A 144179-nucleotide genomic window follows, 5' to 3' on the forward strand; every position below is an offset into this window, starting at 1 on the left:
CACTCAACTTTAAGAAGCAGGGCACTTAAACGGTATGTATCATGTATCGTTTAATGGAGATGGAACTGCTCACCTTAAGTATTCCAGCGCCCATCTTTAGTTCCACTCTGCCTCAGGTGGACGTGCACTGGCACTCTTACAGGGAGTGAATGAATATTGCCCTGGCAGAAAGGGAGGTCTGTAAGCATGGGTACACCACTTCTCACGAGTGAACAAATATTGCCCAGGCAGAAAAGGATGTCCGTAAGCATGGGCTCACTACTTCTCATGGACTCCATTAAGTTTTTCTTCCCACGAGGCAGATAACGGGTCAAAAAACACAAAAGGGGCTAATTTTGGAGTCCCTGTCGTAATTCGGCAGTGGAGACCTGTACGTTTACATCTTTGTGTAAACGGGCCCTGCCACTGAATTTTCCTCTTTTGCAAGGTGGAGTGCATAAGGGGGGCACAAAAGGTGGCATACATGCTAGTACAATGCCCCTTTTGCACTCAGCTGGGTAAAATGAGTAAACGCTGCCTGCCATGTATGCATGACAGGCACCATTTACAATGGATTTCTATAGGGTCCACCTGCTTTTTGCTGCTGCAGAAAGCAGGTGGACCCCATAGGAATACACAGCATTTGTTCCAGTATGAAAATTCCTGGCGCAAATGCTAGAGTATTTGTATGGCAGAGAGGGAGAAGTGGAAACGTAAATTACGTTCTGCCCCTCCTCTCCACCATACAAATACAAGGCTTTTATGCATTTTCTTTCTGGTACACCAAGCTCAAAATGAGCTCAAAATGTTTCTCTTCAAATGTAAACATACTCCCTAATCCTCTGAGAAATTATTTCTTTCAGGTGATGAAACGCATTTTTATGACTTCCGAAGTCTGAAGGGCTATGTATTGAAAGGCTGTTGTGGTTGCCAAAATAGCCAGACTTATGCTAGACAGATAATCGTGCCTGCCAACGGTAACTCTGGTATTATGCTGATCTTTAAGAACCATCACTGTGCATAGTTACAAAGATGCCAAGGCTTTAGTGTGCACAATGGGTTCGCAACATTACGTGTGATTCAAAGGTTTAAGAGGGACTACTACTCACGGAACTGTGAAAGGGATTCGCCATGCAGCTCTTCACAGATGTCTCCTCCAACAGAGAAAGAACCCTTTTGGGTTCGGAAAGGCAATTTACACCTGTTTAGGTCAAACACCAAGTACCACTAGATGAGAATAGCATTTCTTGCATCCCATCATTACCACTCATGTGATACAGCTCCAATAAATGTGCTGTATTGCTTCCTTCCAACCTACAACAAAAATACAGAAGCTCTTACAAGGCCATCGAAAGGAGAGCTCGCACATGGCTCCATTTACCGTGCGAGGGAACACACACCCTCTTTTCTGAGCCCTTGATAAGGAGCAAACATGTGAAGGATTCAAACTGACCTTTTACACCAACTCTTGTGAAATAGATTCTGCCATGACCACCACCCTTCTCCATCGGGTACAGAAAAGTAGCAGAAGCACATAAGCACAAACACATTTTGTTCAGACGGTGGCTTATGGCATGAAAGTACAATGGCATTTAAGCAATAAGGGACTGTGGCAATTTACAGCTTGGCAAAGACACTGGTGCCCCAAGCAGGACTATATCTGATCCGAGGATAGGAGCTGGGTTTGGAAATAGAAGCAAGCAGTTGGACTAGAGGTTTCTACAGGTGGGTGCTTTGCATTAAACATATGCCCCTCTCCCTTGAATTATTCATAATTGATCACCACACAGAGAACAATGGCAGGATGGAGACAGGCGTTATAAAGAGCTGCCAGATTATAGGGAGCATCTGGTCTTGGGAGTATACACCCAGATTAGGATTTCCAGAATGGATGTGGCAACTCGGGTGGTTCACATGTTTCTCCTTGCAATCTAAGGGCACAGGAGGTGATTTGGCTTTGGGTAGGAGACACAAAACCCAGCAGAGTCTTGCTTGTTGAAAGAGACAACAAAGAGCAATTCAAGACACAGTCCAATGGGAAATGTAGGCTGTGTACCCTTTCATGTGATGTGCATTTTCACCATGCCTCCAAAGAAAGCACCTTATTTTGTTCAGTAAAAACTAAGTGTGCATCCCAGCCAGATTGCACTTCTAAAGCTTTAGAACAAAGATCTTTGTAAAGAAGACCATAAGATGGATGTCCAAGGGGATCTGGATATATGGAAATACCTTGGTGAGGATGGATGAGCATCAATCCAAAGCAACCAAGGTATGAAGCTCACAGACTTGGTCAGTGGGCATGACGCTGTTAGGAAGCCTACCCTTCAGGGCAAGCAATTTAATTCACTGTAAGCAATGGACCGGACAGCAGCCTTCACCAACATGGTCCAAGCTCATTCCATAATTCCATGGACGTGCCTCTTGCCAGCAGACTCACAGAGAACGATCCAGCACACAAATATCTATACAACCAAGAAACTGGCAATTTTGTCTCATGGATGTCTGCTATAAAACCTATAAGAACTCACCAGTTGAGCGGGCAAATGATTGGATTTTTCTCCCCAAGAGTCCAGTGATAAAACCTGCTAAGCCAACTACCACATTGCTACCGGACTCCTCCATTTAAGACATCAATATGAGAAGGCTCCTTTTGGTCTCTGGTTGCGAGTTATCCAAGTTCATGAATTAAACAGAGGCTGCAAGGAGGGAGAATAGTGTCCCTGCCATGCAAAAGTAAGTCCGAAAATCATATCTAGTGGCCCCAGGCAGTGATAGAATTTTTGACTGACCAAGGTGCAAGAGAAGAAAAAGGTGTATAGGACTGTCCCAGAGAAGCCCAGATGGAGGACCATGCTCTGGGGCACGGCCTACAATTCTTGAGAACCAGATTTACCTTGCCTAATGCCTTTTAAAAACTGATCGCTTTGTGGGGGCATCCACGAGTCCACGATAGAGTCAAACACTCTAGGTCCAGGAACACAATTCTGAGCTGCGACCTGCGAGTTGCCTTTGGTGTGTAACCTCACTCCCGCCTGATGGACAGAACTAGGTGAGATGCATTACATGCAGGGAAATAACCATTGTGTAGTTGCCATGTTGCACATGCTGCCATGCTTTACCCCCCGATGTGCAACTCAACTGTAAGATTTCTAAAAAATAAAACAATACAACTGATCAAATGTGTTTTGAGCGTAGTATAACATTAGGATTCCATTTAGTTGGCTTGGGGGTAAGGTTCCATGGGACTGCATCTTGGAGAGGACCCATGTGGAGAGACAAGGTAATACTAATGATCCCTGTAAGATATAATTGACAGATGAAGCACACAGAGCAGCAGCAATGCAAAGGATAGTGGAAATTATTTACAGACCGGCAGGGACATCATTTTGTTCAGGGGGTTTATGAAAAGGAATAATGTGACGCACCATGCTGCACACGAGGCCCTTTGAATTAAGTGTGTACAAATTCAAGGAACAAATAAACTGCAATAGCTCCATCTTGCCATCTGGGCCCAAACACAATGCGAGGATCAGGGCATTACTGACAGACTGGTCAAAACCAAACCCCAAAAGGCACTCCACGCTCCACAGCCAAAACAAAAATCTTGGATCACTTTTTTAAAATGTTATATTTTTGTTAGGCGAGCTAGTATGCTTTTCAGATTTCTGTTATGAAAGAATATGTGTTTTAAGTAAGCTCCAGCACACCCTCGATTAGTGGTTTTGTTTTATTGTTAGAATTCTGATTCGTGTCGAGTACTTGCTGGCCAGGTGTAATCTCAGTGCATTTTCCCATTTGTCTATCCACCAGCAGCAAGTGCGTGCGTGCGTGCGTGCCTGTGTCAACCAGAACTGGCTTCCATGTACCGCTTGCACAACAAGGGCCTAATCCCGGAGGGAAACCGACGTGGTCTGTGCACGTTACACGTCACAAATCTGGAACAGAATTCTAAAGTGTTCACATCCCGAGAAAACAAGTCATTTTGTTAAAAGTGTGACCGTTTCGGCTCTTCTTTAAGTAAGCTTGGCTTAGGTTTCCCACTGCCAATGTAAAAAGGCTGCTGCTAGAACCTGAGATGTGAAGCAACATGTCTCATTTTATATCCCAACTTTTATTGTGAAATATTTAAGTCAAGCTTACACTTTGGCTGCTCCCCATGGTGTCCTTGACAAACACAAGAAACACGGCAAATGTATGAGGCTCCAAAATGCTGGCAGCCAGCCACTATTTCATCGAACCTGTGCATGGGGTACTTTCAATGCAAAAAATGTTCCCCGCCACGCCCTGGCACCAGAGCAAGTTTCTTTTCCGATCATAGCGTGTACTTATCATGAAACAGAGAACTTATCTTGAAGTTTCCTGTACAAGCACCTGCCTAACCTCTGAAACTAGGTGTGTTTGAAAATTTGTGTGTAGCAATCTTGGTAACAAGTTGTGTGGGCCTTTTAGCAGTGACTACGTCTAACTCTGGTTGGTGGCAGCCATCTCATAAAATGGTGAGACACAAAAGTGCATGACTGAAGGGCTCATCCTCTGAAACTTTAGTTAGTGGTGTCACCTGTCACTGAAACAGGAGCTGCTTGAATTTCTTTTCCTCTCCAGCCAAACATCTAATTTTTAGGGAGGAACGTACGATTGGCTTACCGACAAGAGTACAAAAACGAAAAATCTTGAGTGTGCCTTCTCGAACCAACAGAGCCCTTCTGTCAATAATGAAATCACAACGCGGCTCTTCACATCTAGCTAATAATATTAATGCAATAACGACCACAATTCAGGTCATGTCCTAGATGTAACACCATAGGGAAACAGATGACGACATGAAATACGAAATGGGAATAAAAGACACTAATAATTCCTGAGTAGAAGTAGAACAACTGTCTTCGATTCGATCTCTCGATCTCTGGTCCAAAAGCTCTCGTATTATGAATAAATAACCCTCTAACACGGCAAAGTGCCCAGAATCCTCAACAGATGTGCTAACAGCCTTGCCTCTACTTGCATGTAATCCATGCATCCATCCCAGTTCCAAGGTATTCCATGGGTCCAGGACTGGGCCTTTAGTTGACGCCGAGTTGTGGATGGTAGACAGATCTGGCTAAGAGAAGAAAACCTGGGGACTAAAAGTAGTGCAGTGGGATCTGGTTGCCAAGCTGAGAAAAGAAAGGCTAGTGAAGGCAGAATTGCTACTGGCCTGGGTTCAAGAAAGAACACAGATCAAGTCGAATTTAGCATCACTCCCGATCCCGATCGAGCGCCTGCTGCTTCAATGAAGCCTGTCAAATTGCACACATGAATGCCCTATAGATTCTCACGATAGGGGAATGCCTTGAATAACGCATGAATGTCATCTTAGCTCTGATGGAATGGTGCACAACTGCTTTCTGGGCAAAAAAACATTTTAGATTTCATAGAAGCATTTTAAAACAAACCCTCACAACCTTGCCCGAAGTTCCTTGAATTCCTTTCTGCCTTGGGATTCCACCATATTTCCTCAATTAATGCCTTGGCAGTAATTGTACTATTGATCCTCCCTTCATCTTCAAGTAAGCCAAGCAACGCCCAATGGTCGTCCAGCTGCAGTACATGAATGTCTACATCCAATGGGTACAGCGGATTCCGGATGCACCACTTCCATTGCTACTGCGTCAAACCTGGCCCTTGTTACACAGCCGTAAAATTGGTCTCCCATCTGTATATTTTCAGGGAAATGGACAAAATAAAACCTGTGGCTGAGGGGTCCCACTGGTACCAGGTATAGGGCACATAAACGCCGCAGCAGCAGTTGGACCCTTATTCATGGGCAGTGTGGTTCCTTGTGTAGTTCTGACAAAGATGCCAATAGGATTGGAGAAAACTTGTTTGTCCGGTGAAAGTCAGCAAAACCAATTTCTGAATTGAGGAAATATGGAGCTGGGTTCTCCGACTAAACTTGGTTTGGAATAGCCTTAAAGAATGACTTTGGGCATTCTTCTTGAAACTCCTGGACTAGTTGACATTTTGAGGACTTCTCCACAAACCAGGACAGGAAGCTTTGCAACCGGCTGGGTATGTGCCTGACAGAATGTGAAAGAGCGGTGCTAATTGGGTTTGGTCTCGTCAATGGATGAGAAGCCAATTATTTATTTGAAACCCTTCACTTCCACTACCTGCGTTTGCTTCAAGCTGAAAAAGGAAGCCCTCATATATAGTTTGGTTGTAGCATTAAGTTGAAGAACAGCCAAAACGGCACAGGGGGGAAAGGAACTCAACATCCTGACCCACCATCTCCAACACAATCCTTGAATTACAGCGAGTGGTCATGGCTAGTTATGACCACACTCTCTGACCTGCCTCCCATGGCTTCACTTCAGGACCAAACAATACTTTCAGTGGACAAATCATTCTGTATCAAAGCAGTTAAGATGAAAGAGTTGTTGTGCATATGCCAACTGTTGAACATACTGCCATAGACACCCTTCAACGCGGGGGATGCAGTCTTCCAACCATTGCCGATTGCAGCAAAACACCTGGCAGGTGTCTCACGAGTATCTGCTCTCTGGTACTTTGTGGCTAAGTTAATGGTTTTCTGCTGAAAGTGACACAAAAGGTCATTTGCATCAGTTCCAGCACAGAATAGATAACAGTCTGTTTTTCTGTATCTGCCTCGCATGGAGAGTCACAGTCGGTCGACTACAATACTAGTCATAGCACGAAGATGCAATGATAAAAGAAACCGAGCTTAGAAGGACCAGTACAGTTATTTTCTTATAATAAAGCACTAGGCACATGACTCCAACCTTGTAACTGGAAGACTGTAAGCCTGTTGCAGTTCACACTAGCTGGTGGAAAACAGGGAACTGAGCAGAGTATACACTTTCTGGTTTCCATGAGCTGTGCCTTTAACTTTGCACTGGTAAGGAAGAGGAATAATTCTTGTTTTTAGTAATGCACTATTCTAGCGTGCCGCTTAAAACACATTTTTCAAGAGTAAATTACTGCTTGGCAGTTTCTGGATTCCTCTAATGAGAATATGGTTGGGATTCGACATTGAAAGTATATTATCCAAGACGCCACCTCTTGCAAAGTATCTCACAGGATAACAACTCATACATTAGGACCCCCCCCCCCAGTATATATATCTCCCTCCCCCCCCCCCCTAAAACGGATTAGGGAAACGCTGTTGTGCTTACCACAATAACTACAGAACTCCCAGGAAGTAGGCTCCTTCCCATTATATGCCCCTGGGAGTTGTGTACTAAGACTGTGCTTCCACTACTTAGGCGTAAGAGTCGGAAGGGAGTGAACAATGCATCTTGCTCCTCTTTCTCACAAGCTTAGGCTAATAACAAGAGTCAACTGTTGGAGAATGCACATGGTGCAGCCCAGGAGGATAACCTGCAGATCTTCCTGGTAAGGATATGTTCAGAAGGTTTACGTAGCCTTAACTCTGCTGGAATGAGCAAGGACCTCCTACGAGAAAGGCTGGGTACACAACATGCTCCAGCAACTGATACCTCAAGCAGTCCAGCCAGAGGAGACAAAAAGTCTAGGAGATGAACTAAGCTCCGTGATCAGGCCAACACATATGCCCTCAGAACGCCAACCTACTACTGCTCATACAGAAGTACTAGGAATTGTGGTTTTGCCTGGACCACACCTAAAACTGTGGGGTCTGGGAGGCCTAACCTTAATCCGCCGTCCTCCGCAACTGACCTCCACACCCTTTTCCTATGTTAAAGCACATGCACAAGTCTGCTGAAGTGGTTAGAAAACGAAGAGTGGCAATGGCAGGTTCCTTAAAAGTGTGGAAATGCTGAGAAATGGCCTATTCAGCATGTAAGAGTGTGGAACAACACCCACCAGATATATCCAGAGCCTGAGGAATTGGCAAGGAGTCACGGACAGGGCTTCCCTGGAGTACCAATACTCAACAGATTGACGGACAAATGACGATCAGATGAGCTGTTGAACTGTGCGATTTGGCGTGGAAAAATATGTGCTTGTCGTGTAATAATCTACAAAATGGAAGAGCACACATCTAAATGACGAGCAACTAGAAGCAAGATTTCAGGATCTGTGAATGACTCGTCTCAAAATCTACATTGCAGGAACGCTCAGGATGTCGATGTTGACTGCAGAAGTGGTTTTCATCTGTTCCCTTCATTAATGTGACACTCTCAATAATGAAGTGCCACAGAGGCATGGATGACACATCCCCAAACAAAAGGGGGCAGGTTTATAAGTGACACTGATGTGCACGCAAGTCTGAAATTAGAAGTAGGATAATGCAGTCAGGCTGGTCATGCCAAACCTGGCATTAGATCTTTTATAAGTGTGCGCACAAGGCCTTGAAAAGGTATAAATGAACACCCCAGATGGCTACCTTACAGTTCTTGATCAGAGTTAAGTTTATAAACACTGGTCAAGAGGCCTTTCCCCTCATGCAACGAGATCTGTCACTCTGGTTAAAAGTTGTTTTTTCCAAGCACTTGTCTTCCAGATCGAACTCAAAAATGGGAAGTAAAAGTAACGTCCGTGTGTACCTTTTCAGCCGACCTTTTTATGTGCCCATGGGGGAGGTTGAAGCTCCATGAACATGCCTACAAGGAACAGGAGATTAAGATATAAAGATCTCTTAAGTTTGGGATTGTAAGAGTGGTGTTGGCTGGCTCGGCAGGAACGGAGGAGGAATAGCCTGCATGCTTGTGTGTAAAGACACTCTACACTGAGCACTGTGTTACGGGTGCATGTCCTATGTGGTAAGACACAGACTGATCATTCTACAAAGGAACCTGGGTGGCATGTGACAAGACATCCTGCTCTTGCCTGCCAATGCCCGTTCAGCTAATTCATCTGACCATAATGTCCATGAGCTGCGGAAATAGGTAGCTCCATGGTCAGAGGTCTAGTGGAATCAGACTTTTGGTTAGAAAGGCTGAAAAGAGAGGCACGGCCTTCAGCTCGTAAAATTATGTGCATTCTCGTGTCTTACCATCAATAAATCAGTGCTTAATCGCTCTCCTTAAAATGCAGACTTGGGACTCTGCATTACGTTTCTGGGTGACTTCCTGCTGCTAACATTGCTGATTGCGGTCGCAGTCGGGACTCTGCAGCTGTGCATGAATGAAAAGATGCTTTGGACTAGATTCTAAAATCACAAAGAAACTAAGGAGTGGGTTGGTGCCCAGGGTGTCTACAAGCGTGTTGTGACTTCCCACTGAACAGACCGTCATTTGGAGGAAGACAGATCAATTTCTGGAACTGTAAAACGTCCAGAGTTTGTTTTTACTGTGCCTGAGCTTCTGCTGGAATGAGTTGGCGCTAGGAACAGTACACTGACCGTAAAGTAAAAATGCCCATTAGAGAGACACTAGGGTTTTGTGATGCACTTCCAGGTTACACATTACAAAAAGGGAAGTTTCAGATCTGTACCTGGTCTTGCAACCTGGATTTCTTTGCATGGTGAGCCCAAGTCCCTTATCCTGGCAGTTCGAGGAGGAAGAATCCATATGAAAATTTAGTAGGGCCAAATATTTCGAACCAACCAAGGAAGCGGGGGTGCCCCTGTTACCCTTGTTCTCTATAATGGCTTCTGGGGCTGTGGGGGTGTCCCCAGTCCAAGGAGGATAACTTTTTTAAACAAATAAATGATTAAAGAAGGACTCTGCCGCACCAGTTCCCATGCACGCAAGTGAAGGTAACCAGTGTCACAGAGGGATGGAGTCGTCGGCGGCACACCACGAGGTGTGTCGCCAACAGGCATGTAAGGGGGTGGAGGTGAGTGGGTTGCCAGAAATGTGTGGGGCCTAAATGTCTCCTTGGATTTTGGTTCAAGACAATTTCCTGAAAACACGGCATATATGCACTCATGGAGACTCTACGTTTGATTAATTAATTGTTATTGTACTCTGCAAAGAGAGTAAGTAATTCCTATATTCTTTTAGGCCGCAATAGCCTTGGAGACGATATAGCCATTCCTGAAACATAACAACGGGGAAGATTATGGACTGGCTCTTAAAGCAACGTCACTATCCTTGAGCTTTGCAACACTTGCCATGGAAATGAAAAGGACTTGTTCTAACCAACGCCTTCCACCAGACAGGGGCATGCTCCAGTGGGAGAAGCAAGAAAATTACTAAAAAATCATTCAATTTCGTGTAGCTGGAGTTGAATGGGTATATTCTATAAATAATAGAAAGTGGCCATACAGCAGGAAATGGCCTATGAACATATGCACTCTTCAAAGACTGGCACAAGCCTGGAGCATTGCCAACCTCTGCATGGAGACCTAGAAATATGACTAAAGAACTAGAGTAGAAAAGTGCTCTTGTGGCGATGTAGCTCAACGCGGAACTGTAAGACAGGCTGACGTTTTTATCAATCAGCCACAAGTGACTGGAACCCACGGGGGAAAAATGCAGCGGACATACAAAAGTGCATCCCCGGTCTGCCCCTGTGAGGGTTGTGTAACATTTACAGTCTAAGTGCCCACCTGGCTTAAGATACCCCAAGCTGGAAATTGAAATTAGTCAGTGGGCAAACACTTGCAGCCCTGAATTAAATGAACGAATCCAGTGGAGGCTAGTGAAGTTCTGCAATTGAGATGGCCGTTATCACGATATGTTCTTTCCAAGCAGTTGAAGGGAAACTCTCATGGTTTTATGACCATCTATAAACGATGACAAATTATATTTCAATTACTGCATCTAAACTGTAGTGGGCGAGTACTGATTGACAGTAAGCTGCCCTCTCGCCATGAAACGGATAGAAGAAAGCCTAGTGCCCAATTTAAAGGATTTAAAACTAGCTCAATCTAAAATAATTAGCAACGGTTGATGATCAAATGAGAGATAAATATAAGGTAGACATTCTGAGTGGCGTCATCTGAAAACCATTGGGGAACAGTTTGAAGAAAATGAAAGCTTAGAAGCAACATTGGAACCAGCTCATTGTTTGGTCCCTCATTTACGATTCAGCAATCCATAGAAATTCGTAGAATTATTTTCCTCAAACCAGAGAGGTTTTATATAAAACAAAAAAAGAGAACCAGGCAAAACCTCTCACATCTAGGCATAGTTTACATTCCCTGAAGTGAGATCTCAGTGTGGAAGTCCCCCATCATCTGGAACACAACCAAACTTCTGCAATTTTCCATTTATTGAAAATGTAAGGACGGGTGGGTGACAAAAAGCCTACTATGAAAAGTGACGGAATTAATAGGGGTAAAGATGGTGCAATTGCTAAATAGAAAACAAACCGGTTATGGTTTTCAGATATATGTCTGACGGTCTCCCACTGATGCGCTCCTTAATGTCTCTAGCTCTCACACCCTTCTTAAGATGTCTGGCTAGTGTCTAAGCAGTCAAGAGCAGGGCTTTGTGAAACATTCCCTGTGGTGTTTTCAACATTTACAGAGCAAATCAGCTCAGCGTACCTTAAGCTCAGGCACGTGATTGTTGAGGACATCAGACAAGGAATTGAGAAATGATTAACTTGAACAGCAAGTGAACCTATACCTCTTTTTTGAATCCCCCCTGGTTTTGCAGTCACAGTGTGCGTTTGAGCTCCTCTGAAGTATAAAGTGTAGGCGCTTTTGAATTCCTTTGCGATGAAGCTTCCTGCAGCAGCTTCATTTTTCCCAGAGATTTGCGTATTTACTTTAAATAAATATATTTATTAAAAGAGTGGGTGTGAACCAAGCAGCTTTCTTCACTAGGCACGAGGTATGTGGCATAGCATGCAGCAAGACCAGAAACTTTACTGGATGCGGTGGGAGAAGTGCTTACGAGCCCTCGCTGTGCCCAAATGCAGAGGCAGTGCAGATGCAAAAAGGAAAGTTCAAAACTGCAACAGAAGTCCTCGAACAAGGGTGTCGGTCCTTCCTTACGAGGTAACCTCCACTTTTCTTGCGTGCCAAAATTCTTTCACATCACACTATATTGAGGCGTCCCATTTGCTTGCGTCTCGCGACACATGGGCATAGAAGTTCATTCACACACATTTTGCACCAAGGCCCTGAACCAACGGTTTCCAAAAAGTGTGCTCTTCTGATAGACATTTGCTTAGTCCCATTCAGTGAACAGCGCAAATCTTCTCGCAGCCCTTTGCATTTAGCAAATTCGAACAGGCATCTTACATCGATTCCCAATTGCCATGTCCGCCATACAAGCAAGCACCCGCAACAGTTGCACATATTTTATAAAAGCCATGCTAAACAGTTAAAATGTTAGAATGAACACAAATCCCTGTATTTTATGCATGCCATATTTACAGGCCGTGGGGAATGGTAAGAGTCACGCCATGAATAACATACCAAACGTATAAAGTAAATAACGGAATGCAACACTGACGCTGTGCGGGAAATGGGATTGTGTGGTGTGTTAAGTTGCACACATGAGATGCTCACAAAAGCAGCACTGTTGCCTCTTCAGGAGGAATGCGACTGAACAAACGCCAACTCTACAGCAGATTCTCAATGTGAGAAACAGTAGTGAACCACCGCTATCCTGTGCCAACCTTATGGGCACCACCTGGCGTGTCATGAACCCTTGGATGAAGTCGCACAAATCATAAGATTAAGAAAGACGTCTTCTGGGAAGATCATTCCCAAACTGGGAGAGAAGGCTCTTCACCAAGGAGAAAGTCTTCCGTTTCCGGGTAGAAGATTCCTCTCCTAATGGATTCCTCAATCTCCAGGAATAAATTAGAGAACAGGATCTGGGATCATTCTCACTGCGTTAAATAGACATCGGTAAGTTGGAAGGAGTTCTGTAGAAGCCATGAGGAGTCTCCCAGGATGAAGGATTTGTCTTCAAAAATGCCCTTTAACCCACCAAACTGCCTTTGCGAGCTACCACTGTGGCCTTGCGAGTGGTCGATGAACCTGAAGACTGAGGAAGGCCACCCAGTCCCACCTGCGATGCAGTGACACCAGTTTCAAGGAAGGGAAGCTGCAACCCCCTTCCTCCACCACCCCGAGAGACTCAACAGTCACTTTAAGCAAAGTTTCATGAAAACAGCAAACCACAAAAATAAAGCACTAGTAAATCTCCATCTTCTAAAAATGTCCAGGAGAAGATTCTATTGTAAAGCTGGCAGGGGAACTCGCACCCCTCTTGTCTCTATTATGTCTCCAACCTCTTCAGGCGGGGTAGCTTTATTGGAGAGGTGGGGCTAGGAGGACATTCCTTGAAGAGCCCCCCCAACAGCTCCTTAGATTTTTTTTACTGAAACTTAGCTGGGCTTGGTGCAGGGCTAGTGATAGGACTCCCAGCCAGACTGCCGGGGCCAGAGGTGAGAGAGCTGCAGGGCGAGGCACTCCGGCAGCCTTGCCGTTTCAGCATGGCCGGATGGAAGGTCGGATGGCGACGGGCATGCTTCATGAGATGGTCACTGCGCATGAAGCGTTTCTCGCAGAGCGGGCAGCCAAACTTCTTCTCTCCTGTGTGGGTGCGGTGGTGGCGGGCAAGCTCATCAGAGCGGGCAAACTTCTTGGTGCATTCAGGCCATGTGCAGGGAAATGGTCTCTCGCCTACAAAGGGAAGAATAAAAACAATGCATAAGAAAATGCAGCACTGAGAAATGTATTCTGCCAGTTTCAACAGGTATAATTCAGTAAAAACTGTTGCATTTGCATAGTAGCCAAAAGAAAATAAATTCATACAGGACTCCAGATAAGATCAGAATTTTTAAAACCTACTTTTGCAAGTTGCGAGTAAAATAATTTGTTCAGGGAGTACGAAAATAGTTCTCCCTGTGCAGGGCATTTTAAGTCAAGCATCAGAAATACATTTTACGCTAGTATGTTATCTTATTATGTTCGGTTATTAGGCTTTGTACCGCCACCGCTGCCATATGCATGGTCACCAGGAACTCTGGAAGACAGTGGGTGGGTTTGGTTAGTTGGGAGGAGAGAAAGGCAAGATTTTAGTGCTTTTGTGGTGAGATTGCAGATCCAAGTACCCTGATCTCTCTAGGTGTGAAGTGTGGGAAGCATCAAAGGCTTTGTGCACAAAGGGGCAGCCTAATGCCTGTAGTGCAGGCGTGTGCTGGCCAGCAGCTGAGTAGGTCAGTTGTAGTTGGAGGTGGACCTGCAATAGCCAGGGAATTCAGGGCAGGGCCGAAGCATGGCCAAGCCTGTTGGTCTGGCCTGGCTCTTAGGGCTAAACACGAGCCGAAATCAGGGGAAAGGCCATGCAAAACAGGGGAGGGGCCTGTGTCAGGGACAGGGGTGCAAGAAAAGGGGATGACGGGGCTAGGAAAGGCACTAAAAGAGTTTGCAAGTAAAGGGGCGAGAAAGGGGGCTAAAAAGAACTGGGGCAGAAAAGGGCCAAATGGGGTTGGGGACAAGAGCAGGGGATAAAAGGAGTTGGAATAGGAGCAAGAAATTAGGTTAAAAGAGGTTGGGACAAGAAAGGGGCTAAAAAGGGACTGAGTGGCAGCAAAAGGGGCTACAGGGGACTTGGGGCAAGAAAGGGGGCTAAAGAGTGCTGGGGCAAAGGAAGGGGCTGAGGTGTAGGCACAACACTGCTGGCTTGGTCAAGGTGCAGGAGCTGGGGCAGGAAAAGTGGAGAGTGGCCTTTTGGGATGATGGGGGAGCGAGCTCCAGAGGAGCGCAAAGAGTTGAGAGGCCCTGCCTACCAGTTCTTTGCGCTCGCGAGCCCCTTACCTTTGAAATCGCCACCAGTCGCTGCACAGTCATGCTGGGACATACTCCTGTCCTGTCCCAGCCAATCAATAAGTAGCTGGGGTGGGAAAGGAAGTCAGGTGGCAGGGACCGGATGTCATGCTGAGGGCAATTGTTTTGTGCTGGCGGGGCTCGTTGCTGGATCCCGCTTTGGGCAGGCAGTGACCCGAGAGGAGGGTCAGGCCAGAGTCCAAGTTGGCCCCAGCCCCATCAGGCTTGCCCAGCTCTAGTTAGAGGTGTATGTTTGTGATATTTGAAGTATGGGAAGAGCGTGTTTTTGGTTTTGGCTAACATATAGGGAGAAATGGCACGTGGGGAGGGATACACAGCTTGTAGGTGTTTGGTTATTTGCCCACACATTCACTGTCCGTGGCCATGCTAATCCCTATGGTCAATCGACCCGATTTCTGCCCCTCCCCACACAATACACCTCCTCATGGGATCTTTAAGCTTGCTTTAATAAAGCCCCATCATCAAACGTAGTGCATGCCAATGTTTTTTCAAAGTAATCTTCTCAAAGTGAATGGCTTAAATGGAGATGTAAACCTGCTACTGGTGTAATAAAAATGTCTTAACCCGGTCTGCCTTCAGCCACTCGATTTATAAGCACTCTGCCTGTTTTTCACTGAAATCCTATTAAAAACAAACATTGGCAAAGCCAACAGTGTTGGCTTGTGTGTATTAGGCATTTGCCAGGCACCGCTATTAGATGCACAGTTACTCCCACCATTTTGCACCCAATACCATCAATGGTCAGTTAATACTACTACTGCTGTGCCTGGCAAGTGCCTTTTCCATGCCTACTCAACAGCCCAACCTGCTGTCATTGCCAATGCTTGTTTTTAAAGCTGTGTGCAAGTGGACAAATTTCATATGTATGTGGTGTGTACGGTGGAGAGAAATTGAGGGTTAGTTAAAATGTGAGGGGGTGTTCTTTAGGTTTACGTAGGGCTTTCAAACTATTGGTCTTGCTGTCGGTTGCATTATGGTGAGAGGTGTTTGGCTTTAATGGTTGATGCGCGGAATGGTTTACAGTGCCTTGATGCTGTGATGTCTTCCAGTTGTTTGATACCGGTGGTTTGAATACATGAACACAAGAGTGTAAGCAGAAAAAAGGGACAGACACCCGACTATCTGTTACTGCCTACTCCCTTTTTTGGAGGGCGATGTAATGTGTAAATTTTACAAAGACGAACAGATAGGCTTTTCACCCAATTGTCTCCAAGAAATGCATTCCAGGAGGGATCAGGTGATATCCAGAGGCTCGATCCACACTATTCCAAAGACCGGAGGAGTCCCCACTGTGGTTTGTATGTAAAGGCATGGTCCTGAGGTCAGGGTCCATACAGTGTTGTTGTCTTGCTAGGCCTATAATTTTTGTTAGCTATGTTTTTTTCCTAGTCCATGTGCATGGTTTCTGTATCCCATTGCTTGCCCTCCTCAACAACTCCTCATTCCCAGATTTCCTAATCGGTACAACGTCCTTTCATTGACAGTCGTTATTTCAAGGTTTTTTTTTAAAACAAGTATTTTTTAATGAAAAAACTCATTGAAATATATGGGGGAGTTGGGAAAGTGTATATAAAGGGGCAGTGGGGAGTCGGGTATAGTTAAACATTATGGGATGGGGGGTTGGGGGAACCCCCCCAAAAAAGAATAAAGAAATCAATTTCTATGATTATTGTCGTTAAATAATACTCGTTAAAAAAAAAAAAATCGAAATTACGACCGTCGCTGAAATGACATAGAACCACCCTAATCTAGTGTAAATTATTCCTCTCCTGAGACAGGTTTCATCTCCTGTATTGTTTCTTATGTTCGCCATTTCCGGTTGAAATGACATTCAAAACCTTCTTTAATACAATGATAAGTATCAGAGCCGTGGATGGACAAAAGGGGGGACTGGTAGGAAACAGTGATATAAAGAAATAAGTGCCGTGGTCAAACCAGGTCAGTGTTGCGTTAGGTCTTTTCGATCCATGTGATTTTGAGATGGCTAGGAGCAGGGATTTGTTGCAATTGTCTACAGTCCAGCAGGAGCCTCTGCATTGGAGCTGGAGGAATCCTAGTGGCACAGATGGATATAGATCTGGGCTTTGTAGGAGCCACCCACAGCAGAGGGTCCATCACCAGGATAGCACAATCGCCAGGATAGCACAAGGCACCGCTGAGCCACTTTCACCAGATTGGTTTGCACTATGACAAAGAGGGAAGGAAAGCAGGGAGAAAAGGATATATCTTTTATCAGGTCTCTTCCCACGTCACCCGAGGTAGCATGAAGGAAAGAAATTAGACCGCATGCTGGAAAGAGCTTGAAAGGACTACTCGATGGAAAGCCCTGACGAGGCTGTTTCACCTAGATTATGAGGTAGAGAACATTTGGAGAAAATGGATCAAAGAGTGGCCACAGTGAAAAATCCCAGCCTTAACGAAGGGTAGGCACAGAATAAAGATGCAAGGAGTTTCAGTGGCGAGTACACTTGAGGGGTAAGTTAAAATTGGGTGACTGGATAACAATCGTAGGCCTCTAGTATAATGGCTGATGTTGAAAACCAAGGCTTGGGAGGGTTCATGGAGCACATTGAGGGTCGTATTGAAAGAGTGAGGACAGGCCGAACCTAGTTTTCATGGGCCATCCATATGTAGGTGATCACATACTAACTAGACACATAACTAGCACTTTTTCATTACCCAAGCCCAAAATGAAGGGTAGCAGCCGAGTCGCTACACTTTCAAAGCCCTATCCACGACCACACACTCATTGGTGGGGAGGGGGGGGAAAAGATCCTCAAGCAGTGCTAAACAACTTGAAAGGGCTCATCTGCTTCTGTTAACATGGCGGTTTCCAGGCAAGTTGCTTTTACGCATTTGGACTGACATTGTGATGTAGATAAGGGGATTTACAAAAAAAAAAAAAAAGATGTGGAGCAAAAACAAATTCTACCAGTCACGTGAGTGGTCCACTCATTCGTAGTGCCATTTGCACAAATCTGAAGTGAGCAGCAAGAGGAACAGAAAGTTCATGTGGATTGAAATGATGAAAGCAGCCGCCACGACCTTGACAATGCACACGTACACCCTTCCCCCCACGCCCTTGCATGTCTCTATGGCTACTGATGTCTCATCACCAGCATTGCAACCAGCTCAATATAGATCTAATCTTAACTCAGAAAGGGTACCAAGCATCATTTTTCAGGACCTATTAGGCATGGGCACCAAAGTTATCTGGCGCATACATTTTACTTACCAAATCTGACTCACTGGAGTGTAGGATTGAGTGGGTTTACCATTTTTTCCTTTGTAATTCGGGACGAAATTATACAGCTCTAAAATTAAGGGGTTAACCTTCTGATAGCCTGTACGTCTATTAACGTGCAAAAAGTACAGTGCAGTCAGGGGTGTAATGCAAACCTCACAAGCTCGTTAAACTCGTCAGGTGGGTGGGGCTTATTCTGACAACGCTTTAAAGCATTCAAATATCAAATGGGAGGCTTTTTGGTAAATACATTCGACACATGGATTACCTAATAAACTCAGCATTGGCTCTACAAGCAGCACCCGCAGGACAATACTTCCACGGGGCACGCTGCGCACACTGGCTACGATCCAGTATCAGGAAGGATGAAGAAAAGGCCCCTGCTCAGGCAAAGGGGAACAGGTGAACACAGTGGCAGGTCTGGGGGTCCCTGCTATCGATAAAGCAATAGCTGCTACCACCAGCTAAGAAGAAAAACAGCTCCCCTTAGGAACATGCACCTCTACAGATTCGATACACAAACGGAGAGGGGGCGGTCCAGCTGTTGAATATCAGCAGTGTCGAATTTCCACCGGTGGTCTGTTCCGATACCTCGTTGTGTAATCTGCAGAATATCCACCTGTATATTTTGTCTCCCGTGAGATGACCAGTGGCAAGAGAGGTGATGTTTTGTGCTCATTCCTAGCAAGGAAAGACGACAGAAGTGGGCTCAGGCTTGAGTGCAATTTGGCTCTGGAGAATTATGCCAAAAATATGGTCTTCATTTCCATAATTCTTTTGAGGCAGTTGGCATAGGCAATTCTATGCGCTGGAAAACACTGTAAACATGTGTACATATTTTTCTGAATTCTAAGGGGAAAAAAGGTCAAACATGCAGGAGAATCCTTGAAATAAGCACGAACAACAGTTATAATTTGACAAGTGTTTTGTGCCAAACAAAGCACTTTCTCAAGGAAATTACCTACATATAATCTGTGCAAGCATACATTCAGCAATTTCCATACAGTTTGCATTGAAAGTGGTTTCTTAGAACGTGTGTAGGCTACAGCAAAATAAGCCACGCTGATAACTTAGGGTAAGCAGTTAAATTGCAAAACCTGTTTCCACTGCAAAACGGCATACACTTGCCTTGAAAAAGCGCTAGGTTAACAAGAAACACGTGTCAGCAAAACATCGCAAAACTTGCTAATTTTCTACAAAAACAAGCAAAACTACTTCTCAGTAAACTGAACGAGAAAGGATTTGGATAATCATATTACCAATGCTACAAAATTGTTGATCAGATGTTGGCGGGGGAAAAAACACACATGCCTTTGAGCATTCTTGGGCTTGTAGAAGCTCCATAAACAATTAGCTATCTAGACTTCGTCAGGCTGCTCCGTACACCAACTGGTCGCAAGGCTGACAGAACCCAGACTAACAACCACTAGGCAACAATAAATTGCATAATCCAGTGCCGAATGGCGGATCTGCCGAACTGCCGTTCGCTCTACATCAAAGTATACCCACCTATAATTATTTTAAAGATTTCTGGATGTAAGGAAAGCAGTGCATGTTGTGTCGCCTACATTTTCTGCCCCATCTTCCTCGCTGTGGTCACCCCCGTTCCTTTACGCTTAGATGTGCCCACATTTTCTCTGCGCCCAAAAGTGCAGCAGGCAGGGTGGGAATTTGCCATAATCAAGAATGGAAAATCTTCGGGAAATTTCCCAAATTTCAAAGTTATGCGGGTGATTCTCGAGGAGTTTGCAATGAAGGAATACAAACTGGAGTTTTTTCCCCTTGAACATGGAAAGAGATTTAATTATTAAAAACGAGATTGTTCACACACAAAAAAGAAAAATCAGGGGGTTCCTGTGGCTAGTGTAGATGGGTTGTGGTGGCATGGAGGGTGAACGCCCCCCACATTAAACCAAGGGGAAGGAGTACTTTGAAAACAACACCTGGAGAATTCCATACAAAAGGTTTTGCCTAAATACACACCGATCCGATTTCTAAAATCTGGAATGAATTTTAAAAATGAACGCATAATAAGTACATAAACAGGTGCCAGAGATTTGGACTGTCTGGCAATTGCCAGGGCAACCTTCCCCCGGCTCTTTGCTACACTCAAAGTACAGCATTACTGAGACGCATGCGCTGGGTAAAGAAACCCCTTGAAATGATGACTGCAGGGGTAGCCATGACGGCTGTTCACAAAGCTACACGAATTTTCAGCTCTGTGAACCGAGAGCAACTTCTTTTTGGCACCACTGGGTGGATTTGCATTTCTCTCGTTCCGAGTTTGAGGGGTAAGCAGGACACGCTTTCGGAAAGGTTGGCAGATATGAATAGACGTAGTTTACGTATCCGCAACGATGCCTTTGCAGCTGAAGATCTGTGATATAGTCGCAGCATCTGTAATGAGACTTGCTATGACATCACCGAGAAGCCCCGCCGCAATGAACACTTTTTAAACAAGAGCCGATTTATGACACAACCGCTAGATGTCAGGAAATGGCTGCGACACGTTGATATGAAAGGGCTTTTAAAGGGCATATGTAGTTTTTACAAAAATAAAATATGTTCTCTGTTCTGTATTTTCCAGAGGAAAACGTTCCCATCATTTTGCATGCATTTTTCTTGCTAGGGGTTTCCGCCATTTTATGAGCTACTTTCAGGCCCCCAAGTAGGAAGTGACATCAGAGAAGGAGAGGAAGTGTGGTCTGCAGATCCATTATTACAGCACTAAGGGGAAATGTAAAGGTAACATTTTCTTTTAATTTGTATCAACACACATACTAACCTATTAATTCTGCCCCTCAATAGTAGTAGCATAAGAAGCAGTAAGAGTACGGTGATTAGCAGTACTAATAATACCAACACAAGTAGCAATTTGTCTCCAGCAGTTACATTATTGATACTGGTATTTTTCAAAACAATAGCATTATTACAGCTGTGGTTGCAACACCATCAGTAGTTACAGCTACTACTGGTACTGCTGACAGTGGTAATTGCAGTGATAACACCACCAATAGTACTAGCAGAGTAAGTAGTGCCACTTCTGATGCTGTTAGCAGCATTAATACTGCTAGCATCAGTTAGCACCACTACTAGTGGCAATAGTAGTTCTGCTACTATGGATACTGGTTACTAAAAGTGCAAGTATTTGAAACAGCAGTATTATTACTATTACTGTTCGTAGTGTTGGTATCAGTCCCATCCAGCAGCCCCCTCCTACCCCATTCTGGTACAACTACTATTCAAGGTGTATGCATTTTGTTGAAAGGAACAAAAGGAGTAAAGATGGAACACCCAAGCAGTGAAGCCGACTAAAGTGGAGACGAGAGATTGTGGATCACTGTTGAAGGGAATGACATGGTAGCACGCTCTGGGAGAGCAAGTGATTTGCATAGGGTCGTTCCCCTTTTGTAATGACTTGGCAGGCGAAGAACGGTGGTCTGGAAGGTTTATTCTAAACCTTTCAACTGTCACCTCTTTTGTTTTGCTAGAGAGAAGCTACTCTGGAAAATAGATAAACACCAGGCCTCTCTTCTCATTATACTGGAGCTTTCAGACTGGACACCCTCTGCAATAGAAACATCTTTTAACGGCTGCATTCTGAGGTGAGGTGCCCATCAAGCCCTTAAATGATCTGAACCTTTCATAGGAGAACACATTCATTGTGTCAGCTTGGGTAAGGCCACTCCTATGTTGTGCATGATTTTCCATAGGTCATCCTTGCCCCCCTACATCTAACCTGATCTCTTGCATTCTCATCAACACCAGGTTGGTCTCTAAAAACATAAAAACAAATTCAACATCTTTGACTTTATCTCTAACGAAAACTCAGACATCGTCTTCATCACAGAGACCTGGTTTTCTAATGACTAGGAATGAATTGCACATAAGGCCTTCCCCCAGGATACAACCGGATTGTTCAGAACAGACCGAGAAGAGGTGGGGGGGGGACTAGCCATCCTACACAAAGACCACATTCCAGCACCACAGATTATGAATCCCTACTTGTAAATCTCCAACTCTCACCCACAGCTTTCTACTCATTTATAGACCCCCTGGCTACAACAAAAACTTCAGACACTCTCAGTCAACCACCTTCAACCTACATCCAGCGCTCACCATACAAGGAGATTTCAACATCCGATTTGACTCCCTTTCAAACCCCATGACCCACTCTCTCACAGATAACCCAGAAGCTTTCAACCAGACAACTCATTTCTCCACCCACCCGCAGGACACACCCTCAATGAGGTTTTCAGTGCCACAAACATCATATCCACTCTGCCTCCATGCCCCCTAATAGGGACAAATCACTCAGCACTCTTCTTCTCCTTACCAACTTCATCCATGGGTGCCTTCCAGGACCACGCCAGGCCTCCACCAACCTCTGCCCCCCTCATCCCATTCTGGAACAAAGTCAATTCCCCCCTCAACTCACTGCCAGTACTCTCCCTCCTGGAAGCCCCCCACCCCCATCAAACGCTTTAACCACTGGCTCTCTAGCGTCCTCGCACCCCTAATTCCACAAAAACTGGCCTCTCAGAGATCAGGCCCCACCCAGAGATGGAACACCACCCATCTCAAATCTCTCTAAACTCTCAAGCAGCATACTCCTAGACAGGCTACACTCTTTAGGAATCAAGGACACTGCTCTTATATGGATCTCCTCCTTCATCTCCAAACGTTCGCAAACCATGCTCCTCCACCCTTTCACGTCCACACACAACCCAGTCCCAAAAGGGGTTCCACAGGGAGCATCCCTATACCCCCTCCTCCTCAATATCTATGTCTACCCACTCCACGCACTCACCAGCTCCCACAATCTCCCCTACTTAAACTACACAGATGATCCCCAGATCATCCTCAAAATCACCAGGCACCACCCGTCCAGATTTTTCATCATGCCTCTCGGATACTGACAACTAGATGACGACCAACCAATTCATCCTCAATGCTGCAAAAACAGAAACCCTAGATTGCAACAACAAAAAAATAAAAAAAAACCTCTCTTTCCCCAACCTATCACCTGGCCTCAATCTTTTGGCCTCCCTCCAGAAACCTCTACGCCAGTGAAAAACCTCAGATGCATGCTGGACTCCAATCTATCCCTCTCCCAACACATCAACTCTGTATCCAGAACCTGCTTCTTCCACCTAAGCATCCTGGGGTGAATCTTCCCATACCTCACCTATCCACACTGAATCTCTACCATCCTCATCCTCTCCCGCTTAAACTATACAAACTGCCTTTAAATAGGCACACCAGCGTTCCAACGTAGGGAACTCCAAAGAATCCAAAACGCAGCAGCTCGCCTGCTCATTGGCCTCCCACCCGGAGAATACATCATCCCGCACTAAGAGTCCTACACTGGCTCCCTCTCGGTTGATGCACTACCTTTAAAGCCATGTGCATTTCTCACTGGGCCATCCATAACACCGGCCCCGAATTCCTCCACAATAGAAATCACATGCTACCAACGCTCCAAGACCCTCAGATCTGGCACAGCACTTCCCCTAGTTATCCTCTAATATAACTGCACCAGACTGGGTTGATCCTATGTCTCCATCCAAGCTCCCACCATCTGGAACTCGCACACTCTCCACATCCGTAGCACTGACAATCACCTCACATTCAGAAAATCCCTCAAAACCTGGCCCACATTGAAACATGCCTCAACACCTCTGCCATTAGTATACAAGGACAACCTATGCCAAATTCAGTCTAGCTGGACACACATTGAGTCTCCTGCACTAGCACCACCAACAGCACCCACCCACGTACCTGACCTATGGGTGGCTTACTGGTGCCTAGCCAGGCCTCCTAATTCCTAACCCCGGCAGAATGCACACACACATCTTAATAAACTCTTAAAATGTTCCCATACATGCACTTCAGTCCCTAAGGGCACTCCAACCACAAAGCGCATTGAGGCCATACAAATGGGAAAATGGCGCTATATAAAGGACAACTACAATACAATAGCATACAGTACTAGATTTAGATGAAATCAGCAGGTGGAACAAGCATCCCCGTTTTGGTGTTGTCTGGCGTGGGCTCCTGAATCCCCCATGCTCTGAAACGGATGTATGCCTTTTTTTTTTTTAAATCACCTAAAAACCTTGTTTGACCAACATTGGAATACCTGAGCTTCTGGCAGGTTGTTCCCGACAGTGAGCGTCTCCTCGTTCCTATGGTGCTTTAATATCCTTTGCTCATTTGTGCTATATAACATTCTGAAACTTAAGCATAAACCTCTGTCTTAGAAGAGTTGAGCATAAGACAGAGTGCCATCCAGTGCTAAATGGTTGAGAGGCAGTTTGCAATCTTAGGAGGGGTCAGGGGTTAAGGAAGAAAAGGAGAAGACTATTTGTGTACCATCAGCAAAATGTGAAAGGAGAACTCAAACAGGGTGTTGAGTTTACCAAGGAATTTGGTTTAGAGGCTGAAAAGAAGTGGGCCCCGGACAGTGACTTGGTGGTTTCCCCACCAGGGGAGTGATGGGATCAGAGGTACCAGTGTTCCAGGATATGGAAAAGGAGGGACCAGTGAAGTAGGATGTAGTCCAGATGAGAGCTGTGTCTTGGTGTGCAAGGTTAGAGTGGATTTGCAGGAGAGAGGGGTGGTCAAAGGTGTCTAAGAGAGTGGAGAGCTCTAGAAGGAGGAGGACGGAGGAGAGCTTGAAGTGCTGAGAGGAGGTCAGAACCTCAGAGACATAGATCAGTGATGTTTCCATGGAGTGACGGGAGTGGAGCCCTGATTGCAAACAGTTGCTGAGATCATTACAATACAGTTAATGAGTGAACCTGCCAACAACCACAAGCTCTAGGATTGTAGAGTAGGGACAAAGAAGAGAGATGGTGAGGTAGTTGGCCGGACATTTATGTTCTGCAGAGGGCTTCTAAAGAATTGCTAGGACCACGACTAACTTAAAGCACGTGGGAACTATTCCAAGGGAGATGGAGAAGTTAAAGAGGGATGACAGTTAGGAGCAGTTTATTGGTGTGAGCGCTTTAATCGTTTATGAACAATGGGGTCCACAGGGTGCAGAAGGGGTTGGCTGTTTGAGGGATGTGAGCCAGCGTGGCAGGTGATTAGGAGGAGCTATGGCAGGAATGGCAGTGGTGAGTGCAGATGTGTAGAAGGAGGTCGAAGAGGGAGGGAAAAGGGGTGTCGCACCTTTTAGCGATCTTAGATGAAAAACATCTAACATGAATCCAAAAGATGGTCAATGATTTAGAAGCAAACTTTGCAGACTTCCCAACCACAGAGAATACCTCAGGCCTTCTAGAATTATTTAACAACTCTGCTATGAAACTGGTGGATGCTCATGCCCCCTAAATACCAGCCGCACTAAGACCAAACCATCTGCCCTTACGCACACCCCTGAGCTCATCTCCAACAAATTCTCAATCAGAGCCCTAGAGAAACTTTTGCACAAAAACCATAACCCTGAAGACCTTTACCAACCTCAAATCTCTCTGTGCCAACTGTAAGATTCGGATTACTGAAGTCAAAGCTGCTTACTACCCCCACCATCAGTGCAGCAGCCTCTAACGGGATCAAAGCCCTCTCTGAAGTAGTAAAGCATTGTACAAAACCCTCACCCAAGGTACCAGCAGCTCAGAAAAAATGCGACGGAATCAACCCAATTTTTATCGATCAAATAGACAAAATCTGAGAGACCATAAAATGAACATCCTAAACCAGTAGCACCCTCTGCACACTGCCCCTCTGCACCCAATTCTCTCCTCTCCCCCAGATCTCCTAAAAACGACTTCCTCCCTCAAACCTCCTTCTTACTCTGACAATATCATCCCGGCCTCGATCATTAAACAATTAACAGGGCTGGCACACAACACGTTCCTCAGCATCATGATATGATAGTCTGTTTATATAGCGCCTATACACAATGTGTTTCAAAGCGCTTCAAGGGAAAATACAATGACATTCTTACAGGTCATGAACAGTAAGAATGTGAAATTAACTATCGTACTCGGCCTGATGACATTTCAGATAGTGCAAGAGCATAGATAAGGGAGGGAGAGGGAGAGTGGGAAGGAAATGGAAACAGACAGGTGACTACCGTACTAAGCCTGACAACATTTCTGGTACAGCCGGAGAAAAACAAAAAGGTATGGGAGAGGGGTGCAAAAAGGGAGGTGAGTAACAAAACAAGCGACTATCGTACTAGGCCCGACCACATTTCAGATAGTGCTGGATGGGGGTTGGGAGGGGGTAAACAAGTAAGGGGAGGGGGGGGACAGATGAGGTTGCTAATATACTAGGTCCAGGGACAATTGAGTGCATAGAAGAAAGTAAGGGGAGGAGATAGGAAAAGGGAGAGGAGAGAACAAAGAGTAAGCAGTCAAAAAGAGAGGAGAAGCAAGAGGGGAGAGCAAATCCAATTGCAGAAGTCAGTAGTAACGCATAATGTTACAAGCCACGATAAAAGGTAACGATGGGAACAGCATGATTCAGGCCCACCATGAGTACAAGATGCAAAGGAAATCCAGCATGAGAGTTGAGAAAGCGTGACGCACCGTGAATCAATGAAGTCCATAAAAGTCAAATCCAGCATTGATCACAAGACGGTGATGGTGAAACCAGAATGCATCAGGACAGACTCCTGCAGAAGTAGGCTGGAGGGTGGGAAGAGGGTAAGGGGGGAGGTGGAGCACGGTAGAATAATCAAGTAAAACAGGCAACACCTGTGTGCGAGAAGGGAGGGGGGGCACAAGGGAACATCACATTTACTCCCATTATTATCATCATTAATACATCTCTCACAGAAGGGTAATTCCCAGACACCTCAAGACTGGTCTTATACAACCTCTTTTGAAAAAAAAAACACTAGATCCAAATGACCTGGCCAACTACTGGCACATTACGAACCACCCGTTTATTGGCAAAATCTTGGAAAAAGTAGTCGCTAAGCAACTACTTGCCAGAATTTGACAACTTCAACACCTAAAGGATTATCAGTTATGGTTCCACCACAAGTATAGTATCGAGACAGCCACCATCCAAGTGGTGGATAATGCCCTCGTAACCATGGCTAAGGGCCACCTATGCCTCCTTGACCTCTGGTCGACACCAGACAACCACATCCTCCTCTCCCTTCTTGTGGGGAGGATTGGATTCTCTGGCACTGTCCTGGATTGGTTTACCTCCTACCTTTCGGGCAGACAGCAGGCCGTCCAGATGAGCTTGTTGCATTCTGAACGACACCAGGTCTCCTGCGGAGTCCCCTAAGGCTCCATCCGCTCACAATTCTTTTTAACCTTTACATGGAGTTTCCGGGCACTCTCCGCAAATATCTTATTTTAGCCATACACGAATGCGCTGACAATACTCAGTTGTACATGAGAGTAAATAGCGCGCAGGATATCACTCATCTCCCCGATTAACTAGCCATCATCCAGTCGTGGATTTCTACTACCTACCTCAAACTACACCCATCCAAGACTGGATTCGTCCTCATCAGTTTGCCCCGTAAACAGCAACTTGCCCAACAGTGGCTCAATGATAAACGCCTATAAGGATTTGATCCACAACTCTCAGACTCAACATAATCCTTGGGCTTCACCATTGATAGCAGCCTGTCCTTCCAGAAAGACATAGCCAAGAAGACCCAAACAGCCTGGCTCTAAATCTCCATGCTTCGCAAAATCAAACTCTTCATCCCACCACAGAACGGCGGGACCGTAATGCAGGACCTCCTGGTCTCGCACATCGATGGGGGAAATGCCCTCCTGACGGGTCTCCCAGCTGCTCACTTGGCACCCCTAAAAGCATTCCACCAACCTGCAGCATGTCCTATTATGGGTGCGCAGGAATGTGACTGAATCACTCCTGTTCTATGCAAACTACATTGGCTTCCTCTCCAGGCTAGTACACTGTTTAAGACTGCATGTATCATCTACAAAGCCGTCATGACTAGCACACCAGCGTACCTGGCGTATAAGCTCCACATTTCTGGTGGACATGCTACTACTCATGCAGCAAAATCGACCAACTAGCTTGAATAGGTGCACTAAACTTATGATGTGCCACTCAACTTACTGAGATATTCATGTAATTCAACACTAACGGCCAACAGCTGTCAAATAGGACAGGTAAAATAACCTGAAAGACAAGGCTGAAAGTGTGTCAGTGATTCAAAATAAAAGGCACTGATGTGAAAGGTTGACTTGGCTGTTTTTTATTTTTACCACAGGCACTGCTGAGCACCTGCACCTTTTGTACTGAACTTCCCGCACCCTTGGGGTGTCCTCCTCGCGCCTTCTCTTTCTCCACTGGCAGCCACGCCCCAATCAATGACACCCAAGGCAGATGCTTGGTTCTGCCTAGCGACATGGCCAGCTCTTCAGGCTACACCTTACCCCCTGCCGCTCAGCCGCAAGATATTGTATCTTATCTTCCCTGCACTTGCATACTGCACTCTGTTAGCATCAGAAACATATGGTAGGCATGGGGCAGACCAGACCCGCAGGGATCTGGCACCAAAGGTTTCAGTCTTGCACTGGGTGAGAACCTCATCTGTGGCAGTCCTAAATGGAGTAACAGTATGCAATCGTCTTCGACATGGTGATTGGGTGCAGTAAATTATGATGAATGGCAGCGGGTGATATCCTCCTTGCTGCTATGTCGGCACACATAGCCAGGCTCGGACTGGCCTATAGGTCAATGCCCGAACCAAAAACGCAAAATGCTAGTGTAGGAACGTTATTTTGTCAAAGTGGGCCACTTTTTTGGTTAATGTGGGCCAGTCTGATGAGTTACTTCACTATGAGGATAGTAGTTTTGACCATTGTTGCTGAATGAATATTCTTTAAATTGCACAATATTTCAACTTTTTTTGAAAAAACTATTCACTCAAAAGGAATTAATGCCACTTGCAACTGTGGGAAACTTTTTCATTGGTTTTAGAGACCATGCTATGCCCTCAGTCCGAACCTGGTCATTTTTATTTATTGGATATTTGTATAGCGCCTATACACAGGTGTTTCCAGGTGCTAAACATATCTTCAGCTGCTTGGAGGCTTCTTGTCAACCAGCCTCAGCCAAAGAATTGCTTCCACGGGCCCCAGTTGCCACACCAAGCACTGGCAGAGATGTCCTGATGCAGGTTCCTTAAGCAGCAGGCGAGGCTGTGAGGGTCAGCAGCGGGAACTTGTTCCCACAAACTGGGACCGTCTCGAGTCAAACAAATGTGGTATGAGCAAACACGGATACAAAAAAAGAAATGCAGGTAATGAAAAAACTGATCATGGGGAAAATAAATAAAATGCTAAAGAGGGATCCAGTGGCAACAAATCTGGAGTTGAGGCCCAACAAATCCTAGCCGTCCTTGGGAAAAGTCTCTGCCCAGGGTGCAAGGGAAGAGCCGGCCCTAGGGGGCGGCGATCCAGGCGACCGCCTGGGGCGCCATGCCCCTAGGGCGCCTTTTGCCCCCCGCCACTCCAGCTCGGGGGAGTCTTTTAAGGGCTCCCCCGAGCTGGCGTTGTGGGAAAAGCCGCAGCAGGCGGCCTTTTACTGTAAAATGTGCCCACGGCGGCGGGTGCATTTAAATGCGCCCCTCCGCCGTGGGCACTTTTCACAAGAAAAGGCGCCATTAGCCTCCCACCACGCTAGCTCCGGGGAGTCTTTCAAGGACTCCCCCGAGCTGGTGTGGTGGCAGAAGGCGTGGCAGGCGCCTCAATGTCAGTGAATGAAGCTGCGGTGCTAATCCGCCCTATTTAACCTCGAGGAGGTAAAAAAGTGGCCCCTCCGGACCCCGCCCCCTTCCGCCCCGCCCCCTGTTAACCAGGGATGGGCGCGGTGGGCGAGGGGGGGCGCCAATTCGCCCAGGGCGCTGCTGCCCTTAAGGCCGGCCCTGTGCAAGGGAATAATGCATGCCTTGTTATTTCTACAGCGCTTTCTTACACTGAACGTGGGTGGCTTCCTGGTGCTGTAAACAACATTACACCAATCGGTGGTGCGTGTGGTTAAGTGAATCCGGTTATGTGGCGTCCATGCAATGAATGCATACACTACTGAGCTGTTACCAACTCCCCCTGGCTGCAGCATATACACCGCCTTCGAATGCCCTTTTGAGGCGATTCACCAGTTTGAGCTGGGTGTAGAAGTCTAGAGGAATGGAGAGGGAGACCCTGGGCATACACGTTTTTACTTTGTGGATGCTGATGTGAAAGCGAGCCTTGGGTGCACGCTGCAGTATGTCAAGGCTTCGGCCCCACAAGACACTCTTTACCCTACAAAGGAAACCTGGAGATTTACATCACAGCTGGCACCTTCCGTCTACAGACTGCCTGCATGAGGACCTATAAATACCAGTTGTTCGCACGCAACGCGGCAAAAACAGCTACTCCCTTCTTGTCGGCAGAGGCCAGGACCCCAGCATGCAACAGCGTGGAGGATTACAGGGGTGTGCCGGTAGAAAAGGGAGGATTACAGTAGGAGCAGAATGCAGTGCGAGGCCCGTCTTTAACCCTGCCTTGACGGCACTTGTGTTTGCTGGTAGGCGTCTTCTGTGTAGTACAGAAACCAGCGTGGTTGGCTAGCCCAGGTGTCCCAACCCGGTCACCCCACCACTGCCCTTTGGGAGATGGTTTATATGTGGTGTTTTTATTTCTGTAATGTCGCAGACAGAATAAAAAGCAATGGAGTGGGAATTCCCGGTGGGCACAATTGATTCAAAGAATTCCATCCATCAAGTACTGCTTGTTTCAGAACTTCTCCAGTTTAGATACTCTGAACAAAATAAATATTAAAATTGTACAGCCACCGGCGACAATATCAGTGATAAATATTGCTGCTTTACATTCTAAAAGTTACGGATAGCAAGCTATCGCTCCAAAAGCTTTATCCAAGCCGAGTTTTCCCCTCAATAACGACGAGAAATGAAATGCGATTAAAAACCACATTGAGGTAAAAAAATAAAAATGCACAGAAACCAGTGACAACAGAAATGAAGCCGGAGGGCGAAGATGCTACGCTGCAATTTCTCTCCGGGTTTAGTGTATTTAGTGTAACCTCCTAAGAAGCCTTATCATTCATCCCTAACGGATTTCTTGCAGGGGACAACTCAAGACCCACCTGTTCTGATAAAATATCTGGGTGGATCCACTCCTGGAATCCGCCAAAAGCGCCAAGAAGCAACAATTATGCAGCAACACCCTATAAAAAAAACACAAAGGGCAGTGATGAGGGAAGCAATTGCATGAATTGCTTGAGAGAGAGTGCAACCCCATTCAGGGGCATCTCATTAGAAAATCTAAGGGCTGCTAACCTTAACAATATGATGATTTCGCACAGTGCTTCATGCCAGATTCAATGCACTTCTAAGTGCTACAAACATAGTTATTACTGCCAAATCTGCATAATGTATGAACCGCGGGCCACTCCCATGATATTGCTTCCTGTGATGTCACCAAAGAGAGCTCAAGTAAGGTCAAAACTGCTAATCTCTGGATTTTGTTGCAATTGCTCAGATGGAATTCCATTCGTCATTTGTATAGCGCCCATCACTATGGGTATGGTCCCAATGCCTAAGGAAGATCTTATTGAAAAAAGTGGGAAACAACAATGGGGAGGAAAAAGAGTGAGGCTAGAGAGTGCCAGGGCTTGGGGCTTGGGGCTTTGGGAAGTCACTGATGGGGCAAAGAAAGAGCTGGCAATAATGTAAGAGGAGGAGAAAAAGGGCGGGCCCAGGAAAGACAGGCGGTGGGTAAAGGCATGGAGGGAATGAAGGCAGATAAAGAAAAGCAGGTTCTTGGTTGGAGACACTGGAAGAAAAGAAAAGATAGGTCGAGCGCAAGATTCAAATAAGCCAATACGCAAACAAGTGCAATCAAAAGGTGGGTAGCAGATGCTACAATAAAAGCCAGGTCCCAATGACAGTGGTTTGTGTCTCTATGATCAAAATCCAATGAGACAACTGAAAGAAATATTAAAATTGCAGTTCAAAGGTTAAGCAACAACCCTCTTCCATTCAGTAAACAAACAGGCACCTGCCTGGGTAATCAGGGAGATGGGAGAGCGCAGCGATCAAATTAAACAGCAGATTAAGATATTTAGAGGCTGGACTCTCTGGAGACCAATTAGACTTAAGCAGTAGGATAGACATAAGCGGTAGGGAGCGGATTATGCCCGGACAGTGTTATTCTCCCTACACGCGGCTTCATTAAGGCCTCTGCCATGTTCCATTCTACAGCTCAAGTGGTAGCCCCTACCCTACAGTGGACAATTAGAGAATTATTTCAACATGGTGCCCTCTGAGCAGATGGGCTCCGCTTCCTTGTTTGCGGGAGGATAAGATCTGAAGTGTGTGGTGTCCTCTAAAACGTAAACCCACTCAAGTGCCCACAAACTGGTGTGCATTGCTCCTACAAACCGTGTGAATAATTGATTATGTTTACTTTGATAATGGACCTTTTTTAAGAAATACTTTCCGCATTGGGAGACTTCTTGGTGCTGGGTGATTTTGTAACTCTCCACTGGTTGACTTAACTTCACATTCCATTGCATTTGGGTGGCAAAATATCATTTTTTGGGCCTTTCCGTAAGCCAGGTGCTTCTCAATAGCTCACAAGTGAAGGAGCTTCTTCCACAGAAAAACTCTACTGATGAAGAAGGCGTGACTGCACATGTGGGGGCTTTGATGAACTTAGTTTTTCTGCAAAGTACTGGACCACGTGAAGTTGCGAAGGTCACTTTGGAAATTGTGTCACTATAGAGAGCAGGGTTTCAAAACCCTCTAATAACTACATTTAAAAGAGGGATTTACTCCCAAACCATGCTTCTCCAATACTACACTGAAAGGATGCAGGGGAACATAACTGAAGGCACAGAAGGGTGCACAGGGATTCACGCAGAGCAGGGCTGTCAGAAGATGTGGTGAGGCCCGGGCAAAACATTTGGTGAGGCCCCCTTACAATTTTTTGCACTCTGCCAGCGGCGGCACATCTGCTAACGGGAGACTCGAGAAATCTACCCATGAGTTTGTGTGCAGGATCCCAAATATGGTTTATTACTACAACTCCAAATCAACTACAGCAAAGTTAGATTTCTATACTGAAGAAAGGTTCATGCCAGACTAACTTTTTTATCATATGAATAAATATATATAAGATGGCATGAGCTCTCCACTGTGCCACCTCCAATTCTCTGAGGGTCAGTCACTTTTCCAAGCAAAGAGTTGAGGGCAGATCTCTTTCTTCCGCTGGGGCCTCCCTCTGGAAACAGCCTTCCTGCCTCGCTGAAACTTGAGGAGAACCATCTCCGGTTCCGGAAGCACCTCAAGACCCGTCTCTTTGCTTCTGCCTTCTCTCTTCCTCTCCCTTGCTGATCACCTGCCTGATCCATGCACTGGTCACCTGGTCAAGCTCTGAATTCAGGCCCAGGTCCCTGCCTGTCCTGTTGCAATCCTGCACTGCCTCTTGGCTCCCCTGCACTTGTGGTCTGTATCTGTAACCCTACAGTCCCCGCTCTTGCTCTTATTCTCCACCCGTTGGCTGCACTTATGAGCACCCACACTTGCCACCCGTTGGCTGCACTCTTGTTTCTCCTTTGTTACTGCACTTCTGCATCCTACCCCGCCCTCGGCACTTCTTCCCCCCCCTTCCCTGCTCTTGCGCGATCTGAATGACACAAGGCCTAGTAAGATCTGTGTTTTGTCCTACTCTTTGTTTCTCCCTCCTTGCCTTGTCGCGCCTAGAAACACTTGTGTACAGGCACGTTATAAATGCCATATCATTAAGGAGCACACTGCCCCCATGTGCGCATTAAAACACACATCATATATAGTGACAAATGATGTACAGTGGAGGCTGGTACATTTCTAAATTTAAGAGGCTTAAATGTTTGTGCCAATTAGGCAGGATCAACAGCGCACATTGAGGGAGCCCAAACGAAACAAGGGTTGCTTGAGGGGGGTTCTCACTCCCAAGCAAATATTTGAAACATTGGGTTAAAAGTATGCATTTTACAGCACTTTCTATGCAAAATTGGGTAGAAATCCATACAGTTTGCATTTGGTTTTGTATGGAAGTACATGGAAATTCCCAATAGTTGCAAATCACAAATTGTGCATAGGAACATATTCCAATACATTTCATGCCGCCTTTCCACGCGAGATATGCTAGTATAAAAATATATTCATGCTGGTTGTTCTAATTAGGTCGATGCAGGCTGCATCAATATATGCCATTATTACCATGTACGGACTCCCAGCCAGTAAAAATGACATGCCACAGAAAGCATATCGAGGCTGACTGTGTACCATAAGTGTTATTACTGGCTAGATTGGCCTACATTCAATGTGGGCCAATTTAGCCAAGTAGTATTTTTGCTTTAACCGTGATGCATAGTCCCTGTGCATCAAGGGTAAAACAAAAAGAGCACTGGCAATGCTAAGAGTTTGGGCATTCATGTAGGCATGGGAAAGGCAATTCTGTATTGGTATTAGCTGGCCATTGATAGTGCCAGTGCAAAATGGTTTGAGTACCTGAGCAGCTAATAGCAGTCCCTGGTAAATGCCTAACACTTATACACAAGCCAAAACTGTTGGCTTTGCCAATGCTTATTTTTAAAAGAACGTCAGTGAAAGACACGCAGGGTGTTTTTAAATTGAGTGGTCAAAGGCAGACCTGATTAAGACATTTTTATTACACCAATTACGTGTTTACAACTCCAATGAAGTCATGAATTCTCAGAAGACTCCTTTGAGGAAACACTTGCAGGCACATTGAGGGCAACATTTGATGGCAAGGCATGTTTAAAGCTAGCTCAGAGTTCCAGTGGGGAGGTGTTTTGGTTGGGGAGGGCAGAAACTGGGTGAAAATTGCCATAGGGATTAGCATGCCATGAGAAGTAATTTAACTATTAGCACCTGCATTCATATCCATACATTTTTAGGTAATTGAAATCGTGATGTGGGGTTAGCACTTGCATGCTAGGGGAGTGATTAGAAGGGAAGTGGTGACATGAGATATCTCATTCTCACAGCAGTCCTTAAGTGTGACGTTTCAGAAATGAAGGCAAGAGGTAGCTGCTTGTAACATTGAAGCTTCACCAGAATAGTCTCATTCGAAATGTGGAAAGATGTTAGGTGCCCCCACACAAGGAAGTTTGCCCCTTCCTCACAGCCTGACGTTAGCGCTTCTCCCAACATTTGAAGTGTTAGTCTCCTTTCTCACCTTTTAGCCTAGGTGCACCTCTGATGCCATAAACCTACCCCTTAATGAAGTGGCCCCCAAGACGGCTACATTTAGAGGTGGTGCTGAACACACACACAAAAAACACTTTCACCCATGCATTCATCCACCAGTTACACAACTCCATACATGCATGTATACATAAAACCAAACACAGCATTGACACAAACACCAACATGCACACATGCATTCATACATACACATATACATACTAATTTAATTTAAATACACATACACTTTTAATTTGAAATAAAAAACACTTACCTCCATGTACCCTTAAAAAGCATCCACACAGCCGATATGTAGACATGCTGCCTGACAAGAGAGAACTCCTCTCCCATCAGTCAGCATGATCACACTGACAACATGAACACACTGACTGACAGGCGAGGAGTCCTCTCCCATCAGTCAGCGTGGTCACGCTGAGCAACGTGAACTCACTGACTGACAAGAGAGAACTCCTCTCCCATCAGTCAGCGTGATCACGCTGAGCAACATGAACACACTGACTGACAGGAGAGGAGTCCTCTCTTGTCATTCAGCATGTCCACGTTGTCAGCTGAATGACGGGAGGCAGCAGAGCCCACTTCTGAGCCTTGCTGTCTATCATTATTTTGCTGTTTTTTGCGGAGCCAAACGGCTTCACAAGAAACAGCAAAATCACTGCAGGGGCAGCACAGTCCTCCGTGTGAATAAAGGACACGGGAGACTGTGTTGCCTTCCACTTAGGAGAGGGGGCCGCGAGGCCCCGAGTAAGCGCGAGGCCCGGGGCAGTTTGCCCACCCCCTGCACCCACCTTGTGACGGCCCTGAGGCAGAGACAAAAAAGCGATGCAAAGGCCAGGCTAGAGAAACAGTCAGGGATGCAGGCAGGACAAAACAATACAAGAGACAAGCAGAATCCAACGAGCAGAAAGAGGTGCCCTGGCAAACTCAAAGAGACAGATCTGGGAAAATGCGAGAACCCGAAAAGACTTAAAGGGCCATATGTGACTCAAAGGATCAATAAGGGGCATAAAGGGGAACCCAAATAAACAGGAAATAATGCTGAGTTGGAGCAAAGGAGACAGAAAGGGACAAGAAGCAGAAGCAAGAGGAGAACCAAGATGATCGAAGACCGGGGGGATGGGAATCCAGACCCAGAAAGGCCTGCAAAGGTATTCCAACAGACAGGAAAAGACACAGAGCTGAACCCAATCACATGTGATTGACACTTATAGCGATTGGAAGGGATGCAGAGCTGAGTTAGGAGAGAGTGTAAAACCAGAGAAATTCATGGATGCATAGATAAAAGAAAACATTCCGAAGTGGCACCAATGTTGAGCCAAGGAGACATGGGGTATCGCTGGTAGAAGAAGTACCCTACTATTAAATAGGGAAGGAGGTGAATCTAAAGGGGACAAGAAGGCTAAGCAGACGTGAACACAACAAGCTAGGAATGGGTGAAACCACAGCCAGGAAGCAACAAGCAGGTGACTTCAAAGAGAGGGGAATGAATGGGTGTATCCCTCATTCTAATGAGACAAGAAGACCTCAGTGATTCTAAACAACAAAATGTGGACCAGTGCTGCTACAATGGGAAGGGATGGCCATTTCGGCTACACCTCTACAATCAACTTACATATCACAGTCCCAGCCAAGGCATCCTAGCATCACAGGAACACCAGGATCCTTTCTGGGCAAAAACGCCACTATGCTCTCGACACAGAACCCCTAGAGACAGACATGCAGGCAGAGCGCGGGGCACCTCTGGTCACAACACATCAGCAATGCTTTTTTGCATTTTCCCTATCTCCCCACTAACCTAACGCAGATCCGCCACAGTGCCAAGATGAACATCTGGTCTCGGTGATCTCCCAGGAGACCAGTCCAAGCCGAGCGAGGCAAGGTGGCTTGCAGCGGCATGCATTCATCATGCAAGGTGCCCTAAGTGATTTGGGTGCACAAAACTTGGAACAGATGGAAGCTCAAAGGCTTAAGGGTAATGCTGGAGAGGAGTGGAAGGCCTGCTAGCCCACCATCTAAATCCTGCAGTGGAAGCCCCAGAACAGTCCAGAAAAGTGCCAAGGAAACAAGTATATAGGAGTGTCAGGTAGATGAGGAGAGAAGCGGAATGTCTGGCAGAGGGGGCCGTTAAGCCGCAAGTCAGCTACCATATCATATCAACCTGGAATTAAAATAAAGACAATAACAATAGTCAAACCTCACAAAGATATTTGAAACAGATGAATAAACAATGAATTGTGTAAATTAGAAGTGAATTTAGACAGGACCAGCCTTATTGGAGATGGGACACACTGAGATAATTCCAAGTTAATAAAGGTAAAGAGCATTTAACATGTAAACCTATCTACAAGAGTCAGCACATGAGAGCGTGAAACATAGTAGAATATTGGTTGCTGGCTGCAGCAGAAGCAATGATTAAGACAATGGGCATATACAGATCTGAAATCTCTCTTTCTCTCTCTGGGGAGGACTGAATAGCCTGAGCCTTTTTGATGTTTCATTAATAAAATGATGTGGGTAATTCTGTTTCTGAGAGGGAGATCGTCTAATCAGAGCTCTCTTTCATCATCGTCCATGCCAAAATAATAGTGTACTCGAGTCCATCGGCCGAGATAGTTTTCTGCCACCACTAGCACCAGGCCCTACAGTGGCAGCAAGGCAGGTTGAAACATCACATTTGCATTCTTAACAGATGCTCACAAAGTTCCAACAGACTGAGGTGGCTTTCTAATCGTTGTTGTCTCTGATCAAACTAGAAATTTGCATCCTACTCAGGCTGGTGGCACAACATTCCATATACATAAGCCATACATGGTTAGGGGTCAAACAAATACGCAGCACAGCATTTGGATATCATATTCGTGTCAGCTTGGAGAGCAATGCTCCAGCTACGGCTGGGCTGATGCGTCAGCCGTCTGCACTGGATGTCTCCACAGCAGCAACGTGGGATAATGCTCAGAATGACGATTCTTTCCTCCCATGGCACAGGAACACGCCTTGGGAGGTATCTGCAAAACGGACTTTAAAAGGGAGTCCCGACATAACAAAGCTATATTCAAACCAGGGTGCGGATCACTGGAGTCTTTTTAAGTCAGCAGACAGACATGGGAAGATGGAGTTAGAGAAGACAGAGAAGGGGTGTAGGCTGAGAGAGGGGCGCCACAATTTTGCTTTCTCCATGGCCCTCTACAACTTCTTGCCTTCCCCACTTCCTGCAGACAAAGGAATCTCTGTGATGTCAGAAGGCAAAGAATACTGGTTATAGTAGCCTGGATTGGACCACTGACAAACGGGGGGTGACACTGCTCTGGACCAAGGCCTCGCTGCACCTGGTGCACTAAAATTCGGTTATTTCACCTCCAGAGGGAAAGATCCTAAGTAGGTGCCAGACAAACTTCCTGGAGTGGAAGTGCAGAACCCTGGATTGGGCCTACCAGTAGCACAAAAGTCAGGAAGAAGCTAGAACACCGTTTACCACCTTGGACTCCGAACTGATTCACTATGAGCTGCTACAGGACCCCGAGTGCTGCTTTTGGCACTCTAAAGCATTCAAACTGCTTACCTGCTTCTTCAAGGTTTCTCAACATCAACTCAATCTGTTGGGACCCAAAGACCTGAACCATCTCGAGTGCCGACTCTCTCCACAGAGAGGCCCCTCTACAAGCCAACACAATATCGACTCGCCACTGGATCAATGTGACCCAAATTACTCGACATCAGCTTGACTTAAGGCAAGCACCCAAGACAAAGAGACATATATATTTGAAGAGGCCCTGTCCCTATGTTCCACCTAAGGACAATAGAGACTTAAGCCACCCTTCTTGTCTTTTAAAGACAAATCTTTGAACAATAACATGGATGTCCTCAAAGTCTGCATTCTCTGTGCTTTTCTTACAGGGCTGGTGGGGACCCTGGATCGGTTCATTAAGGAAGGCTTAGCCTGCACCAATCACTTAGTGTCTTAGTGTTTTTGATTAGTTGTGCACATTGATTGCTTTTATTGAAGCCTGTAATTATTTAGAATCTTGGTTGGACATTCTTTTATTTTGGTACCACTGTACTATTGTTGTGTTGCAACTCCATCAGCTCACTAACACTTGAAAATATAGCCTCCACTACCAAAAGAGTGCCTGTTACACCTTCATTATTGGGATCACTTCTGGCTTATGCACTCATCCCTGTACTCCTGCAGAGCAGTAGCCATTTTGTTACAGACACAATCCTCTATTCGCTTCAATAACTGCCTTACTCCCAGCCCACAATGTAAGAACCAACACCACTGTGAGAAATTCGACCATCCACACGGGGAGGGTGCACACACCTGGACTTTGATATTTTTATAAGAAATTGAATGATGGGAGACAAACCTCGGAAAAATATGTGGGGCAAAACCACACATTTTCCTAGTGAAGTTTACTCTGGGTGGCCACAGCCAGCAGGCGCAGTCTCCCTGTCATGTTCAGCTGGAATGCGACAGCCACGGGTACATCCAAGCATCTCAAGAAGGGGGAAGGCAACACCTTCCTCCTGCCATGGCCAGCCTAATTAAATATCAAAGGCTCCATGGAGCCTCCCTGTTCAATTGTCAGTTCTGTGTGGTGGCAGTGCATACCGATAATAGTTAATTGAAGCAGGCCTGCGAAGAGGCCTGGTCGCAGAACAAACAAAGGGGACCAACACCACTTTGATATGCAATGTGTCAACTGGAAGCTAGCTCCCAACCCTCTGTATGAAGGGCAGTGACTGTCATGTCTGCAACAACTGTTTACAGCAGGCAACCCCTGCAGGGGGACCCCCTTTCGAGGGAAGAAGTATGTGATTTGATGGAGACAGAAAGTCTGTTCTCACCACAAACTTCAAGGGAGACCTGCGCTTTGATCAGGAACCACAGAGAGCTCAATTAACCATAGAGATACTTTGATCCACAACAGACAGGAAGATGGGTGTGACTTAGTAGTACATGTTGACACACCTTACCTTTAGTGTTGTAAAGCACTCTGGTTAAGACCTCAAGCATATCAGAAGATTGTTGGTGGGGACCCAGGATGGTTCATTAAGGTACGCTTGGCCTGCACCAATCACTGGGGCCCATTTGGCTTTAAAAGAGGGTTGAGCCCCTCTTTTGGCAGATCATCCGACAATTTCGAAAGGAGCAAGAAGAAGGACTTACTTGTACGTTGTCTGAAGGTACAGTCTGCCTTGCAGCTTCCACCAGTGAAGGAAGGCCAGGATTTCCGAGAGGGAAGCAAGATCCCCTCCCCTCAACATCTGCCATGCAACAGAGGGAGATACTGCACTCAGAGGCCCCGTCCAGCAGCTCCAGAAGCAGTACCCAGCCAGCACACAGCATGCCCTGCTAGGTTCTGCCAGCAAGCTTCCTATGTGGGAAGTGTCAGAGTCTCTGAACAAAGGACAAGGCTGTTGCCTGCAAACACTCTCCTCAGCTTTGTACTGTCTGCCTTAAACAATGTCACAAGCCCGGAGAAGAAGCTACGAGGAGTGCCACGACAAGCATCAACCAGCGTCCACCTTTTAAGGACATTTTCGAGGCAGTCGAGCCCTTGAACAGTGACCGGCTGCACCACCGACTACGGGACGCCTCAACCAGCTTTCCGAAAACAAGCAGATGATTCTTGACCAAGGGCCACCATGTAGGCCAGCCTGCAGCCGTCCGTCCAGCCTTGCTTGCCGAACTGCCTGCCTCCTGATACCTGCAGCTGTTTCCTGTCTTGAATTCTGTTGCAGGAGATACAAAGCACCCTGGAATCGACTTGACGCTTTCGAGCATCAAGATCATCTCAAACACAAGATACATTGTGCTCTGTCCCCCCTGGTCCACCTCTGAAGTCCCTTGGTGAAATGTACAGCCCCTTGCTCCCTTGGTGATGAAATCAAATAACCTTGAACAGTTAAGATCGACTGCTTTACGGACTACACTCCCGTCAGTATCCAGAGTGCATCCCTTTCCTTCGTGAAACTGTCTGTCCTCTGTGTTCCTTTGCACAGTGTCTGTTGTAATAATAATAAAGTAGATATTTGTATACAACCTTGATTGGACAGTCCCTTGGTATTTTTGCTGTGTTGCAACTAACCAACTATCCACGACCTTGCAGAGATAAGCCTGCCATTCCAGCCACGTTACCAAAATTGGACAAGGAGGTTTATAATTGACTTGTGTTTCCAATCTTTTCAGATCCCTTCTGGTGTACTAGAGGTGTGGGGCTGATTGATGGTTTAGAAACCGATATTCATCCCTGGACCACTGTTGCCCCGGGAGTTGATTCGTCACAACCACCCTATACATTATATTGAGCATAAAGTCATAGTTCAAATGACAAAACAGACATTTATGAAAGAACAATATGCATCAGAAAATCCACAGTTCAAATCCACCCCCAACTCGACTTGGGTCTAAATTCTAGTCATGCCAGACTTGCTCTCCTTTTTCTGCATGCAGAAATAGTGTAGGAATAAGCCCCAGCTAAATTAGCAAAAAGGCAGCTTGTTAAGAGTTCCGTTGGTAGCCCCAGCACAGAAAACATTCAAACTGTGACAAAACCCTACGTTTTGGTTTTTGCCTACGAATGTGCACATGTTCATCATCTGCATTATTTGGCCAGGTATTGTGATTCTGGGGTGCTAAGGGAAAACCCCACTTCCTAGCTGCAGGGCTCCTCCACCCTTCATGATGTCAGGCCACTTACTGCTCTCCTTCCTCTGGGAGAATGCATTCCACCTCATGCATGCTGCATGCTTGCTTTTGCAATGCACGACTCCGTGTGCTGGTGGGACACAGACAGCATGGATTGTTTGGGATGCAGGCCTTCGTGAAGTAAATCTTTCTCATCCTTTTCAAATTTCGGATTACAAAATAATCGGGTAATACTATCATCAGAGACTACATAATGCATCCCAAATCAAGATCACGCTTTCCAAAACTTTGGTCATGAAGTGATCTATTGTGTAGAAGTGATGTTCGCCCATAAAATTCTTGTCTCAAACTTCCTTCCAAGCTTCTAGGTCTGATGCAATGTGCTGGGGTATCTGTATGTTGCACACAGTTTGTGTGCTCTGTTCTTGGTCCCAGCGACCTTCCTAGGGACCGTGAGTCAGAAGATACCAGGCACCAAACCTCCCCAGTGTTTACAAACAGATGAAAGGGGCCTACACGCCCCACCCAGCAATCACTTCCACAGACCGTCTGCCCACTGACTCAGTGGTAACAATCACAAAAACCCTGGCAAAATACTTCAAAGCACAGGAAGACATCCAGAGCTAGAAGCAACAATTCCTTCTCGCAAGCCTCAGTCTGGGCACAGAGCCACGATCTATGTGTGCATACAGGGTTTGGAAAATGCGAAGGAGGCAGTGGAATTGCATTATCGCTGGGGCGTAGTCAGGCAGAAGCTTAAAAGTATCGCACATGCAATACCCTTCATTCCTCACCAGTAAGAAGGCAAAGTCGTTCACTCACAGGTACCAGCAGCCAAAACATGATGGGGGCATTTAATACGTTCGAAGAACCATCGTGAAAATCATTGATATGATATGATGTGGCATTTATAACGCACCTGGACACAAGTGTTTCTAGGCGCGACAAGACAAGGAGGGGGGAAAACAAGGGAGAACAAAATAACGATCTTACTAAGCCTTGTGTCATTCAGATTGCGCAAGTGCGGGGAAGGGGGGGGGGGGGTGCCAGGGGGGAAGGGAAGCGCAGTTAACTCACAAGTGCAGCCAGGCGGTGGCTCATAAGTGCTGAGTTAAGGGACTGTAGGGTTGCAGATACAGACCCTTAAGTGCTTGGCAGTCTCGGGGCAGTGCAAGGGCAACTGGACATGCAGGAGCGTGGGCCAGAGTTCAGAGGGTAACCAGTGCGCAGAGCAGTCAGGTGCATCAGCAGGGGAAAGGAGGAGAGAAAGCGGAAGCAAAAAGGGAAGATTTGAGTTGCTTCCGGTGGTTCTGCGCAAGTTTGAGAGAGGCAGGGAGGCTGTTCCAGAGGGAGGCCCCAGCCGAGGAGATAGATCTGACCCAACCCAGTCGGTTTTCAAAGAAACAAGCTGGGGGTCGATCTCTGTCTTTGGCTGGGGCCATCCTCTGAACAGCATCCCTGCTTCTCTGAAACTTGAGGAGAACCATCTCCTGTTCTGGAAGCACTTCCTCTTTGCGTCTGCCTTCGCCTCTCTTCTCCCCTGTTGATCTTCTCTCTCTGCACAGTGCACCCGGCCTACCCTCTGACTTCCGGGCCCAGGTACCTGCTCACCTTGCCACCCACACGCACTGCCTCTAGCAACCCGTTGCACTGGGGTCTGTATCTGTATCTGTAACCATACAGTCCCCTACGCCTCCTTTTTTCCTGCAATTATCAGACATACACTGTCTGCTGCCTTAAACCCAGCACCTGCTGGCTGCACCACCACTGTTTGTTGCCTTTTATTATTTATTTTATTATTTATCTGTTTTTCCCTTTGCTCCGCACTTTCTACTTCTCCCCCCTCCCATGCACTTTTACTCTTTCCCTCTCCCATGCACTTGCACGTTCTCTTTGTCACTGGGCCTAGTAAGATCGTTGTTTTTGTTCTCCCTTGTAACCCTCCCTTGCCTTGTCGTGCTCTGAAATACTTGTGTACGAGCGCGATACAAATAAAATATCAATATCAACTCTCTGCTTGGAGAAGCGTCTGACCTGCAGGAAGTTGGAGGTGGATGAACGTAGAGCCTGAGAAGGAAGATATTTTGGAAGAGGAAGTTGGAGGCAGAACGGCCCCAGGTCCCATAAAGCATTGGGACTGTTAACGAACTAAGGTAAATGTTGTGATCAATAATGTAGTTCATGGTTTGTATACTGCAGTATTTGTACAAAAATAGTATATATTAACGTTATAGTTTTCTACAGTATGTTCATTAAAACTGCAGTCATTTCTGTATTAGTGTACTGTAGAAAATTACAGAACTATACAGCTGACTGTGAACAATAGTGTAGGGAATTGTTTAAGTCAGGAGAAAAAGTTTCAAGCTGTAAGCTACTAGCCAGCCATAAAAAAAAGTTATTTACCACCTCATTTCTACACATACACAACACACCACTTCTTACTCAAATGTAAATGATCACTACCCAGTGGAAATCGGTGGGGTGATCGCCTTGGGACGGTGCGCTTGATTCTTACAGTCAGGTGCTATTGGTGGCAACACGGGTAAAGGAATGGAGTATTAAGTGTGCCACACCCCTCCTGGCCTTCTTACAACGGTCCTGCTCTGCATCGGTTCTCGCTAGGTTCCCACCCTTCCTCTCCTCTCAACACCCGCTGCCTGCTCAGCCTGTTTTGCCCCTCAGCTCTAGGGCTCCGGCAGCACCGATGTGCATTGCTCGTTGGAGGTGTGAGGGAGGGCTTCTGCTTGAGGCTTGGTATCCCCATCGAGAAGTGAGTACATTTAAGTGGCAATATCTTCCAAATAAACAGAGGTATTTTAAATTTCAATGGCAATCTCTAGAGGGAGAGAGGTGTCCTTTCCAGATTCAGTTACTCCCTTGGGGAAAGGAGAGTTATGTTCTGGTGGGGTCCAGTTCCTCAGAGGTGGCTGGGATTCCCCTTACACAGTTGGCTTCTAGCAGTAAGGGAGTGACAATCCCAGCCTCAGTAAATAAGGCGAGTTAGAAGCCCACGGGGAAGAAGGAACGTAATAAGTTGCATTCAGAATGTCCCATGCAAATCTTGCCAGACATTGGTCAGCCAGACTCCTGAGATAGATCAACCCATGGTAGCCTTCTTGACCAAGAAAGGGAGGGGCCTACAAATGGGATTGTACAAGGCATCTAGGTCATGCCATGGTAGGTTGTTGGATGTTCTGGGTCCCCTTAATCAGATGTTTTATATGTTGGACAACATGGCAGTGAAGAGCACTGCTTCAAACGTGGCAGTCCCAAGATGATGGGTCCAGAGATCAGTATGCCTTCTCTGCAATGCAAAGGCCTTGTCAGCAAAACAGAGGTAGACCCTTATTGTGTGCAGAATCGGCTGCTTCCGAGGCAGGATCAAAAGAGCAAGGGTGACTTTTTAGAGACAGATTTGTGAAGGATTGTTCAACCCAAGTCCATACAGTTATGGCTTTGGACAATGGCCAAGAGCGTTTGCTCCCAGCGTTTTTTTCCAAGGATGGAAGAGGCAGGGCCCGTTCCTCTGGCCCCCTTTCCCAGGGGCCACCGCGCCACTCCCACTTTAAAAGAGCTCTGACTAGGTGCTTCTAAACCAGAGGTGGAGAAGAGAAGTTCTCCCCTACAGAGTGGGCCAATGGAGAGGCAGGTCCGAAAGAGGATCGGGGCATTCACGTCCCTCTTCAGGTAAGGATTTCACATTTATGCGTGTGTCCCCGAGGTGGTTTGGGGGTGCAGTCTTGCCAGTTTATGTAGGAATTGGTCCAACCACACTTCAAACCCATGGGTGCTTCAAACGATAATGAGGTAACACAGAGTTGTACTTAACCACTTGTAAATTGGTTCCTCGTGTTCCCTTGGCGTTTGACACAGAGAAATGGCTGTATGAGCAGAGGTTTCAGGAACCCATACGGAAAGGAGCAGTGGTTACAGAAACTCAGTTTGTGTTTCACTTCAGTTCAATATTTATAGATCCAATGAGGTAGAAGGGTACCGTTCGGTTATCAATATGAAAGCTGCAAATGCCTTTGTGATGCATCATCATTTCAAAATGGGGGGGATCAATTTGTTAAGAGATACTTCGGGGAGACTGGATGGTAAAGGTAGAATTGTAAAATGCCTACCTGGGGATTCCAATTCATCCTCCCCAACGGCAGGATCTTCAGTTTCTTTGGTAGGGCAACCAATAGCAGTTATCCACCCGCTCGTTCGACCATCTCTGCCATCCAAATCAAGAAGGAACGGAATTTGTCACAATAATGTGTTTCTTATATAGCACTACCCACCCATAGGTCTCAGAGCACTGAAATAACAGAAGACATTATTATCCCACAGAGTGCTACTCAATGTATCGTCCTCAGAAGGATGAAAGGCTGAGTTGAACTCTGCTGGGATTCAAACTTGCCACACCAGGCTGTGCACAGATATCAGGGGGTGAGAGCTTAGTTCACTGTGCTATCTGACCGCACAAGATCATCTCTATATTGATGTGATACGATATGATATGGCATTTATAACGTGCCTGTACACAAGTATTTCTAGGTGTGACAAGACAAGGAGGGGGAAACAAAGCGAGGACAAAACAACAATCTTACTAGGCCTTGTGTCATTCAGATCACCAAGTGCGGAGAAGAGGGAAGGGGATAAGTGCCTGGGGGTAGGGGAAGGGAGAAGTGCAGGTAAATCAATACGTGCAGCCAGCAGGTGGCTCAGGTTGCAGGAACAGACCCTTAAGTGCTTGGGAGCCCGGGGCAGTGCAAGGACAACTGGACATGCAGGAGCCTGAGCCAGAGTTCAGAGGGTATCCAAGCGACCAGTGCGCGGAGCAGTCAGGTACAACTGCAGGGGAGAGGAAGAGAGAAAGCGGAAGCAAAAAGGAAGGTCTTCAGTTGCTTCCGGAACCGGCGGTGGTTCTGCTCAAGTTTGAGAGAGGCAGGGAGGCTGTTCCAGAGGGAGGCCCTGGCCGAGAAGAGACATCTGCCCTCAACTCTCTGCTTGGAGAAGCATCTGACCCTCAGAGTTGGAGGTGGATGAGCGCAGAGCTCGAGAAAGAAGATGTTTTGGAAGAGTAAATTAAAGGTAGAGCTGTCCCGGGCCCCAGAAAACTTTGTGAACGATGCAGAGGTTCTTGAACTTGATCCGTACAGTCAAGGGGAGCCAGTGAAGAGATTTCAGTGCCGGAGAGATATGATCCCTGGGCTTGAGGCTAAGGGCAAGTCTTGCAGTCCTGTTCTGGATAAGTTGTAAAGGTCGAAGACTAGAGGCAGGCAGATTTAGAAAGAGGCTGTTGCAGCAGTCCAACCTAGAGAGGACCAGAGCTCTGGAGACAGTAAGCTTCTTGCGGAAAGTGAGAAAAGGAAGAATACCTCCGAGGAGGTGCAGCTGGTAGTTAGGATTTCTTAGAGACATCAGAAATGTGAGGAGAGAAGGGGAGGGTGGAGTCAAAGATGACACCAAGGTTCTTAGCCTCACAGGAAGGAGCAGGAAGAGAGCCCAGAGTCGGCAGCCAGAGAAAGAGGAAAGGAGGGAGCTGTTGTCCCAATGAGGAGGATCTCAGCATTAAGGGAGAGATCGTTGGCGGCACACTATTCCTGAATTGCGGCCAGGCAGTCTGGTATGAGAGAAGGAGCAGAGGTGGCTGCGGGAAGCCCAAAAGAGAGCTTGGTGTCATCTGCATAACACTGAAAGTTAGAGCAGAAAGTAGCGATGCGGTGGGCGAGAGGTGCCAGGGATTTGTTGTATAGCCTGGGAGAGAGGTTAGACCCTTGGGAACACCACAAGTAGAGAGAGGGATAGAAGAGTGGAAAGACCCCAGTTGGACCTGAGAAGGTTGGTCCATGAGAAAGGAGATCAACCAGGCCAGGGCCCGATCAGTGATACCCAGGTTATCACAGAGGCGTTTCAGCAAGATGGCATGGCTGACCGCGTCAAAAGCAGAGGATAGATCGAGGAGAATGAGGACAGGAGGGAGATAAGAGACAAGATTGGGGAGCGGGTCTTCACGAGTGTCCAGGAGAGCAATTTCCGTGCTTCTGGCAGCTCTGAAGCCAGACTGGTGATTGAGGAGACAACCAACAGATTCAGTATGCAGATTAAGATGGGAGATGGCCAAGAAGGACTCCTTCTCTAGTAAGACTCATGGCTCAGGCGGTAGGTATACTTTCTGCCTCAATTCAGGTGATGTTTACCAGCTCCTCTTCTTTACAGGGCTTTTCAGAGACTCAAGGCTAAAGAAATCAGCTAAATGGCCTCCTATTCCCAGTCAATTTGGTTATCACCAGATGGCAGAGGGGGAATTTTAGTGGTGGCTTTGATACAAGATGACATGGAATAGGAGGGCCACTTTCAGTACTTCACTGGACATAGTGCTAGAAGATGAAAGTATGCTAAACTGTGGCACAAGAAGAGGGAAAGTCTATGGGAAGAAAGAAAGTGGTCCTCAGCAGAGGGCTTTACACATAAAACGTTGATGTTTGCAGTTCTATTGCCCTAAACAGTCTGGGGAAGGACAATGTGAATTGCTGCATACTTCTGCAGATAGACAATGTGTCTGCAGTACGATACATCAAGCTTGATGAACAAGGACCAAAGGCTTGTCAGATCGAGAAATGAATTTGTGGCATTTTTTGTCTGGACAGAGGAATAATGCTTCAGGCCGAGTAGCTGCAAGGGTTGGTGAATATGGTGGCAGACTGGAATTCCAGATACCTTCCAGACAGAAACAACCAAAAGCTAGACAGCAGAATGTTCACCCTACTCCAGTCACTCTGGGGTCCAATGGACAGAGACCCCTTTGCTTCATGCCTCAAGTGCCGCGTGATTCGATTCTTCAGCTGGCACCCAGATCCAGAGGCTCTAGCAGTAGATGCATTTCCCAAAGGCTGGACATAGATGTGGGTTATGCCTTTCACCCCTTCTCTCTGATACAGAGAGTTCTTGTTCAGGTGCAATGGCAACCAGTGTCCCTGCTTCTTCTCACCCCATTTTAGCCATCTCAGGTGTGGTTGATGGCTCTGCAAGGGCCCTGCAAAACCCGGCAGCAGATTCCCCCAGGCTTCTCCCATTGTTTCACATCGGTTAACAGACCTGGGAGGAGACTTCCACATGCTTGTACCAAGATGCCACCTCCTTCCATGGAAGATTTCTGCAAGTCAATCGTTCCCAGGCATTTTGGGGATACTTCTAGGGTCATCAGGGATTCATGGGCCAAATACACCCAATCTTCCAATCCTCCTATTCATTGGCATTGAAAAGGTAGGTAGGCTGAGTCGTGGATGAAAGTATAGATCCCATTGCAGCCCCTTCCAGTGGATGTAGTGAATGTCTTACTGTCATTTATTTAGGGAAGAATAGGCTTATACGACCATTAATAATTTTAGGTTGACTGTCTTTGCAGGTCATAGTCTGGAGAAAGGGGAATTAGTAGGAAGAAGTTTTTTTTGTTTTTAATATAGAAAGCATTCTGGTCCATGGTCCATTCCGATCAAGATCATGTCTAAGGCGAAGTGTTCTGCTTTTTGGGATGTCCATTTTGTATTCCATTCACTCCAATCATTTGCCAGACAACAATTGTCTGCTAAGATAACAATGTTGTTTTGACATCACTTTCAAGAGAATTTCTGATGTTGGAGCTTTGGATGTAGACAAAGTACACTCCCCTGAGGGGCTGACATCACTTGTAGAACTAACTGTATGACTAAAATGTCTTATCCTTTTCCTGAGAGGGGGGGCAGGAGCGGGGGGAAGGGTCAGAAACAGCATGTGGTTTGTTGTTCAGAATGTTATGCTGCTAAGACTAGTTTTGACCTCCATCCACCTCTGAACCTCGTATTTCCTTTCGCCCTTGCACGCTGGATGCGATGGGTCACAAAGAAGGCTGGGGCTGACATTTCTCTTTTTGGGGTTTATTCGGTCAAGGGTGCTATGGCCTCAAAATGTATGTTATTGGGTGGATGGGGAGGGGTAGATTGGGGAGGTTTTACCTGCAACGGACTGGTCGAAGAAATCAAATTTCAAGTATGTTTCTCACTCTAAACCTGTGGCTAGTGTCGTATTGCAAGGGCTTTAAACTTGCATAATGAGAAGTCTCTGGCCTCCCTATAAAATGTCTAATCCCCATCTTTACCTTGAGTGGGGTTTAGATTTCTATTAAGAGACTTGGAGGCAAGTATTATCCCTCCCACCCGACTCGGTTTCTTTTCCTCGCCTTTTACAGTGTTCGTCTAAAGAGGGGGAGTGTTGTTGAGATCCAGAGTGCTAGTGGATGATCTCTGGAGGATATCCTTGCATTTATTGAAGGGATAGCTTGCTCTTCTGGTTTGGGGGCTCTTTTTGGTTATCTGGTTTGATCTTGCAGCTACAAAAGTGGGCGAGGGGCTAATTCAAAGAGGATTTATGTTCTGGGACTGTGACTGATTGGTTGTAAGGGGGCCCTACCTGAGCTTCGGTCTTGGATTGGGTTCTTTGAATGTTTTTCTGTGTTTGTATAAAAAAGAAAGTCTGCTGGTCGAAATAAAGAAGAACTTAATGCATAATACTCCCCTCTGTGTCGCACGAGAATCCACCCCCCCCCCACTCACGTTAATGGTGGGAGTGCGTTAACCATTATTTAATGCCATATATTGCTTGCCCAGTTAGGAAAGGACTTAGAATTCAGTGAAGAGGGGTGGGTTGAGGCTAGAAGAGTTCCCCCTTCATAGAGCAAATACTGCCTTCACAGAATGCTAGAGACCAAAGACGCCCCCCCAGCACAACATTACTGGGAATCAGCATTACATGCACCACTCCTTGCTGAAATACTTTAAAAGATCTCAGCCTGACAAATGCGCAGCAGCCTGACAAATGCGCAGAAACCATTGTAGATCCCTTCCAGGCTGTCAGCATCCAGCCCTTTGCGCTTGCCTCTGCCTGGCAAGGAAAGCAGCTGCAGGGCCAGAAGAAGCAGTGAGGGGTACACGGGCGAAAACACGTTTCCACATACACTTCAGGTGAGCACAAAACACTGCAATTATTTGGCTACTGGCATACACTAAAGACATCTCTGTTGTTAATGCATGCCTAACAAATCTTGCTGACACAATCTTGTTAGGTAGCGATGCAAAAACAACGGTTGTTACTACTTCAATGGACCTTCATTTTATGGGCCGTAAAAGGATGAACGGGCGATTCAACCAATAGCGACTCAAACCTATGACCTGCAAGCTGCACACAGATTGCAGCAGCAGGCGCTTTAACCCAAAGCACCGTACTCCTGTAATGCATGTCGCAACGAACGCGGAGCCGAAATAGATGCACCGTTTTATTTTAATCGAGGTGAGACGAACTCATGTCTTTGTTTCTAAGCAGACAGCGCCGTCGTGGTAATTTGTGTGGCACCTGCCAGCCAGAAATGCAACAAGCTTGAGCAGAACTAAAAGGAATTAGCGGTTCCATCCAGCAGCAAGAATGTGAGCGATAGGAACTCGGCCAAGTGTGAAATATCATCCACAAAGGCCATGCTCTCAATGCTGCAGTAAGGGACTGGCCACAATGAAATCATGAAACGCTGCTTTCTTTAGCTCCTCCACAGGTGTGTGCATGGGCACCAATGCGAAAACGACAGCAGTAACTAGACTGCGGCTTGCATGCATATACAGGTGCTTGATGTTTTTGATCAAGTATGTTGCTATACACATAAAACGTCTGAAGGTGTTGGCAGGCTCGTTTACCCTAGTACTTCTGCAGATAGACAATGTGTCTGCAGTATGATGCAGCATGAACAGCTTGACGAACAAGGACCAAAGGCTTGTCAGCCCTCAACCATGCGCGATCCCAACATTTGCAGCTGGAAGGACTGTCAGAAGACGATGCCCTAGAGCAGTGGTCTTCAAACTTTTTTGGCCGGTGCCCCCTGAGCAAAATTTGGGCAGGTCGGGACCCCCCAGAAATGCCAAATGGACAGTATATATTGCGCGCCGTCACCTGCTCCCATCACAGTCGCTGGGCTCCCTCATCCCACTCCTACCCAGTCCCTGGTCTCTCCCCACCTCATCACACACCCTGGGCTCTCCCCAATCTGCTCCCACCACTATCCCATGGTTCCTGCCCATTGTGCTCCCACCATAGACCCTGGGTTCCCCCATCCCGTTCCCAACACAGTCCGAGGGCCAGTGGCGGCTGGTGATTTTTTTAAGTGGAGGGGCATAACTATTTCCCCCAAAAATGCCATAGCGACCGAGCATAGTGAGGGAGCCGAACCAATAAAGGAGGGTTCAGGGGTGTTTCCCCCTGTGAATTTTTTTAAATAATGGGTTAAAATGTTGCATTGTAGAGCATACTTTTGACAAAAAAATGGGTAAATAGCCAAACAGTTTGCAATTGGTGCTGGGGGGCTCAGGGGGCAGCCTTTACATGTTTTACTGGACATCTATGGTAGATGTCCAGTAAAAAGATACCATCCCTGTCCCCTGGGCCCCACTGGGCCTAACACAATCAACATGATCATGTGTGTATGCAAGGCGCTGCACATTCATACAGCAATCACTATCATTCACACGAGCATCCATCACCATACACTCACTCATAACATAAGCATACACGCATCCATACACAAGTTTAAATAAAAACAAACAATGAACATAAACGTACCTTCTGCATTGGCCTGCGTGTGGGTGCTGAAACACCCAGGCTCCAGGCGCAGGAGCTCCCCCTCGGACATACAGACATGCAGTGCCCCAGCATTTCCAATGAGCTATGCAATGCTGGCGAAGCAAAACACCCCAGCACTTGCATGGCTCAGTGAGCATGTGCGGCTGGGGAACTAAACTGAACTGTCAAAGGGAAACAGCGTTTCCCTTTGACAGTTCAGCCAGCCCAGGAGCACACCATCAGCTGGAAAAAGCAGCCGAGGGAGTGCTCACTGTTTCATTGGGCTAGCGCATTAGCTCCTCCATAATGGGTGAGGGGCCACTGGGTGGGCACCCCTCACCATTATGGATGAGCCGCCATTTGCCACAATTTACTTACATTTTAATACAAAGCACCCCCTTGGGTACTATTGAAACAGTGGGCCTCATTACAACCCTGGCGGTAGCTGTGCCGGTAAAACCGGCACGGCTGCCGCCGGAGTAGCATCCGGGTCCGGCACCCGCGAATGGGCAATTACCGGGTCATGCCGAGTTAGGCGACCGGATAATTCCTCTTTTGCGGGTGCCGGCACCGGTAGATCCCCATTCCCATTGAGCCCCATATAGGCTCAATGGGAATGGGGAGCTCCGATGCACCGGCACCGTTAATAATGGTGCTGGCACATCCGACGAGCTGTGCTCGTGGGTGCCGCACGGCCTGCCTGGTCAGACCTGGCAGGCTGTCAGGCACCCGCAAGCACAACTCTTACTATGGCTGTACGGTAGCAACGGTGCCGGTAGCTTACCGGCACCGTTGTTACCGTACGCCATAGTTGTAATGAGGCCCAGTCTGTGACTAAAAGGAATGAATATCCATTTACAACTGCGGCCACTTTTTCATTGTTGCTTGAGACAGTTTCATGCTTCAGCCCGCCCGACCATATGAGCCCCCCCTGCCCATTTCTTCCAATCTAAAAAAAATGTTTTATTTTTTATATTTCTTGCTGAGCTCTCAGGGCCCCCCAGGGAGGCACCCGCGGACCCCTGGGGGGTCGCGACCCACAGTTTGAATACCGCTGCGCCTAGAGTGAAGGTCAGCCCAGAAGAGGCCTCTGCGCTTTGGGGGGCTTTGGAGAGTTGAATTCTCACATCCAACTGGCCCTGGGTCAGACACCTTATCCCAGCATTAGGGCAACCTCATTGAAATCATTTGGGGGTTCTGTGGTAAAATTATGCTTTCACTGAAGGGCTATACAAATATCACAGAGGCCAATGGAAAACAAGAGACTGGTGCTGTCTGCAGCTGCTGAAAATAACGAGGGCTTCAATCATGAAATACGAGTGAATGACAGCAGCAAAACATACACATTTGCAATAATCTGATCTGAAATATCCAAAACGTCACCACGTTCTTATGTATAAAGCATGAAAAAGCACCAATACTGTGACTACGAATAGGCAATATGCAGATGCACCAGTGATGCAGGGGGCAAGCCCATTTTAAAGGGATGGTCTAGTAAAAATGTTTATTTAAAAAATAGATAGGCAACATAAAAAAAAAATTCTAGCATTCTCCGTTTTAAAACTTCCTATGTAAAATTTTGAGCTATTCAAGCTCAAAATTCGCAAAAGCAAGCACATGGGCGCATCCATTTTGTGAAATGGAGGCCCTCCTGTGCTGGCTTTTGCTTTTGCGGCACTAATGAAGTAAAAGCCAGCCAGCTGTAGTAAACAAAGGCTACCGCTGGGTGGCTTTCCCTTCATTAGTGCTGTAGGCGGAGGACGGGGACGGGAGACCAGAGCAGGAAAGCTGCAGCTGAATCTCGGTAAGTGCTATTTATTTTTTTTAAAAAAATAAGCACTAGCTGCGTTTTTTTTTCTAGGTTTTCCGGGCTGGAGGAGCCCGGAAAACTTAGAAATAAAACCGCAGCTTTGAAAACGTATTTATGTTTGCGGTCGCTTTTGAAGCGACCGCAAACATAAATACAACGTTATTGTGTTGGAAAACGCTGCGGTTTTTCTTTCCAAGTTTCTCAGGCTCCTCCGGCTCGGAGGAGCCTGAGAAACTTGGAAAGAAAAACCGCAGCGTTTTCCAACACAATAACGTTGTATTTCTCCGAGGAGGAGCCTGAGAAACTTGGAAAGAAAAACCGCAGCGTTTTCCAACACAATAACGTTGTATTTCTCCGAGGAGGAGCCTGAGAAACTTGGAAAGAAAAACCGCAGCGTTTTCCAACACAATAACATTGTATTTATGTTTGCGGTCACTTCAAAAGCGACCGCAAACATAAATACAACGTTTTTAAAGCTGCAGTTTTATTTCTAAGTTTTCCGGGCTCCTCCAGCCCGGAAAACCTAGAAAAAAAAACGCAGCTAGTGCTTATTTTTTTAAAAAAAATAAATAGCACTTACCGAGATTCAGCTGCAGCTTTCCTGCTCTGGTCTCCGGTCCCCGTCCTCCGCCTACAGCACTAATGAAGGGAAAGCCACCCAGCGGTAGCCTTTGTTTACTACAGCTGGCTGGCTTTTCCTTCATTAGTGCCGCAAAAGCAAAAGCCAGCACAGGAGGGCCTCCATTTCACAAAATGGATGCGCCCATGTGCTTGCTTTTGCGAATTTTGAGCTTGAATAGCTCAAAATTTTACATAGGAAGTTTTAAAACGGAGAATGCTAGTATTTTTTTATGTTGCCTATCTATTTTTTAAATAAAAAATTTTACTAGACCATCCCTTTAAATTTCCTAGTTGAGGCATGGGGCTACAATTCAGTAAGTATTTGCTTGAAGTGAACTTGACGGTATTCAGACGGCGTTCAAAGGTTGTTGGCGAGAACCTTACTCAGAAATTAGCTCTACGTGACAAGATTGGGGCCAAGGAAAATCTAGATTCTGTTGGTAAAATAGTACACATTAAAGTGCTGGGCCGCAAAATAAAACCTGTACTCAGAAAGGTCATTTGGAGTTGAAAAACAGGCTGGGTAAATCTAGAGACTGAGGAAGTAAGAGGTAGGGTGGTCTTCTGCGATCACACTATTTGTATGGCAACGGCTTATTGGTAATATTTTAAACAAGAATAATAGCTTAGCATCCCAACTTTGCGCTGGGGGCGGGGTTGCAGGATTCGAGCGATGGGACTGGCAGCCTGTCCTTATTCAAATGAGATGCCTGGCAATTTCTCATACTTTCCAGGGTAATTATGTCAGACACACAGGAATGGGAGGAACGAGGCTCTGCCAGGGGCTCCTGCAGGCGGCACAAGCTCAGCAAAGGGGGAGGGCAGAGTAGGACCCTGCCAACCTGCTGCAAAGCGGGACGAGTAGGTGAAAAGGGAACGTGGTTTGCAAGGCGAGGAATACAACATTCAAGTCGTTTTAGAAAAGGACGGCAGTGAAGAATGCTGGAATGTAGTTTGCGCTGAAATGGAAGAAGGGGGGGAAGACATGTGCAATCGCGTTAGTGACGTTGTGCGAAGGAAGGAAAGCGCGAGAGTAAAGGTGGGGTAATGTTGGGTTGATTGACAGGTCGAAAATAATTAAGAATGCAGGCACGGTGGAGACGACGGACTTCCAAGAAAAGGTTATAATAGAGGGTGTTAAAATAGAAGACGACACTCAGGGTGAGGAAAATTGTCAAAGGAAATGAAAACGGTGTGAGGAGAGGGGAGTGGCTATATATCTAAAGAGGAGAGGAGTTAAAGATGTCAAAAAGAAGGCAAATGTCACGAGAGTAAAGGGAAGATATATCGCTATCAGACAGCATGTAACCAGGTATGTTGAAAATAAAAGGAAAGAGAAGGTTATGGGGGATGGTTGCAGTGTGTTCAGAAGGAAAGCGAGGGTTCGATATAGAGAGGGTTGGACAATATTCTAAAGGAAATGTGGGATTTGGGACAAGTGGAAGAGAAAGGTAAAATGGAAAAGATTATAGGGACGATTGAAGGGTGGTCAAAATCAGAAGGGTTTTTGGAAAGAGACAAGGAGAGAGGTAAAAGCAAAAAGAAGGTTGCAGAAAGAGATGGCTAGTGGTCAAAGGGAACAAGAAGATTACAGAGAGAGCCATAGAGAGGATAAAAGATTTCAATCAAAGACAAGGTTATGGGGAGTAGAGGACGAGGTGTAAAGGGAAAAGAAGGTTATGTGGAGGAAAGTATGTCTAAAGGAGTAAGACATTTATGGAGCGAGTGAGGTAGCGGCATAGGGCCTTATTTACAGCCTTTTTCAATGGCAATTGCCTGCTGAAAACGCCTTGTAAATCAGGCCCATTGCATTCAACGGGAAAGAGAATGGCATAAGGATAGCCATTGGGAGGGGTAAGAGGGATAATACGCTCTGAAGGATACAAGATGGAGAACAAATCCAACTGTATCTATTCAGAAGAGTTCTCTGGCTTATCCAAACGGACTACTGGGTGGAATTGCCAAGAGTTCTAGTGATTCCCAGTTAAAACCATGGCAAGGTAACTACCCTGGACTGCTAGAGAAACTTACTGACAAGTTTCCAAGTTTGCAAAAACAAGCAGCAGGAACGTGTCTGAGACAAGAGCAGGTTAAACCTGCACTGCCCCCCCTGGCAGTGAATAATTCCAATCAAAAAGTGTAAACCATACAGAAAGCCACCTGCAACAAAGGCCCAACAAACCTAGGGAAACCGGCTCCAGACTACATACCAGCCAATAACTTCTGCTCAGCCAACACTCACACGAACAACCTAGGAGGGACGGTTCTACGTGATTTCGCCAAAGTATTTTTCAACGTGGGACTTTTCATCGCCACGTTTTCATCGACCAAAACTTTTTTTTTTATTTCTGAGGGGGGTTCCCCCCCACAGCGCCACCTTAATTAAATAATCATACCAGAACCCCAACAAAACACCCACCAAAAAATATTTTTTTTAAAAACGAGTTTTGGTCGATGAAAATGTTGGCGATGAAATGTCCCACGTTGAAAAATACTTCGACGAAATGCGTGTATACCGGAGGGACTGGGTGCCTGTGGTTTAAAGAGCCAAACCCTGAAAAACTCTGGACTCAACTCTGATGGCTGAACCCAGGCACATAAGCATTTGGAAAGGCCAAAATATTGAACTGTTACGACGGGCTTTCAACTAGATAGTGAGATATACATGGTGGTGACTGAGGGATGTCAGAGTAGGGCTCATGCCTCCCATCCGGTTGAATTTTAACTACACCTCAGGTCTGTATGCAGCGCCCTGAAGAGGCAGTAAGGGGACATAGAGAGGATGCTCTACAAAAAATCCAAGCAAACAAATAAATAACAAAGACCATTGCAAAAAAATAAAGATGACAATGAAAAAGATGCAGAACAGTGATGCAGAAATGGATGGAGAGTAAGCGGGACAAGACGGGAGAGACAGAGACAGGATATTAGAGGCATAGAACAAATGCAGAGACTAAATAATACAAACCACAACATTTTTAAAAACAAGGTTATTCTCTGTGGGATGTTTGGTAAGTTTGTAAAAAGTCACCCGACAGTCAGATCACACAGACTAAGAGAATCGCCACTGCTGAATTCCTATCTTATGTTAAATACTGACCTGATGCTATGTTACTTTAAGGTACCCCTTGATGTGCAGGGACACCTAAAAGCCAAGGAAATGTCCTACCAGTTGGAGATTGGCAGATTTGACATGCCACAGGACCCCGAATACCCAAGACTAACATTCTGCCCCTCTATAGATGGGAGATTGAACATGAAGAAAATAAATAGGACCCGTTTGGCTGGTTGTAAAGTTCCATTGGTCTATGTCTCCAGATTTCCTTTTTAATAGATGGGGCCCGGTTTGTATGGAATTATGACAAAGACTGAGCACTTTAAATTTCACTGTAATATGGACAGGGACCAGTAAAGTCTTTGGAGATCTGTGGAAAGGCGTAGTCAAGGATAATGGCCTGACATTTTTTTCTGGAAGCTTTATTGTGGATGACTTCTAATTATTGAAGAGGTTTGATGAAAGCTGCCTATAGGTGGCACTGCCATAATTGAAGTGCGACAAGATTACGGCTCAGACCTGCAATGCTCTATGGTCAAAACAGGAGGCTATGTTTTGAAGTAGGCCCAGATGATGTGACTACATGTCACATACAGGATTTCATGGACAGCTTGTCATTGATCAGGATCTCAAGGTCTCCTCCGTTCAAGACACTAATAAAGCATCGCCACCGCCAACAACCTGAAACTCCCGGTGATTGTTAGCCCTCAGTCACTGAGTATGCCCCTAAACCACGACTCGCCCGTGAGGGTGCCCATATTCCCTCAGTGATTTTGCTCCAAAGACCGACCCTCACCTCATCTAGACCAAGCCACTAAGTGTGATCCACGGAATTCCCGTCTCAGATTGAGAGGAATTCCCATCTTAAAACAAAAACTGAACCCGGGATAAAAATAGATCTGGGCAAGCCCAAATACTACAAGCTATGCACATATCATTACAGTATCACCACAGAAGAGGCCTGAAGCATACCACGCCTATTGCAAAGCATATTAGGATACACATATTGGAAGCCGGCAAACATGATAGATATACAAGGAGCAGTGCTGATGATTCACAGGGGACAGCTGGGGTGCTTAATCATGCTGACCTGTCACGACAGGGGGTGCACTTGGTTGGCCATGCCTCCTAGCCACACGCTCAGGATGTGGTGGCATGGATTTCAAAATGTTGCAGTAAGAAAAGGAAGCGATGAGAACAAAGTGTGCATTTTAGTAATATTCATGTTTATTAAGAGATAGGTCCCCAATGGAGAAGTGGGGGGTTAAAAGCACTTGCTGAGGTTGAGGGCAATTACCGATGTAGTTCATTTAGTTGTATTTGTCTCAGCCTGGCTTTGAACACACAAAGTCGGTTGCTAACACATTATTACAAGACTGGCCTCGTATGTAAAACATCTCTCTCAATACATTGAAAAATACACGCTTGGAAGGAGACCATCGGGAAGCCATGTAGCATCAGGACACGTGCCACTCATGGCAATAAAGATCCCACACTGTGGTCCAAACACTAGATTTGCTTTTAAGGAGGCATTGTAACTGGCAAGACAGACATAATTCTGGACCCTTTGCTCAATGTACCAAAGGAAAGGCTGTGGGGGGGAGGGAAGTGGGGTGGGAATAGGGCCCTCACCAGGCAGCTAATGTCCTTGTACCAAGGAGAAAACTTGCGTCTCAATAAAAGATGTACGCCTTCAACAAACAGAAAAAAAAGTGGAGGATAGAGATCCCCTACCCACACAATAGGATGATTGTGACAGCAGGGCTGAATGGCCGGTTTAGTGATCCACAAGAAAGACCCCTTGAGGTTACACAATTATTATGGGAGTTTGCCTGACCAAGACCAAAGGATTCCAGCATCTTCCATAAGACCACTGACTAAGAATCTCACAGTATGTCGTAAAGCGGGAGCAAGAACAGGAAGGAGAGCGTGAGGCATTTGCACTGATTTTGAGTGAAAAATCACAATTTGATTAAAAGTAACATGCAATATGGGGAACTTGTAGGAAGGGTTGGGGAGAAGGAAAAGAAACACTTAAATTCCACTTTTTAAATCGGGTAAGGGGACATCAGCAGGTCGAGTGCCAGGTGACCCTGCTCTCCATGCGTAGCATATTTCGCAGAGGACCCAGGAAGACAACACAAGCGCACATTGCAGACCAGCTGAAGAACAATAACACAGGTAGATGAGGTAATTATGGAAGGGGAGAGAAGCGAGGCAGACAAATGTACATGGATTTGTTTCTTAGGTTTGCAAGGGAACAATAGGGTGAATAATGAGGTTTTGCACAGGCACTCAAAATGTTAGCGAAGCACATCAAATCACAGAATGGGATCTTATCAGACGCTCAGGCAGATACAAATTGTACTTCTACAAGTGGCCGATATAAAGACAGAAGGACATGAGAAAGGACTATGTTATTTTACTCAGCATACCCCAAATAGGAGTTGTGATACAGATAGGGCCTCGCAAAACCGATTTACTATGCCAAGAGACGATGGGGCTCTGCATCATCAACCCATGACGCTGAAAGGACGACGTCACATCACTCTTAACAACAGTTGCAAAGAAATTGGGTGGATTCAGCACACTGTAGTTATTGGAAGAGGGTACTTCAACTGCACAATTGACCCCATTCACAATTGATTTTAGCAGCCAAACAACCTGCTCTTTTTTGCATCTAGAATACTGGAGTCGGTCATGCATGGGTTTTTGGTTGATAGATATGGTGGCCTTAACCTTTAATCAGAAGGGTGTATTCATTCTTTTGGCCACAAGAATTAACACAATTTTTACCGTAAGGGAAATCATTAAATGCACCATATCTGGATAAGAAGCTGTTGGATCATGTCAGGAAGGAACCGCTCTACGGCAGCCAGAATCCGAAATTGCAGGCTAAGGACTGAGTCCTTCTCGGACATTGTTCTCCACGAGGTAATACCGCTTTAAACTAAATGAAGACTCAAGGACATTAGCACGATATGACTGGCCTTTACACCGTTGAATATCAACAGAGCAGAGTTAAGCAGGCTCTAGCCTCACACCTAACGGGCACACAAAATATGCCAGGTCAGAGGCAAGCAGGTCCAAGGAGGCACAGGATCCAAAGAGAAGCTCGTTCAGTTAAAGACTTGCATCAACATCACAGGGCCATAGACAGCATGATGAGGTTTAACCACAAGGAATAGGTTGCTGAAACAACATTGATGAATTAGGTCGAATAGCTAGTTTGGAAAGAAGCGAGGGATCAGGCAGATAGATCCACAACTAGGAAAACGAGCAGAGAGCTATGCACCATGCAATCTGATATTAGCAAAGTTGTACATTATGTTAAAGTTTATTATACCGCACATTGTTGTTTATCTGTATGGTCTCTTGGTGCTCTGGCGGATCAGCAATGCAAGGGGGGGTGGCAGGGTTTGTTAACTGGATGGAGCGGGAAAAGAGCAAGAGAGGTGTGGAAATGGCAGTATCCATAGGTCACTTGTTGTTTACCAATGTATTGCGTGACTTATGTTTCCCAAATGTATTTTCCACCTTGCACTGCATATGAATGTATATTCACTGCACTGTTTATGCTAACTGCTTATTTCGTTCAAGTGCTTGCATGTTCCCCAACATTGCCTGATCACTATATTTTGTACCTTCATAATCCCTGCAGTTGCTCGTTTCTGGCCCACTGGGCATTGTTCACTTGGGGACTCCACTCCCAGGCAACCAGCCTACAGCCAGTAACAAAGGGATCAGGTTCCTCCCAAAGGCCTGGCCAACTTCCCTGCCGGAAATCCTGTTCAGCAACTTCCTTGAGTCAGTGTAATCTGCCGCCTACGGCTGAATCTTTACTCCGCTACCATGAGACCCTCCTCCACTACCCAGTGACAGTTGGCCTGCCTGCTCCAAGTAACCAAGCTAGCTCCTGCTGGGTACCTACATTCCCCACCCAACAATTAGTGTGCCCTTTGGCCACAACTGCCCTGCACTGTATAATTTAATCTCCCCATACCCTACAATTAACATCTGCTCTTGACTCAAACTGCCAACTCCCCTGACATGGGAATCACACAGAATACCTAAAAGTGTGTGTCCCACTCTGCATCCCAGCTCCCCCGGAAATGACCCTGGCAATAATTGCCCAAACGAAACACTTGCCTGGGTGAGTAAGACTGGCCTAGAGGGGACAGATCAACAAAACATATCCTGGCAAAGTCCAAACAAGCACTTTCCCGAGTAAAAGGCTGGCCCTGCAGTGGGTGGAGAAACAGCCTTGTATAAGCCTGTGGATAAAGAAGTGGAGACTCACACTTCCCTCTTTGGTTGCTGGCAGTGGTGTGCTGACAGGGGTGGGGGCGGAGCAGAGTCCAGGAGGCCCCTTCCACAGGTATCCTTGTTTTCCCTCTGCATCCTTCCCTCGTCTGTCTCTCTCGGTCTCTGTGTGAGTGTGTCTGTATGTGTGTCTGTGTGCGTTTCTGCGTGACTCCTTATGTGTCCCTCTTTCTTTCTCGTGCCCCTGTGTGCACTCTCTCACTGGGTGCTAACTTTCATTGGGCGCCCCACTCGCTCCCTCACTTCCTTTCTCTTTTGTCCTCCCTCTGCCTCTACCAACCCCTTCTCCCACTTCCTCTCCAACCCTTCCCTTCAGGTCCCTGCTCTCCTGTGCATCCAAGGGAATTCCCGGGCCCACTAGTTCCGCGCCAGTGAGTGTGCCTATCATCAATGCCCCGCTTTGTGTCTGCATCCCAGTGTAGGCCTTCACCTGTGTCTAGTGTGTCTGATTTGTCATGCTGGCAATGTGTTTACTCCTCTTCCTGTAATACATCTGTTCTTGGTTTCTACAAAGACTTTGGTGGCTTCATTGTGTTCCCACTCTTAAGTGCAGCCAGAGGAGGGACCCAGTCCATCTGCGTACACAACACCTCCCCACCGGGTCGGTTGACTCCATGGTCCAAAACTGTGGCCCTGTCTGGGGTCTCCCTTACGGCCTCCCCAATTTTGGCCTCCTCCCACTGCCACAGAGCTTTGATGTGCTGTTGGCAATTCAGTTTGGAGAAACCGGTCACTGAGCATTGGTGCGTTTTCAGACGGTAGCCGTCATGTGGTGTTGCAGTGAGTGAATGTATGGTTTGGTTTCATGTTGGGTGTTGTGAAGTGGGTGCAGTTGAGGGTGAGTATACAGAATGGTGAGTTTTTAGTGTGGTTATTTAGTAGCAATACCATATACTGGAATGAATAGTCCCTGCGCAAGCTACCAGGCGAGGAAAATATGCTTGCATTATTTGAAGAGGTTCGCCCGGCCCTACTTGAGGAGCAAAGAGATCAGAGGAAGATGACACAGAGAGAGTCAAATCTATACAGTGAACATACAAAAAAATGAACCTAGAAAATACCCAATGAATGCAATGGTCTTCATGCAGAGTTCTATCAAGCACATAGAGGTCTGGTGGCCCCAACCCCTGCAGTTATATAAACACTCCAAGAATAAACAGATGATAAAAAAAATAACAAAATATTCAAATCCAGAAAAAAGTAAGGGTTGCAAAAGGAATACAGCAAGATCAGGCTGTGCTTCTGCATGGGAGACCCCTTTCAATGTGGTGAATAATATAGAGGGACTTGTAGGAGTCAACGAGATGGCAAATTATGTACAGGGCCCCATGAGCCCTAAACCTTGGATGCAAAATCAGGACAGGAAAGATGATATCCAATGGGCAAAGGGGCAGGAGATGGCCATTCTGCAGGGATTCCAATAAACATTTGATGACGGGACGTGAAGGCAGATCATCGGTACCGGGCGTCGCCCAGCGAGCGGGATGTGCTTTTGGTAACAAGATACTACACAATGTTATGCAAATATAGAGGCCACTTGAGATGCAAATTAGAACTTTCTGTCCACTACAAGCAACCCATTATGCTTTCAAAGGAACTCTAGAGGTTTCCAAATGATCTTTTATACACACTGTATTTGTATTTTGTATTTGTTTATTTGTATTGCGCACCTTGCCCAGACATACAAAGTTAATGTCACAAAGGTACCCTTTTATGCTACACGTTGGCCTGGAGAGCTAAAAGTTGCTGCAGGAAGTGGTTGGTACCAAGGTAATCAGGCTCTCCTAGGGTAGGAGCTACACAGCTCCCAGCAATTTTGATCATATATCCTTTTATATGTTACTCTTATAGTCAGATAATCCCTGCTCTTCAAATTGTTTCACCTTAGCATCGCAACCACTGCAATGCATTCAGAGATTACATTTAGCACATTAAAGATAGTAGCAGCTGTATGGGAAGGATGGTATATGCTCCTTACAGACTACCGATCGCTTTGTGTGCATCAGAAAACTAGTGGAAGAAATTCCTTAAATGCATACAAAAAACAGGGGGGTCAGGGGGGTTTGAATGAACAGATGTGCAATGGTGAAACTGCAGTCTTCCGCAGATGCGTGGTGAAATAACACAGAAACACCCATTCATTCAAGCTTATATTCCCTCTTTCACCGATTAGCAAACCAGCATAGCGCAAAGTGATAATGATCCTTAGACTGTCATATTTAATGCATAGTATATCAGAATATAGACGAGATTGACAACGCCAGGGTGACTAGGCCCGACCTGGATATTATTCTTTGCAGCAACCTCAGCATTATTTATTTATTTTTTTAACTTTTATTTATTTAGCTTGGCAGCACAGGAACAGGTGAGCAACATACAAGGCAGGAACAATACAGTAACAGTATAGATAACACAGGTACACAGAGTCAGCTTACAACTTGAATATGCACGTGGGGGGTGTATACAGAGTGGGTGCGGGATTGGAGAGACAGCAGTTCAGGAGGGGGAACCGGGAGGAGGAGGGGCGGGAGCTGGAGATGTAGTATCTGATGCAGTATCCATAGAGGACATGTAGGATCAAAACTTGATCCAAATGTCTCTGGGTCTCGAGTGAGTTGGCTGTAGTAGGGTCCATGATTCTTCGGTTTCTGGAGCCCAAGTGACCGCCCTGAGCCACTGTGCATGAGTGGGTGGTGTAGGCCGGAGCCAGCAGAGTAGAATGGACCATACTGCAAGTTGCATGCAGAGGCCGGACAGTTTTTTGGAATCTCGGTGGAGTTCGGGGAAGTCATGGAAGAGACATCTCATTGGGAATGGAATGACAGTATGATCAAGAATGGTTGACATGGTAGAACATACCGAACTCCAGAACTGGGCGAGGCGGGGACAGGACCAGATCATGAGAATATAGTCAGCGGTATCGTAGCCACATCTGGGACACCTTGGGGAGTGGTCCTTAAGCATGTGGCGAAGTCTGTTCGGAGTATAGTGATATCTGTGGAGTACCTTTGAAACAGCAGTTGAAGGATACCCCGTGTATGTGTGCGCACATATGGGCCCAGCGTTCGTCGATCATGTCCAACCCAAGATCGTTTTCCCATGCGTGTTTCAATTTGGTAAACACAGGGGTGGATCTAGTTTGAACCATGGTATAGAGTCTGGATACTTTACCCATCGTGGGCGTGGGGGAGGTTAACTCCGTAATAGCAGGATCATCTGGTGGTATCGCTGGGAAAGTAGGGTATTTGCGTTTAAGGGTTTTCCGGAGAGACGAGTACTGGAGCCATATAGACGGTCTCCGTCTCAGGGACAGTGGGAGGTCTGGCCATTCAATGAAGTTGCCCTGTTCAAAGATGTCTCGGATCAGCTCATATCCTGCCTCGGCCCATCGGCGCACTATGGACAGTGATACATGTGGGACCCCCGGTTCAATCATAATTCCTATCTTTAAGAAGGGCGATAGGTCGTTACCAGCAAACTACAGGCCAATCACCCTTCTTGACGTCATTGGAAAACTACTCACAGCCCTTATTCTGAAAAACCTTACTGTCTGGAGCTAAGAAACTAATCATTACGACCACTGGCAGGCTGGCTTCGCAAAAGGGATCGGCACCACACTGAATTTATTTCTGATCAATCTCTTTAAAACGCGAACCACTTTGAGAAATAGTAAAAAACGTTTATTTGGCATCAGTTGACCTGTCACAAGCTTTTGATTTGGTTAATCAATCGACCTTTTAGTCCAAACAAAACAAATGGGGATGCCCGAATGATCCATGTGAAGCCATAGAGGCCCTGTACACGGAAATGTCAATTAGAATAAGGCTAAACAAACTGGGTGACTTGACAGAACCTATTGCCACGACAATCGGCCTCAAACAAGGTTGTTTGTTGGCACCTGGCGATCTTCAGCTTGTACATTTCAGATATGGAAGATGCATTTAAAAACATCAGGTGCTTTCCACACGTGTCTATCTGGAATAACGGTAAGTAGGCTCCTGTATGCGGAGGACGTGGTGATCATGGATCAAAAGCAGATTGGTCTGCAAAGATAACTAGACGCACTTGCCACCTCCCTACCTGCAAATGGTTGGCATATAGAAGGCTCAAAGATCCCAGAGATAACCTTGATGGCGTATTTAGGAATGGTAATTAATGACAGTTCAATTGACGCTCACAGAGAACCCAGAGAAGCAAAATGAAAAATCTCGCAGCACAGGCTAAAATCATCAGGTTCCGCTACTGTAAATTCACACTCGTTCCAGTCATCACTTTTTACCGTCAAAAGGTCAGATCTATTTTGACATCGGGAAAGAAGCTTCATTCTCACTGTCTTGGAAATAAGGGTTAATTATTGAGGGCTCGTTCTGGAAATATGTTCTTTTCTTCGCCTAACTCTACACCAACAGTGCTGATTAGGAAAGAGCTGGGTTTTAACTTCTATATTCTCAGTAACTGTTTGGAAGACTCTCTCCTTCTATCGTAAACGTCTGCTACCACCATCTGAAGGAGGATTAACCTTACTTAGTTTGGCATTACTCACGAGAAGAGAACAAACACTCATAGAATGGAGTGATAAATGCAAAAGAATACTGGAAAGTTTAGACTTGACAGAAAATTAACTAAAGGAAAACCCTGAGAACGTATAGAGAAAACTTTATGACCAGGACTGGATCGAAACATTGGAGGCAGTCTCTGGCCACAAACTTTACGGGAAGAACTGTATGGATCTTAGAAGGCAGGGAACCACTCTACTTTACTCGACAAGATTCCCTTCGGATCATTTACGCACCCAATTCTTAAGTATGTGCTTGAATTTACTGCCACCTAAGGAGATGCTCAAGGCCAGACAAGATGAGAAGCACAGAGATTACTGCTGCAGACTCTGTAATCATACGCCAGAATCTTTGCACCACTTAATCATGAGCTGTCCTGGTCTTGGGGATGTCAGAAACAACCCGATGGGGACATTTTTCACAGAAAAATCAACGAAGTAGGACATTTGGTCCCAGATGATGCCGGGAACTAGGATCTCTCTCACATAGGTCTCGTTGGAATTTGTGACAATTATCTTCAGGGAAATTGAAGCAAGGAGGCGGACCGCTACTTTACCAACTTTGAATCTGCAGTGATGAACTGGTTAATTGATTTTTAAAATTGTTTTATACTTTTGATGTTGATTGATTTGCAATAGCTGAAAGGTTTCACTTGGAAACCATATTCTAATAAAAAATAAAATAAAATATTAATCTCCCTACTTAGGAGATATGGGCAGACTATTCGTTTGGAGCTGGAACAGTGGAAAGGGACAGGTTGTGTAATCCACCCAGACAATATTTGTAGCACATTTTAGCAGAAGAGCGCAAAGATTAACTTGGTAGAAATTCACTAACATGGCAATCTCTATGAATTATTGTCTATTATGGAGCATTGGTTGGATTGATTTTCACAGTCCACTGGGTGCTGAGACCAGGAGGAACACTGGTTGTGAAATGAAAGAATACATGCGGGGAGAATATCAGCAAGACATCAGAGCCAAGATCTGCATCCATATTAAGGATGTATTAAGAGACACTCTGTCTCAATTGATAAAAACAAACTAACTACATGGTACAGGTCTTCTACCAGTCAGAACATTGCATTATATAGATGCTGCTATCTAGGAAGTAGAAGTATGCAGCAGCTGTCTGAATACTCAGTCGACCTTCCAGCACATGGTCTGGGACTGTGGTGTATAATGGAGCCTTTGAAAATAGGTCACTGCTTGCACTTGAGTAGATTCTCCAGCCAAAGGAATAGAGAGGAGTTCGGGTTTATTTCTCATAGTAGCAAATACGAGAGTAGAAAAAACCTGGAAAAGTAAGAGAGCACACGCTTCTAAAACTGCAATACACACTTATTCGCATAAATGTTGGCGGCGGTAGAGGGACAAAAAAAAAAAAAAAATCACAAAAAGAGGATTACGTGGGGACGTGATGATCTCGTACTGGGGATCTCTTTTGGAAACTCTATTTCACCCCAACGGGCAGACCCACCATTCTATGAAATGTGCACCTCTGAGCATGGGCGTCATGTTAGGGAAGAACAAGGATGTTTGTCCCCACCCCCCCCCAACTTTTGTGGCACACCATTTTGTCCCACTCATTTGGCAGGTGCCCCTTTCATTTAGATGAAACCTTTTAAGCAAAGTTACTCGACTGCCTCGTAGGTTCGATTAGAGCACAGGACAGAAGTGAAGATCAGATATATAACACACACAAATACACACGGTAAACTTGGGTTTTCTTTTAGCAAACATAACGGTGTGTTTACTGAGAAAAAGGTGTAGTAAGTTGGAAATCAACCCAACTGCAGACGTGGACTTTGAATGCATTTAAACAGTAGGTAAATGATGTTGCATCTGAGAGATGTGAGAAGGTTAAGAACACAAGAACAATCCCGGCTAAACAGGCAAGGATAAGATACTGACGCACATCAGTGGCCCCATCTCTCCAGTAATTCAGGAAGGAATTACAAGGAGCATCTCATCACCCCTTGATCCCCTATAGGACCCCTTGATCACCTCCTCTTCGCTCCTTGTGTCGCTCTGTATTTTCCCTCCTTTTGCTTACTAAATAGGTTTGGGCTCTATGCATTCCATACCTACAAATGCTGCGAATAAAATCCATAAAACATTTATAACAAAGAATTAGAAGCTTTGAGGTTTTGGAAAGTACATTACTTTGCCTAAAAGGCGTCCTCTTTCCAGCATCCATATGTACTGTAATACTTTGACAAAATATTAGCACCTGGATACTTGGGTTATTGTCCTTTCTTTGGTACTCGACCACAACAGTTGTGTTGCTCGGAGAACTACCAAACGCTGTGCACATAAAGCACTTCTTTAGTGTGTTAAAGTGTGAATTGTTAGGTGCAACTCTAAATTGTGCCATGTTGGCTGATGGTGACCTTCACAATAACTGAGCTAGCCGGTGTACGGTTGCCATGTGAAAGCTGAAGCAAATAAGCAAGCCAGCCCATTGGACCTGGTGTGCAGGTTTGAAGTTTAGATTATTTGCTTATATAGCGCACTGAACTCGGAGGTATCTAGGCGCTTGGCTTATTGGAACAGTCATGTTACAGACATAGGGCCTCATTACAAATGTGGCAGAAAGGCAACAATGGTGCCGGTAGTGCTACCAGCGAGATCTGGTAGCACTACCGGTGGGTGCCGGTCTGACCACACATGCAGACCGGCACCCGCGAGCAGAACACGTGATTGCACCGATTAACGGTGCTGGTGCAACCATGCTCCCGACCCCCATTCTGCCCTATGGGCAGAATGGGGATCAGAAGGCCGGCCATACCGGCACCCGCGAATGGGCAATTACCGGCCCATTCATCGCGTAATGGGCCGGTAATGGCCTATTTGCAGGTGCCGGTAGCAAGTTTGGCGGTAGCCGTGCCCTTAATAAGGGCACGGCTACCGCCAAACTTGTAATGAGGTTCATAGTATTTGATTACAGACAATGTGCATACAATATGAATGCCCACAAAGTTAAAAAAAAATATACAGCATATTCATGAGAGGAAGTAGATCTACAAAATATACATAGGTAAAAGCAGTTGTGTACAGGTAGCACGAATAGACAAGTATTTACAATAAGGTTTAAGTGCGCAATATCAAAGTGGGATTAGTGAGAGGAGCCAGGATTTGACTTTGAAGCGGAAGGCCGGAAAGGATGGTTCGTCCCTTAGCCCCAGGGACAGCGCATTTCAAGTTTCAGCTGCCAGGACAGGGACGCTGGAGCCACCTGAGTTTTGCAATCTGGACTTGGGGATACTGAGGCAGTGAGTATAATTGGATATGGTTGTCTAGAGGAAATCTTTCTGCGGAATTTATCCGCAAGGTATTTGGGGGCCGTGTTGGAAAGGCATTTATGAGTGATCACAAGTGTTCTGAAGGTAATTCCATCTTGTATGGGAAGCCATTTGACTTTGCGTCTGGCTTGGGAGATATGGTCTGATCGTGGTATATTTGGTGCTACCCGGAGGGCATTGTTTTGCAATATTTGGAGTTTGTGGAGGTTTTGTTGGCTTGTGCCCAGGTAGAGGGTGTTGCAGTAATCCAATTTGAAGAGTATCAGAACTCTGACCAGTGTGATGCAGCTCAGGATAGATAAAAATGGTCTGCAGGCATTTATTCATTTGGCTGTGTTGGCCGTAGAAGACGCTTTGGCATTAACCTGTCTCGATAGGGGGAGGGTTGAGTCAAGGTAGACTCCCAGCGTTTGGCCATCTTTGGACACATCAATGAGATTCCCATCGATGTTGAAGGACTTGTATTGCGGGTTAAGTTTGTTAAGGAGTTGCCTAGAGCCAATGAGTGGGAGCTCGGTTTTGTCATCATTTAGAAAAAGGCTGTGCTTGGCCATCCAATCTTGAATTTTGCTGTATATTTCGTTTAGTCGGGTGGGATCTTTCTGAGCCTGAGAGAGTGATGAGAATTTGCCTATCGTCCGCAGTTTGTGTAGGGGACTTCCATGTCAGCTAGGAGGCCAAATAACATCTTTGTAAAGATGTTATACAGCGTTGGGGAGACACATGAGCCTTGTGGGACTCTGCATGTAATGGGCGAGGGTGTTGCCGAAGCTGTGGCAGAGAAGACACTCATGGATCTGTCAGAGAGGAACGATTGGATCCATTTGGCTGCTTTGGGTGAGAATGAGGCTGGTGTGGTTAGGTGTGTGGTGAGAATGCTGTAGTACACCGAATCGAACCCGGCTACTTTTCCATTATCAGCATCCTCTGGGAGGGTTCAACCTTGCTTTGACGCTCGCCCATGTATCACAGGGGGCGCAAGGGGAAGGCAGCGCAGGAAAAGAGTATTTTTTTAATTATTTAACGAAGGACCAATGTCCATAAACAGGATTCATAAAGTAGAATCTGAGACAAGTTGCCTTATTTGCAAAAGGAGTATGGCTGAGTAACAAGTAGTTTATAGGGGGAAAGTGGGAGATAACCAGTGACAGGGATGACTTGGGGGGGGGGGGGGAATAAACAGTGTGATGTGCCAGTGGCATGATAGACATGGGGGAGTGAGGTTAGGGTGAGGGGGAACCATGAGCCTGGAGAGGAAGGATGCATTTTCTAGGAAAGGAGATGTTAAGTGCTGATTTTACAGTGCGGGTGCTGATGGCACCATCAGTGAGTTCCAGTGACAAGGGGTTAGTAGGGAGAAGGAATGGCAGTGAGTAGAAGCACAGGGCGGCCAAGAAATAGAAGGGTTAAAAGTGTTGCTAGATTTAGTGGAGTAGCAAGAGATATGGGGTGATGGGTAAGGAGGTACTCGTCCGAGGATTGGTTAAAAGACTAGTTGTAGGAATTTAAGGACAGAATGGTTGGACATGGACAGCCAACGAGCATGTAGGCAGTGAAAAGTGGGAGAAGCTTAGAAGATTATACAGAAGGCGTATAGCAAAGTTTTGTATCTCGAAAGGGCGAGCAAAAGAATATATAGGAAGGCCCAGTAATAGGCTGGAGGAATAATTGTAATTGGTTGTTTATAACGCGCTTAATACCCAGAGGTTTCTAAGCGCGGACCTGGGGATCGAACCTGTGTTGCTTGACGTCATCTTACTTTCATGGCGAGCGCGTTGCCCCTGAGCTATGCTCCCGAGACTGAGCTATCCTCCAGACTACCTGAGTAGTTTAGGCGACTGAGAACAAGAGTGGAGAAACTTTTTTCTGCAATAACAAATCTATTTGCAGTGGTAGTCAATTCTATACATTGCTTGGGTTTGCTGTCAAGAGGATCCCACATTTGCGAGGGGGTTGGAGAGTGAGAAAGAGGGAAGAAGGATCTGGGAGAGGGTGACTGGGAGTAGCAATGAGTGCAGGGAAATTGATTACAGCAGTTTTAGATGAATTAAGCATGAGGCAGGCAGAGGCCAAACATTGGTGAATGGCTAAGAGGCAGCCAGAGATATTTTGTGAGAGTTCAGTGGTGAAGATGGGGTTGTATACAAATTGTTCGAATGTCAATTGTTCGAATAACAATTGACCTTCTGCACAATTGACCGAATTTAAACGGTCAATTAGGACATATATGCGGGGGGGAAACCCCCCGCAACCCTACACCCAATCCAACCCCCACCCCAAACCCCTCCCAATCCCTTATATTATTATTACACCAACCCAACCCATAATATATATTTAAATGACCATAAGTTCAATTGTGCAGAAGGTCAATTGGGACCCCTATTATTCGAACAATTGTGTCATTCGAACAATGGTAAATGAACAATTCGGGTAATACCGAAGATGGGGAAGGAGAAGAGACTATCTTGGCATCATCAACTAATATATGATAGGTGAACCCCAAGTAATAAATACACTTGCCAAAGGAGATGTATTGGGAAGGGCCTTCTAGGACTCTGGCAGGCAGGAGTGTGGCATTAGAAGAGTGTGTGGTCTGAGAGATGGATAGAACAGTCAGAGAGATGGGAAGCAATGCAGGTGTGGGCTGAATTCCAAGGTAAGAAAGAGTAGAGGGGAGTCGGCAAGAGTCAAAAACTGCAGAAAGGTCAAGGAGTAGAATACTTGAGGTGGGTTTGTGTGATTATCAGTGGTAATGAATGTAGAGATGTGGCTACAAGCCATTTCAGTTGTGTGTGCAAAGCCGCCAAAGAGATTATTAGTTTTGATGATAGTGATTATCTATTAAATACCATGCATTCAAGAACTGTAGAGTAGTGGGTGAAAAAGATACTGGTTAATAGTTAGCAATGGCAATATGGTTAGCCGACAACTTCTCAAGTACGGATTGAAATGTACTGATTTTAAAGCAAGTGTTGATGATCTGTGAGGGATGTCAGTGGCTGAAGAGAGAAGAGAGGTAGGAGCAGGTTACAGGTGCAGGCTATTTAATGGCTTGTGGTGTGAAGAGACCAATAGAAGCAGAAGATGGTTGAAGATAGGAGTAGGCTTAGTGGCTGAGGAAGGGAGAATGACAGAGGCAGGCTAGAGGAGGGATGGCAGGCAGAGATGAGTAGCAGGGAGACGAGGGAAAGGAAATTAGTGAGGGTATCAACATTTTCAAAGAAACAAAAATGGCAAAACCTCTGGCTGGACTACAAAGATGAGTTGGAGGGGCAGGAGGACATGTGCAATAGAATCATTTTGAAGGAAGAACACAGAGAAGGGATGGGGTTGATAACGTATTGGAACTTGGCAGTATCAAGCAAAAGCAGTGAGGTTGCAGAGAACAGTCTTGTAGTTAGTAAGGAAAGTGAAAGAGAGGGGGGATTTGCACGAGTCCTGTAGGTAAAGTACTCTGTCCGATATATGTAGCAATCTTGGACTGGGGTGAGGAGAAGAGGGGGTAAAGTTGAGGAGAAGAGGGGGTAAAGTTGTGGCGAAGATTGTGATGTTCGAGAGGGTAATGAGAGCAAGGTTCAAGTTGTTGAATGCTTGGTCGATAGAGTATGCAGAGGAAGGAAAGTGGACTGGAGTTATGACAAATAGTGGGCTCTGGAATCTGGTTTGAATTTGTATTTAGTGGTGGAAAGGCTAGTGAGAGAGGAGAGGGAATGGCGACATCCAAGTGAATGAGGGGTGGTAAGAAGGGGGGAGTGGTCAATAGTAAGGTTGCACATGGTAGGACAGGAAGAGAGAAAGACTAAATAGAAGGAGTTGCTTAAAGTGTGGATCAAGTTCATGATGGTGGGCATTGCAAATTTGAGAGAGTGGTTAAAGTTGCCCACGTCAATAACCACATTGTCGACTGGCAGCAAATAGAGTAGAATATCAGAAGAGCGAGAGGACCATTTGGGCAATTCACTAGAATAATAGTGTGGGAAAGGGAAAGGTAGTAGAGTGCTAGTTTGCTATGGCAGGGGGAGAAAGTCTGATGGGGTAAGTTGGGCAGAAGGGATGGTTCCATTGATCACTAGGCCATGTCCAGCACCTCTTGTGTTAGGCCCGGAGGTAAGGGAGGGCCGTCCAGGCTGCAAACATGGCTCCTGGATGTCTTCTGCCCAAGTGATCTGTCAGGGTGGGGATGACGGGGACAACATGGGCAGTTCACAGGCTGCTACAACAACCCTCTCCATTAAGTGCCTATACTAGACACAGTATAACTAACACAGAATGATGAGCAGAGAGCAGATGCATTAGGAAAAACAAGGAACAGCTGCTTTTGACCTGATCAGATGTTGGTTAAAAACATGGCACCTTTTTCGAACTTGCACTCAAGTGCATGAACAATATTTACACTTCCTTCCAAATCGAAATGAGTGATAATTTAAACGAGAACCACGAGGGAGGGTTCAGAGATTTGTCCCTTTGAAATCCCAATGGTATTTCCAATTCCAAATTGCCACTCTCCTGAGTGTTGGGTTCCAGCTAAGGAACACTGAACGGGGTAAGATTCCCTTAGAAATACGAATTCTCAGTTTCCCACCCAGCAGCCTCTCTCACCATGATAGTTAAGCCTCCTAAACTGGATGGCTCCGCCCCCCAGGCGCACACGCAGGTGTTTCCTACCTACCCATCTCCCCACCTCAGGGGTCTCAGTTCTAAGCTGCTTCAGATGCAAATCTTATCTAATGGCCTCACCCCCTGCCTTGCGCCCCCACCCCACACTGCTCCCCTCCAGCTGGCTGCCTTTCTTTGTTAGTCCTTCATTAAATCAGAGTACAAACGGGAGATGCTGTCCTTGATCCCTGATGAAAGTGCAGCTATAACCGAGCTGGAGAGTCTCTACACCGTACTGGGGAGAGTAAATCGCAATAAATGAAACATTTGTGACAAAAGTGTGGCAATAAATCTGTCCAATATCCTTTTACATTTATTTTCAAATTGCTGACTGCGTCCCCTGTAGGGACTAAACACTTCTCCCCCTCTCTAACCCACAAGTATATTATAACCTAGTCTTGTTTTCAGGATATCCACAAAGAATACTTGAAAGAAAGATATGGCATCATAGCTTTTGCCTCCTGCCCATCTGGGCTGAGGGACCACGCCCAACCAATCAGAGAACACTTCACTGGCCACTTCCTGTCAGCCCCAGATCCCAGCAGGATCAAACCCTCCTTCTGGGAGAGCAAGCACGTGGAAAGAAAACTCCACTGAAGAATAGAGTCTGACCTCTTGACATTCCACATAGTGGAAGAGGAGGGTGAGACTGGCTTCCAAAAACCTGCGCGAACGATTGGAAGGGTATGTTTAGAACCAAAAGGCTGTCTAGGAAACCTGAAGTGACGGCACTAATTTTGCAGTTGGTGAAGACGTTTGTTAGCATAACAAGTTACACTGTAGCCTTAATGACTATTGCAGCAGCGTTTATCAGGCGTTTCGGGCCTGCAGACCAAGTCGCTCAAGGCCATTTACCGAAATCTCGGCTAATTTGAAGGCCCAGTATAGCCTGCAACAACAGGCAATAGGGCTATTAGCACCAAGGACATCCACCCAGGTATTTTTTGTAGGCATTTTTCTTTCAATGTGAGAAAACTGAGCTCCGACAGCTACAAACTCGAAGCGTAAACAAGTTTACCACAATGAAAAAGGATGACCGGCATGGCAAACAGCAAAAAAGTGGGGCCACCAGGTGAAGGGTATGCGGCACAGAGCACTGTCAACTGAGCACAGGTATGCTTTTTAAAGAACTATGAAATTGGAGGTTCCACAAGCCATTAGGGGGCTCTGAACACTGAAGCAAAATAACAGTTTATAGCCCGGACTCCAAGCCTACAGATTGGTGGAGCCACGTTTCAGTTGCTAATGAATATCTCCTGGACATGGCCAGAGGCACCTCTTAAATCTCAATGGTGCACAAAGAGGTTGATGAGTAGAGAGAAGAAAGAGATTGGGAACGGTGAGCATGGGTGGGGACATAACATAGAAGGAAACCAGAGGAGAGATAAGGAGGGGCCAGGCCGTGTCTGCACTCAAAAACAATGGACAGAAAATGGAAAATACAGGATTCAAAGGATAGCCAACAAATAGATGGGAGGGCACTGGAGATAGTTAGTGTGAAAGAAAGAGCATACGAATAGAGGAATTGAAAATGGAGCTCAAGAAGCTAAGTAGGCAGTTTGACGAGAAGAGCAGAGCAAAAATCCAATCGTGAAAGAGCCTGTATAGAAAAGAGGAGTTTAGTAGCTTGCAATTAGAGAAAAGAGCAAACCTTTTGAATATTAAAAATCTGAAGACATACACGTGCAGTGTTTGTAATCTGAGAAAAGAATCAAAAATAACACCATGTTTGCAAGCAGATTGGGACACTGAGACAGAAGAGGGTGGAAAAGAATGATAGGGGAAAGGAGAATAAATCGAGGAGGAAGGGAAAAAAAAGGATTTCCGTTTTTGAAGGATTGAGGTGAAGAAAGCGAGAGTGCATCCATGGCTGCACGGAAAGTCAACAAGCAAAAATATGCACATGAACTGCGTCGGTAAGAGAAGAGAAAGAAACATCTGAGCATCGTTGGATACAATCGTCAACTGCTCCCGCTACTGCCAGAGATTCAACAGTACTGAAGCAAAAGATATGTTTCACCACGTGATCGCCTTCAGACATTGGTGGGTGCCTCAATAGTTTTAACCATGGATGGTGAGGAGTGGAGGCCGAATTTGACACATGAATGTCTGGGTTAATCTCCAACCTTTATACCGATGGGATACCTCATCCCGTCTTCTACAATTTTCAACATCGAGAAACCCAGTGTATTTGCACAAGATAATGTCATGCTCCTGGATGAGGACCTTTGTACATTTGCTAGAAAAAGCCCAATTGCTTGTGTGAAGGCCATCACATTGTGATGACAGTCAATACAATGGCTGATAGTCACCACTGAGGCCTTACTTCCTGCCCTATAGACCCCGAGGGTGATCAGAACACTGTCTGTTTTCCTGAATCACTATCATCCAGGGCTGCTGTTTTGTTGTTGGAATTGAACCACAACCGTGGGTAGAAGAACAAGTTACTTTCTTACCTGGTAACGTTCTTTCGATGGGATGTTCCTCTGACATATTCCTTATATTTAATGTTACCCATTCCAGCTTGCTGGACTGAGAAATTTTTTCAGTAGAGGGCGTTGCGCGTCGGCGTCCCTCGAGTCAGTGTCCCTCGACAGCCCCTGTATCGGCACCGACGTCATTGTGCGTATAAATAGACTCGCGCAGCGTCCGTTGCTCAGTTCCGTTTTGAAGCTTAAATTTGCTTTGCATGAATTGGTTATTAACCTTGAAGGAGCGTAAGCTGCAACTACAAGGGAAGTTTTACTGTTGGGATAGATGGGAGGGGCGATAAGGAATACTTCAGAGGAACAGCCCATCGAAAGAAGGTTACCAGGTAAGAAAGTAACTTGTTCTTCGAAGGGATTGTGTCCTCCGAAGTATTCCTTATCTTTGATAGACTCCCATAGCAGTAGTGTAAAGAGGAGGTGGGAGTAAAAATGAAATATTTCTCTTTAAGAATGTACAGAATGCAACACAGCTTTCCCAAATCTTGTCTCCTGGCTAGAGGAGGAATCCAGGCTGTACAATTTGGTAAAGGTATGTGCGGACGACAATGTGGCAGCAGCACATATGTCTCTAATTGGAACCCCTCTTTGTAGAGCCGAAGAGGCTGCGATACCCCTGGTTGAATGAGCCCTAAGATGTTGAGGGGGTTCTTTTCCTGCCAATTTGTAGCATTCTAGAATGGTTAAAATGATCCACCTTGGCAATCCTAATTTGTGTCCTGCATATCCTACAAACAGTTGGTCTGCTTGCCTTATCCTAGCAAGTCTGCTAATATAGAAACTCAAGGCACGCCTTGGATCCAGCCTGTGTAATCTTTCTTCCTCTTTCCCTGCATGGAGAGGAGGATAGAACGAAGGTAAGTTATTTTCTGAGCAATGTGGAATTCAGAGACCACCTTTGGGAGAAAATTCGGCTTAACTTGTAAAGCAACCTTGTCTTTATGAAAGATTGTATGAGGAGGTTTGCAAGATAGAGCTTTGCAAGCATCCTGAAGGTCTAGAGATACCAACCAGTCCTGAAGCTGGAGGGCCGAAGGATCTGAGAAAGGATTACCATCTTGAACTTGTCTTTCCTGAGGAATTTGTTCAATTCTCGCAAGTCCAAGATGGGTCTCAGTCCTCCGTCCTTCTTTGGTACTAATTTCACCTGTTCTTAAAGAACTGCACTTATGTTCCACCTGAGAATAGATAAGGGATCGGAAGACATTTGATGAACAGAGCTAAAAGTAGCTCTTGGGTATAAGGCATTACCCATGAGCTATACCTGGAAAGCGAGTAGCTAGTATATAATGTGAAGAAAATCTTTCTTGTACACGAGATGTAAAATAGAACTTTCCGTCCATTACATGTGACCCACTAGCCTTTAAATGTCTTCAAGACGTGTCCTAATCTTGCTTCATAAAACATTCCCAGACACCGTGAATGTCACATGGGTAGGTCTATATGTCACAGGTAGCAAGCTAACAATGCTCTTCTAGGCTGCAAGTAGGAGCTAAACAGTTTTCAGATCCAAGAATTTCCAAACCCTGCGATTCCGAATTAGGTTCAAGATCACAAATGCAGCCATACATTCACTCATTCCAAGTTGTGTTTGGTCTCGACCATTAGAAGTCAGAGTGGTCAGCGTAGTATTAGGAGCCAAGATCAATTGTGTCTTGGGTTCACAGTTTTTATGCTCCTCCCCCTTCAAAAGATCTTTCCCGCTTCCTGATGGAACGTTCTCCAGGTTTCATAGCCACAGACCAGGCCACCGACATCCATTCTTTGAATAGAAAGTTGAAAGCCTGGCTATGGACCTAGCATGTATGTCTAAATCAGTGGTCTTCAAACTGTGGGGCTGGCCCTCCCCTAGAGAGGCCTGAGTGATTAAAGGGGGGCCGCCAGTCTCTTTATATATGGGATAAAGTACCTCCAAGCATAAATTGTACGGATATTTTAAGTCACTGAGCAGTGACCAAAAACTTTGAGACACGAGCCTGAAGGCCAGGTTTCTTAATGAGGTCACAGAACTCCAAGCTGACTTGCAAATTGCTTTTTAGGTACGGTAGGGGGTAGTTTATTCCCTATAATAAATGTCCACACACGGTCATCCTCTTTAATACCTGACCTCTTGCTTAATCACATGTACGTGATCTTCCATTTGCTGATCCAAATAATCAACGTGGATCCAAGAAAAGTTAATATAAAGCTCTTAATGCATTACAGAAAAATAGTAAGTGTCACAGAAAACTACTTTACAAGTAGGGAATTTGAAAGGTTTGTCACTGCTTTAAGTGCTGCAGTGACACCTAGAAGTCTGCTCTCTGCTGGCTCAAGCAGCAGGCATTGTTTTCTCACAACTTAAGTGTGAAAACGGATGCAGAGCAGTTAGTTGTGATGTAATTTCCTTATTGCAGTTCCCTCAGGAAATTGTTGCCGATCCATTGCCCCTCCGTGGCCAGTTCCCTCTCCGCAGCCATCTTTCGCTTCCCGCTTCCTGGTCCTTGCACCCCGCCCCTATCCCGCCCACTGTGCCCCGATTGGCCTCCTGGCCTTGTGTGCTGGGTCTACCGACCCGTGAATCCTCTGCGGCCCCACTTGGCACTGGGAACCATCTGGAACGCTCACCTGGTATCCACGGGGACGCCACCAGCCTGTTTGGACCTCCTATGACCTCAAACCCTTCCCTGGAATCTGTTTGACTGGAGACTGGGCCTGAGCCTGAAACACAGGATTGCCAGAGTTTAACTCTATTGTCTCTGCTTACTTGTCCCCCTCTTCCCTGATGCAAGCTCTATGCTGCCTAGTTGCTTCACGGGCACAATGGACTGGGCTTGCTGTAACTTCATCCCGACCGTTAAGTTGAATGATTCTTATGAAAAGTCCTTTTGACTCTTGTCCCTTTATAACATGTCTCTCCTCCCTTAGGTGTTGGAGGGGGTCGGAGATGGCGTTGTGCTGCTGAGGGGAGCCGAGCACCAATAGTGAGTGAGAGCGTGATGCTGCCCGCTCTCCCTTGTATTGACCAATGTTTGTCTCGGTGTCCCTTTCAGGTGCTGCAATATTCCAGCGGGGCTGCCGGCTGAGAGGGTAAGGTATGGTGAGTAAGCGCGATGTGCGGTGCCTCCTTACGCTTTCCGTGCTAACCTGGAATGTCTTTTCCCCTTGCAGGTAGATGGGATGCTCCGGAGCTGAAGCTACCCCGAGCGGCTTAAGTTCAGGTAATCGTTTGACTCTTCTTACAGTTTTAGAGTAAGCTAAAATATGAATGCTTACTGATATTTTCTTGCATTCGTTTATCCTCCCCTAGGATGCGGTGTGCCGAGATGGAGATGACACCACCGTAGCTGCCCACAGGACCGGAGGAGAGATGGATAGAAGCTGGATGCTCTTCAAGGTAAGTATAACACTTACTAATGCTGTCCTTGTAGGAGTGCGGGATGCGGAGGAAAGGCGAAGGCCTTCAGGAGACCGATCTGAGCATGGTGAGTCACGCTGCAGGTGCAGAGAAACGCAAATCGTGTTTCTCGGCCCAGGTGTGGTTTAAATAGCTTTCAGGTATCCCAGGTATCCCTGGGTTGAACCACACTCAAAAGGCTAGACCACTTACTCAGTTCAAGGAACTGGGTTATGTGGGGGCATCCATCTTGCCCACAATACATTACAAGTCCAATGCCAAGTGATTCTTAGAGCTACGTGTGAGCCTGGCACCACATGTGTCAGATCTGGCTCCAAGTGGGTCTCTGGTAGGATGGAGAGGCCCTTAGGGGTCATATAGGGGATCGCGGCCTGGCTCCAGCCTGATGTCTCAGGGGGCTGGGGGCAGGAATCATGACACCATCGTGTGAGTAGCGTCCCATCTTAAAGTTTGTTTAGGGTGGTGTCCCCTAAGGAGGTGGTTGCAGATCCTTTGCCCCTCCGTGGCCCGTCCCACCTCCCGCAGCCCTCCTTCCCTCCCCGCTTCCAGGTCCTTGCAGCCTGCCTCATCCCACCCACTGTGCCCTGATTGGCCTCCTGGCCTTGTGTGCTGGGTCTACCGATCCCTGAATCCTCCGCGGCCTTCCCTCTCTCCTATTCACAACCACTCAACTAGAACACAGCGATACTATGACACATTCGGTATAGCTGTTCTCATACTAACACCCGCCACATACACCTCACCATCCCAATTAAACACAGCTGGCTCAGCACACCCGCTAGCCTATGCGTCTCCTCAGGCTTAACGCAGCCAGAAATCAGTCTGGGCATCAACCCACCAGAATGAACACATATTCCTGACCTCCCAACCACCACACCTACCGCTAAGAAGCAGCTATAATGCAAGTGCCACACCTGCTGCACACATATCTGGTGCATCCACGCACCTTATGACTCTCTCTCTCTCCCCCTCTACTGACTTGAACTACAGTTCCAGAGGGCGTTCAACCTACCAGCGCCTTGAAACATAAGGAGCTATATAAATGCAAAGTAACATAACATAACAAGTCAATTGTGATGTCAAAGCTAGCCTATAAAAAGAACAAGATTTCCAGGCTTTTACACAATATTGCAGGCTTCCATTCATTATCACCGTAACCTGGTTCTTATTGCCCTCACCAGACCAACCAGAGGTGGCGCAGTGGCAATCCTCCACAAACCTCATTTCTCCGTCTCACTCGTTGAAACCCAGACATGTAAAGCCTCCTGAGAATCCCTTCTATTAAAACTCTCACCCACAGCTTCCTACTCATCTACAGAACCCCTGGATATGACATTTTGCCAACAATCTATGTGGCTACCATTCAGGTAAATCACCCAACCCTTACACTATTGGTAGACTTAAATATCTGGTTCCATATGCCGAACAACCCCATGACCCAACCTCTGGTCGACAGTCTTGATGCACTCAGCCTCTCTCAACATACCACTGGTCCAACTCATTCATTGATGCGATCTTCAGCTCCTATGACCTTCTCTCTATATACAGCCCCAAACCACTTATCTGGACAGACCACTCTGCCATACCCTGCTCTATCCACACACCTGCCGTTCCTCCTACAGCTTCCCCCGACCCCAAATGCTGGAACAAAGTCAGGGTAGTCCCCGACATAGCCGAAGCCCTACTACTCTGTCCCCCAGCAACGCTGTCCTCTGGTAGACCGTAACCGTTGAATCCTAGGAGTATTGGCTTAAAAAAAAGTTTTTTTTTAAATTTAAAATGTTTTTTTTTTTTTTTAAAACGCTAATTCTTCTCATCCCCTTATGTCCCGCAACCTCACTGTCCCCAAAATGGTTCACGCCCCACTTGAAGAAACTAAAAAATCAAAACAACACCATGCAGAGCAAATTGCGAGCATCTAAAACCGTCCTTAGCAGATCCATGTTCGCCCTCCACCACCGTAATTACAAGTCCGAGATCCGAAAGGCCAAAAAGGCCCATTACAATACAACGAAAATTGAACTGTGGCGGCAGCAGCAGCAAAGAACTCCACAAGATCCAACTCCGAATGTGAAACCTATTTGCACCTCTGTCCAAACCACTTTCACACAAACACTCTGCGACTCCCTCTCGCTACATTTTGACAACACTGCACTTGACAGGATTGCAACCCTTAACGCCAAATTCTCCACCCACTCCCACTACCCTACATCTACCCCTCCTGATCCCGCTGCCCCGACGCCCTCTATGCCAACCATCAACTCTTTCCAACCCATTTCGAGAGACGAGTTCCTAGACCTATCTGGCAGCAGATACTCTGGATTGACCCTCAACCCCTGCCTCCCTTCTGAAAGAAATATTCTCCTCTACTTACGCAGGAGAACATGCAAGATCCATACTCGAAGACTCCCTCACCTCTAGCACCTTTCCAGAAGCCTTTAAAATAGCGCATGTAGGACCACTTCTAAAAAAAGGCATCCCTCGACCCCCTTGACCCTAAGAATTACAGACTGATCAACACCATCTTGCGAAACTCATTGACCGGACCGCATACTCCCAGTTCAACTACTTCGTACAATCCAACAAACTCCTCCACCCTGCACAATCAGGCTTCAGACCGTGCCATGGAATAAAAACAACTCTGATCTCGATCTGGGGTGATCTCAAGGTTGCGGCAGACTCTGCGGGTTGCGCAGCGCTGATTCTCCTAGATCTGTCAGCAGCCTTTGACACGGTTAACCATGCCTCCTTGCCCGCCTGCACTCCCTAGGAATCCATGGCTCGGCACTCAAATGGCTTGCTTCCTTCCTCAGCAACAGGAAACAAAGTCACCCCCCTCCTCGCCTCTTTTGTCCCTACTGCTTGCGCTGTAAAAACTGGAGTACCGCAAGGCGCCTGCCTCTCTGCTCTCCTTTTTAACTTCTATCTTAACACTCTACCAGGAACCATCCACGCGCGTAACCTTGCCTGCTACAACTACACCAATGATACTCAAATTATCCTAAGAATTCACAAACCAAAAACCAACCCACTTCCCGACCTTGAAGCTTGTCTCAGTGATATTGGCCGATGGACGACAAGTAACCACCTCCTCTTGAACCCTGTTAAAACTGAAATCATGGTGTGCGGCAATACTGCCCTTCTCCCGCAACTGCTTCCTTACCTCACATATCCCAACAGACTGTCCGCTGTTATGTCTATAGTTATCTCGAGACTGGACTATACCAACTCCTGATACCTGGGAGCACCAGCATACCAACTTAAACTACAAAGAGCCCAAACCGTTGCCGCCAAACTCCTTCTCAACCTTGGACACAGAGACCACATCTCTCCCCGCTCTCTGCACCCTCCACTGGCTCCCTGACATAGGACCACCTTCAAAACACCTATGCATTATCCACCAAGCAGTGCACAAGACTGGCCCAACGTACCTACAAAAGATAAAACCCTACCTCTCACCACGCACCCTAAAATCAAGCCCTGCCCACTTCCTAGTAATTCCATCCTCTAATTCTACTAGGGTTGGAGGATCCGCCTTCTCAAACTTGGCCCCAACTCTGTGGAACTCACTCCCCCCTTACATCCGAAACATCCAAGACTACATGGCCTTACACAAAGCTCTACAAACCTGGCTCTTTCCGTAATACCGATTAAGACCCTTGAAAGCTGCGAAGAGCCTACAACCTGCAGAGAAAAGCTCAATGAAATTCTGAGCAGCGACACCATTGAATTAGACTAATATGTCAATAATAAATCCCCTCCGAACGCAGCAATTGCAAAACGCGTAATGAAACACTAAGCATTGGTCTCATAAGAATAAAAACATCCACTCTAGGTACTCGCCTCTCCTATCCACTATGCTCACTCTCTACTCTACACCAACACACAATAGAGCGCAGCTACACCCCTTGATCAATTTCGGCCTAGCTGCTCACATAAGAACACCACCACGCAAACACCTCAACATCCTACTGAAACGCAGCTATGCCCCACAAAAAAAATTATTATTATCGGCCTAGCTGCACACATAATCGTGTCTCGGAGACCAACCTCCTGATTGCACACATTCAACTGATCTCAATTCCACCACATCTATTGCTAACATGCAGCTACCAACAGCCAATCGCATCAGCTGCACACATGAGTGCACCCAAACACCCTATGATGCCCTACTCCCTCCACGGACATGGACTACAGACCCAGAGGGCGTTCAACCCACATGCGCTTTGAAGTCAAACCAATGATGTATAGAGTGCTACATAAATGCCAAATAACATAACAAAGGTATAATGGCAGCTGCTTTTATAGCGTTTACGCGGTTATAGCGTGCAGGTCCATAAAGTGGTTAACTCGGAAAAGAAAACCACATAGTCGGTCTCAAATGCAAAGTACTGTTGGATGAAAAGCAAGACCTGGGAAAAGGTGTGCATTACAGAAGGACAATTGGCAAAAGTGAGGCCTCGCCGCTTTACCACCGCACCGCCATTGTGTACACTGTGGTATTTTGAGGTCGTTGAGTAGTTAAAGGAAGAATCACGATAACAGCACTGGAACATGATTCAAAGTTCAAAAGATGATCAAACTATTTTTTTTAATTTTAAACGAACCTCGTGTACTCCGTAACGTGGTGCTGACAGCTGAGTAATAACGCGGTGGTACCAGCAATCACACTCACTGTGCGGGTTTTTTTTAAAAAAAAAAAAATGTCAACGTCTACCGAAGGGTGCACCAGTTCTCCCTTGCAGCCCCACTGTGCCATCGTCTGATGCCCAGAGGTGGGCAGTGAACGCACAGTAACGGGTCAATCCCCCCACCACTCCCTCCACAGCCAGGTTCACAATCCTCTTCTGTTCAGGGCAAGCACTCTGGCACAGCTGCAAGACTCCCCCTCATTATGCGGTAATCATAAACCAAACTGTGCATAGGAAGGCTGCAGCCTTGTGCAAGATGGGGCTTCAATTCGACACACAAGCCGCCTCCCCGGAACACAGCAAGAGAGGCGCACCCACCAACCCCCTCGGCACGGCAGCAGGTCCGACAGTACACCACGCCCCCAGCACACTATAGAAAGGGGAAGAAACTCACAGACACTGGCCCTTTCTGCGGGAATGTGACCTACACCGAGATGTGAACTCCCCCTCCCCCTCTGCATCCCACGGCCCCGCCCCAACGGCTGCTGTGCATCCAGCAGCCCTCCCCCGTCTGCAGCATCCAGCCGTGTGTGCTTTCCAGGAAAAAGGGACAGCCACGGGATTCTCAGAAAATGGAAATCCCTCCTCAAATCTTTCCTGTTCAACTACCCCGCGTGCAGCTAGCTTGGCCTCACTGCAGCAGGCACCTCGCGCCACCCGCCCGGGTCTCAAGCAGGGGCCGCACGACTTCATCCCACTTGGAATTAATCATGTTAGATACTTCCTTTCAACGTATATTGCGCCTATTCCAACAATAAACTGCCAACGTGCACAAAAAGGCTACGCACATGCAAGCATTGTTGCAAACATGATCTCGATTGCAATCTAGTTGCTTATCCAGTCCCGTTTTTTTTTCTTCTTTGCGATCTGGGACTTGTAGTTCTGCTTTTCCATCATGAAACTGACTACATGTCCAAGAATACAAAGACAAAAAATACAGGACTAGAGTAGCACTTGCTTATTGGAATGGGACATACTCGCAACTATATACAAATCAAAGTATAATTCGAATACACCACCGTAACATGCACCATAGTAACTGGAAGCATTAAACTTGCACAACTAGTAAATTGTATGCCCCTGGCTGCACAACCAATGCAAAGACAATATAGCATCATAATCAGGCCCCAAATGTGCACTTGCCACTGAAACTTTATGAGCCTGACTGGAAGCTTGCAAAACTGAATGTCGATGTCTGCAAGGTTCTAAATAGAGGCTGCTGGCATATGATAATGCAAGTTTCAATTAAATATGGGAAGCCCTGATATATGTAAATGACAAGAATTTGATCTTTCACATGATTAACATTTTATGAGCTCATTCTATCTATTTTAGAGGAATTGTCGCTTTTTTTGGTAATAATTGACTCCTATGAAGGTTCTTAAATTTGTTATGTCTGTTTTTAATTGAATGTTTTTACTGTTGTCTCTTTATATGTAAAGCCTTTGTTGGCTATGCACATATTAATCAATAAATAAATCGAGGCCCAAATAGCATGGCTCAGAATCTCTACCCTTTGAAAAATCAAACCCTTCATCTTGCTGCAGGACTTTTGGACCGTAGTGCAGGCCCTTGTGGTCTCGCTCTCCTGACAGGGCTACCAGTTGCTCACTTGGTTTCCTAAAAGCAGTGCAGCACATATTGTTATGAGAGCATGGAAATTGCACCGAATTACCCCCATCCTACACAAACTACATTGGTTTCCACTTCAAGCCAGGATACTGTTCAAGACTGCATGTATCATCTACAAAGCAGTCACGAGTAGCACACCAGTGTACCTGGCAGTAAGATCCACATATCTGGTGGAACACGCACGCTTCACACGCAACAATTCGGCCAACTGGCTTGAATCCGAACTCGTTCACCAAGAGAACACCCTTAAACAATCTGGAACTCGATCCCGGTGTCAGCTTGGAATGCACCGATAATCTCAGATTTCACAAATCTCTCAAAACATGGTTCTTTTAACAACACCTGAACAATGACCAATTCCAATGGACACACATACCGACGCACAGACTGCACAGTACTGGGTGCTGTTAAAAGATGCCAGCCCGAATACTGGCTACCCACACTGTGTACATCGTTCAAGCTAGGACCGCGGTTTTAGCAATAATTTAAAAAATACAAATCTTAACTGTTGACACTTGCCCTGGGCAACCCTCCAGACCACCGTTTTCAGCCTGTCACGCAGAAGGGGAACAACACCCGCCTCCGTGGAAGCAGTGCACAGCAAACTACTAGGCCACATCCCTTCTACATGAGACCAAAAGCAACTCCATATGTGTAGCTTGGGCCTCTAGGCACAGCAGGCTGGACACCCACGTCTGGGCATATCCATCCCGTTTTGGGTGCCAAAAGCATAACTGAAAATTAATTTCTAGAAGCGCATTAGTGCATTTTAACCATTTTCAATTGTTCTGGGCAATACCAACCCCCCCCCCACCCCAGAACACTTTTTCAAGCCTGCGCTGCCACCGCAGAAAGGAAGAGTCCAGGGGTATAAATATCAAGTTGCAAGCTGTTAGCCAGCCATGAAAAGCCACTTTCCAGCTTAATGCTACACATACATACTGCACACCATTTCTTACTCGCCAAGAGTCAATTATTACTAGCCAATGGCTAGTGGCAAGCACACATTTTGAGCCCTGGAAACGTGATATGCAAATCAAGCTTGATCCCACCCTAATAGATATTTCAACTTTACATTTTTACCCATCATAATGTCACCCAATCCTACTCTCAAGGAGTCAAGGAGGGAGGCCTGGGGAGCCACAAACCCCTGCACCTCTAGCTCGGTAAACAGGTAAGACAACACAAATCCTTGAGTGTAGAGCAGATCTAGGGAGATTCCCTGTGCTGCTAAATGTCCAGAGCGCATCTTAGAATTCTGGTGCCATATTAAAAATGGTGATCCAAACACCCCACACCACCAGGCACTGAAGGAGTAAATAACTAATTCTAATTGATTTGCTTGAGTCGATCATCAGTGCGATGGCTACCCCAAACACCTCCAGCCAGAATATGGTCAACCACATACAGGAAGAGGTATCTCCAGTAACCTACAACAAAACAGAGAGCCACTACAAAACCTTCTGGGCGATAAAGCTTGGACATTACAGCAAACTACAGTTCTACAGAATACTTACACAAGACCACAAACAAGTTAAATACTGGGCAGTAGTCACATACAAAATCCATAGAGAAAAAATCACCAAATGCAGACTGAGTGACCAGAGATTGAAAAGAGAGACTGTCCAACATAAATCAAACCAGAAACCCAGAGAGGCCAGTACCTGAGCAGAAACCAGCCTACTTCTAAGTGTTACAAAATATTCTCTTTATAGCAACTTTCCCTCCATTTCTATGGACCTCCAAACTTTTCGCTTTCCATTAACTTTACGCAGTAGAGTGAGCCTTCTGCTTCCTTGCACTGGCTTTTGCTCATTGTTATGGGGAAACTAACACGTCATTCAGGCTGTCAACATGAGAAACACTGTTTCTCCAATCTTACTCCATTGTTGCTACTTTTTGGTAACAGTCTATCATTGTGCAAAGTACCTTACAGTACAGTGCAATGGGGCCATTAGGTTTTATGGCCCTAGACACCTTTTAAGAAACTTTTTGGTGGTTGTACAATGTGCCTTGGAATGGACTGGTGGCAGCAGTATCCTTTTCTTGTATTTTGATACCTTTTTACTGAGCTCTATTGCATTTGACTCATGACTGTGGCTAGTGACCAATATGACTGTGCCGCAAGGTCTTTTGTCTGTTCCTTTGGCCATTTTGTCTCTTGACCTCCCCCCTGGCCTTGCAGGTCCAAGACTTGCTAATTTGGTCATGCAGTTGCCAGCGAAAGCTGCTTTTTTTTGCGGGTCCCTGCAGGTCACGTGTGTAGGCACCCAGGAAGTGGGCTGGGACTGTCGGGCCCCAATCCACATTACTGGTGCCAGGGTGTCTGGTGTGCATGAAATCATGAAGACCCTAGTGGTCCCTGATTGGACCATTATATGATAGCAACCTCGTCTGTTTCCTCCACCCTCCCATTACTGTTTTTTCCTCCCCACCACCCCTCCAGCACTATCTGAAATGTAGTCAGGCCTAGTATGATAGTCGCTTGTTTTGTTCCTCCCCTCCCTTTCTGCACCCCTCTCCCTCACCTTTTGTTTTTTTTCCGGCTCTACAAGAAACGTTGTCAGGCCTAGTACGGTAGTCGCCTGTCTGTTTCCATTTCCTTCCCACTCTCCCCCTCCCTTCCTTATCTATGTCTTAGCTCTTTCACTATCAGAAATGTCGTCAGGCCGAGTACGATAGTTAACTTTATATCCTTACTGTTCATGGCCTGTAAGATTGTGGTTGTATTTTCCCTTGTTTCCTCCCTTGCCTTGAAGCGCTTTGAAACACATTGTGTATAGGCGCTATATAAATAAAAGATCATATCATATCATATCATTACGGGCGTGCATGCATGGGGCAGGTCTTTTCATTGGTGAGCTAAATGCAAACCCTAACCTGAACATTGTTACGAGGATGGGTCCTGCATTTGTTCCAGCAGAGATCAGAGAGAGCAGCAACAGATCCGAACGGATCTGCAGAAGGAAGCATGTATACCGAAGAGCCATCACAACGAAGGACGATCCAGAGATGAACTGGAGGGGGTTGGCCCCCAAATCCCATTATTGTCCTAGTCGAGCCCTGCTTTGCACTTGATCTCAAAAGACCTGTGAAGGTGCTTCCAAGCCTTGGAGTGGTGGGACCAATCACTCAACATCTCTTGGTAACCCTGCAAGTAAGACTTTTCGGAAGTTTCTCAGGAGAGTCCCATTTCAAGTTTCGACCCAAGACTTTAGTATACTGTCTAATTGTAATTCTTGTTGTTTCACTGTGTGTGCTCATTAGAGACCTCTTATCACGCTCACCCCTCCTGAGACTTAGCCTTGACCGCCCTTCCAGCTACTGTGAATTGGTGTGGCTATCTTCCCAGAAGTGTTCTCCTGTTCCACTAGCAAGGGTGGCCTCCTAAACATCTGACCAACAAGCCAGAGTTCAGAAATCCGTTCCAACACCATGCCCACAGCTCCACAGAGAGGTTTAGATTGGTGGTAAATAGAGTGGCTGGTCATTTTAAAGTGGACTTCACACAAGGCCGTCAGATTTTGTGTTTAGTAATGACACTTACACACGTGAGCTCCCACCTCAGCAGTGCTGACATGAATCTTAGAAATCCTTTGGTGAGGCAGTTTCATACGCCATCTTAATTGGCTAAGCCATCGCATCGCACTGAGCCTCGGAATTAACTCAATGTAGACGTACACAACCACAGGGCTTAGAATATATGTACGCAGCATGTCTGTGAGTAACGGGTCAAGCAAGTGTGATGCATTTCGGTCGTAGATTAGTGGTTCACCGCTTGCACAAAGACACAGTGCTTGATTCGTGAGAGACCGAGTTATTCATGAGAGACTTCGAGTATAATGTTATTTAATGCCCAGGAAACTGTTGGTGGTGGCCTTCTCTATCCTTGAAGTGATTCAGGAGGGACTGAGTAGCTTTGCGTGTGAATGGCTGACATGATTGTTTGGTGATAAGTGTTATGGAGATTCTTTTATAGATGGGTGCAGCTGAGGACATCTGATTTGAGCCCATTTGTTCAGTATCACTGAAAGGAGTCCAAGCAGGAGGGGTGAAGACCATTGGGGTGGGGGCACAGGGCTATGAACTAACAGGGTTCCTTTGGAGTACCACCAACATTGCTGGGATGGGGGAAAGGGTGAACAGCCTTCACCTGCTGCTGACCGGTTGGGTCTTCCTAGTCATGAGTATAGGCACAAAAACGTCCACACTCAAGCCAAGTCCCAGTTGGGGGTGTTTCTCAAAGAGGGATTTTGAACATTAGGGTCCTAGTTAGGTGCATAGCGCATTTCAAAGTCCCATAACTTGGGAGCGGGTCGGGGGGGGGGGGAATTCGAGCATCAATGGTTGCCTTTTGGACATGGCTGATTGGCAGAGATTGGTTCCATCTGCTGCACCACTTGAAATCCATCCAAACTGAGCAGTAAATGGTATCTGCAAGAAGGGCCAGTGCAAGGATGTATGCTTCCCCAGACCAGGCAGCATTATCATCACTTTATCCTTTCCAATGCTGCCGCATTTTTGTTTTTTAGGGTCCATAGTAAGTGCCTTAATGTAGCTAATCGTCTAGATATTGCTCCATTTCTATTTAGCTAAATATCCACTTGAGTGTCCTTTCTACCACCGATGTCTCTCATCTTCTCCTCATGGCGCTCTGATTCTAGTTTGGGCCAGGCCCACGCTATATAAAAGTTTAAAAATTGAAGGAAAAAAGCATGAGACCGGTGACTTCAACAATAAGCTCTATGAACGGACACCCGTGGCCCCAACTGCATTGGTGTGAAAACCCAAAGAGCAAAAAATAAAATGTTTTTTTGTAATTTCTTCTTTTTTTTTTTTTTTTTTTACAAGCGTCAGAATATGTGTGGACATGTGCTTGCCCAACAAGGCCTTAAACATCACCACCCTCCCACATGGAGTTTCAATTTCCGTTTTTGCCTGCTGGTACAGGACAAGCTGAGTTTGCACTGTATTGTTGACACGGGTAGAATGGGAACCAAAAGAGACTGTGGAAATAATTTTCAAAGTAGCCCAATAGTACATATGTCAAGTTGTCTAACACTTTTCCTATGAGAAAATGTGGAATTAAAATATGTTACCCCACAAAAGAGGCCCAGGGTGCAGAGGCCTACCGGGAAATCGACAGAGTACCCTATAAGCCATTTTACCCATAATTGTTGATGAGGATGCTATGTTGAAGACCCACCCTTGCATGAGTTGTGCAGAAAGGGACACAACAAGACAATTATGAGTGTGCAAGAGCCCAATACTGGATCTCACTGTCCTGTGTTGTACGTCCTCGACATAACGCTTCCTTAGCACCATCACAATGAATATTTAAATTGGAAACAATTACAAGTTGTAAACCTTTATAAAGTACGAAAGTAAATCCATGTAAAGGGAGGGGGCTCCTTCTGGGACGGGCCACGTCACATCATTTTGTATTTCTCTTCGCAGAAATAACTGAAGCAAAAACAGATGTTGGATGCGTATACAGCGGACCCTCTTTATTGTTCGTTTGTTGTTCGCAAAGACCTAACAAAACGAACAATAAAGAGGGTCCGCTGTATACGCATCCAACATCTGTTTTTGCTTCAGTTATTTCTGCGAAGAGAAATACAAAATGATGTGGTGTGGCCCGTCCCAGAAGGAGCCCCCTTCCATCTCTTGGCATTCCGAGAGCCTCGGAAAAGACACACCCACCGAATACTGCCTGCCACGAGGCCCCTGTAGCAACAGTGCACAGCAGGTCACCAAACCTCGGCAGTTTACGGGCTCATTTGCATAACGGCCTTCGGCTCCTTCCACTGTCTCCAAACTGTTGAGTCTCAGCAGAAGAAAAAAAAAACGTAAACCAAAATAAGGTCGTACTGGCAGGAATTCATATTGTACACTGTCGTGAATATATAGCGTATATAGCGTGCGGCGCGCATGTCGCAGTCTGCACACCGGCTGAACTTTTGAAAGAAAAGCGCAGGGACGCGTCTCTTTGTACCTACGGATGGGTTTGTCTTTTTTCTATTTCAATGTACAGTGAAAAACCCGCCCTGGCAGGCAAAACAAAGCCACTCACAGCCCACTTCTGAGAAACGCACACACTTTTCCCTAAAGGCTTTGGGGAGGAGGGGCTCATGACACGAGGGGAAGGGGGTGGCGGGAACTGCGGAGCCAGCGACCCGAAGAAGGGAACGTGGTGAAATACTCATCTTGGGGCCTGCTTCCTTGCATGCACATCATGGCATGCTTACGTAATCACCAGGCAAAACGTGTGCGAATTGGAGAATAAAGAAAAATAATGAGCAGAGAGAAAATAAGCAGCCGGGCTCTACCTGACCTGAAGAAAAAGGGGACGCAAGCAACACTGTGGTGGAGGCCAGCGATCCCACGGCAAGCAGCGCTTCCCACGAGGCAGGGAGAGGGTGGTTAGAAGAGAGAGGGCGGGGTTAGTGGTTTCAGAAGAGTCACGCTACAGCTCTTGGTGAGGCAGTCCCTCGCATAGGCTCCCCTACACCTCTCCCCACCCCATGAGCAGTAGCACACGTAAACTATCTAATCTACAGTACACTGGCTGCTTCTGGTGTGGCAGTCAAGCGCCCCTTTTGCGTCCAGAGAAAGTAAAGAAAACTTCAAAAACATATTCGCCCCATTTCCCACTTTCATGTAAGCGCTAAGATGGAGTATGCTATGCCACTGCATCTGCTGAACCCAAGGTAAGCCCAGCAGGGCTGATCCATTGAAACGATTTTACCATTACTTTTAAAGAAAATGCCCACCAACATTCCAAAGAGCCTTGAGCATCAGAGAGGCTGCTTTCCTATGGCTGCCCCTTTCATCCACAACACCGGGCAGGAATTCCTTCAAGACAAAGTCACTCGCTACCACCCCTCACAGACACTCAGATCTGGCAAAGGATCTCCCCTAGTTGTCCCACATTACAACTTCTCCAGACTGGGTGGTTCCTCTTACTCCATCCAAGCGCTGATCATCCCTTGCGCATTCGCAATATTGACAACCACCTGGCATTCTGAAAGGCCCCCAAAACCTGGCTTTTCTCTCCCTCCTCTAACACTCTAGATAGGCGTACAGAAACGCTGACCCAAACACAACACTCCTACCCACCAATAACCCACGGATACCGGTAGCGTTCGCTGAGGCATACCACAACAAACTAACATCCTTCCCTCAGCCCCCGCCCACGTCTCTGGGGCCCTCTTCTCCCATTGCTCAGATTTTCTTATTTATTTATTTGCATTTGGTTAAAATAAACAGTTTCAAAGATAAAACAATAAAAACATTGTTAAAACTTAATTACAATTCAATTCATATTAAATCATTAGACATCGCTGTCATTACATATCAAAGATATTTTAAAAAAAAAACGGATATATCCAATGATAACTCACAGCTGTTTTAAATCTTAGCACAAACCACTCAGTGTTGATCAAATCTACATTTGGGACAAAGCGCCAAAAAAGCTCAGGGCGGATTTCGACCAAAGCCAGGCATTCTAGAAGAAGATGGTGAGTTGTTTCAATGTGTACAGAGCAATACCTACACACCCGCAAATGGCATTCAATACCCGGTCTTGGACCCATAACTTCCCTGGTAGGAATTACATTCAATTTGAAACAGATCATTGCACAACGATGTTTCCATGATGGATGTTGTTTCAAGTAGAAAGGCATATCATGGAGTGCTCTTATTTCATATTTAAAGTTGTAAAATAAATGATACCCCAATGCTGACTCTGTATTCCTAATCCAATCAAGTTCAAAAACAATTTTCTTTTTAATCGATGAGCACAGCTACCAATTTCTCAAGATTCAAATCATATTCGGCCAAAAGTTTTGTGCATCATTGAAACCATCATGTCAAAACTCTAGAGGAGTTGCAAAACAACACTGTGCACAACTCTACTAATACACAATTCAGTGGTGGAAGCAGAAAAGATCTCAGAAGCTGCAGCCGCTTCCAGTCTGTCTGTGCTTGCAACAAAACCAAGCCCACCTCGTGTCTAACAAAAGACATTGTGACCCTTTCGGAAGGGAGAGTAGCCTTTTCCACACCAGTGACTCCACTCTGCCCCAAATGTTGGACAATAAGCCTGATTCCACTCCATACAACAGGCGCAGGGCCATTTTTTGATAACATTTAACCTTGGGAATAGCGGAGAACCTGCCAAACTTCCCACCAAACACTAACATTTCAGAGTTGTTCAATCTAGTTTTTTTTAATTATTCAATCAAAGTCGTTTTACATAGATTTTTCTCAGCCAACAGGCTGTCATACTTGTGCCTGTAGCCTTGGTTCTTATTTGCATTCTTACTACGCCAGCAATTCGGCAGGGTATATATAGACTGCCCAAGGCCCTTTGAATTGCCTTATCATAGGTGACTGGGTTAGAGAGAGCACCATCTTCATTGGAGTCCATTTAAAAAAATGTAATCACTGAAACAATGTGATAAAGCTAGCTTCCACCACTGAGCAATTTGTGCTTTGATTATCATGACCACTTTGCTTCATGGTCAAAACAAGAATGTGATGGTCACTAGATGTTAAGGGTTTCACTTTTAAATTGTCACATTTCCAAAATAAAGATTTGGATAAAATTACATACTGTAAAGTGGATCTGGAGAAGCTGTTTACCCAAGTAAATTGGGGGGGGTTATCTTCCCTTAGATTTCCATTGGCTAGAATTAAGTCCCAGCTTTTTAAATCTGCACTTATCTGCCTCCCTCTTTTCCTCGCCACTAAAGATGCCTCTAGGCTGTTCTCGTCATAGTACCATTTGGGACCCAAGCATTCACTATTGAAATCGCCCAATATATTAGTCTCAGCATCCTCTTTTTCTAAGACATTTGACAAGAACAGAGCAGGCTTTCAACAATATTAAAAGTTCCACAGATCTCGGGTTAAAGTATACATTACAGACATAGCAGTAAAAACAAGACAAGATTCCACAATCACCCTCCACTCCATTGTTTCTCTTGCTCCTGCCATGGCCAACCCCTGCAACCTCTCTTTCGCCACTGGAGTTTTCCCCTCTGCTGACCCTTGTATCCTGACAAACTATCGCCCGATCTCTCCTTTCCTAAGCAAACTCCTGGAGAAATTAGCCATCTCCCAGCTTACTCCCCACACTGAATCTATTGGTTGTCTCCATGACCATCAGTCTGGCCTTAGAACACCCAGAGGCACGGAAACTTTATCTGAACACCAGTGAAGACCCGCTTTCAAATCTTGACTCTAACTCTCCTTTTGTCCTCATTCTTCTCGATCTCTCTTCTGCCTTCGACACAGAGAACCACAACATCTTGATCTCCAATCTCTGTGATACCCTGGGCATCACAGATCTGGCCCTAGCGTGGCTTGCCTCCTCTCTCTTTGACCGTCCTTCCCAGGTGGAACTTGGGTCCTTTCTCTCGGATCTAACCTACACCCTTGGTTCTTCAATGTCTACATGGCTCCTCTGGCCCACAGGATCTCTACCTTCACCTCTTAACTTTCTATGTAATGCAGATGACACGTAGCTCTCTTTCAGGTTACCCTCAGCCTCTTCCTCGCTCATCCCTGACGGTCTGTCCACAATTCAGTCTTGGTGTTCTGCTAACAATCTCTGCCTCAAGACAGAGATCGTCCTCATTGGGACCTCTCCCCCCACTTGCACAATTTCTCACTGGTCTGCCTCCTTTGGTCCTGCTCCCCCACCCGCTAGGGAGGCAAAAAATCTGCGGGGTTTCAACCCTACTCTCTCCTGCTCTTCTGACATCTCGGACGTCTCCAAAAAGTCCCACTACCAACTGTACCTCCTCAGAGGTATTGTACCTTTTCCCACCTTCCCCTCAGGCTCACCGTCTCCAGAGCCCTGGTGCTCTCTAGGCTGGACCACTTCAACAGCCTCTTTCTCAATCTTCCTACTTCTACTCTCCGTCCGCTACAACTCATCCAGAACAGAACCTCAAGACTTATCCTTGGCCTCAAGCTCAGGGACCCCATCTCTCTGGTGCTGAAATCCCCCCACTGGCTCCCTGTGGCTGCTAGTATCAAGTTCAAGACCTTCTGCATAGTCCACAAGGCTTTTTGGGGCCAAGGCCCGCACCAGCTACAACACTCTCTTCCTAAATACTCTCCTTCTAGAGCCCTCTGCTTCTCGTCCTCCAATTCTTTGAGGGTGAGTCATTTTTCCCAAGCAGAGATTTGGGGGAAGATCTTTAACCTCTGCAGGTGCCTCCCTCTGGAACAGCCTTCCTGTCTCTCTCTGCCTTGAGCCGGAACTCCTTAAGACCTTCCTCTTCTCTTCCGCTTTCTCTTTCCCTCTCCCCTGCTAACCTCCTCCCGCTTTCTATCCCGCCTCACCCCTCTATCTCTCCCCTAACTCTGTTCAGCTTTTGTTGACTGGTCGCCGGGCTCACCTCCAGAGCCTCACAGGTACCAGGTTCCCCCGCCAGTCTTTGCACTTGCCTCCGGGCCTCTGCATTACTTGCACTTTCAGCATACGTTCCATGAGAGGGGTAACCTCTCTGCACTTAACCCAGGGCCCAGCTGGACTGGGCGCACTTGTTCCCCCCACCCCCTTCCTTGCACTTCCGTCTGTACACTTGCATGACCTGAATTTACTAGGGTTAGTAAATTCTGTCTTGTCTCCCCTTTGTCTCCCTTTCCTAACCTGGTTGTGCCTGAAACACTTACAAATAAACAATTGCTACTTGAATATCCCTCCTATTTGCTTCAATGCTGGACATCTTTAGGCCAGTACTGTTTTTCAAAGCACATAGCAGACCCTCCACTGGGAGACCGTGTCCTCCCCAAGTAGCATCCCCACTTAGAACCACATAGCCATCTATTATTGGGCATGCCGTTAGCCATGACTCCTGCAAGCATAACAAAGAGCATTGAGGCAAAGAAAAAAGTCTGTTTCCAAAAATGTACGTCCTCTGCAGTTCCACGATTCTCAGATTTTAATTCCAGGGAGACCACGAAATATGAGCCGAGCTGATTGCACTGGCCCAAGAAAAGGAATACTGCAGTCGAACTCCATCCAAGCATATGGTACTTATACCTTACACCACATCTGTGGACACAGGCACGGCTACCCATCCATGCACCCTAGAATGCAGGTCAGGCTCTTCTATTCCCGTCTAGCAGCATACATAGCCGTCCACACTGAAAATCCTGACATCCCTCAACACCCCTTCCATTAGTATAAAGCAACAAGCTGGACACACATCAGAATTTCAGAACTAGCACCCTATCCCAAACCACAAACAGCACCTACCTACGTGCAGGACCTCCGGGCTGCTTACTGGAGCCTAACCAGCCCACCTAAGTCCTAACCCAGCAAAAATGCACACATACATCTTTTCATTTAAACTCTTAGAACCTCCTACACATGGACTGCGATCACCGACGGCGTTCCAACCAGAAAGCATATTGAGGCCATACAAATGGGAAAAGGGCACTATATAAATGACGAATGCGGATTGGCTGCTAACTTTATCACCTGGACCAATCCTGCAAGCCGGCCCGCTCCTAAGGCCCACACATAAGGTGGGCACTACCCTGGCTGCTAAAATCCCCAACCAGAGTGGTGGTCTCTGGTGCCCTGATCACTAGCCAGGACGCTGATACATGACTATCTAGAGTACTCATGTTCTGAGAACTAGCTAATCCCGTGTTGGTGGCGCTGCTCTTCATGGAATACCCTTGTGTCAGGCCACGTAGAACCCACTGATCATAGTATACCATTATACCACGCCTGCAGCTATGGTAAGAGCACAAGGTCTTGCTAAGCTCCTGTCTGGCTGGCCAAACCCCTTTCATTTATTGATCCTATCCCAGTCGCTACCCTATGTTTGTTTACCATCCACCCTCACATTGTAAGGATCCCTTTGGATGCACTACGTACCAACAAGTAAGAGTTATGCAGATAAGCGTGGTTGCCAACAATTGTGTCCTTAGTTTGCCAGCATTCCTGTGCAGTATCCCTCTAAGATCTACTGTGGCAAGAGGTTGGGACCTCCACCATCCTTCTTTGCTCCAACATATACTTCACCTCCTTACGCTCATGACACCACCTGAACTACCCTGCCTGCTTACTGGCCTAGCGGATAACCTTTCTTCAGCTTACTATCATCTTTGACTTGACCCCTATGATCCTCTAGCACCAAAATGTACTCTTCCAATGCAGCCCCCCGCACCAAGAGGTGAGGCCTTGCCAGGCTGTTCACTTTTTGACTTAACCCATCAAGCCGGTTTGTACACCTGAAATAGCCCCTGCAACCCGAGGTGAGACTCTCCCTGACTGTGTATACTTGTTGTTCATTAAACTTGTTAACGGATCCCGCCTATTATACTGGTTTGCACGCCTGACGTAGTGCCTGTACCATGAGGTGAGGCTTTCCCAAGCTGTAAACCTGTCATCACTGGACTGACATTCTCAGCCCTGTGCTGTAGTCCTACCTTTAACCACTGGATTAACCCCCATGACCAGGAGAAGCTTTCCCAAACTGTGCACCCATCCTAATGTTGCATTTTACTCATTTATACCTGCATAGCAGCCCCTGTACTGTGAGGTGAGGCTTTCCCAAATTGTGCACTCATCCTAATGTTACATTGTACCCATCTGTACCTGCATATTTGATGTAGCCTCCCCGTGCCATGGGGTGCGGCTCTGCCAAAGCAGGCTTCTTTAACTTATCAATTGCACTTATTGTAAACAGCGCCATGATAACTCAGGGTCTTGGGCACTGCTATAAATGCTACAATAAATAAATAATATAAGTAGCATTAGTACGCCCGCTCTGACAGGCACCTCTCCAACTTCCCCACACCCTTGTACTTCCCGTTACTGCACTTGCACGGTCCAAATGTTCACAAGACCCAGTAGGACCGTTTTGTTATTCTTCACCCCTGTCCCCCTCCTTCCTTTGTCTTGCGCCTATACAGCAAATGGTGTTTCAAGGCACAGCATTATGAATACCTAATAAATAAATCAACAAAATAAAATTCCCCATGAAACTACCACTGGTAAAAAAAAAAAAGCAGCCAGATTCCATATACACAAAAGAAATCCACAGTAATGGACTTCCACATCGTTAAATGTGGCGGGCATTTACACTTTTCCATGAAAAGTGAAGAGTAAAAGGTGATTTTCCAGTACATGCAGGACTCACCTCACAGTACAGAGGGGACCTTTTACACTTATGTGCAAATGGAGACAGTCCCCCATGCAATCTACTATTGTAATGAAAATGATCCAACAGCGTTTAAAATAGGACTTCCATTTACAGTGCAATCTTAAACATGAGGATGGTATTTGTAGGCTTGTTAAACGTCTCCCAGAATCCCCATCTGCCCCCCACAATGTGCTTTCCTAAATGGGAATTTTATAAATCCAATTGCGTATTTGGCTTCTGTTTTACTCACAAAACTGAAAAAACAAAGATATCATAGTACACCTCGGCTTCCTGTGGCCACTTGCCGTAATTAGGAACCCTGGTTCAGCTCTCAGTGTAATGACCAGTACCATCAACACTTGCCCCAACAATGACCACATTACTGGACTAGTATCCTCTATAGTTGATCATCATTGCCAGATTATCATCCCCCTAATTAGAGACCTAGTCTGCAGTTCCCTGAAACCCTTTGAGGTTGGGAGGGTGTTTGACTAGCAACTGATCTCCACCAAGAGCCTAATTGCGATCCATCTAATTGGGATACATAGATGCTTTATCAAAAACATTGTTAGTTGTTTGGTTATTTGTGACTGGTCACCAGTACCATGATTACTTTTCTGGTCTCCAATTCCCCTATTGTGTAGTTTTTAGTACCATGGGTGTATTCAGCATCCCCTGCGTTAGTTGTGTGGTCACCAATTTCGTGGTTCTTTGTGATGTATAAACTGAAAAATCATTAGCTCCTCCCTAGCTGTTGGGGCAATAGTCCTGATTGTTAACTTGCACTCAATGGCCGATGGCTGGCCACAAGTCCCCTAGTTAAGAGTGTCATTATCAGTATACTGGCTAGCTGCTGATCACCAGCCCTGTGGTCAATCACCTAACCATTAGTGCCCAGGTGCTTTGTTACCAGTATCCTGATCATTTACCTCACTCATATCTGCTCCTTGCCTCTTCTTCAGTGCCCTGATCTGGCGCCTCATTATCAGTTCCCTTCCTATTAGTTTTCTCCTGGTTCACTAATGAATTGTCTAATCATTAATGTAGGGTTTAATGATCAAATGAACTGAAAGGCCATTTTAGGCCCAAAAGGTGCAGAAATACCTTCTTGTAATGAGAAGGCACACTGGCAGACTGAAAAGCCAGCATTAAAAATTGCAACACTGCTAATGGGCCTAGTAAATTCAATGTAGGTACTTCTGCAATTGAAGCAAGGAACATGTCAAAAATGAACCAGGCTGCAGAACGGAACGGGAAAGGCTGATAGACAAAAAAGGCAGCATTTTACTCGCAACTGCCACACATTAAAACGCGGTGTACATTGAAAAGTAAAAGCATGTGAAATTCAAAGACTTGAAGGCACCACTCATTCCAAGTGACCGAGGCCTACTTTCAACACCGGCAGCCTTGCTGACAAAAGATAGATAGATGCCTTGAAAATGTGGGCATTCGATCGTTTGGAAGGAAAGGAACTGTTTGACAGTGAAACTATCTGGCCTAAACCATTCAAATGTAGATCATAAAGTAAAGTGGACATTGATGTCATGCTGAAAGTAAATACAACAGATTGAAAAGGCAGTATTTAATTTCAGCTGCCACATTAAAAAGGCCTCATGTTTCAAAGGAAATGTAACCTTCACAAATATAAGAGTCTGTTGCTAGAGGAATTACTAAGTTTCTATTTCCTGAGATGGATTCAGTTTCTATTCAGAACACTCAAGCAACCTGGAAGGGATTTTATTGAGGCTTGTTCCCTGAGATAAGTCACAGATCACCCATTAGCCCTGAGTGAACAAAGGCTGATGACTTTACACCAGGCTAAAATCAACAATAAGCAGCAGAGGCATGGAGCATATGTTTCAAGAAATGAAACCTCAAACAAGAAATGAAACATAGGGGGCAGTTTGATGGTCAGAATCATGTGTATGTAATTATGTTCCCGTAGGTTTATATTAGGAATCACGTTGTGCCCATTAACTTTCAAACCGTGATACTTAGATAAATGGCACATGTATCATTTTAAAGTGTATTCCAAGGCTGTTCCATCAAAATTCGACATTGGGGACAGAGTTACAACTTAAAATGCATTTCTAGCGCTCCATAAAATGTCACAAGGCCGTAACTCGGGGAGGTAGTAATTAGTAAATGATGCAACTGTGTATAAAATGTGGTGATAATAACTGTTATTTGTGTGCAAGTGGCATAAAAGCACACTTTGCCCATGCAACCTCCGGCCGAGATGAGAGTCATCCTAATTAATCTGCCATGATACGCTGAATTAAAATATATACATATATATCCGTTCGATATATATCCTACTGGGCTTTTTCCAAGGCAAATTTGAATAGATTACATTGTTTACTAATTGTTAAGATGAATAGAAATGTTTTACTGGCTCCATATTGGTTGCTAAGAATTAGCACTCTTTTAAAATGATTGAAACTCTGATCAAGTTAGCTAAATTAGATAGAAAGGAGATTGAAAGCTTGGAAGAAGATTTGTTTAACTCATTGGATGGTGACGAGTGTAAGAAGAGAATGCCCTGTATGGAAGAACATTTTGAAAGATAAAAGGTAATATATTAAAAATTTCCCTGGAAAAAGCCCAGCGGGCAAAACTTATGGCCATAGAGTTGGCATATTGGACACAATTGTCAGGACATGAGGCACGTAGACAGAATTGTGAGGATATCAAGTCCCCTTTTACTAACACACCAGAGTTTCTATGTCACTAAGAAACATATTTAATGTGTTAATACAAAAAGGCTGGCTAATAAATACTGTGAACTTGTCTTTTCTTTATGTTTGCGAGATGCCTTCATAACAAAGGATTCTGTTTTCCTACTTTATAGTAAGGCCATCGGTTGTGGGCGTTCCCTTAACTGAACTGCTCTATAAGTAAACCAAAAAAGAAAAATATTCTTTTAAGATTTATATAGAATCAGTGGCACTGTCTGACACAATCTGTCAACCACTCTGCACTCGTGTGCTTCCCCATGGGAGGATCCTGAAGCTCTTATTTCTTTCCTGAGAGCCAACCCCACAAATCCAGTGCAAGTAGTTTGGCAAACAGAACCAAGTGTTGGGATGCGTTTAATACCTTCCTTTTTTTAATGGGTGGGTGGCATGGAAGTAGATTCTTAGAATATTTTGTTAAATAATAATTCAATTAATTCACCTATAGCTAAATAACACGGGATGATTTTGTTAACATTAAAAAAAAATTAAAACTGCACCCTCGCTGTGAATAATAACAACACTCTGTTAATTTAATTGGGTACACCTATTTTCCAGGTCTCGGGAGGATAGCTCGGGGGCAAAGCATTTGCCTAGAAAGCAAAATGACGTGGAGCAACAAAGGTTCGATTCCAGGGTCTGTGCTTAGAAACCTCTGGGTATTAAGCGTGTTATAAATTACCAATTATAATATTAGTATTATAACCCAAGAATTCCATAAAGGGAGGGGGAGGTACTGGTCTAAAAACGAAATTACTAACTGTCGCCATTCCTCAGATCTGGCCTTTAAGCAGAGGGGTGCTGAATGTCTGGGTTCTTGGTGTTGGGTAGAGAAGTGCTTTGCTAATTGAAACAAAGTGTAATTCCTAGTTGAAAAATGCACTCTTCTGAGAGAAAGTGACCCTGATAGAAGAGAGATTTTAGAATGCCTGAGGGTGAAGAATGAAGAAGGATTCTATCAATCCAAAATATTATCAAAAGTCTGTGGTGTTTTCAAAACTGGTAGCATTTTCAATCACTCAGGCGAATTAAACAAAGTGTTGCATGTGTGAAATTGCTTTTGAAAATAGAAAGGTGCTGCAATTGGTTTAAATGTAAACGTTATCAAGGAATGATAATGCTCATGATCTTGTAATGTTCCATGGTATAGTTTAATTTTGACACTCAGGGGTTTTGTTTGATTGATTAGCAAATGAGGGGTAACAAAGGGAGGACAAGACAAACTATCTTACTAGGCCTAGTGTCATTTAGATCGTGCAAGTGCGCAACAGGAAGTGCGGGGGAGAGGGCAAAGGGCGAAGTGCACCCAGAGCAGCAGGGCCCTGAGTTAAGTGTAAGGAAGGCTGGAACTACAGGGGGCAATCCAAGTCCAGTAGTCCAAGGTGGCCCAGGTGGCAAGTGCAGGGGACTGGTTGGGGGCTGGTGTCCTGTTAGTCTCAGAGGACACCGAGCAGCCAGTCAGCAGACAGAGCAGGAGCAAGGGAAGGTTAGCAGGGGAGAGGGAGCGAGAAGGAAGAGGAGAAATGAAAGGTCTTGAGGAGCTTCAGGAACTTTAGGAGATCCGGCTCATGGCAGAGAGAGAGGCAGCAAGGCCATTCCAGAGGGAGGCACCTGCACAGGAGAGAAATCTACTCACCATTCTCTGGTTGGAGAAGTGACTCACCAGCAGAGAATTAGAAGTAGATGAGTGGAGGGCTCTAGGAGGAAGGTACTTAGGAAGAGAGAGTTGAAGTAAGTGAGGGCCCGGCCCCAGAAAACATTGTGGACGATGCAGAGGGTCTTAAACTTGATCCTTGCCACCACCGGGAGCCGGTGGAGCGACTTCAGGGCCGGAGAGACAACGTTTCTGGGCTTGAGGCCAGGGATAGGTCTTGCGTCCTATTCTGGATGAGTTGAAGAGGGTGAAGAGTAGAGTTAGGTAGATTGAGAAAGAGGCTGTTGCAGTAGTCCAGCCTAGAGAGAACGAGGGCTCTGGAGACAGTGCTGGGGGAAGGCGAAAAAAGGAGGTACAGCTGGAAATGGGCCTTCTTAGAACGGTCCTTGGTGCGTGGAGAGAAGGGAGTCGAAGATGACCCCAAGGTTTTTTGCCTCACAAGAGGGTGAGGGCAGAGGGCACAAGGAAGGCGGCAAGAGCGAGAGAGGAAAAGCAGGAGCAGGAGTCCCAATGAGAAGGATCTGAGTCTTACTGGCATCAAAGCAGAGCTATTTAGAGGTGCACCATGCCTGAATAGCGGATAGACAGTCACGGATGAGCGAGGAGGCCGAGGGTAGCTTAAAAGAGAGCTGTGTGTCATCCACCTAACACTAAAAGTTAGAGTAAAAGGTAGAGATCAGGGAGGCCAAAAGGGCCCAGAAAGACATTGAAGAGCTAGGAGGAAAGGATAGAGCCCTGGGGAACACCACGTGTGGAGAGAGAGGTGGTGGAGAGAAAAGCCCCAAGCTGAACCTGGGAAGGTCGGTCCCGGAGGAAGGTCAGCCATGCCAGGGCCAGATCCATGATGCACAGGGTAGCACGGAGATGAGTAATCAGGATTTTGTGGTTGACCGTTTCAAATGCAGAGGAAAGATAGAGGAGAATGAGGACAGAGGGAGAGCTAGAGTCAAGATTAGAGAACAGATCTTCACGGGTGTTCAGGAGTGCAGTTTCTGTGCCTCTGGCTGCTCTAAGGCCAAACTGATGGTCATGGAGACAACCAACAGATTCAGTGTGGAGAGTTAGCCAACTTCTCCAGGAGTCTGCCCAGTAAAGGAGTGACAGAGATGGGTTCATAGTTTACCGGAATGGTGGGTCGGCATAAGGCTTTCTTAGTAGGGTGAGCGCAAGAGAGTGCTCGAGAAGAGAGGGGAAATATCCAGACGCAAAAGGAGTGATTACAGAAATCAGCCAAGGCTCAAGAAAGAGAACCAATGTGGTCCTTAGCCAGAGCTGTGCAGAGGGCCTAGGGAGGAATAGAAGAGGTAGATACTGCAGTAGGGTTGGGCAGCTCCTTGCAGATTCTGAAAAGTTTGGCAGTGTTTGAGACAACAGAGGGAAAGGCTTGAAAATGGACCCTCTTATTAGAGAAGATGGAGAGTATGTATTGCCTTTGGAGCAGGCGGCAGGCCAGTTTGTCTGAGGGTGCAACCGAAGCGCCCCACTTCCGTTCAGCTACTCTGCACTTGCGTTTCAGAGTGGCCAGGTGGGAGTTATGCCATGAGTTGCACTTGGTGACAGGCTTCAGGCAGATCCTCATGACAGGGGCAAGGATCTCTATAGTGTGAGAGATGGAAAGGTGAAGGTTGGAAAGGGCTGTGTCAGAATAGGAGTCAGCCGCAGGAGTAGGAGTAGGTGAGGGAGGGAAAGTGGCCACTGACACTTGCTTCATAGGTCGAAAGACTGCAAACAAATGTGGCAGTGCTGGGTGGGCCTTTACTAAGGGGGACAAGATGCTTCAAGTGATAAGAAACAATAAAGTGGTCACTCCGGGAGAGAGATGTCTGAAGAGATGAGAACATCCAAGGTGTGTCCAGCAGAGCGAGTAGGATCAGAGGGTAGAATGAAGAGGGAAAGTGAGTCACATAGGTTGCGGAAAAACCCAGGAGTCTGGAGAGTGCAGGTGGATGTTGAAATCCCCAAGGAGGTAGAGGAAAGGAGAGAGGAGGCCATTCAGAGAAAAAGAGGATGGCCTGTAGATGGTGGCCAAGGTCAGAAAGAGGCCAGGAGAAATAGAGCGCCTGCAGACCAGGCATTCAAAAGAGGAATAGGTCTGAGTGGGGTTGATGGAAGCAGGGATCCACTCAGTAAAGATCAGGGCCACTCTGCCTCTGGGCCTAGGGAGTATCTTGTAGCCCTCAGGGAGGAGTGTGGCAAAACTCATGATAGAGCTGGCCTTAAACCATGTCTCAGTAATAGCGAGAACATCCAGGTCCAGGAGTTCCAGGAGGTGGCAGATGTCAGAGGAGTGTCTGAATGCAGAGCGAGAGTGGAGTGTAGCAGGTCCCATTTTTTAAAGACTTCTGGGAGAGGTACAGGGGAGAGGAGTACCCATTAAGTGGCCGAGGAGCCAGATAGGAGGAAGGAGGCGGCAGAGGAGCCCGACTGGTAGTGGATGGCAACAGTGCCAGAGCGGTGGAGGACTGAGGTGGCCGAGGAGCCAGAGGTAGTAGATGGTATGGGAGCCAGAACAGTAGAAGAGGGAGGTGTCAGAAGAGCCAGAGAAGTGGTAGAAGGAATTGCAGGAGAAGGAAGTTGATGAGGCAAGGGAGGCGCCTATCAAATAGTAGGAGATTGGACTGAGGGTCCTGGACCATGACGGTGCCGTTTAGATAGATATTAATGATATCTCTGGAGGACTGGAAGGAGGCCAAGAGGACCTCCCACCGGGCGCCACTATTAATGGGAGAAGATGAGGAAGAAGTGCGACCATATGGTCCAAAAGTCGGGAGACGGAACGACAAGGAGGATGTCGGTGAGAGTCTGTCTGGAGGAAGCACCGACTTAGGCGTCAGCGATGGGAAAGCCTGGATTGGAGGTAACAGGCAACCACAGAGCGCAGGCAGAGACAAGTACCAAGGGCAGCAACAGGCAGTAAGTGGGAAACATTGGTGGGAGACAACCAGGCTTAGCTCAACCTAGAGATGAAAAAGGCCTGAAGGCAACAGTAGTGATGACAGAGTAAGAGGGAACCAAGAGAAGAGGAGAAAGGCCTAGTGGGCACAGCAATCCATTTGCAAGCACACCCAGGAACACTCACCTAGTGCAGAAATGCAGGAGAAATACAAAGAACAGTGATAGAGGCCAATAACATTCACCCAACAGAAATGCAGAGAAACAGTTGCAGAGACACAGAAAACAAAGTACGGCTACCCAGGAGAGGGGCAGGGGGTTTGCACAGTTTATTAGGCCCGTGCTCCATGTACATGAAAAGTGAAATCCAAAATATTTGTTTTTGTATTGAAGCTTATATTGTGCCACAGAGAAGGTGGTGTGTGTAATCACGTGGTGAAAATATTCATTGAACCTATTATTTAATACATATTTATTATTTCTGTAAACCCTGGCCTGGTTCTTGACTTATTGGTGGCACAGTGGGCTTGGGGTCCAAGTGGCTCTATATGAGTCATAGACATGGCTAGACTGAATTAAATGACTGATATATTGTGTAGCACTCTAACTGGGGGCAGTGGAGGTGAAATCCCCACGTTGGGGGATGTCTCTAAATATATTGTTATATAAATGCCCTGGTAAGTTACATAATCACCACTACCCTAGTGAGCTGCCTGATCATCAGCACCATGCTTAGCTGTGTCATTCTTAATGCCCTGGTTAGGTGCCCCATTATCAGCGTCCAGGCAAAACCACTCACCATCAGCGCTCTGCTTACTTACCTGGTTAGTGGTCTGTCATTAAATCGCTTGATTAATGTATGCATTTGTGTAGTATGAAACTTGCTTTGCGAGTAGAGGACCACTGCACAAAGCATTTCGTATGGACTATAAGAGAAAAGGGTTTAATTAGGTCAATGGTCACATGAGCAACATTATTTATCAATAGTGGATTTGGGGCACATTGTTGGATATATACACCAGTTGACAAAGATCAGTTGTTTTCACGTATAGCAAGTGATCTTCTGTAAAGGCTATTTGGTTACAATATTTGTGGAATCTTAGTATGTACGGTACATAACATTTCAGCAGAGTTTGTGTTTACAGGTTAGGGATCAGATTGGGCAATGATTGATGGGGGGCAGAAGATGAAGCGTACTCTTGAAGAGTAAGAAATGATGTGATGTGTGTATGTTTAGAATGAAGGCGGCAAGTGACTTTTTATGGCTGGCTAGTAGCATGGAACTTGAAAAGTGGCCCGACAGGAAAGTCATACCCCCTTGTTAGTTGTCCGATTGTTAGGTTGCTGGTTAATTGAGCGATCATCAGGGCCTCAGTTGATTGGATGATCAACAGCTCTTTGGTCAGCCTTTCTATCGTCTGATTGGTGTTGATCCTGTTAGTATTCCAGTAAGTTAGGCCCCCGTTAGCTTGCTAATCATAGCATGATTCCCTCCAGGCTAAAATGATTCCACGTTGCTGGCTGTGTTCTTGAAGGTTAGTAGCCGCATGTGTCATATAAGGATAGCTGATATATGAACAGTGTCCAGTTGTATCACTTAAAAAATGTTACTGAGATTTTTCCGCTAAAATTATCACACCTTTTTCCTGCATCATCTATAAAAAACATTTTGTAAGAAAATCTACAAATCACTGTTACCAATCCAAACAATTTTTGTTTTTACATTATGGTTTTGGCCCAGTGAGAGGGGCTACCTTTAGCTTGCATAGCAACGCCCATATCAGCAAGGCTGGTATTAGTACCCCCAGGCATGTGCCCAATCACATACTTGTCAGTCTTAAATGTTAAATACCTTTAGCTATATATATAGCCAACAGTGGCTACTCGCATTACGAAATGGTATATTTAAAACATAGCTAATTATTAGATCATTGACATCTTGGTCAGTAATGAATGTATGAAGTTTCTGGTTAGCCAGGAAATCAAGAATACCCTGGCCAGTGATCCTTACATCAGGACCCTGGTCAGTGATGAGAGTATTGGTACCATGGTCCACCATCTCAACAGAAAAACAGTGGAACATCCGTACTCTGATCAGTCATCTGAACACAAGTTCCCTGCCAACGTGATCAAGTAGGCCATCGGGATCCTGGTTAGCATTAGTCCCCTAGATTGTGATCTGAGCAACATACCACTTATTTGTATATGGATTTTTATAGTTTTGACCTAGCTAAGCAGCAACAGACCCAATGCACAAGTAGTTTGGAGTTAACAGAGGTCAGTGGAAGGGGAGGTGTCAGGTTACAGTAGCTGGATATCCCATAGCTGCAGGCGTGGTATAATGGTATACTATGATCAGTGGGTTCTACGTGGCCTGACACAAGGGTATTCCATGAAGAGCAGCGCCACCAACACGGGATTAGCTAGTTCTCAGAACATGAGTACTCTAGATAGTCATGTATCAGCGTACTGGCTAGTGATCAGGGCACCAGAGACCACCACTCTGGTTGGGGATTTTAGCAGCCAGGGTAGTGCCCACCAGTTGGTACACTAGTGGTTGGATAATCAGAGCAGTGGATGGCTCTCTTTTGCCTGCTTGCTGCCGCGGCCCTGGCTAGCACGCGGCAGGAGCGTCCCAGCACTTGCCCCTCCCTTTCATTGTTAGCGCTTACGGTGATGGGCGCGCACGGGTGCATTTCCAGAGCATGCTCAGCACCCCGCCCTTGCCCTCGTGTCCTCCCCTCACCCGTTCCCCGCTCGCTCACCTGTGTGGGTCCGCATGTGTGCCTTGAGGTGCGAGGACTTTCCGTACACTTTGTCGCAGCCCTGGAAGTGGCAGTGGTGGCGCTTGGCCGGTGTGCCCGGGAGGGGCGTCCCAGACGCTGGGGTTGGGGGACCCTCGGACAGCGTAGTGTAGCCACTCTCCAGGTCCCCGGCCGAGGAGGAGGCGCTGCTACTCTCCGACATCCCAGACCCCGGCCGAAGCCCGGGCAGGAGGGCGGCCACTGCCCGCAGATTGCCCCCCACGCTGCCACGCAGCAGCGTGTCCCGCACCTCGTGGTCCTCGCGCGTGGAGCCCGGATCCGGGGAGCGGCGCCCTGGTGGGCGGTGGTCTTCGGGGTGACCCGAGGGCCGCGTGTCCTGAGGGCGTCCCTGGGACCGGAGATCTATGGGCTGTCCTGCGGAGCAAGGCGTCAGATCTCGCGGAGGGCGGAGGTCCGTGGGCTGGGCAGGGGCGCGCTGATCCTCGTGGTGGCCCGGGGAGCCGGGAGGCAGATCCCGTGGGGGGCGCGGCTCCTGCTCCACCAGCACCCTCGGACGGTGCAACCCGGCCCCGCTCGACATGGACACCAAGCACTCGGCGGCGAAGTAATCCAGGCAGGCGAACGCCGACATGGTGCGCGGGATGGCTGGCTCCTGCCCTACACTGGATGACTCCCGGTGCAGGTGTCGGACGATGCTCTGCTGGCACTGGGGTGGGGGAGGGGCGGGGCAGGTGGCACCGATGAATGGGTGGGGCACCGGGGTCTCCTTGTACAGGTGCCTGGTACGGCTGGGACCCCGTGCTTCCTTGAGGTAATCGGCCTGGCACAGGGGTGGGTGACCTCGTTGGTACAGGCAGACGGTCAGACTAGGAGCCCCACCACACCCCCTAAACTGCCTAGGACACCAGAGGCCGATCAGACTCTTTTGTGTCTGTAAAAGCCGGTTGGTGCGCGCAGCTTCCCCCGCCCGACCTCCTCTGCCTTCCACGCCCCCCGATCCACGCCTCCTGCCCGACCGAGGGGGAGGGAGAAGGCAGGGCAGTGACTCAGGGGCAGACGAGGCAGGAACTGCAGGGGAGGGGCGCTGCAGGAGGGGTGCATCTACACACCCACTCTTGGGAGGGGGAGAACCCAGGCACACTAGAGTGGCTATCTGTGCTGCTAGGAGAGGGGAGCAGCTTTGTACCACGTGAAGGGGGCGCACCTGGGCACACGGGTGCTATGGCACTATATTAGCGGCGAGTGGCGTAGCTATACACCCAGTTCCATGGCAAGAGTGCGTAAGTACGCACACGGGTGTGAGCGGAGGGGGTTGGGGTGCCTGGCACAGCAGAGTGCGGATGAGTGTTGCAAGGAGCAGGCGGCACAGCTGGACACCTTGGTTTTCTGTACTAGGGGGGGGGGGGTGGTATTGGAACCCTGGAAGGGTGTCGACAGTGCAGAGCAAAGTGAACCCTCCAAGGACTCGCAGGGGGAAGGGGCGACACACGGGGCCAACTAGGGGCTACATGACATCTGGTTGCATTTTCATTTTTGCGCTTGTATGTCGTTTAAATAAATTAAAATTACATCCTCAAACCTACACCGAGTCGGCCACTGAGCAGGCTAGGGGTTTGAAGTTTACAGCAGGGGGTCAGGGGCACTGCACGGGGTGCAGCCAGGCAGCTGTGGCAGAGAGCACTCCAGCTGGATCAGCGCGAAGGCGCCTGCAAGGAATGGGGCAGTCGCTCTTTGCAGGCCCGGCATTGGGGGCAGCCGGGGGCGAGGCGAACAGGGCCCGAATGCAGCAGGGCCGGGGTTGGTGGTGGGCATGGGGGAGGGGCAGCCCGCTATTGGGGAAACGGTAATAGCAGGAGGGCCATTACACAACCAATAGCTCCGCGTCTTATACACAATATGCTGCTTTGTGCTGTAGTATTTTATGCTGGCCATATAACACACAAACAACTAAAACGTCAAAGCACTGCCTTTGCGCAACCTAAAACACACGTGCACTGATGGTGGGCACTGGGAGCCCAGGACAAGAAGGTTGACAGAGACAGTGGAAAGAGGGCAGCAGTAGCAGCTACAAATAGGTGGAGAATGCTTAGTTACCGAGGGGTGGGAAACGCCCCTACAGTAGCAAAATGGTTGCATATAAGCTGACCACGCCCCCACCTTTGCTCTTGGAAGGCCACGTTCATCAATAACCCCAGGAGAGGTTCCTTTCTGGCAAAAACGGACTCTAGTCGACCCTTACAACAATTAGAACCTTTGGCCCGGATCCCCGCCGTTCTAAAATATTGAGCGATTTAGTTAACACCCAAAAGCAGGAATTTTTGGACTCATCAGGAGCCCTTGATCTCTACCAATCTGGGCTTCGGGCACATCTTGGTAACAAAACTGCCATCCTGTAACTGCATGGATTGACTAATACTATTGCTCTCTGTGCAACTTGGATGGAAAAAGACCTTTAACACAACAAATGTTTTCTGCTTAACTAATTACTTTTGTTGCAATCTTCTTCTTCTTATCCCCTCTCCCTTTATGATTTCGTCCCCCTTTTTCTACAAAACTGAATTATGTCTATATTTGCAGATTGGTCTATATATGTTTACTTATTTGTGTAAATATTTTTGATGTATGAAGCCAACAAGTGGCTATATCTGTTGTCTCACTTTAAATAAAAAAAATATATTTTTTTACATACCTTTTTGAATGGTTATTGAGGTTTATCTGAATGGTGAGTTAAAAATATATATGTCTAACTGAATGATTTGTTCTGTTTCAGCTATTAGTTGAATATGCACTGATAGCTTCCTAAATCACTTTACAACTTAGACCTTTTCGGGAACACCTTTTGTTATAGGTTAGTTTTGTGCTCCATTGTGTTCCCGAGGTGTTGGAGTTCCTCTTTGTTTATCCTGTAAGTTTGGGCCACATAAGCAGGAAATGGCCAGCGATTTCTGATAATTTTGTTTGATCTGTTGGGGGATTTGATATCGTGAATGATCATCTTCTTTGAAAACTGTTAACAGAATTTGCCCATGCTGAGGCTACACTCCTAAATTCAAATGGTTTAGACAGTTTTTGAGTGGGCAGCAATTCAGCTTTCACCCCTTCCCCGCCGTACCCTACTAGTCTGTGGATTGGAGATTTCCTCATGGGTCTCCTTTGTCTCCACCTTTTCAAAAATATCTACCTGGTCCCCCCTATGGAAACTCTTGGGGGTTATTTTTCATTCATATGCAGATGATGCTAAACTCCTTGATTCTGTCCAGGCCCTTCCGCAGGATTTTGCGCCTCTCGCTGCTGGTTTGGACCATATAAGTCAGTGGATGAGTGTGAGTGGACTAAAGCTAAACTCTTCAAATACATTTGAAGATAAAACCGGACATGAGGCACGACCCATATTTTTAGAAGACCCGCCCCTTGACACACCCACTTTTTTTTATAGATTTGAAAACTCTAATACAATATCAAGGGGAGAGAAATAAATCATGTTGTTTTTTTAATGTACCTATATTTTTTTAAAAAAAAACTATTGGCATTGGTAAAATACAAAAAGACGTAAGGCTGGCAATGACATCTCACTAAATGATGCACCATACATTTTTTGTCTTAGTAGAGCTGATCTGGATTTGACAAACTTTAACTGTCAAGCTGTTCAGATTTTAAAACGCGTGCATTGACCCACTTGCCAGAACAAGAGATGGCACTATCATTTCATTTCTGAAAATGGTATTAGTTTTAAAGCAGCTGTAAAAACATTCCTAGAAGGTTTATTTGAATGTTTGAAAGCCAGTGAATTCTTGCAATAGCTCAGTAGGTTAAGAACCTGCAGCAGAACCCTAGATACAGGTTTCAGATAAAAGACCACAGCTGGCACAGTACCCCACCAAGTCAACATTCCTAAAGAATCTAATAAGGGAGAAAATGTGAGAGTTATTATTTAACTGTTTTAAATAAAGAGAACACCAAAAACAGAATAGTGTGTTGCAATTTTTAAGAAACATTGCCATTATTGCCCAACCAAATTAGTTTTATAGGAGTAAGTAAGGTTAAAAGCTAGTTTAGGCACATCTAGCATTAAGATGGCTCTTCCCAATCCCTACCAACATTTTAGAGTTATAGGCCAGTCATAAAATCCTGCCAGATAATATTTTCTTATAATAATATCTTATTGATTTTGTCTCATGAGATGAGAGGCTGAGACACTGACTTGCAACTAACTTCCCAGTCCCTTCAAGTTTCACAGAAACTGGCCTGTTGTTATGTCTTTCCATTTCATTCTTGTTGTTGCACTTGTTAAGAATATCACACCGCATTATTATAGATATCTTGCTCGGTTACACAATAATCAGGATCACCCCCACCCAAAAGCGATTTTGTGATCACTACAAGTACTGCAAAATCTGCCATTTTTAAACAAAAACACAACATTTCCATAAAAAAATAAATGAAAAGTTGTCATCATATGAGGGGATAAAAGAGAAAAAGGGGTAGCAGTGTGTGAGGGATTTGAGCATCCGCACGGTGGGTGTGCGGTCACCTGCTTTTTAAATAAAAAAAAGAAATTGAATGATGGCGGGTCAATGTCTGGAAAATGTGTGGGGCTAATCTGCACACATTTTCCTATGCTCATCGCACGACATGCACATAGACCCATGTACTCTGGGTGGACACAGCCTGGAGGCACCATCCGCCCTGTTATATTTAGTTGGGATATGACCGCCAGGATTACACCATGTCCTCTCATAAGGGGGAGAGTAAACATTCATCCTGCCATGACCAGACTAATTAACTATCGAAGGCTCCATGGATCCACCCTGTCCTTTTGTTGAGCCCTGTAGACTGGTGGAAACGATTAACATAATTAGCATACTAATTGAGTATACTTCAAACAGGCCCACACAGAGCCTGGCTGAAGAGGCTAACAAATGAGACGGGAAACCCCCAACAAACTTTGATATGCACTGTGTCAACCTAAAGCCAGCTCCCGCACTTAGTATCAACGGACAGCGAAAAGTCATGTCTGGGTATGCGTGGATTGCAGTAGTCATCTCTGCAGGGAGTGTCCATTCAGATGGTATGAGTATGTGATTAGACAGAGACAGAAAGTCTGGTCCCACCGCAGCTTCAAGGGAGACCTGCCGCTTTAATTGGGAACCACAGAGAGGTCAATGAACTAGAGAAACACTTTGATAAAAAACAGAAAGGAAGATAGGTGGGATTTAGTATTACATGTTTTCACCCCTTTACCTTTTCTGTTGCAAAGCACTCTGGTTAAGACCTCATGCATACAGGAGATTGTTGGTGGGAACCCCGGATTGATTCATTAACGTAGGCTTAGCCTACACAATCAGTGTGGCCCATTTAGCTATAAAAGAGGGCTGAGCCCCTCTTTTGGGCAGGTCATCAGAAGACTTTGCAAGGAGTGACGAGAAGAACTCAGAATTGGACCCTGGCTTAAGATACAGTCTGCCTTACATCTTCTACCAGTGAAGGAAGGCCAGGACCTCCAAGAGGTAAGCAAGATCCCTCCCCTAAACATCTCCCAGGGAACAAAGGGAGGTACTGAATCCAGAGGACTCTCCAGCAGCTCCAGAACCGCTACCCAGCCAGTGCACAGCATGCCCTGCAAGGTTCTGCAGCAAGCTTCCTAGGTGGGTAGTGCCAGAGTCTCTGAACCAAAGGACATGGCAAGCTGCCTGCAACACACTCCTCAGCTTTGGGCTGCCCGTTTTAAAGCATGACCCAAGCCCAGTGAAGAAGCCAGGAGGACTGGATGGATCGACAAGCATCTACCGCCATCTGCTTTAAAGGACATTTTCGAGCCAGCCGAGCCCCTCAAGCTGCAACCGACTGCACCGCTGACTGTTGTTATGCCGCAATTGCTAACTCTGTCCAAGATGCCTTGACCAGTGCTTCAGACCCGTCGACCAGCACTGAGACAAAGATTCATGACTCGAAGCCTCCGTGTAAGCCAGCCTTCAGCCGTCTGCCCAGCACTGATCACCATACTGCCTGAAGCCTGATGCCCGCAGCTGTCTTCCCATATTGAACTCTGTCGCTATAGCTACAAAGCACCTGGAGACCGACTCAACCTTGTCTAGCACTAAGAACTTTTACAGCGCAAGGTGCATTGTGGTTCTGTCCCCCAGGTCCTTCTCCGAAGGCCTCTAGTAACATTTTAAGACCCTTTGATCCCTTTGTGTTGAAACCAAGTATCCTTGAACTATTGTGATTAAATACTTTACCGACTACCCTCCTGTCAGTACCCAGAGTGCATCCCTATTCCTTCTTTGAAACTGTCTGTCCTTTGCATTCCTTTAAAGGGTGGGTTGTATTTTGTAGTGTGCTAGAACTGTCTCTTGTGATGATAATAAAGTAGATATTTGTATACAACCTTGACTGGACAGTCCCTTTTATCATTGGGTAATAATTGTATTTTCACTCTGTTGCAACTAACCAATGATCCACAACCTTGCAGAGATAAGCCTGCCGTTCTGTGCACATTACCAACATTGGACAAGGAGGTTTATAATTTGCTTGTTATTCCAATCTGCCTGGATGCTTTCTGGTTTACTAGAGGTGTGGGGCTGATTGCTTTCGAAACCGATATTCATCCCTGGACCACTGGTGCTCTGGAAGTTGGTTAGTCACACAGTGGACCGGAGAAGGAGCAGTGGACCAGATGGGGAGTGATGGGCAAGAAAGCAGAGAAGGAGCGATAGGCCAGAGGGGGACCAGTGGGTCAGAAAGCAGGGAGGGTAGTAGTTGACAGGAAGCAGAGAAGGAGTGGTGGTCCATATGGGGAGGGGTAGCAAAGAGTGCAGAGTGGGGAAAAGTAGGCCAGAAAGGGAGTGAGTGGTGGGCCACATGGGGAGGGTTGGGGCAGAAAGAAAAGAGGCAGCAGCGGAGCAGAGGGAGTGGTGGCCCAAAAAGAAGAGGGGGAGTGCTGGGCCAGAAAAAAAAGGGGGAGCAGTCGGACAAGAAGATGACGGAGAGAGGTGGGCGAGGAAGCAGAGGGGGAGCAGTGCACCAGAAAGAAAGGGAGCGGTAGGTGGGAAAGAGGGAATGAACTGCAGATTTGGAGAAAGGATGGGAGAAAAGCACAATAGATTGGAAGAAAGATTACAAGGATTCATAAGGAATGTGAACGTTTAAAGGAACGTATAATGCAGGAAGAAATGGAGAGGGTAAGGTGTGAGTTGAGAGCACAATTAGGAGTGTAACAGGTACTGGGCAGTGTGAGTTGGCCATATGACAGAGCAAGTGAGTTTGCGCATCACTGGCAGAATGAGACGTTTGGGAGTGTAAGCTGTGATGGAGAATTAGTGAGTGCAATGGATGTTTGTGACGGGGGAGTGTCAGTACTCAGGGGGCAGGGGAGTTTCGAGAACATAGAAGGAGAATATTTGCACCATTACAACTGAAGTTAATAATCTAAAATAGGCAAACACATTAAACTAAAAACGTAGAGCAAAACTAACACTGTTCTGGCAACCCAGGGGCATCCTGGACTATTAAACTGAAAAATGAAACCACACGAAAAAGGTGCTAATGAGGACAACCTGGCTCTTTTGTAGCTTCACTTACTGTCTCTTTCTAGCAACCTGCCTCTCTAGCACCCTACATGGACTGTATTATTTGAGTGACCCCATTGTAGTGCTGTGCTATCTTTACCTTTTGTGCTCTTAATTGCTATTTCTTTTAGCTACTTTTAGCTTGGATGTATTTTTTAAAAATAATTGTTTTAAATTGTGCCCATCTCGCCTCTTGTGTAATTCTTATCTCTTGTAGCTACTAAATATCACGGTTGTGTTAAACACGTTGTGTGATTTGAATCAGGAACCTTAATTGCTCCTGCACGCACATGATCAGGGAGAAAAAGTACAACTCCCAGCAGAAACTGTAGTTCTTTGCCCTACTTACCCATAAACCCGGCACGAATGGGGCAAGCTGGTCTGTGGCGGTCCGTGCCGGGACGTGCTGGTGCGGCCAGGACCGTGCAATTTATTTTGGCCGCTCAGCGACATGGGCATCTCAGAAGTACTTGCAGCAGTTGCCGCAGCACAAAGTGAGTCTTTTGCCCGCACTGTAGCTATGCAAGATAGAGTTCTCCCACCCTCAACGACGCCCGCTGCCGTTCCAGCTGTATGTAATCTTGTCCCTCCTATGCATATGGGAGAAGCACTCTCAGACATAGTGAAAACGACCTCTTTGTGTGACACAGAGCACGCCAGGCTGGGAGAAGGTATCTACACCTGCTAAAACAGCAAGGGCTCCTGACATAAAGGAGGTCATTTCAAAGATGGATTGTGAAAGTGCTAATATCCCACATAATATTATGAAAGCTGGGCCAGAAGGATAAAAGTGTAACACAGCAGCCTGTAAACCCTCACTGCCAACCAAACCCCTCTCATTGTCCCCGACCGCCTCACTATTGAATTTAGCTCTTCTGAATACCAGAGCACTGGTTAAACACACATTGGATGTTCAGGAATACATCCTGGAGCATTATATTGACATTCTGTATGGGACAGAGACCTGGTTATCAGAAGCAAATGGCCCCATCATTGATCAAGTAGCCCCGCCTGGTCACATGTTCTTTGGTAAACACAGTAAAGACTGTCCAGGTGGTGGCCTTGCCATTATTTGCAAGGAAGACCTTAAAATGTATGAGACCAAAATTGATTGTGAGGGATGCAATATTATACACACCAAGATCATCCCTAATCACAACTGTACTGTAAACCTGGTAGTCATTTACAGACCAGCAGGTGACCCTAAGAATTTTAGTGAAGATATTATTAATGTTCTTAACCCGATGTTGAAGACAAATTCCACCATAATATTAGCAGGAGACCTGAATCTATGGAGAGGTAGTATTAAGGATAAGAAAGCCAAGGAATTGGAGAAACTACTTAACAACAGTAACATTTTTGTGCACAATAATGACCCAACTCATATTCCTTGATTGGATGGCTAGATGTAACATTGTTTTATCTGAGGTTACAACTACACCTTGTATATGGTCCGACCATTCGATTATCTTAGGTTGAATACAACTTCACTTTGTACCCAGGCCACAACACGAACCACTGTGTAAAACTTCAAAGAGGAACTATAAGGCCATCACTACAGATAAACTATCTTAGTGTATGGAAGCTCTTATGAGGCAAACAAACACCGCTGATCACCCTGATATGCTGGTAGAGCAATACAACAAGGACATGGAAATCATATTGGATAAATTTGCTCCTATAAAGTCTAGATCAACTTGGAAAGCTACCCACCATCAACAATGGTTTACACCAAAGCTGGCTAAACTAAAAGCCAGCAAGAGACACGCTGAGTGTCTCTGGCATAAAGAAAAAAGCACAGAAAATAAAGCAGCTTCGAAGCTCATGGAAAAAGTTTACAAAGATCGGATCATAGAAACTAAATTGACCTATTATAATGACCAAATAGAAATGGCAGGAAATAAAACTAAGTAACTCTTTCGCCTTTTTAGGTCATGGGAAAACCCAGTGCTCTAAACCACACCATCATCCCTACTCAGGACGATTGAACATGAACCCAGAGGGCTTTCTCAGGTAAATTGTCAACTGTTCAAATGAAAATCAAGAAGGAGTTGGAGAACTTGAAATTAGAGATAGATCCCCCTATAATGAGAAATGCTCGTAATCAGGAGACAACCTCCGTAGGTTTTTCTTTTCATGAGATATCGGTTGCAGAAACTATTAACATCATGAAAAAATGAACCCTACAAGCTCCACAGGGTTCCGATCCCTTCCAAAATAATCTTAAATCATCAGGACATCTTTGCACCTTTTCGATGCAGATTTGTGAATGCATCATTCAACCATTGCACTGTTCTGCAAGCTATTAAAGCTGTGGCAGTGACACCACTATTGAAGAAAGCAGATCTGGACCCTAAGGATGCTGTAAACTTCCGACCCATCACAAACACCTTATTCTTTCTAAAACTGATTGATAAAGTAGCCTCTACCCACTTACAGTTGTATGTGGAAAATTTTGGTTGATTGCACGGAAGACAATCTGATTTCCGTTCCTTTCATGGCACAGAGAGTGCTTTGATGGATCTCCAGACCCACATGCTGTCCCTAGTAGAGAAAAGTCGATCGGGGCTGCTGATATTACTGGACTTGGCAGCGGCCTTTGATCTACTAGATCATGGGATTATACTCAAGCAGCTGCAAGATACTGGTGGATTTACGGATGATGCGATAAACTGGATTATGTTATTTCTGGAAAACAGAAGATTGAGGGTGTATTGGGGTGTGGGATATACTTACCCACTCAGCAGTACTTCCCCACATCACCAAGCTGCGCATCTGCAGTCAGCAAAATGGCTGCGCTGGCTCCTGTGAGCACCATGGCCTCAAAACTGTGTTTTGCAGCGACAAAAAGATGGCTGCACATCTTGCCAAGGACATATTGTCAGGATGGAACAAAGGGGCACACTGAGGAAGCCCGCCAGTGTGTTATAGCGTTGCTTTGTTGCCAGTCCAAAGTTCTATGGAAAAAGGGAATTATTCACATTTAAAAATGATGCCGCTCTGATGCTCTTTTTCCTCTGATTCCTTATCACAACATTTTATTAATAAGACCCTGCCATGCTTCTCCACATTCACATTGTGCTTTGGCAAAACCAAGCATGACCGCTGAATGACAGGCTCTGTCAAGCTAAATCCGAAGAAGGGCCAAAGAAAGTTCAGTTTCCGCCGCTCGGGAAAAGCTTCACTTTTTGAGTTACAAAGTGTCAAGGATCAGTAATTTAGAGAAACTCCAGCTCTGGGCTATGTCAGTCTCAGTGCATCTGTGGTTCAAGCAAAACTGCTGCCTACCAGAAAGTAACTAGGGTTGCAAAACAATATTGGCAAGGCCGATGGAAAAGAAAACGAATTTGAAAGATAAAACCCATCAACATTTGCTCCACATGTGTCAAAATGGGTTTTGCAAACTAAAGAAAAAAAAGGAAGGCCTGTTTTAAAAAAGTACAATGTTGAACAAAAAATTCTCCTTGCCTAGCAATGTGAAAGGGGATTGTGCTGTGAAGATACATGTATGAGATGGTTCTATTCAGGAGGTTTTCTTCCAATTCACAGTCAAAAATAAATAAAACTAAATCAAACTGCAGTGGCTCCATGGCGGGGATGTCAGCCCAGAAACAGGTTTCTGATGAGAGGAAACCAGAAACAAAAGGGAACCACCATAAACTTCCAGGACACCCAAGTGATGATTGCTAGGTTGGACAGACTGTTGTCTGTGCTCCAGCCTTGTACAATATAATTTTAGGATACTAAAGTGCGAAGTGAAAATTCACACCTCTTTGTGATTTCCACTAGAAGCTTCAAAGAACATTTCCTTGACAACCCTGGACTGAGGGGTTAGCTTGGGAAGCTATGCCCAAATATGGGGAACAGCATAGCCCATCTGTTTCCAGAGACTATTTAATGAATAAACTTTGAAGACTTTAATCTCTGCAACCAACCAACCAACATTCATTGTCCAATCCAGTTGTTTAGAGGCGTGCTTAGCTAAGCCTGTCCCACTATATAGTCTATGACATCACTATGCATTATAAATAAGAGCCCCTAGCAGAACTCTACACACACCCGCTCCTGAATTCCTGCACTGCGTTTCTGATCTCCATTCATCTTGCTGATTCCAGATTTTCCCTACAAAGCCAAAGCATTGCTGATCCTACTCCAGAGCCCACTGCAAAACCCAAGCATAGCTGATTCCTACTCCAGCAAGGCCATTGATCCAGAAAAAAACCCACTAATATCCCATTAACAAAAAGGGGAAAGTGGTGGTACCTTTTGCATCCGGAAATCAGACCGGTTTGCAGCCCACTAACTGCATGCCCGCTGCCATCCTGTCATCGAGCTGACCTTTAGTATCCAGTGACCAGAATTGTCCAGCTGTCCTTGCCATCCGGTGACCAGAACTGGCCAGCTGTTTGCTGTAAGGCGTGTCCGCCATGTGGTGAACAGACCCTGTTGGCTGTCCAAAATCCCAGATTCAAAAGTGGACTGTGAGTATCCTGCATTCCATAACCCATAGTCTACCCCATTTTGACCCTTTTGTCTGTATTACACTCTCTAAGCAATCCTATCTATACCCTGGTAACTTGTTAAAACTGTTAGAATTATCTGTGCACCCTGCTCTTGACTTTCTAAGTGCTAGCGCCATCTCTTTTCATTTCCATCTGGTAGAAATCCTAAGCCCTTAGTTATATTGTGAGTAATCATACTAATTTCCAGTTAAAGGTGAACGCTGGGGTGATAAGGTAGACCTCACGAATCAACCTTGGAGCTTACTGCATTCCTCTTTAACAATATATTCTAGATAATTTAGTTTAAGTCAAATTTGCCTCTCTTTCAAAACCGATTTTCTCACTTTTAACTGCTCTATTTTCCTAAAATTGAACCCCATTCCACCCTGAAAATCTCATCAAAATCTTCAACTACCACCATCCTTTCACCTTTTATATTGTCCCTTTTGATATACATCTTTCCCCAACCCAAAAACAGCATTGCAAATCAGAGTATTTCACCCGTTTTTCATAGAAACTGTTTATGGCATTTTAAACGGGAATTAGGTCAATTGCAAGTTTTCCAATGTGTCATTTGGCTGCAGCATGTTTTAAACTTCCCACTCATTTTCAAATTGTATGCTCTTGGTGATCCATTGCCTTGTGATTGCTAGTGTTTATATATTACTGCCTTTGTGACAAATCATATTTACCTCAAAATTTTAAACCGCACATTAATTATTTATTTGCCATTTCAGAGTGTCATTTCAAGCTATTGCAAAAGGGTTTAAAATCCTACCTGCTGCATCTTTCCATCCACTCCGAATTTGATTAATTGTGGGTTGAGGGAACATTGCAGGGGGAAACCTTAACTTGGGTGCTATCTCTACTAATTCAAAAAGTGCTCCTATTCATTTGTGCTGTGTATATGTTCTACTAGAAGGTTAACCAAGTGCATTGCTTACATTTCTATTGTAATTATCACCCCACTGGTTATTGCTGCCCCATATTAAAAATTGTATGATTTTTTGAATTTTAAAAATAAATAAAATATTGTATTTTCACCAACCGGCCTGGTTCTTGGTCCATTGTGACCTGAGGTATTTGAAAAAGGGTGTGTGATACGAGTTGTGTACCATTTCAAATTGAATTTGCATAAAATAAGGAGATAGGCATCTCAGTTGTGCGCTACATACTAGGCTGAGACCAAGGTGTGTGTCGCCTGATTGAAATCCTTAACAAACTTGGGGGCTCGAAGCCGGGAATTGAGTTTGGTTGCCACCCGTGGCAGTCTAACATAGCAGACTAACCTGCAAGGTAGTGTGATACTTTGTGTGGTTGGAATACTGGGTTACACTGTACACGCGCCTCACCAAAACAAATACTCTAAGTACCAGGCCTGTGTCTAAAAGTAAATCTAAATCAACCACAAAACATACAGAAAGCAGAGGAATACAGGTTACCCGTACATAAATAAATCAATAAAGAAAGAACATTTCCAAAATGACTATTTCAGTAGAGATCAATATGGCTAGGGAGCAGCTTCTGCACAAGTTATTTGTCAGAGGTGAATGGCCAGAACAAGATGAAAAAGTCTGGCTACAAGAAATAACACAACAGGTCTCCGCCATGAACCTGGACACGTGGCAGGACGGTGGCCTATTACATCAAGCTTTGAGTGAGTCATATGTGACCCTAAAAATTGAAGAGGAGCAAATTAAAATTGCCACAATCGTGGCCTAATTGTATCTCCACATGGGAGTGAGGCGGGAAAAGCATGAGGAAAATACAAGTCGCGCAACTTTGCGCAAAATCAATCTGAACTTTTAGCTCAGATACAGGCTGGACTAAAATTAGCGGAACAAAAATTACAAAAGAGCCAAGAGTTTGAGGCAGAATTTGGAGATTACATTAAAAAAAATTAAAAGAGGACTTGGTCCTCCAACAACAGAATAATGTAGACATAAAGGCCCAACTAGAAGCAGTAAAAATAGAGTGTCAGGAAAAGGTTGATTCTCTAGAAGAGAGTCAACAGAAACGGACTCAACATTTAACGTATAACACGAGCTGCTCAGGACGGATAACCATGCTGCAAGATCAGGTCAAAAGGCTGGAGAGGAGAATAGCAAATACGTTATTAAAGAACTCCACTTCCAAGCAGAATTCGATCAAGAGCGCCATAAATTAAATACCATCAAGCAACAAAGGGATGACCTGGCAGAACAGAGATGCACCCTAAATCAGGTGAAAGATGCCCTATGTCAGGAAGTAAGTAAATTAAAAACAGTGTTACAGGGAAGTGAGTTAGGCCTCCAGAAAATAAATTAACTCAAAACAAAATATGGGAATCTACTCGAGCACACCAGACAAATAGAAGGTGCTCTGGAAGAGAACACTCAAACTAAAAATTTACAAACTCAGGAGGTGAGTCTCCTGCAACACAAAATTGGCTCAGGGTGCCCAAACTATACATGCAGCACAAAGAGATAACGAGGCCTGTGTGAAGAGAATGATGGGCTCCGTAAACAAGTGGCAGCGCAAGAGCGGGTCATAGAGGCTAGTAAAACCCTGATAGCCGAACAAAAGGCTCAGATCTTTGCCTATTATCAAGAGATAGGGGCTGAGAAAGAAACACTAGCGAGCTTGGAGAAGGAGTATCCTAGATCTAATACAAACTGGAGTGACCCCGAACAGGTAGAGGGGGACAGGGCAACCCCTGATCATAGTATGATGACCTCTATACTAAGGGACTCACACCAATTTAATCCTTTGCGCACTGCTGACTTCATAGCTACCGGTTCATATGTGCCGGAAAGCATGAGGCCAGCAGAATTTAATAGGCCAAGCATAATGGAGCTGACAGGTCAGCGCCCCCCAGGAATTGATAGAAGGGGGTCCCTGTGCAGGTACAAAAACATAAAGGCTGATCTCTCTGACCAGAATACCTCCTATCAGGAGAGAGCCAGGGAATCAGACCTGCAGGAGCACTACCTCCAAAGGGACCAGTTGGTTCAATTTGCTCAGGAAGAACAGGAAAAGAGACCCCAGAAGAGCATTCCGAAGACCTCCACCCTGTCAGGGCAGTGGGGGGATCCTCCGCCAACCCTGGAAGCAGGGAGGAGTCAGAAGACTACTCTCCTGTGTGCCACGGTGGAGTAGAAACTAGGCCCCACCATTCTGCGAGTCTCTCCCAAGCTCAAAGAATCAGGGAGCGCCTAGATGATCATGAGGGGACCTCAACTAGCAGGGCCTTTGAGTCTGAGGGCGAGTGGACTTGGGTGATTAAGCCAAAGAAAGCAAATAAACTCAGGAGGAGAGTTATGAAAAAAGACCCCATTAGGCAGATAAAGGCCATTAGGAGTTTCATAACCCCATACCACAAAAACGCAAAATAATCTGTCTGGGAACACTTGGAACTCTATGAGCAGATGATGGACACTTTCCACTTGAAAGACAACCAGAACTGCATAGAGTATGTTAAATGGGCCTTCTCTCCAGAGTACTCCAGCTTCTTTGCTGGACTGGAGGATCAGAACCATTCAAGATGGTCCACCTACAGGGCGGCCATCTTGAAACAATTTTCTGCCCACAGAAACCCCCAAGAGGCTCGCAAAGCGGCCTACAATCTGCAGTGCGGGGAAAATCAGGCCCCATGAGAATTTGTGCAGGAGCTAAAACGTGCCTTTGCACAAACCACTAGGAGGGTGCGCACGGATAGCAGGGAGTTTATAACTACCTTCATTCATGCGCTCCCAAAGTATATTATGACCCAGCTGGTGAGGGACTTCCACGATAAAAGATCTCTGGACTGGGTCATAGAGCAGGCGACCCACATTTATGAAGTCCAAAAACCCCAAGCCAGTCAACAACCCTGCTGCTGCTAAGGTAGCGGAGGTGAAGGTTGCCCCCATTTTAGACCTAGAGATGGGGAGCCTAAAAATGTACCTATGCAAAATCAGAGACCCAGGAGGCCTTCAGACCAGGTGGCGGTCAGGGAGATAATCCCACCAATGGGACCCCTAACTCCCCTGATTATATAAGTCCCAGATACAAGGGCAACCGACCAATCTTGGGGTATGTATGGACTCTCCCAGCCCAAGGGTTGGGGGATCCAATCAGGTAAGTACCGCCCTGGGAAACTTCCCTTCTAACTGCCCCAGGAGGGCAGTAATCCCCCAAATGATGGGTTAAGTTTCTTTCCCCGGTACACACAAAACCCCAACCTGCAAGACAACCCTCCTTTCTTTCCCCGCTTTCAGGAAACCAGACAACCCAATCTGGGAGAGGGGAGGCCAAAAGTGGAGGGTTACCAAAATTCACACTATCCAGGGTCCTACGGGAGAAGAAATAGTTACCCTTCCCGTGATCCACCTAGATTTGAACACAGACCCCTGTACCAGCCGGAACGGGTGTCCCAACTGGAGCGCCAAGTCCAAAACCTTACCCAGGATCTGGATTGCATTTTGAGAGCTCAACAGAAGCCTCAGGTGAACATGGCGGCTCAGAACCCCACAAACCAAGGGTCTGGCACCTCACTCGTGAAAAGCCCCTGGACACCCAGGAATCGGAACAAAAATATCTTGCCTGAGAAAATCTGCAAACCGGGGAACAAAGGGTGGGTAGGAGAAATAAAGACAGCAAAAAGGCCCATTTTGGGGAGGAAGTTAGTATCCTCCAGTTTGAAGGGGAACAATCCTTAGAGGATTCTGGGAAAAAAATCTTCTCCTTCAGGGACGGGGGAACTCCTCCCAAAAAAAAATGGGTCCCAAGAGATCTAAATGAAGACTGGGTGGATGTGGGGACTGATTCAGAATCGCCCATCCTGGAACCCCAGAATGAGCACTCAGGGAATCAAATATTAAACGAGGGATCCCAAACCTCACAAACGGATTCTGGTGACTGCCTCCAAAAGGAGGGTGGGGGGGGGGCAGCCCAGAATCCGAAAAGAAGGTGCGGGAAACTCCCCAAATATCAGAATGTAAAATTTTGCTTTCTGATTCCCAAACTTCAACACAGAATTATGCCCAAACTACCCCTGTGTCAGAGTCTAAAATAAAGAAATTGACCACCCAGCTTGCCCGGAATGCACATTACCTTTGCCCATTGGAGGAGAAAGAGGGTAGATTTTATGCCATGGTCCAAGTGCAAGGGCAATGTACATTTGCAGCGCTTGTGGACACTGGATCCCAAGCCACTCTTCTGTCAAAAAGAGCCTTTGATCAGCTAAATTCAGGAAGCTGGGAGAGATACCAGATCCCTCTCGCCCCTCTTCCTGGACAACTCCAAAACTTCGACGGGAATGAAATTCCTGTCGAGGGAAGAGCGGATTTGGAAATAAAAATTTGGTGACACAAAGTGAAACACCCGGTCACAGTCATGACTCCAGAGGGCACACCCTGTCTACTAGGGAATGACATCATGCGCAGGTTGTCCCCCCTAGTAGACTGTGTGAATAAGGACCTCTGGACTCAGACTAACAGGCCAATAAAATTGAAACAGAGTGTCAACCATGTTAGTTTAAAAGGTACATGCCACATGGTTGAACAAAAACCTGATCATATTGAGTTTCATTTCCAGAACAATCAAATACCTGACGTGACAATAATTGTTGTAGGACAACAAACTGGTGATGGGAACTCCTCTCCATTCCTGAAAATCAACCTTCCTTCCAGTTTCAAGTGGCATTCCACACTGGAAGGAAATATTTTGAAGTTTTATACTGATTCACAATCTGAAAATCCCAATTCCACAGTCAAAAGTGATGAGAAATTAGCTCAAAGTTTAGCTGATATTCAGAAAATTAAAGAACAGTTGTTTCTCCCTATTCAGTTAAATGAGTGGAAGGAATCTGTTCTCGTCCAAGTGTGTGTGAACAACAGTAAGAGCTTCATCAGCGAAGCCATGTTCCGAAAGCTCCCAAAAGATCCAGCCATTCTCACATGTAAATTGATCGATAAGTGGGAAATGGGTCTGGAAACTCCCAATTCCAAACATCTCCTGCCTAGCAGGTGTATGCTCAAAATCTCTATAGGTAATAAAAGCAGAGCACATAATTGTTGGGTTGTGTGAGATGTCCCTGCTGCATTTTATTTAGGCAGTGACATTCTCAATCGTGTTACCATTCATTTGGACCTGATAAATTACAAAGCCTGGTCCCGACTAGGGGGCAATCCCATGGGCTTTGATGATTCAGAAAAAGCATTTCGGTCAGCCCAATTGCTGCCGTATGCAGTTGAAGTTCAAATTGGAGAGGGGGTCACCATCCCAGGACGGACCCGACTATTCCACTTGAATTAAAAATTAAAAGAAGACAGAAAGTGCAAAATCCTGATGCATATGTACACCTCAATGCCCATCTCCAACAGCAGGGTTTGGGGTAAAACCTGACCCCTTTAGTCAATATAGAACACAACACCATTCCAATATTGATGGATAACAGCAGATTACTCTGGGCGCAGGCACCATTATTGGAATGGTGGTTGACGACCAACATTTTTCCATGGATCTAGGAAATGAACTGGTAGGACCACTCCCAAATGACTGTTTTGACAATGACTTACCACCAGACAGGATCTTCACCCGGCAAGGGGGGAATTTCCTGGTGTACTCTTGCTGCCCTATGGTGAGGAAGAGGTGACCTGTGACATCAGGCAGGGTGAGGTGATATTTCAGGTCCACAATGAATGCTTCTCCTACCTGAAACCCTCTGTCCAGGTCAATACTCTAACAAGACACCCCTCCACCCAATTGGAGGAGGCCGCTGAGATGGCAAAACCGGAAGTCTTTCCGGGCTTCAGGCAAATGGTTGAAGAGCGAGTCAACCTAGCTGATGCCTGTGAGACTCCGGAGCAAAAGTTGGAACAGGTATTCTTAGATTTTTAAGATCTCTTTGCGGTGGACTCGTATGACACTGGTCGCACCGAAATCCAAACTACAACAATTCCCATGGACCCTGGAATGACTCCAGTGTTTGTGAAGCAATACTGCTTGCCTCTCGCATCCATGGAGTCCCTGACGGAAATCATCAAAAAACTTGAGTCCCGTGGGATAATTCGCCCAGTCCACGGCAATTAATAATCCGGTGCTGCGGATTTTAAAACTGAATGGCCAGTGGAGACTCTGTGCTGACCTTAGGGAGCTAAATAAATGGGTCCATATGTTGGCCTCTCCCAGATATTGGACTGGCCCAGATCCAGGGGTCAACGGTATACACTGCCATTGACCTGACCAATTGTCATGATGCCTACCCCCGGAGCACCAGGCCAGGCCCAGCACCCCCAGAAGCAGGCATCATGCCCTCGGGTAAAAGCCCAGCGGCCCCTTATAGGGGCTCTTTGGACTCAGTCCTGGCGCCTTTGGCGCCAGGCTCATGTTGGACATCAGTCCTGGCGCCATAGGCGCCAGGCTCATAAAGGGAGGTGTTTTGTGCACTTACCTGATGCAGACCATGCTGCACGCTTCAGGCCTCCCTGAGACCTGAAAGGGACTATTTTTTCACTCGGGCGTGGCCAGGGAAGGATACATACCTAGTTGGGGAAGAATACATACCTGGGACTTCTTTGGAGGCTATTTAAGCCACGCCCAGACAGCAGCTCATGCTTCGCGTTGTTCTGCTTCCTGCAGCTTAACGCTCACCGTGTCTGCTCCTGCTCCTGGACTCCAGCCACGCCCGCCTCGAACCTGGAAGACCTGCAAGGAAGGAAGAGAAGAGAAAGGTGAAAACCAAGGACTATTTCAAACTTCTTACCTGCATCCGGAATCTTCTCGCCAGCATCCCTGAAGAAAGACTTCCATTTAAAAGCATTGCGTTGCTCGCTGCAGCGCCACGCTTCACTCATCTGTCCTCGAGACATCTCCCGGCTCCATCGCGGCTGTCAGCATCAGACGGCACATCTCTGCACCTAGGGGAGAGAGGAAGAAACAAAAGGTGAGCAGAAGGAACACAGAAGGAAAGCCTGATTAACAGCCATAATACTTACCGGCTTTTCTTCCATATTTCGGGTCGGCGCCGCCCCGTTGGCAGGTACCGTACCCCGGCCCCTATGGGGAAAGGACAAGAGACATTTCTGGGGAATGATAAGGACATTTAGAGGGATCGCCCTCATCACTACTCACCTCGCCAGTTTAACCCCTTGACGCATCGCCTTCATTCTGCACCTGAAATAAAGGACAGATCACAGGTTAGAAAGACAACATAAAGGGGGCCTCACTTGAACTTTGAACTTTCATACTTACGGCGCATCGCTCAGGAAAGTCAAGTGGATTTTGCAAGCGCCATTCTGAAAACCAGTGAAGTAACTGGACAAACATGCGCCCCTGCACCAGAAGCAGGATGGAGAGTTCATCCTTCCAAACCATAAGGTGAGCTTAAACTGGGGTTTGGAGGAAGTTGGAGAGGAACGAAGGGGGAAGGGGGAAAGGGGGGAGCTAGCACACTATTCTGCAGACTGTTAATCCCCTTTCTCATCTGCAGAAGGATATTCCTACGGGCCAGGCAAGCACGATTTGGAGGTCCCGTCCAATCGGTGTTCCGGGTCCTGCGCATCACGCTTGAAGAGGCCACAGCAATCCAGACTAGACCAGCGCCCCCGTGGGAACCAGGTGAGCGTTACACCAATGGGTACTGGACCGTGTCCATCAGTAGGGAGGACCAGTACAAGCTGGCCTTTACCTTCGGGGGGCAGCAGTACACGTGGACCCGGACTCCCTTCGGGTACATCAACTCTGGCAACAAGTTCAACATCTTCCTACATAAGGCCATGCCCGACTTGGTTGAAAGGGGTAACCTGGCTTATGTGGATGATGTCCTGATAAAAAGCTCAACTGTGGAGGAACACATAGCGGAAATCCGTTATGTTCTGACACAGTTGAGGGTTGCTGGAGCAAAACTGTCCTTCCAAAAGGCACAGTGGTGCAGAACCCGTGTCAACGTCTTGGGACATTTTGGGACATGAAATAACTCCTGAGGGTCTCTCTCCCCAGGAGAAGAAAGTGGAAGCAATCCTAAAACTTAAAGACCCCACAACCCTGCGGGAGCTAAGAAGCCTCCTTGGACTGACTAATTACAGTAGGATAGGAAGTTCATTGAGGATTACGCAGAGATCACAAGACCCCTGATCCATCTGTTGAAGGCGGGACGGGGGGGTCAAGTGGGAGTGAGGTCCAGAACAAGCTGAGGCAGTAAAGCAACTCAAAAAGAAGCCTCTCACAAACACCTTGTCTAGCTTACCCTGTCAAAAACAAGGAGTTCTTCGTGGAGATAGGGTTCTCGAACACATGCTTGACAGCAGTATTATATCAAAAGCATGACAAGGTCAATAAAGTCATCTCCTATGCAAGCAAGACTTTATCCTCTGTGGAGGAAAAATTCAACGATTGTGAGAAGGCACTCCTGACAATGGTGTGGGCATTGAAAAATTACTGCCCATTCATCAAGGGGGAACACATCATAGTGGAGACTCCACACCAGTCTTTGCAATACCTCCAAAGTGACAGAATCTGGCCCGGAAATGTGAGTAATTCCAGAATTACTTCCTGGATTCTGTCAATGCAAGGCTTTCCTGTGGAGGTCAGATATGGCCAAAACAAAAAGAGTGCCCTCGCGCAAGGTCTGGCTGACTTGCATGATTGTGCCAGATAAAACTGCCTTGGGACAAAAGTCTTAAAACCCAGGACAACATGGAGGCGTACCTGAATTCCCCACACAAAGTCTATGAAGAAGACAGTTGCGAGGGAATGCCCACAGTTTATGTTGATGGGTGCTCCTACCATGTTGACAACGGGGATGGTGGCCGGCGTTGGGAATGCCTGGGTGAATGATGCCCCGCATCCCTCCGCTTGGTACAGAATCGGTCCCCGTAGTAGTCAGGTGGCAAAGTTGATGGCAGTTCATCGTTCCATCCGCACTGCCGTCCAACACCAACTCCATGAACTGGTCATAATCACAGATTCAGATTATGTCCATAACGGGTTCGTGGAGCACCTGGTTAATTGGAAACCAGAGCATGCTATGTGCTAATAACAAACCTCTCAAACATGGCAAGCTAATCCAAAGTATTGATGATCTGGTCACCTCTAGTGAGATGACCATCTATTGGAAGAAGATCAAGGGTCATTCCAGGATAGAGGGGCCAGACAAAACTGGAAACTATCAGCTGGCCGAAACCGGAGCCATCCAGAGGGATCTCGAGTTCAAATCCCTGTTGGGGGAAATCCAGGTCACTGCTATCACTAGGTCCCAGACAAATGCTCACAATGAACTCACACTGCCCAGTGGAGTAAGGAGACCTCAGATGCTGATTTAATCACGGCACAAAAGGGGATCCAATTATTGGTAAATTTTATCAACACATTGAGGACCCTGAGAACTTTCCCCTGACGGATATCGATTACATTGGGAAAGAGGACCTCAGGATGTTGATGAAATGTCCAAAAATATTCCCCATGTAAATTGATCGATACAACCATATCTGGCTGTGACCAGTGGGTGGTCCCTACCTCATTCCGAAGCCTGATGCTTAGTCACACCCATGACGCGGTCACAGCCGGTCATCAGGGGTTTCACACTACTTTAGAAATCTTGTGGGAGGTTGCATACTGGCCACACATGGGGCAGGACCTCGACCAATACATGAAGCGGTGTCTTGTGTGCCAACTTCACGCACACACCGAGCTCCACTCCAGAAGAGGGAGATGACACTGCCCTGGGCAGATTTACAAGTAGATTTCATCAGGCCCATGATTCGCTTCTCTAGGGGGAAACAAGTACATGTTAACAGTAACATGCTTGTTTACCAAATGGGTGGAATGTCTCCCGGCCCCAAATTGCAAGCCAGAAACAGCAGCTGCCCTGATGATCACAAGTCTCTTCTCGCATTTTGGCCTACCCCAAAGGATTGAGTCAGACCGGGGTAGTCACTTCACCTGCAAATTGATGACAAAGATGTGGGAGATACTTGGGGTAAAAAGGAAACTGCACATTACATACCACCAGTCCTCTAGTGGGAGGTACAATAAAACTATTGTGAGCATTCTAAAAAAGTTTGTGGCAGACTCTGGGCCAAGTTGGGACATCGGATTACCGCTTGTACTGATAGCCATCAGATCTACACCTTCTCCTGCAACCAAGATGTCTCCATTTGAGCTGATGACTAGACAAAGGATGGTGCTACCTCAGCATCTGCTCTATAGAACACAAGAGCAGACAATGATAAACGCCTCCACAACACATTAGTATGTTGAGAATCTAAGGAAACACCTTCAACATGCTTTTGCGTATACTCAGCGGAATCTGGAAACATCTGCAGAAGGTATGAAGACTCAATATGATTTTTTTTTAAAAAAACAAAAAGGAATACCAAGTAGTAGACAGGGTCTACTTGTACAATTTCCAAAGGAACCAGACCAAAGAGCGTATATTTTTGCCAAGCTGGCAAAGTCCTTTTGAAATTGTTGATAAAATTTCCCCTGTCGCCTATAGAATCCACATCCCCAAAGGAGAACTGACAGAAGAGAAATGGGTCCATATTAATCAGCTAAAGAGTTGTCCCCCTAGGCACACATAAGAACAAGAAAAAGAAGAACCAGAAGGGAGCTGTTTAGATTTATAGGTATAATTATCTAACAGGGAGTAGTTTTCTTCATTGTCAATGGTCATTATTGAGTGCATGCATGTCCCACTGCTGTCAACCCTATTGGAAGGCAGTTAGTGGGAAAATTAAGTAACCAGTTCTTATTTATTTAATAGATTCGTACTGGTTGCACCTATTCAAAGACCAAAGAGGACCTCCCTGGCGACCTGGAAGGGAGAAATCAAAGAAAATCTGGGGGTGTCACTCCACACCACAAAGAAAGATCCAAGAGAAAGCTGTGGGTGTCATTCCACGTTCCAACGAGAGACAGTGAGAGGATTGTGGCAAACTGCTCCCTGATGATGGAAAGACTCATTCCTGATAAACCCTGTTTTGCCCACCTGATGAATCCCACGCTGCTCAAGTCTCCCTCGACTCGGAATCTCAGAAGAGTCGGAGGTGGATGGGGGGAATTTGTGGGATATATTTACCCACTCAGCAGTACATCCCCACATCACCAACCTGTGCATCTGCAGTCACCAGCAAAATGGCTGCACTGGCTCCTGTGAGCACCATAACCTCAAAACTGCATTTTGCAGCGACAAAAAGATGGCTGCACCATCCTGCCAAGCACATATTCGGCAGGATGGAACAAGGGGGCATAATGAGGAAGTCTGCCAGTGTGTTCTTACATATACAAAAGAAATAGAGTGAAAAAGCAGCGATGCTTTGCTGGCAGCCCAAAGTTCAATTGAAAAAGGGAATTATTCACATTTAAAAATGATGCCGCTCTGATGCTCTTTTTCCTCTGATTCCTTATCACAATATTTCATTAATAAGACCCTGCCATGCTCATCCACATTCACATTGTGCTTCGGAAAAACCAAGCATGACCACTGAATGACAGGCTCTGTCAATCCAAATCTGAAAAAGGCCCAAAGAAACTTCAGTTTCCGCCGCACGAGAAAAGCTTCACTTTTTGAGTTACAAAGTGTTGAGCTTCAGTAATTCAAAGAAACTTCAGCTCTGGGCTATGTCAGTCTCAGTGCATCTGTGGTTCAAGCAAAACAGCTACCTACCAGAAACTAACTAGGGCTGCAAAACAATATTGGCAAGGCAGATGGAGAAAAAAAAAACAAATTTAAAAGATGAATCCCATCAATATTTGCTCCACATGTGTCAAAATAGGTTTTTCAAACTAAAGAAAAAAAAGGCCTGTTTTAAAAAGTACAATGTTGAACAAAAACCTAGCAATGTGAAAGGGGATTGTGCTGTGAAGATACTTGTATGAGATGGTTCTATTCAGCAGACTTTCTTCCAATTCAGAGCCAAAAATAAATGAAATTAAAGCAAACTGCAGTGGCTGCATGGGGGGGGGGGTGGGTGTCAGCCCAGAAACCGGTTTCTGATAAGAGGATACCAGAAACAAAAGGGAACCACCAGAAACTTCCAGGACACCCAAGTGATAATTGCTAGGTTGGACAGACTGTTGTCTGTGCTCCAGCCTCGTACAATAGAATTCTAGGATACTAAGTGCAAAGTGAAAATTCACACCTCCTCGTGATTTCTACTAGAAGCTTCAAAGAACATTTCCGTGACAACCTTGGACTGAGGGGTTAGCTAGGGAAGCTATGCCCAAATATGGGGAACAACACAGCCCATCTGCTTCCAGAGACTATTTTATGAATAAACTTTGAAGACTTTTATATCTGCAGCAGGACTTTGCAAAAATGTGAAAATGTCACAGTTTAAATATGATTTTGTGGTTTATAATTTAAGATATTGTAGCATTCACTGTCACATTGGGAAAAGAAATGGCAGATAATTTGGTATTATTGATGCCATTGCAAATGTTAATACATGCCTAATGTTAATCCACACCCATGTATAAAGTTATAGCATTTTAAGTAATATAATTCTCACTGAAAAGTGCGAAAAACTGGTAGAAGAGCAAAACAAGTTCCCACAACCGTGAGGATTGGACTGCTATGCTCTACATAAAATATATAATCTGCCCATGTGATTTGTTACCATGCCACAACTGTACAAATGTGTACATTCTGTTATGACTGATTTTTGGCAAAAAGGACTGTGGGAAGGCTTTGTACATCGTAAAGTACAACCCCTAAACTGAGTCACAACCTAGAGGAGGCAACCAACATTGATTGTCCAATCCAGTTGTTTAGAGGCGTGCTTAGCTAAGCCTGCCCCACTATATAGTCTAAGATGTCACTATGCATTATAAATAAAAGCCCCTAGCGGAATTCCTGATCTCCATTCATCTTGCGAATTCCAGATTTTCCCTACAAGGCCAAAGCATTGCTGACCCTTCTCCAGAGCCTACTGCAAAACCCAAGCATAGCTGATTCCTACTCCCGCAAGGCATTGATCCAGAAAAAACAACTAATATCCCAGTAACAAAAAGGGGAAAGCGGTGGTACCTTTTGCATCCTGAAATCAGACCGGTTTGTAGCCCGCTGCAATCCTGCCATCCAGCTGACCTGTAGTATCCAGTGACCTGAATTGCCCAGCTGTCCTTGCCATCCGGTGACCAGAACTTCCCAGCTGTTTGCTGTAAGGCGTGCCCGCCGTGTGGTGACCAGACCCTGTTGACTGTCCAAAATCCCAGATTCAAAAGTGGACTGTGAGCATCCCGCATCCCATAACCCATTGTCTACCCCATTTTGACCCTTTTGTCTGTATTACACTCTCTAAGCAATCCTATCTATACCCTGGTAACTTTTTTAAACTTTTAGAATTATCTGTGCACCCTGCTCTTGACTTTTTAAGTGCTAGCGCCATCTCTCTTCATTTCCATCTGGTATAAATCCTAAACCCTTAGTTATATTGTCAGTAATCATACTAATTCCCAGTTAAAGGTGAACGCTGGGGTGATAAGATTGTCCTAGCGAATCAACCCTGGAGCTTACTGCATTCCTCTTTAACAATATACAGCCTGATTCATTTTCTCACTTTTAACTGCTCTATTTTCCTAAAACTGAACCTCGTTCCACCCTGAAAATCTCATCCAAATCCTCAACTACCACCATCCTTTCACTTTTATATTGTCCCTGTGTTATACATATTTCCCAAAGCCCAAAAACCGCATTGCAAATGGGAGTATTTCACCCGTTTTTCATAGAAACCGTTTATGGTATTTTAAACGGGAATTAGGTAAATTGCAAGTTTTCCAACGTGTCATTTGACTGCAGCATGTTTTAAATTTCCCACTCGTTTTCGAATTGAATGCTCTTGGTGATCCATTGACTTGTGATTGCTAGTGTTTATATATTACTGCCTTTGTGAGAAATCATATTTACCTCAAAGTTTTAAACCGCACATTAATTATTTATTTTCCATTTCCGAGTGTCATTTCATGCTATTGCAAAAGGGTTTAAAATTTGGATTATTTTGTGAGGGAAGGTCGGATTTTGATTCTGTTTTCTGCCCCTTATTCTTGAGTATCTGCTGCGTCTTTCTATGCACTCTGAATTTGATTAATTGTGGTTTGAGAGAACATTGCAGGGGGAAACCTTAACTTGGGTGCTATCTCTCCTAATTTAAAAAGTGCCCCTATTCATTTGTGCTATGTATATGTTCTACTAGAAGGTTAACCAAGTGCATTTCTTACATTTCTATTGTAATTATCACCCCACTAGTGATTGCTGCCCCGTATTAAAAATGGTATGCTTTTTTAGAATTTTAAAAATAAATAAAATATTGTATTTTCACCAACCGGCCTGGTTCCTGGTCCATTGTGACCCAGCCTATTTGAAAAAGGGGGTGTGATACGAGTTGTGTACCATCTCAAATTGAATTTGCATAAAATAAGGAGAAAAGCATCTCAGTTGTGCGCTACATAGTAGGCTGAGACCAAGGTGTGTGTCGCCTGATTGAAATCCTTAAGATGGGGGACTTTTTCTCTGAGACAGAGACCATTATTTGTGGTGTTCCCCATGGGGCGTGTCTATCCACTTTACTTTTTAACATTTATATAGTACCATTATGCAGAGAGTTGGACAGGCAAGGATTTGCAGTCGATTTTCAGCTGTCCGGAAATCACCAGGAGGATCAGGACAAGCTTAGTGAAACCTATCAAGTTATAAAAAACTGGATGACCACTAACTGGGTGTGCCTTAACGCCGCAAAGACGGAGCTTATGATATATGGGCCAAAGAAGTCAAGAGAGAACGTAGCTCCTGTCTTCTCCAGTTTCGGGGTCGAAGGTAGCCAGATAGCAGTAGTTAGTAAGGTTAAAACCGTACGTACATATTTGGAAGCATCCCTGAACTCAGAAGCCCAAGTAGAGGCCATTGTAAAGAGCACTCAATATCATCTAAGAGGGCTTAGACAGGTGGCCCTTCTGATCGCTAAAAACAATCGGGGCAAACTTGTCAGAGCTGTCATCCTTCCACACGTGGATTATTGCAATGCTCTACTAGGTGGGGCCATTAAGGAAGATATCGCTAAATTGCAAAAAATCCAAAATGCAGCTGTTCGTATTGTTCATGGCATGAAACGAAACAAACCTACCTCTGCTGTTAGGAGGGAATTGCACTGGCTGCCTATATCAGCCAGGATCTCTTTCAAGTCACTGGCTCCGTGCCACAAGTGCATTCATGGATCTGCACCCAGTTACCTCAAAGAAAAGGTCTACATATAAGCCAATGTGAAACCTTCGATCCACTACTGCACACCTTCTGAATGTGGATCGGGCCAAGAAAGCGCGTGGAAAGGAATGCTCGTTTCCAGTTTTAGTGGCATATGCATGCAACAAACTGCCACACGCCCTTAGAGAGGAAAATAATCCCTTGGCTTTCAGAAAGTTCTTAAAATCGATTCTGTTTATGTAATGCAGCTGCCACCAGTTTTGTTAGTTCCATGTCTGCAAGTGGGCGCCTGGACGCCCTAGGGCTTTGGCGCTATATAAATGTTAAAACATGACATAAAATAACAACCCTCCAGTCAATACAAAATATTCTGCAATAAGTACAGCTTTGCGTTGCCCAATTTATTTCTTTTTACGCCGCCAAATGTTCAATTTCATGCTGCAATATCCTGGATGATTTGAATAATGAAGTTTATTCTCCCAATGGAAATGCAGATCTATAATTAGCAGACTTCAAAGTTGATGTTGGCCCCGAGGCTTGAATTGTGTAACTCCCCCTTGAAATTGGTTAGCTAGTCAGATTCAAGAAAGGAGACTACATTCTTTTTTTTTGTTTAATAATTTTTTATTAAGCATGTTTGAAAGAGGCATAAGATAAAGAGCATTTTGTATTTAGTAGGTTTAAAAGTCAGTTAAATCAGTTAACAATGGTATAACAGGTTTAATACAATAATAAGCTAAACAGTTAAATTGTAAGTTGATAATAAGATGTTCAGGGGGGCAGACTGGACAAGATACCATAGGGGAGATACATATAGGGGTTGGATAATGTTTAAGCATAGCCATTTTGATGCTACATGGTTGAACAGAGAGACTAAATTCTAACAAAGCTTTCAATATTGAGAAGTTGTCCCCTAACATGTCTGACACCCCAGCTCCAGCCCTGGCTGTTCATCCAACAGTAGGTTGCATTCTGGGACTTTTAGTTTAGGTTTTCCCAAATGTGTATACCGCAAATCAAATGCAGGTTGGCATTGGTTAGAAGCAAACACTGACCGCTAGCCATCTTCTTTCGCACTGCTGCCGCCTTACTCCATAATGTGGTTGTGAAGCAGATATGTATACTCCCACGTGCCATTTCAGTCAGGTATGAGTGGTTCATCCGGGGCTTAGTTTTGTATCTGCATTCTGGTATTCATATCCTTGTTTTTCTTTTCACTCTTCATTCACGAATTGTGACAGAATGCAAAAAAGAGGCAGGCCTGGGATGCCCTATTCGCACATGGCAGTGCACCAACTTGAGGTGTCTGAAATCGGCTGTGGGTTGGCTGTATTATTAATAGACTTTTTTCATTATTGAAACCAGGCTTTAGCATATTGTTTTGCGTAGGTGTAAATAAAATGTACAGTACTGCAAAAAAAGTATATCTTTTTTGCTTTCAAACAAGCAGGCAGCTTTGTAGTGTTCTGTAAATATACAGTAACCTTTTATTTCACAAATAAATCGAATAGCATAGGAGACCTATTGTCTGGACTTGTCGTTAAAAGGCATACGGGAGATTAACATGAACAGCCCAAATATTAGCGCCTTGAATGCAGAGTTGGTATTTTGCACATGAAAAGGTCACCGAAGATGAATCATCTGTGACCCATTTTCCATTACGTGCTGCCTCCTGGGTAGCTCTTATCTGACAACAGAGCTGTAAATCGCAGCTCCACGGATCACTGCAGGAAGCCCATTCAGCTCTGGCTGACACATACCTTAAAGCCATACAGGGCCTCTGCTGAGAGATGCACCTGGCTTCTTGAGTCCTGAAACTCTGCCTGCCACCCCACAGTAGACATGAATCCGGATTAAATGTGTGTGATCCGGACAAAGCTCTGAAAATACGGTCAGTCCAGACTAAATCTGGGCAGGTGGCAAATCTAGAGATCAGTCAGGAACTTGCAGGGTCTACCAGGTTTCCGCTGGTGTTCTTGAACAGTAGTTTCATGTGGCCATCTTGAAATATAATTCGCGTTGCCAATGAAGACTTCATGAGTTTCCAGTAAACACTGGCTGGCGTTTCTTTATTAAGGACGTCTGCAGATGTCTATGGAAGAGTCCTCTTTTGGTGGGCCTGCTTTGTTAATTTCCTTCACCAGTTTGGAGAATCCCCCATCAATGATGGGTGTAAATTAGCTGGGCGATGGTGTGGAGTCACTGTGAATGAGTTCCTCTTTCCTATTAATTCATGTTGCATGAATGGCTTTCTGGATGTTTTTGAACTTGTTTTTTGAAGTGCTTGGTGATGTTATTGCACAGGTTTGGATTTCTCATCTCATTGATGAAATCTCTTTCTGATGATGCGTTCATCATGGTGGTGTTTCTTTTACTTTAGGACTGCTGCTGTGTTGGGTTAGATATGTCGCTTTGTCTGGATACTTTTAATGTCGTCTCCATTCTTGTTCCAGTTTACTGTTGCTTTATTCAGGGTATGCATTTTCGGTGAACCACCTTGTGGAACGTTCTTTTTGTTTACTGCACTTTTTTTGTTAGATGAAAATAATTGTGTTCAGTGGTGTTAGGATGTCTAGAGCTCCAGTAGTTCAATTCTGGGGTGTTTCTTTTTGTTCCTCTGATAACTTGTATCCCATGATTTAGGACTGACATGCTTGGCTTTGTGTAGTTTTTTAATCGAGTTCCTCCAGCAGGAGGATTTTCCTGATGATGGGTGCTTGGAGCATCCAAGCAGTTGCATTGGTCATGATGTGGTGGTTGCTCCACAGTATGTGGATTGGTGGAGCAGTAGTAACTAGGCCCTCTTCGCAGATCATCACATACCGGGTGTGTCTGGCTAAGTTTGTTGTGTTGCTTCTTTAACTATTATTTAAGGGGGAAGGCTAGCAATATAGAGGCTGAGTGACCTGGTGGGAGTTTCATTTTTCATCATCCTCATCAAACCAGATGTTGAAAGTAGGGGCTCATGCTCCATGAGGTGGGCAACCGTGTTGTAAAGGTGGAGCTGTCCCAAAAAGGTCCAAAATTAGGAAACAAACATTTCTCAAAAATGGAGTACACAAACTGCAGGAAGAACACAGCTTTATTTCCGGAACAGCCAGGAGAGAGCACACAGCATCAAAAGTGAACACCATCTCAATATGCCCATTGAGGTCCAAACCATTTATAGCTGCACATCATACATTTCGCATATTCAAAAGGTTTTACAATAATTCAAAACCTAAGAACATCATTGGCTATGTGTCACAAAACCCCTATACAACACTATACATCATGTATACTGATTGGCCAATTCTATCTTGCCATCCTAAAAGATCCCCACCTACAAACCATGACCTCATTTATGTTTGACCTGTGCTACTGTTGGCTGGCACATACGAGGTATTCCTGACAAAGGTGGTCTGCACGAATTGGACCATAAAACAGCTTAGATAACTTTGAGCCTTTGTGTCCCACCTAGATCTGACCAATGAGGATGTGGGAAACAATAGGGAGGACAGGTATAGTGCAAACCCCCTGAACATTATAATTGGGCTTCTCTGTTCTCCCAGCCCTTCACCTGCATGCTATGTTACTCCCGGCGCAACACGAGCAATAAACCAGTACATCATGACCTTCTCGAATAGCTTTTTGATGAACAGCCAACCTGAGACACCACTGTTAGAATTTAAAATGTCTATTTTCTTCAAATTATCGATACAGTTACCTCACAAAAATAGGGCCTTTCATGGTACTGGGGCGCTGTGTTCATGTTCTCATTTTGTAACTTGGCACTAATGCAATGTCGTGTCCTCTGGTGTATTTATTCGCCTCTCGTTTTGGAAGGCACCTATTTGTCTGGGATAGTCTTTAAAGTTATGGGGGCCGCTTCCTTAGCAACAATTAATCAATGTCTGCCTTTCCAACCAAAACATCCTGACCTGGAGGCGCTTACACTCATCACATAATAAAATTCAAATAAAATGGACCTTAATTCCAAGAAACAACTCAACAAAATAACGTGATGGAGTTTGTGGCTTGTAACTCTGATGTTATACAAAAAATGGCTGTTCACTTGCTCACAAGAATCGATATCCGATACCGTACGAACACACACTTCATATTGAGGACAGTTCTCAACTCTACAACCTAATATAGCACTATACCCTACTCTGTATATATTGAATCCCTTTGCCACGTGTGTTTCCATAGATTACTGCATTTGCATTTTTGTTGCGTCTATTTCTGACTATGATCCTAAAGCTCTATTATAAAGTGACTAATATATATCTATGTGGCATCTATTATTTAAACTTACACGTGTCCACCTCATAACCACGTGGTCATTAAAAACCGCCTACAATCAGGTGGGTGGGGGTTCTCTCAAATTGTATCTGCACACAAGCTTGGAGTGCTGAAGATGCATATTAACAGCGTCTCCACATTTTCCATACGAATATGGAGTTGTATGACAAAGCTCTATACGTTAGCAGAGAAGATACATTTGTTTCATGGTTGAGGAGTGACCCGCAATCCGAGATATTCGTTGGTGGGGATCATATTCTCAAATTGCACATATACCTTCAAAAAACAGTCAGGGGGCCGTCAGGTATGATTGACGTGGGCTCATTTGCATCAGTTGTCATTTCAGTTCAAGTTTTAGGCTTTAAGTAACACATAAGACAGGAAATACGTACCAGCCTCCTCATTCAGTCACAGTTCACCCCCAGCTGACACCCCCATAGAACATTGATTCAAGCACTCTCTCAATAGTCTCTGCGATGTACATTGTCACAGATGGTCTCACAAACACACCAACTCTTTCAGACAGTTCAACGTTTTTTATTGAAGCAATGCAGAAGGGGCAGCATAAGGGCCGCCCCTCCCTCACTCGTTTCCGCAGGGCAGTTTCTCCCCAGCCCAGGCATCCCTAAACTCCAAAATGGTCACTAGAGATCAGTAACCCCTATTGTCTAACAACTGCCTGGCTGGTTATGGTGGCCTAAGGACAAAGACCCTTTCTCTAGCCCTCACTTTCGGAACAAGCTAGATGAATCCTAACCTAAGTCCCACAATAGGAATGTTATCAAGAAGAATCTTCTTCCACTCATCACTTCATCTTATCCTTGCACGCTCTTGTACTCTTTGCCTGTATGATCCCTCCTTCCTCTGCTTTTCTTCTACTCTCCTCCCTTCCCTTTTCCTCTCTCTCCGTCATCTTTCCCTCATTCTTCCCATCTGTCCTGCTAATATTCTCTTCATTACTCTTGTGCCCTACTGCTATTCCCCATTGCACACTACTGCTCTCCCCTCTACTAATCTCTCCTCCACCACACTACTACTCTCCACTCCACTTCACCCATACCATCTCCCTCAGTCACCCTCTTGTTGCTCTCTAACTCACCTTCTCAGTCTCTCTCATTTGCCCCCTACTCTCCCTCTCTTTGTCCCACGCACACACCTTGCATGCACTCTCAAATCTAAGAACCATTTTCTCTTCCACGCTCCTCTGCAACATCCTTCTTCTGATTGCTCTTTTGATCCTGCTGCGCCTCCCTTGACCTCACCCAAACAACACACACTTTTTCATGTGCCCCTTTTTGTCCCACCTCTACCCCTCTATTGGGTCCCTCCATCAGCTGGTCATCAGCTGGTTCCCTGCCCCAACCGCTGTCTTCCTTCTCCCCATTGGTTGATTTGCAGATGCGCAAACACATATAATAGGCTTTAAGCCTGTCCTCTTTTCGTATGCAGGTCTGCTAGCATTTAGGAATGGTGGACTGCTCAGAATGCAGTCAATGTTCTAGTTCATAACAG

General features: G+C 45.9%; 1 protein-coding gene across 1 annotated transcript; it reads right to left on the bottom strand.

Moving 5' to 3' along the window:
- Positions 1-7116: 7116 nt before the first annotated feature.
- KLF16 (KLF transcription factor 16) lies at positions 7117-111164 on the bottom strand. Its single transcript, XM_069649492.1, has 2 exons — positions 110155-111164; positions 7117-13492 (listed from the first exon to the last, which is right to left on the bottom strand). Exons 1-2 carry the CDS (start codon positions 110783-110785, stop codon positions 13185-13187), a joined length of 939 nt encoding a protein of 312 aa, XP_069505593.1. The 5' UTR covers positions 110786-111164; the 3' UTR covers positions 7117-13184.
- Between the last annotated feature and the right edge of the window lie 33015 nt (positions 111165-144179).

This window comes from Ambystoma mexicanum, chromosome 1p, assembly GCF_040938575.1.
Source record: "Ambystoma mexicanum isolate Mex_15411 chromosome 1p, UKY_AmexF1_1, whole genome shotgun sequence".
Classification (NCBI taxonomy): Eukaryota; Metazoa; Chordata; class Amphibia; order Caudata; family Ambystomatidae; genus Ambystoma; species Ambystoma mexicanum.

Excerpts from the sequence above, each read along its gene's own strand:
- KLF16 (XM_069649492.1), bottom strand. The coding sequence starts at position 110,785 with ATGTCGGCGTTCGCCTGCCTGGATTACTTCGCCGCCGAGTGCTTGGTG. Across the intron at positions 13,493-110,154 it reads ACACATGCGGACCCACACAG|GCGAGAGACCATTTCCCTGC; the intron begins GTGAGCGAGCGG and ends TTCCCTTTGTAG.